The sequence below is a fragment of the Scardinius erythrophthalmus genome (genome assembly GCF_964197995.2).
Source record: "Scardinius erythrophthalmus genome assembly, chromosome: 10".
Lineage (NCBI taxonomy): Eukaryota > Metazoa > Chordata > Actinopteri > Cypriniformes > Leuciscidae > Scardinius > Scardinius erythrophthalmus.
In genome coordinates, this window is record NC_138230.1 from 17,460,272 (window position 1) to 17,604,450 (window position 144,179).

General features: G+C 37.9%; 8 protein-coding genes across 12 annotated transcripts in view; 1 reads left to right on the top strand and 7 right to left on the bottom strand.

Annotated features, from left to right (window-relative positions):
* Window positions 1-27,921: 27,921 nt before the first annotated feature.
* cndp2 (carnosine dipeptidase 2) lies at window positions 27,922-36,740 on the bottom strand. 2 transcript variants are annotated; one of them, XM_081375669.1, is made up of 12 exons: window positions 36,623-36,740; window positions 36,152-36,253; window positions 35,772-35,915; window positions 34,552-34,714; window positions 33,545-33,633; window positions 32,620-32,820; window positions 32,114-32,198; window positions 31,679-31,839; window positions 30,975-31,139; window positions 30,718-30,859; window positions 29,101-29,248; window positions 27,922-28,732 (listed from the first exon to the last, which is right to left on the bottom strand). In XM_081375669.1, exons 2-12 carry the CDS (start codon window positions 36,209-36,211, stop codon window positions 28,666-28,668), a joined length of 1,425 nt encoding a protein of 474 aa, XP_081231795.1. In that variant the 5' UTR covers window positions 36,212-36,253; window positions 36,623-36,740; the 3' UTR covers window positions 27,922-28,665. The 2 variants fall into 2 exon arrangements, with proteins under 2 accessions (XP_081231795.1, XP_081231796.1); XM_081375670.1 differs by having other exon boundaries at window positions 28,043-28,732; window positions 36,567-36,701.
* A 3,395-nt stretch (window positions 36,741-40,135) lies between these two features.
* txnl4a (thioredoxin-like 4A) lies at window positions 40,136-45,162 on the bottom strand. The gene is made up of 4 exons (XM_081375672.1): window positions 44,965-45,162; window positions 44,555-44,730; window positions 44,325-44,428; window positions 40,136-40,530 (listed from the first exon to the last, which is right to left on the bottom strand). Exons 2-4 carry the CDS (start codon window positions 44,705-44,707, stop codon window positions 40,359-40,361), a joined length of 429 nt encoding a protein of 142 aa, XP_081231798.1. The 5' UTR covers window positions 44,708-44,730; window positions 44,965-45,162; the 3' UTR covers window positions 40,136-40,358.
* A 253-nt stretch (window positions 45,163-45,415) lies between these two features.
* On the bottom strand, window positions 45,416-53,273 carry adnp2b (ADNP homeobox 2b). Its single transcript, XM_081375673.1, has 4 exons — window positions 53,040-53,273; window positions 50,915-51,032; window positions 50,673-50,765; window positions 45,416-49,492 (listed from the first exon to the last, which is right to left on the bottom strand). The coding sequence occupies exons 2-4, from the start codon at window positions 51,020-51,022 to the stop codon at window positions 46,841-46,843; spliced, it is 2,853 nt and encodes a 950-aa protein (XP_081231799.1). The 5' UTR covers window positions 51,023-51,032; window positions 53,040-53,273; the 3' UTR covers window positions 45,416-46,840.
* A 1,637-nt stretch (window positions 53,274-54,910) lies between these two features.
* nutf2l (nuclear transport factor 2, like) lies at window positions 54,911-60,028 on the bottom strand. 4 transcript variants are annotated; one of them, XM_081377328.1, is made up of 6 exons: window positions 59,749-60,028; window positions 57,853-57,956; window positions 57,549-57,710; window positions 57,316-57,387; window positions 57,143-57,241; window positions 54,911-55,262 (listed from the first exon to the last, which is right to left on the bottom strand). In XM_081377328.1, the coding sequence occupies exons 3-6, from the start codon at window positions 57,645-57,647 to the stop codon at window positions 55,146-55,148; spliced, it is 387 nt and encodes a 128-aa protein (XP_081233454.1). In that variant the 5' UTR covers window positions 57,648-57,710; window positions 57,853-57,956; window positions 59,749-60,028; the 3' UTR covers window positions 54,911-55,145. The 4 variants fall into 4 exon arrangements, with proteins under 4 accessions (XP_081233454.1, XP_081233452.1, XP_081233455.1 ...); XM_081377326.1 differs by having other exon boundaries at window positions 57,845-57,956; window positions 59,749-60,027; XM_081377329.1 differs by lacking the exon at window positions 59,749-60,028 and having other exon boundaries at window positions 57,857-57,933.
* On the top strand, window positions 58,964-68,022 carry ngly1 (N-glycanase 1). The gene is made up of 11 exons (XM_081377300.1): window positions 58,964-59,351; window positions 59,605-59,719; window positions 59,807-60,058; window positions 60,965-61,127; window positions 61,539-61,758; window positions 64,284-64,405; window positions 65,038-65,294; window positions 65,397-65,573; window positions 66,014-66,202; window positions 67,032-67,209; window positions 67,348-68,022. The coding sequence occupies exons 1-11, from the start codon at window positions 59,251-59,253 to the stop codon at window positions 67,521-67,523; spliced, it is 1,950 nt and encodes a 649-aa protein (XP_081233426.1). The 5' UTR covers window positions 58,964-59,250; the 3' UTR covers window positions 67,524-68,022.
* A 597-nt stretch (window positions 68,023-68,619) lies between these two features.
* Window positions 68,620-85,332, bottom strand: kat2b (K(lysine) acetyltransferase 2B). Its single transcript, XM_081377292.1, has 18 exons — window positions 85,005-85,332; window positions 80,884-81,022; window positions 80,493-80,638; window positions 79,941-80,027; window positions 78,846-79,027; window positions 77,989-78,180; window positions 77,300-77,397; window positions 77,086-77,211; window positions 75,895-76,034; window positions 75,592-75,800; window positions 73,851-73,977; window positions 73,635-73,745; window positions 72,303-72,446; window positions 72,060-72,174; window positions 71,565-71,595; window positions 71,397-71,460; window positions 71,221-71,305; window positions 68,620-70,269 (listed from the first exon to the last, which is right to left on the bottom strand). The coding sequence occupies exons 1-18, from the start codon at window positions 85,203-85,205 to the stop codon at window positions 70,067-70,069; spliced, it is 2,400 nt and encodes a 799-aa protein (XP_081233418.1). The 5' UTR covers window positions 85,206-85,332; the 3' UTR covers window positions 68,620-70,066.
* Window positions 85,333-86,105: 773 nt separating this feature from the next.
* On the bottom strand, window positions 86,106-93,217 carry rab5aa (RAB5A, member RAS oncogene family, a). Its single transcript, XM_081377321.1, has 6 exons — window positions 92,417-93,217; window positions 89,599-89,831; window positions 89,371-89,522; window positions 89,145-89,267; window positions 88,962-89,055; window positions 86,106-87,973 (listed from the first exon to the last, which is right to left on the bottom strand). The coding sequence occupies exons 2-6, from the start codon at window positions 89,762-89,764 to the stop codon at window positions 87,858-87,860; spliced, it is 651 nt and encodes a 216-aa protein (XP_081233447.1). The 5' UTR covers window positions 89,765-89,831; window positions 92,417-93,217; the 3' UTR covers window positions 86,106-87,857.
* A 41,048-nt stretch (window positions 93,218-134,265) lies between these two features.
* kcnh8 (potassium voltage-gated channel, subfamily H (eag-related), member 8) overlaps window positions 134,266-144,179 on the bottom strand; it is a gene marked incomplete at both ends in the record, with an annotated part of 80,597 nt that continues 70,683 nt past the window's right edge. Inside the window, one exon of the mRNA XM_081376529.1 lies at window positions 134,266-134,772. Within this exon, the coding sequence (XP_081232655.1) occupies window positions 134,266-134,772 (507 nt within the window). The remainder of the gene's footprint in view (window positions 134,773-144,179) is intronic.

Below are 144,179 nucleotides of genomic sequence, written 5' to 3' on the forward strand. Positions count from 1 at the left end.
GTAAAATTCGTCAAGCAATAGCCATTATAGGATTACGGCTATTTTGTCGGGAGTTCTTCATGTCAATAGGAGCTTTCGTACTAGAGGAACCTTTTCATAGTTCCTATAACTATTGCCGAAAGTACCCGGATGTCGGCGTGTTCACACCGCAGGACCTAGGAACGATTTCAGTTCTAGGAACTCTTTTGGAGGAACTAATTTAGCTCCTACTTCAGAGTAGGGTCTAAACCAGCAATATAGGAACTATCCGTGACGTTAGTGTACGTGAATTGGCCGAACGCACGCAAAACACCAGCATCCGCCACTTTTAAAAAAGCTATGTAAACACACAGATTATTAAAAGTCACAACAACAAGCGCGGCTTACGTCACTTCAGAGTTCCTACTGGCGGTGCGAATGCAACAGGAAAACGTTCCTATGGGAACCATTAGTTCTCAGGGAACCACCCTGGTGGTTAGTTCCTAGAAGTATCCGGTGCGAAAGCCCCTAATGCAGTTTGTTTGGTCATAAAACAGTCAGTCATAAAGACATTCTTAAAGGTGCAGTGCATCATTTTTCAATTGTAAAACAAACAATGAGTAAGTGTATTCCCAATAAAAGTGCACCAACTGACATAATATTGATTTATCCAATGGACCCTTTTCACATTTCCAAGGTTCTCAGAAGCGGAAGTTGTCATAGTTGGGTAAACTTCTATAGTGGTAAATGGAAACTAGCACAAATATAATTTTTTCATTCCAATTTGATCCAATATCAAAAGATTAAGTCTAAACAGTGTTTCTAAGGAGGATAAAAATACTGATAGCTTTATTACAGTAGCCAGAACAGAAAAAAGATTTCACATCAATCTCCAAAATCTAGATCAAATCTAAATAAAAAGTCTAGACTTGACTTATGATGTTAATAACTGTGGAAACGAGTCATTACAGTCTGTGAATTAGTGTGAGTTGGGGGTGGGGTTATCTGGCTTTCTGACCAATAGCAGACAGGGAAACTTGTTTATAAACAATCATTCATTTTGAAAACTCGTTTGATGCCACTAGTGGCATAAAATAACATATTTTACTTTTAAATATCTAAATATGTCTACAATTTTTGTATCCTTCTCTTAAGCCCCTTATATTTCCACTCAACTTAATCCCCGAAGAAGAAGTACACAGAGCGGGAAAAGGGGTAGTTTGGCTTACAGAGCGGAAATGGTTGAACAGAGAAGAGGGGTAGACGAAGAAAATAAGGATCAGAGGAAGGGGTAAAAGAGAATAGAGGGAGGGGTATTGCGGTACAGGAGCGGTGTGACGGTAGTGACACTCTGCAAATCGTGTTAGACAGGGCAGGGCTCGGCTGAGCTGCAGCAGTGTGACGTGGGCTGATGCACCATGCCTGCCTGCGTTACTCTCGCCAGTGTGCCTGCATCTGTGCACTCTTTACCACAATGCATCCAGCAGCCAATCACTTCTTCCACTCTAATTAACAGCCATGTAAATCCACACCCCGGCCGTCCGAGTGCACACCGACAGCCCGCGCAGGAGGGGTGCGGGAGAGGTCGAGGCATGGGGGCAGGGTGCCGTCCCAACCAAAACGCCATCTAATCCGAACCTGTGTTTGTATCGGGGCGAGACCTCGACCCTACGGCCCCCCGCCTCTTCCTGTTCTCCTCCCTCCAAAGAGTCTCTCACATTCAGTGTGCCACCAGCTCCAGCCTTCAGCTCCCATCATGCTCATTGCTCCGGAGAAGGTCAGTGGGGTGGCGTCTGATTGGCCGAGATTCAGATATCCATGGCATATGGGAAGCGTGACACACCTGAAGTGACAGGGCACGTCCTCTCGGCAGACACTGGGGCAGGAGGGATAAACAGATGAATGCATAAAAAGAGAGAAGAACAGAACACACCCATCAGCCCGATTGCACGTCAACCACTGTTGGGCGGAAACACAGCTGGCCAAGTCATGGTAAGTTGAAGAAACGTTGTCTCAACGCATCTTACCACACCTTCACTCCTCACACAGAACTTATGTGCCACATGTCAACTCTCTGGAGGCTTAAGCCCCTCTGAATGCTTCGGTGTGTGTGTGTGTGTGTGTGCGCGCACCAGAGGAGGGGTAAAGGAGAAGAGCGGAAAACACTTCTGAACAGATGCTTGAGATTTGTTTTTATATTTTAAGTAATGTTAGTACCTTTCAAAAGTTTAGGGTCAGTAAAATTTTTATAATAATAATAAAAAAAAAGAGATTCATATTTTATTCAGCAAGAACACAAACTAAATAAAAGCAACTTTTTAAATTGTTAAATTTATTTTAAATAAATTCTGTTCTTTTGAAACTTTCTATTCATCAAAGAATCCTGAAAAAAAGTATCAAATTTCCCACAAAAATGTTTAGCTCTAATTTAAACCCTTTTCAACATTGATCATAACAAAAAATGATTCTTGAGCACCAAATCATCATGTGACACTGAAGACTAGCTAAGTAATAGCTGCTGAAAAATCAGCTTTGCCACAGGAAAATCACAGGGGGGGAAATACATTTTAAAATATATGTTAAAAAATTACTTTTAATCAAATAAATGCAGTCTTGGAGACCATATGAAACTTCTTTCAAAACATTTTTTTTAATAACTCCGAACTTATAATGGTAGTGTATAGGGGTGTAACGATACCCTCATGTCACGATTCGATATATATCAAATATTGGACTCACAATACGATATTATTGCGATACTTCAAGACATATGGTAAAAGGTTAACATAAAATGTACTGTTGATTAAAATGCTAAATTTGGTATTGCATTGAAGAGGCTTGGACTTGGTGCAGGTAACCCAATGCACAGGACAATAGTGACACCAGAATAAAAACATTCATGATTCTGAAGCTGAAAATACTAAATTATTTAAGACAAATATGCTTGCACTCTGTCACTGACTAGATATATTTAAAATAATGCCACTTATTACTGGTAACATAATATATTTGGCATTATCAGGACCCACAAATATTCCCCCATTGTATTATTCTACATTAAACTACTACATATAATGTTGAATATAATGTAATGTAGTACTGACACTACAATCCACAATACAGATCGTCACTATCCAGAATACATATTGTTGCATTTTGTATTGCGATATAGTGTGACATTATATATTGTTACACCCCTATTAGTATATTTAAAGGGATGTCCCCTACTATGATTTGTGAATCAGAATACACTACCATTCAAATGTTTGGACACAACTGACTGAATTTATGCTTATCTTCAAAATCAGGCTTATGCAAAAAAGTCTCATTTAATAATTTTTCATAACAAATTATATTATCAGCACAATAATTAGAATGAAATTTTGAACGGAATGAATTTCCAAAAATCTTAGTATATTGTTTTACAGCAAAACTCAAATGCTCAGTATGACAAATGTGCTTACATTTAATTAGTATACAACAAATGTTTTATCATTTAAATAATTTGTCATTTGAAATATTTGTTAAATATATATATAAAAAAAATTAATATTTTATCTTAATATTACATATATTTTGTTTAAAATGTTTAAAAATCCTAAAACTTTTTCAAAGTTTATTTCCAGATTTAAGCAGAATTTTAAAAAGAAAAAGGACAAAAAAGTAAATTAATTGCATTTGCTAAATGACTAAATGTAAATTATTTGGCTGTTGTTTTTTTCATTAACAGCTCCAAACAATGCTAATTACTGGTAGCATACAAACTCTGTAGCGAATGTGAAATTTATTGTGAGACTTCTGGGATACAGCACATAGCATAAACAGTGTTTTCAAAAACCATAAACAATGTAACAAATGCCCCAAATGTGCCGAATTGCTTTGACACGTTCAGTCTTTGGTCATTCAGTCCATGAAGCTGATGTCTTGTTTGTTGTGATGAGGTCTTAAATCGCATGGCAACTAATTTGTACACACTGTTGTTATTTCGGTAATAATGAATCAGAACTTGCACTTGTACAGATCCCTGTGCTACAAACCATGAACTGCTTTCTTTCATTCCCTCTCATGGACAGATTCAAAACTAAGGGATAGTATTACTAATAAAATCAGTTATTTTAGACCTCTTCCTGGTTTATGGGCTAATCATTGTGCCAGAATTAACAACAGTTTTTGAATGTGTGCTAAAATCAACCTCAAGCATATTACAAGTCTGACATGCCAATCCTTCAAACCAACTGCATATCAATCTAAACTTATACGAGAGTGGGGTAAGTTGGGTCAATTCATATATTCTAAATATTAAACTAATTCATGAAAATGCAAGTAATGTGGATCAAAATAAGACTTTAGAAAGGAACTGTGCAGGAATAAATTGTTTTTTATTTACAATGTAAATTGTTCACATAGTGACCCAATTTACCCTCTTGACATGACACAGCTTACCCTTCAAGTGGGGATCTTTTGATCACATTTCCACACCCCCTTGTTTCAGACTCTTTTTTTTTATAATTTCCAGACAACTTCAGCGAAAGAGGCATAGTATACGAACAAAAAAAGGACAGCATCCAGGCAGCAAGTGTGAAGTTAAATGCGAAGAGGAAGCCACAGTCACACAGAATGACAGCACCAGCCCTTGAGTTGGAAAACCTGTTCCTGCGCTTTAGATCAAACCAAATCCATCATTTTTCCACGAGAGGAGCGCACAGCATCCGCTCACCCCCCTGCTATGACACACCAGCCACCAGGCAGCTCTATCAGTCCCTGATGTGGACAGACAGCCACAGAAAAAGGCCCTGAAAACACCCCTAGCACACTGTCACTTCTCCCAGCCTCATGTGTTCAACTAGAGCGATATGACGCCTTCTGTCCCTCTGTCTGCTCTTCTTCTCTACTCGTTGTTTTCTCTTTTTCCTTTTCCCTTCACTCAGGCTTCTGGGGTCAACTAGTTCTGCTTTTGCTTCAGGTTTTATTGTATTGATCGAGCCACCAGTGAACAATGACTGAAGTAAGAGGAGTGTAACTATGTTGGTCTAAAAGATGTTGCTTTAATGTTTAAAGTGTTGTCATTCAAAGACATTTGGGTCATCCTACAAAACGGATGCCATTTGAGACCCTCATTTGCATATGCAAATTGAACAAAGAATAGATTGTGTCAGCTACTACTGTGTGTGAATATAGACATTTAAAAAACCCACATAAAAAAAATCTATATTTTATTGTTTTTGTATTCTAGCTATATTAACAAATGTGCCACATTTTCATAAATAAAACACTGAAAACATATACAGTATGTATAACTAATTATTTAAGTGATTTTATATATATAATGCTAAATTGCAACAATTATTACAAAATTAATTAAAACAGTAATTTATCAAATATTATATAAATATTAATTTATTCAATCATTCATTAAATAGGCTATTTAGCTTAATAATGTTGACCTCATTGCAATGGTTTAAACTAGCTGGCGTGATTATTATGTAATATTTAAATATTAAAACCTTGTTAGGCTTATTATCTAAAAAAATAAACTAGCTTGCAATGTCAAATTAAATTGTAAAACTGTCAACTCTGTTACTTTTCTAAAGCCCTAATTATATCCAAAACATTTTCAAATGAATTAATTTAGCCTTATGTGGCACAATGAATTTATTAACACTTTAGCAAAATCAGTCTGAAATAATACACAGAAATGTACTTTACAAACAATTTATCAATCGAGACAAGGCAGCAGTTTCCCATAACGCACCATTTGTGAGTGTGCTTTTGTGTTGTTATTTCATTTATTCTTTGACACAAGGGTTCAAGCACCAAATCATGTAAAACAACACAAAACAAAACATTAGGTTTCAACACATTGATGCTAGTTTTAAAACCCCACAGAGCAAAGAACAGGTGAATGCAGGAAAAAAATAAGCAAATTGTCACATTATTTTAAGTGAGTGTAAAAATGTTGTGCAGCCTGCAACCAATACAGATTCATCACTGACGGCGTGAAAAAATACTCTCTTCAGCACATTTTAGGGCACGTGGCATAAAGTGTGTTAAAACAGAAAACTACGCTTGGAAATGCTTGAAAGCGTATTGGATCACTGGCTTCCATTATTACCGTGACTTGCAGAAGTGGCACAAGCAGCTGAAATAAGCTACTTCAATTCTTTCACAAACTCTCTCTCTCTTTCTTTAGCTTCAGAGATAATAACATTGTTGGAGACAGAAGGAGAAAACTAGGCTACAAAACTCTAAACGAAAGTGTAACAGCATTATCAAAGCACAATCCCACAAAAAAAATCTAAGCGAAAGGAGAGAAAAAAAACTGTCACGCGTCACGTGTAATCATTTTCAAACAGAACACAAAATTGTTCTCATCTTTTTCCCGAAGCACTGAATAAACGTCACCTAAAACGCAGCAGAAATCACGAAGTGCAAAATATAAAGACCAATTATGAATAATTACGTCTTTTCATTTCCAGAGTGATGAAATAAGTTGATTGCTTTTCAGACAGGTCTGGTCTAGCTCAAAAGAGACAGCACGTCTGCGGCCAGTTAGCATGGCGTACGACAGCGCCGGATCCATCGCAGTGACGGAATCGGAGCTGTTGGCCATAAATCACGTTACCGTCATATTGGGAGGAAATGACAATATGGCGGAGAAAACAACCATTCGGTGTGACCCACATTAGAGAGATAAAATAAAATCATGACTACCACTCTCAGCACAAGCATGTTACATACTGTCTGGCGTACGACTGATTAAAATGGATAGAGTGGCCAGTCACGCGAAAAACTTTGCAAAAAATATGTTGCAATTGCAATACAAAGGTATAATATGATAAATTCAACCAACATGGACTGTTTTCTGGAGAAACATAGGACCCTGACAATCAAAACTGACTCTACAGTTTGACATTCGCTACATTCTCATCCACCTGACAAAAGAAACCACAGTTTTTTTCTGCTGTCAGGTCAGCCATTATAGGGTATGACAAGGGCAACTGGTCCAGATTGGGCCGATTGGACCTCTGAGAATGTGTGTGGGTGTCTGGTTAAAGTCACAGCCATCTGGGAATAATCTCAGGTATGTGACACACTATGTTTGTGACACACAGTGAACCATTTTAATCACATGATAATGATAATGGATTTGATTAACAGAAGCCATTAGAAAATGTATAACATGTTAATTTATTTGCATAATCTGGTTATTATCCTGCATATTATGTTATTAAATATGGGAATGTATTTCATAATAATGGCAGCAACAGGGACATAAAAATTCAAAAAAGTACATTTGCATTTAAGTGCAATTGCGTTTCATTGAGGTATTAGTCTCACGCAGTCAGATTTTAGACTACGCAAAAAGCCTGATATATTTTTGACCAACAATTCCTCATTTAGACAGAAAAACAAAGTGCTCATTATGTCTAATCAGTACCTTGTAAACACATTTATTTCCAGAACTGATTATAAAAAAAATTTCACCTGTTTGCAATATCAAGGGTTGGGGTCAGTAAGAGGGTGCCAGAGGGAAAAAAAAAATTATATATATATATATAAAGTAATAATAAATCACATGTCACATGATCTTCAGAAATCCCTCTAATGTGTTGATTTGGTGCTCAAGAAACATGTCTTCTTATTATCAATGTTGAAAACAGTTGTGCTGCCTAATTTTATAGAAACCATGATATATATATATTATGATCCTTTGATGAATAGAAAGTTTAAACATAACAGTTATAAAATAATTAGCAAAACACTGTTTCAAACAGTTCGGTGTGAAGAAAAAATCATGAATATTCATTAGCTAAAGTAACATTTGCTCATTCGGTTAGATGAAAAGCAGCTAAACGGGGGCTAACCACATTAGGATTAACGAACAATATTCTTTACAGCATTTATTAATCTAGGTTAATTTATAAATATGATATTGTTTATTGTTATTATTAATTCATGTTAATAATATATATATATATATATATCTTACTGACCTCAAACTTCATAAACAACATGCCTTCATAATATCACACTTACTATTTGTAAATCAGCATTTAAAAAGTCTTAAAATATATGCTGACTTTATAATTCAAGAAGAGAAGGCCATCGTCATATTTGGGGGACATACAGTAGGTATCAAAAAGCTTGAAAAGCCCTGTCAAAAAGTCAGTGGACTGTGAGCAGCTATCCAGGTATAAATGTAGTGTGTAATATTTTTAATGTTCCGAATTCAATGACTATGACTTTACTATAGAGGCACTACAGCTCTTGAATATGGCCATACTACTGCTGTTATAAAGTAAACACAACAGACAAACCAGATTTGGATCTGTGAGTTGAGATCATCCCTACAATTAATCAGCAGCACCGCAGCGTCGCTCAGTTCTCTGTGTTCTGTCTGTAAACACACTCACTTACGTTCTCACTTGAGGCATGTAGTGTGATGACATAAACACACACGGTAGTCGGCCCGCACCATCAAACAGCGGGGGAAAGAGCCACAGGACGCAGAGCAAAAAAAAACAGAAAAACAGGTCAGGCACCCCTCTCACACTGGCAATCATAACAAGAGGCCCTCCACGGTCTCTCAGCATCTGTCTGTCTCCGGCCGCCTCCCCGCAAATGTAGACGTTACAACTAAACTACAGTTCCAATTCACCTGCCTGTTTGATGCTCCGCTCTCACACATGACAACACATTGATTTTACTTCTGCCGCCGCGCCGACGTCCGCCTGAAGAAATCCATTAGGCCGACACTTCTCGTTTCCCGTGACTGACAGGGTGACAGGCCAATGCTTTCCACCCATGTACATTTGACGGACAGCTCGACACTTAAACAAGCCCTCAAGTTGCTATAATAGTTTAAAACACTTTCAATTACCTGAGTCAAACAAATTCAGCCGGCCATGCGCTTGGCTGCATCTCTGCAGGCTCACCGGTCCCGGAGCCATTCAGAACCTGAGTGAAGAGATATAAAGGGTTGAGCGGGGCCGTACCCACCGGCAGCAGCTATATTTACCGCATGAAAATACATATCATATACTGGGAAATGTTGTTTTACATTTTTATAAACTTTACAGTGCCGCACATTCGTCCTGCACTGGTTATTGTGGGGAGTTGATTGATTTAGGATTGTTGTTGTAACTGTATTATACTTTAAAACAATCAAACCATCATACTTTAATGCAAAAGAGGCTGCTTTTGCAGTCTAGGCCGGAGCGAGAGAGAGAGAGAATTGCTTACATTACACCAAAGCAGTGCGAAAATTAAGGTCAGAGACATAAACAGCTCATAATAGTAATGCCACCAAATAATGATGTGCTGCATAATTTAGCCAACAACAAACGATTCCTCTCAAGGAGGCACTTCATATTTTTCTGTTTTCTGTCATTTCATTTCTAAACAAAACTGTGAATGTCCTTAATGACCAAGGTCATCTCCCTGTAGGAATACCGGAGACAGGTTTTTAAGCTGGGTTGCTGGGCTTTCCTGTGTATTTTTATCCTGGCAGAAACTGGTGAAAACGCAGCCTTGTCATAATCATTTAGCCAACAGCTAGCATACTAATAAAACCCTGCGAGGAAATGAATTAAAATAAGTACTTGATTAAGGGGACGTGCGTAGCTGAGGGTTTTTATATTTGGATGCGCAAATATTCATGGTTGTGATGGCCGTCCTCTATTTCTTTGACAAAAAGGGTCACCGTCGACTGTCTTGAAGTTGCGTATTTGTACTTTTTTAGACATACTCTCAGAAAAAGATTTAAATAGAAAAAAAAAAAGGTAAAGGAAACCAACTAGCGACGTAATGGAATGTGAATCATTTTTTCAAAAACTTTTTGAGGAACTGCACTCGCAGTCTAATACAAAACAAAACAAAACAAACCCAGTTTTTCTTGAACAAAACCATTAGTTCATGCCGTCTACACAATTATACCGGAAATATATTTGCGCTGGACGTAAACAAACTGAATTACGTATTTTCCAAAAAAGATCAAACTAAACTGAAAATGTTCCCTGTGCGACTTGCAGACTCTCTCTCGCTCTCTCTGAACATCTACATCCCTTCATTTAAAAAAAAAAAAAAAAAAAAAAGAGCGATAGCTTGAGGGAAATGAAGCAGTGAATGTTATAGTGTGCTATGGGCCCTGATGGCCTCAGTAAATGACATGGGCTGCTCAGTGGTGTGTGTTCTCCTCTCCCATCCCTGATGTAATGACCCGTCCACACTAATGCCTCCACAGGGCACTATGAGTACCTCCATCCCCCACCTGCACCTCTATAACTACCCCCCACCTACTGTGTGCAGGAGCGGCTCCCACCGTCTCTACCGCTGGATGATTTCATTATGACCAACTTTGAAATTCAGTGCTGAGTGTTTCTCCATAAATTCAAATTATCCCCATTGAAATTATTTGGGGAAAGTTACACTTCTGAATGCAAATATTCCATTTTATGTTCTCCTTGTCCTCAGGTAAGTGGCATACTGATTTATATACTGTTTCCCGAGAAAAAAAAAAAACACAAGTAGCAAGAATGTACAAGTTAGATTGGTGACAAAAAGTGTACTGCTGCTGTATTTGATTTCATTTTGGTCTGTTAATGTAATATATGCGAATGTTGATGTACGATAAGAACAACATGAACTTTTAAAAACGCAGCCGTCTTGTTTTTCTGGCCTCTTATTAATATTCATTAACTTTTATTTATACTTTGTAGCCTAACTGTTTACAACCTAAGCACGCAAAATAGGTATGGGGATCAAAAACCAAATCAGAATCAGATGCCAGTGTAACATTGGCACATATTTTACCTCACTTTTAAGAGGTCGTCCACCAATAGCTGTCAGCCTGTTCGCCCAGAAATATTAGACGCCAATTATCAAAACAGTGATGTCACACTCTCTTTCATCCTTGACGTTTTCAAGCCGAGGAAAAAGGAATATATGAGTGCAGGGGATGTGAAAGAGGGCCAAGGGCTGTAAAAACCAGGGGAAAACATCTTCCAGAGTCCATGTTTCTCACACTCTTTCCCTTCAACTTGCGTGGTACCGTGGCGTAACACTGCACAGATATACAATTATCATTACATTTCATTATATCATTGTGAACATTTTGAAATTTGAGGAGGAAGAGCAATGACAGGTATAGAGAAATATACCAGATCCACTTTCACACATAAGCTGCTTCTTCACTCGTACACACAAACACACACTTTGGCTAAAAGACAACCAATAAGATATGTTATAAAATTACAATTAACACCCCTTCTCTTTTACTATATATGTGCCTATATATATAATATCACTGAAAAAAAAATATTCCTGCTTAGTGAGTCAGTCTATAACTGTGTGGTGGACTCAGATAAGTATTCTTAAGACTGATTCAAACCATTAACTTGTCTTTTTGAACGATTTGTTAAAAGAACCGGCTCATACAAGTCATTTGTTAGGGAATCAGACCTCAGTGGTTGTGCTGTATGTTTTTCATTTGCTGAAAAGAACCAGCTCATAAAAAAAGTAATTTGTTCATGAGTTGGACTAGAATGGACAGGTTAAATAGTATGTTGTTTATGCATACAGTACAGCCCATGAAGACAATTCAGTAGAAAGACGTTTCTTGCTAACATGATTTAGGTGAGAGAAACAGTGCTATAAACATGAACCCCATTCCTAGAACAAAACTTTTTTTAAATGAAATAATAATAACAAGTGTCCTCTATTTAAATATTTCACAATATTATTGTTTTTACTGTATCTTCAATCGAATAAATGCATTCAAATCAAATACATGCAAATAAACGCAAAAAAGCATTTTTAAAAATCTTACCAACCCCAAACTTTTGAATGTTAATATAAATATAGAATATTTTTGTGTAATATATATATATGTAGGCTATATACACACTCACAAACACACACAACAAGGGATCTGAAGTTGGTGATATTTATTGTGCCGGACGGACTTAATTTGTTTTATTAATTCTGAATTAATAAGGTTTGCTTGTAATATTGTCTGGGAAAAAATAGTCAAAATGAGACTAATGCACAAAGCACTTTTAATAATTACAACTCCAGTGATAAACAGAGAAGTACTTTAACAAGATTCATTGGTCTCTCTGTGAAACACCAATTGTGATCAGTATGCACAGTGATAGTGTCATTCTCTTCTCGGCTTGGTCAATATTGCGGGCGCCACACACACACACACACTCGGAGCAAGGTAGAGTAATGTGACTCGCTCACTCCAGGACCGTGTGGGTCACATCCTACAACAACATTGATTTTCCTGATGAGGATCTCGTCTCTGTTTAACCCGACCATGTCAACTTGCCCCTGAACATATCCACACCACCGCTGCCATTGATTCCTGCTCTCTGGCTCCTCAGCATTTAGGAGTTACATTTTGTTTGGGTGGGCCTTTTACATTTGGACGTCTCTCGTGTGCTGGCTTCAAGCGCGTCACCGCTGGCCAAATCACTCGTCTGGGACTGTCGGATGAATTTCCAAATTCATCTGTCGAGAGATTTTAATACATTTCCCTGCTTGTTAAATCACACATATTATTTATGCTTTGAGCCTAGTGTGTGTTTGGAAAATGAAAATCAAATTAACTAATGTAAATTCTCATATCACACATCAATCAATGAGCATTTGCTCTTGAGAGGATTTATTATTCGACAAAATTAAATACGTTTTATGTGGTGTGATGACATGGAAAAATGTAAAATGTACAAAACTGAAAGATTGCATTAAGAAAACTCTCCCTGCAGAATCACAGCCGGCCGTCCCCTCGAGTCCAGATTTGTGACAGAATCCAGATAAAAACTGCACCCTCTGCTGTTGTGTATATTGCAACTTCACTCTATTCTCCAACAATAAATATGAAGATTAAAGATGTAATAACAGACACGGTTTTAGATCATCTCTATATCACAGGTTGTTTTTTATTAGTATTGTTATTAATATATATTTTTTTTCTTCTGCCAATAATGGATTGTTTTATGAAACATTGTAAGGTCGGTCGTGTGGTTCAATGTGACCTTGCTTTATTCTACCGTGACAACACAGGACACCAGATGAAAAATAAAAGGAACAATTATAAATTCCTTCCCCTAAATCTGTCTCTGGATTAAGAGACGAATGAGGAGGAATAATTATGCTTTAATTATTCACATTTCTCCAAGGCATTTTTCAGCCATCCTAAAGCACAAGCTCTTCCATACAAAAGCATATCGATGCTGATAACATTCTTCTTAGAATCTTAAAAATCGCATCAGGCTGACCAAGTTTGATTTAAAAAATAAATAAATAAATAAATAAATAAATAGTGTCCGCACAATCCTTCTCCCTTTCCCTCTCTTCGGTTCTCGTTCACTATACCTCGACCATTTCTTACAGCCCCAGACATTCCCCTTAAATACTACCATATGCAAATCGTGCGCATGCAATTTGCATATTTAAGTATTTAACTCCGCATATTTATTGGATTTGGAAGCCTGGCTGATCATTGATTTATCCGCCGCTGGCAATCATATTTCCATATTTGTACGATTTTAATGACGGTGATAATTCAAGGATGCACAGAGTATATGTTTTGAACGATATGTTTAATTATGTCCTCAAAGCATCATCACTTTGGCTGGCTGATGACGGAGAAGGGAGAACTGAAGCAAAGAGGGAGAAGTTATCAGAAATATGAATCCCGTCGCCCGCCTCAACTCCATCCAGAGGAAAGACAGCAGATAGAAAAGGCGAGATGGCTGTAATTGCTCTGCGGCCACAAGCTCCTAATCACGAAAAATTAAGGTCAAAAACGGAAATAATTTATGGCAATAAAGCTTTGAGATGAAAGAACGTAGGGAGAGATGGAGAGAGAAGCGGAGATAGAAAGCCTGCTAACCTTTGTACATAAGCATGTGATTAAGTGTGACACTCCTTCACGACAAATTCAATCACGCTTTGAGAGAGAGGCAGAACCTGGCCCTCTCCTCTCCAACGGGGAAACTTTCTCTGCCACATCCCTTTATACAAGGTGTCACTATTTATAGGTTCCCCAACGGGAGGAGACGTTCGAAAACACACGGACACGTACACACGCACACACACCCACAATGACATTGACTAGCATTCGGCCAGTTGGCTGCATCAAGCGACGGAGAAATGTGCCATATTGAATAGACTCTCTGAAGAGATCACCGTGTCATTTTGTCATTAACCATACAAGAAGCTAATTCATCTGATTATTTTATCACGCACAAATTTTGTTACAGCTACAGAACAAAAGAATAAATCATGCGATATTTACTCTTCTTCATCAAAGTTTTCAATCACTTTGTCAAAATGTGTTTCACATTTCGCAATTCCCTGGTTGTAATATTAAACAATATTTGGCAATTTAATGTATCTGATACATGTAATAAAATGCAATTAGATGTATGCTAATTTCAGAAACGTATGCATAATTAATGTTATCTACACAAAATGTCATTCATTGGCTAGGTGTTCGCTCATTACACTAATTCATTTTAATAGATCCGCACAGTGGGTGGGGCAAGAATCAGTCATAGTCCTTATAATGTCACTGTGGCCAATTCACACCACAGATTTTACATTTCATTAAAACTCACACCCCAATCAAAACAGAATATTTTTGAATATTTTGTCTAATAAAAGGGAATAATCAGACTGAACAAAACTGACAAGAATATTAACAAATAATGATGTATTCCTTAAAAACATAGCATTAATATACTAGTGCTAATAGAGACTATTAATAAAGTCTATATTATAAAATGTAAAAACACTTTAAAAAAACAAAGATTTTTTTTAAACTAATTTGACAACAATAGTGCCAGAATTTTTTTTCTCTCATTTTTAAAAATAATCCAATTTTAAGTATGTTTTCCAGCGCAGTTTATTCGCTGCCCCTGCCATCTGTAGAGTTATCAGACCTGATGTTTACTTGCTTCTATTCTTCCCCAATACATAATGATTTGAATAGGCCCTTGTGTGTTTCTTATCAGATCTGTCTATGTCTATGTATGTCTGTGTGTGTGTGTGTGTGTGTGTGTGTGTGTGTGTGTGTGTGTGTGTGTGTGTGTGTGTGTGTGTGTGTGTGTGTGTGTGTGTGTGTGTGTGTGTGTGTGTGTGTGTGTGTGTGTGTGTGTGTTGTGGGATGCTATCAAATGCCTCCTCGGGGTAAAATAATAGCAGATCTTTGGTAATGAAAAACAGATATGGTATATGGTATAAAAAAAACTAGAAATTGAGATCGATCAAAATTAATTTTCACAATTATTTAACAAGCTCAAAAAAGAACATTTTAATTACGAAGTATGGAAATGTAAAAAAATAAGTGATATGATTTTCGAGATTAAAACGTATTTAAAGCTATTTTAACTCTTTCGTTCCTTTTTATAATACACAAAAATCACTGTTTCAATATAAATCAGTTAATTTGACTATTTATTTATATTTTAACTATTTTAGAATCTGTAATAAACAACAGCTTGTGTCTCCATTCTTTGACCTGTTTCCACACCCTTTCACAGTGCTTTCCACAACAAACACACAAATATGAACACAAGTGCACTGCAGAAAAACAGATGTTACAATGCCAGATAGCGACCAAATGTCAGTCTATTCCAAGATAACCTGAACAGTATTTACGAAAGAAAAAGAACACCTGGCAAAAAGTGGCCAAGATTCAAACTTCACACATCACACACAGACACACCTCACAGATCTTACACCCTCATTATCATCAGTGCTTGTTAATTGCAGCGGTGCTGCTCTCGCAGTGTAAGTCTTCTTTTAATTAAGGTGCTCTATAAGGGGAGTTCCTATTACATGTGCTTTGTCCTTGCCGTAATTGCCCTCCCGACACCCCATTCTCCACTGCCTTTCTTTCTTTTTTTTTTCTTTCTCTCTCACTTTAACGTACAAGCTCCCTGGACATAGTGCCACGGGCCCCCCCCCAGGGACCTCACCATCGTCTAGCCTCCGTGTGGCCCAAAGGATCCAACGCGAAAACACCCCTGTGTGACTCTATAGTGTGTGTAAATGATTTCTCTCGAGCTCTGCACCATAAACACTTCAATTAATATGCTCAATGAGGAAAAAAAATAAATGAAATTGGTCAAACATCCTTTTTTAATTTTTTCTGAACCGTCCAGGAGAAATTCTTGCTCTGACATTCAAATCAAATTAGTGTACTTTGACGATGACGCCATACACTGTTAAATCCATTCAAAGATCCAGCTCTTCCTTTTGCATGGAAAAGAAAGCTAACGCCATCTACTGCCCAAAAGCATCCAAACAACCCCACAGCAGCAACATCTCTATCCAAGCCGGCCTTAATTGGGAAATAATTGCAAATTTTAAAGGGGACAATTTCATCTCCTTGCCTTATCATTTATTTCAGTTTCTTGTTCTGCCCTGACACACAGAAAGAAAGGGGGAAAACTTCAATTAGCTGCATTCTTGAAAGATGTTCTTCGCCTTAATGTTTCGAGCAAAGAACTTAAATTCATGTAAATAACGAGTCTCAATTAAAAAAAGGGAAGACAAGCCTTGGCCAATTATCCCGGCCCGCGGAGTCTCTTGGGTTGAGAGAGCAGTGGAACTCTACTGGCTGAGTGCTACACATTAGCTCATTGGCTTTTGAACACACAATAAGCAGAAAGCCCTCAAGTCATTAGTAGGGAGCTCTCCATTTCCCTCTAAAGCCTTCTTCGCTGTTGCTCTAAATGTGGCGGGCAGCATTTGAAACCGAACACACAGAGGATTGTGGCAATTAAATGTTTCTTTAAAAAAAAAAGATGAATAAAAGACTTTAGAATTTCTTTTCAGTACTGGGTGGCCTAATGAGGAATAGAAAATATGTAGTATAGTTAAATCAGTCATTGTATTAACAAGTTGATTGATAATTGAAAATATAGGCTACATAAAAATAAATGTAAACACATTATTAAATGCATTATTATTAGTAGTAGTAATAATAATAATAATGTATTTAATCATTTAAAAATTGTATTGTTCAGTGGTGTTCTATATAGAAGGTTCTTTACGCCTTGCATAAATGTCTGCACAAATGCACAATACTCTCATGTTTAACAGGTTATTTTAAAAAAAAATGTATTGATAAAGTATGTTTATGAGCCGTTAAATTCACAAAATTTAATACAAATTGAAATAAAAAAATAAAAAGAAATAATGAATTAAAACTAAATCCATAAAATGATCGCATGATATGAAAACCTAAAAATATGAAGCACATGACAGAACCCTTTAAGGTTCTAAATAGAACTTTTCCTTCTAAGACTATACGTGGAATATGTCCTGGAACAAAAACAACACACAAAAGAGGCAGAATTTCTGGCTACATATTCGATGTGTGTGTTTAACAAAAGTCCATAGAAATAAATGCATAAAGCTGAAAGTATATGTATATTTATAAATGCAGTCTATTTATTTCATTGTGGTGGTGCGCCTGCTACTTTTGTAAATGCAATGAGAGATATCGTCATGTATTAGAAGTCAAGTATGTGTATAAATGGTTAAAATAACGGGGATATGTCAGCTTCAGCTGCTAACATGCCATGTTCTTATTGCTTGTAATCAAATCAAAGTCTTGCACGGTTACCAGAAGAAGAGCAGAGTTAACGTTGTGGCAGTGTTATAAAATCTGCATGTTTCTGAGTTCATATTCACAGCGATACCCACTCTTTCCATTTTTCTTTTTCCATTCTCCTCTGCCATACCCATTTCTTCTGCGTTTTATCTTTTACACTGTTTATCTTGTGAAATCCCTCACATATTTCCTCCTCACCTCCTTGCATCTTTCTATCTCTATTCCCCGGTAGCCTCTGAAGTGAATGCACAAATTACATCCCTCTACCTTTTTACTCTGCACTAAATCTTTCCTTTTTTCCACTTTGCTGAGCTTGAATATTTCATTCCCCCCATCAAATATGCATCCCATTAATTAAGTGAAATTACTCCCGACTGCCAAATATTCGCTGCCGATGACTGTCAACACAAGATGCACGGCTTTGAACTTCTAATGACACGGCCTCACTTTCAGCTGAGTTACAGCCTTCAGAAAAGCGTCTGCGGGCACGCGATCAACGCCCTTCCTTGATGCCAAAGCCTGGAATTAAGTGCCGGTTTCTTTTTCCTCCGGCTTTTCAACAAGCCTCACAATGGATGACACGCGTGCACTTGACAAGCAAGAACTTCCATTTTAATTATATACCTTTTCCTCATCTTTTAATTGCTGTTGTTAATCAGTCATTAACTTCTCCCGCCCCCCTCCCGAGCCTGAATCCTAAATCTCCCGCGCAACATCTCAATAAATTCCCGCGCGCCCCTCCCCGCGCCGGCTCTAACGTGTAATTTCATTTATTTTTAAAACTGTCATTTTTCCAAACAGAGGTATTTGTTATTTGTTCCAAAGGGCTTGACAGTCAGGGGATTTTAATCATAACTTGCATTAAATTATCAGTCTCCGGATCTGTCAAGAGGATAAATTCAAGACGACGTTAAAGACGCCGCTATTGAGTAATTGTGTTCTGGGCAACACTAATATTACCACTGACTGATCCCAAACAATGGTGATTGAGCTATAGGGCTATTTGCCTTTCACCCTCCCTCGATAATTCCAACCTGTCCGAAAAGCCAAAGGACTCGATATGAGTACAGATACAGTGGTGACAATGGGCCTATTTGTCTCTCCTCCCTCTGAAAAGAAACAGATGTTTCTGGAGGAACTGACTTCTGGATTAACATGAGCCAAAGCGGTACTTTAAATGGGGTGGGAGTGGCGCGCTGATATGATATGACAGACAGGGCCGAGATGGCTTGACAACAGCAGGAAGGGCTCCGAAAAAGATCTCAGTACGCCACGCTGGGGCGACTGAAGACCTCTGCGACAAAGCAACAAATGAACTTTTAATGACTGTGGCAACTTGAAAAATCATAATAGAAACATATCAGAAACCCTGTGGCATATTTACACAGACACCGACCTCTAAAATTGATATATTTTACAAAATCACGGCGCTTCTTAATATTGTTATTCAACCCATACGCATCACAGAATAGTGCTAACCAATAATTACAATCTATGAGCTGGCGGCATGGCCATGACAACAGTATTTAAGTCTTGTTAATATAGGGTGTCTGTTCTGGCCCTTGTGGCAGATTGTGTGAAGTAACTTCCTCCTATGTTGTGAAAGAATATGAATAATGAGCTACTAACAATTAGCGTCGTCAGGAAACCTAAACTAAAACTGATTATTAGTTTAGGCATCATATATGGATTATCTGTGCTCAGGTTGCGAATGATCAAGTGTTTCCTTTTTAAAAGTCATCGCAAACTTCGGTGTAATTTAAATCATTTAAGTTACGCAATTTTTGACGTTTTGTCACCGGCTGCTTCCCAACTAAAGAATCGATTTGTCGGGTCCAGGGTGTGAGCGGGGAGGGCTGAGAAAGCCCTGAGAAACAGATACGTGGCGTCTAGACAAATTATAACCTCATCTGTTTTGCCTAATGAATTATGCAAAAAGGGGACCTGGCTTGGGCTTGGCTAAAAGTAAATATTTAATATTCATCCTCGCAGTCTGAAATTACAAAACACTTTGCATGGCTAAATGTTTCTCCACCCCGGCGAAATTGCCCATTTTGGCCAATTTAGTTCATGCGTCTAAAGACGTTGATTTGAATATATCGAGCTTTTAAAGCCGACCCGCTTTGGTGAGACTCTTTTTGTTGTACAGTAACCACAAATAAATGGCTTTCACAATTAGAGGTTTAAATAATGCAATGGCTCATGTTCAGTCCTAAGCAGGATTCCAATGAGCTTTCTAATGCATGTAATGATTAAGTGTAATTCAAATACCAACTGTGTTGTTCAAAATCTGACAGGCAATAATTTGCTCTATTATATTGTGCCATTTAATTGCCTGCTACCGACAACCTCTGACGTGCCATGAAGCAATGATTTACAATTACTCCAGCAGTAAAGATCAGGGGATGACAATATAATCATCTACACAGAGATCCCTTCTCATCTGCCACAACTAGTGAGGCAAGTAAAAATAGTTTGAAGCTTGTAGTTTTAACTCCACTCTATTTGAGGATTAGAAGATATTACAGCTGCGGAGGACGTTTAACAATAGCAGTTGTGTTAAGAGCTGGCTGCGGCGGGATGAGGCGAGTCAAGATGTCGGTTTGCTGTCAGGGACAGGCCTCAGACGCTAACGGAAGGACATTATTGTTGGGGGGAAAGCGTTACTGATGTCGGAGTTTAATCTAAATGAGGAAACGCCAAGTGGAAGATCAAGCAACAGACTCTGTTTCCCCATCCATCCTCTTATGAACTCCGTAAGACTTTATTACCATATAAATGATAAAGGATAACGTACGAAAAAAAGTATGCAATAATTGCGCTTCCCTACGTTGCAGTATGATGTAAATGTTTCTAAAAGACAAAAATAAGCAAATCGACGGCCTCCAACAAAGTTAAGTATCCTGCCCTAATTTGAGTGTGGAATTATGGAAAACAAGTTTACTCCATATTAAACCAATGTTTCACAGCATTTAAGGAGCTGATACATAATTTAACGCTTACAAAAACGAGCACAGCATGTTTGGTTGGGGGGGGGGGGGTCCTTAGAGGGAAGGCAAGGCTGCTGAGTGCACTGCCTGTTTAAAAATGATGGAGGAGAACAGGGGATTCTCATTAAGTGGCTTCACTCCACCCCGAGCAGCAGACACTAGAGAGAATGCAGACAAAATCACAGGCTCGTGTTTCCCCATTAAATATGAAGGATTGTGCAATATGTGCAGGCAGGCAGTTTGCCGGGGTCAGCCGTCGCACTCTTTCTGCTGTTTCTGCAGGTCATGTCATGATGACCGACTTTACCCCGTGTTCAATCAGTTCCTTGTGTTTTAGAAGATGGGGCAGGAAAATAATAACACGAGGCAGGGGGACTTTTAATGAGGACAAATTAGACTTGGGCAGCAAAGAGCTGCGAGGGACGAGAAGTTTCATTACATGACCTACATGGAGAGAACGTTTTTCAAACTCATTGACAGGAAGATCGGCCTTGATTTCAACTTCACTTCCTGTCGAAACTGAGAGAAAGTACTAATGAAAAGTGTTTCAGCCACTTGACGATGTCATTCAGTGGGCACAAAACTTTTGGACACTTAAAATGTGTTCATTTCATTCCATCTAGTACATCACTTTTACACATTTACTTCTCAACAAGTGTCCATCACATTTACCATGGACATGTTCCACAAAAACAACCAGAAAAATGATTAAATGTTTTGTTTGGAAAGCGTTTTTGTGTTATCTTTCACTGAAATAAATACCTCTTGGTTTTATACCTTCTTATATAATGCCAAGACAAGTATACGTTTTTAAATGGTAACTTTGTCTTTAACTTTTGTTTTTTCAGCACAACATAAAAAAAATATTTTGAAAACTATCTTTATGTCCATTCAATAAAAGTCAATGGGGTCCAAAACAACACTGGACCCTCATTGTGTGGACACTGAGACATTTTTCAAATATAATCTTTTTGTGTTTTACAGAAGAAAGTAAGTCATGCTTCTGGTCAAAGCTAAGGCTAAACATACACATACAACATCATCCGTGCTTTGACAAATCACAGATCCGAAATCAGTCGCCCGCCTCATAACCGCAGTGAACCGAAAGCTGAAACCGATCCCAAAGCGGGTCGTCGAAGTGCAGCTCCGCGATCGCTCACCGGCACTACTTGACATGGCTTTTACTTTGATCTCCCCTGTCTCCGATTCATTGGCTGCCGACTTCACTGACTCCAATCTGACCCAGATAAAGACTCTGACCTTTCCGACCAACTCCATTACATGCAGCTGTACTGGGTACAAGCTCTTAAACGACTGCGGTTTAAATGTGGCCATTACTGGAGCCGGTGTCTGCAAAGATTTCATTGTCACAGCCCGGCAAAGGAAAGATGGCCACACAAAATGACTCTTGACCTTCATTTACATTCGTTAATCAAATGTCACACAGAGTCTGCGTTTTATCAGCGAGTCCGTGTCTATCTCCAGAGATGATTTGTGTTTTCAAACAGGTAAATAGAAGGGTCTGCTACCACGACGTGTGCGAGGAAATGGCTAAAGGATAATAGTGGAGAATATTCAGCGGCGTTTGCTGCTTTGGGCTGATTCTGAGAACAAGATGCAGGTGAGATGAGATTTATACAGATCATTAAGAGAAAAGGAAGATTGAATCTAATTATAGTCCACACAGCTGAAATGAGAATCTGCAAAACAAGTCTCGGATAAAGTGACCAGTGCCATTTTGTCATATATAAATAACACAGAAGCTCACCAACGGATTCGTTCCAATAGAATAAGCATGTCGTGAACAGCACAGCTAATGACCTGAGTGGTACATTTTGCATTCTAATTCATTCAGCACCTAATTGTGAGTGGACACCACAGATAGCCGCCCTCTCTCTCCTCATCTCTCCCCAGACTGCAGAGAAGCCCTGCTCAGAAAGGTCAAAATGGCCGACATTAATCAGATCGCCATATCCACAACCCCTCCCCGCCATCGTTACTGTGCTAATCACTCTGGGTTTGGTTGCAGAGAGGTTTACTCCTAATTATTGTCATTAATAAATCAGACGAGTCAGGCTGTCGGGATGAAAGAGAGGCCGTCCCTGCTTGCCATCCATCAGAGAGGCAGAGTGCAGGAGAGTCCAGTCATTAAGAAGCCTTTGAGACACACGGCCGCATTGGGGACTCGGCAGCTCAGACAATAATACGCCTAACTTTTTCATCAACCTGTGGCTTCCGAAACCAACCAGGAGACGAGGATCCCGGAAAATCATCAGTCACGTACAAAGGAGCGAGTTAAAAAATAAAACAAATGAATGTTGCAGAAAGCAGGGAGGGCGCTGTGGGATTTTGCAAAAGCAACTGTCTATGTACATTACATAGAGACATCCAAAAGTCTGAGAACACATTGGGGGAAAAATTCTTAGGACTGGAAGTAAAGTTCCAGTATTTTGAAACTGTTTAAACACACAATAAGTAAAAGGAATCATAAATAAATAAAAAATCAATTTCAATTCAACAAAAAATCATGCTGGATAGCATGGGAAATTTCAAATCAAAATGGAATATATATATATATATATTTTTGTATTTAAAAAAGAATGCACAATAAAAGCTCATTGAACTGATACCAAATTTGTGATCTATTTACGTTTTAATAATTTTATCAATGTCGAGAATGTCAAAATGTATTATAAAATGTTCAAACAATGTTATTTACTCTATATATCATTTGCAAACTTCACAATGGATACCAATTAATTAAAACAATTTTTTTTTACCAAACACACATTACCATGCAAAAGTAAGCAGGTTTTTAAAGAAATACTTTTATTCAGCAAGAACGCATCAAATTAATCGGTAAATTGATTGGCAGTAAATACATTTATTTATATTGTGACAAAACATATATTTCAAATAAAAAAAATTTGTTTGTTTGTTTGTTTGTTTTTTCAGAGAATCCTGAAAAATGTACCGGCTTCCACAAAATAGTCAAATCAGCATATTAGAATGATTTCTGAAGGATCATGTGACTGAAGAAGACTGGAGTAACTGGTTTGTTGTTTTTTTAAATTAGGATCAGGATGATCATTGCAAATTATGATGATGTAGATGTACATTTTATTCACAGATGCCATCTAAATTCATCACATTCTAGTGCCTTAACCTCTGAACAGAAATATTCACTCAACAACCAGCAACCATCAGACTGCTTGTTTCCAAAACACATGCAGACACACACGCTCACTCGGTTACCATGCGTGTTGAGGACAGCAGCTAAAAAGTGCCGTATATCTGTGTATGTGTGTGTGTGTGCTTCCCATGCCGCAGGGAGAGAGAGATGGAGAGAGACGTGGCATCGCGCTGCCATCACATCTCATCAAATTAAGGAAGTCCATTCCACTTAAACGAGTTCTGTGAATCTAAAATCGACCATTAATGCAGTGTCATGTTAAATTAATACTGTCATCTAAATTACTGGTATGAATCTTTCACATTTGAAATGAGACCAAGAATGACTTATTCATTCTCTGCTATCTCCTCTGATGTCATCCCCATTAAACATAACCAGGCGAGCTGTCTTGGCCTAATTGTATTAGAGTGTTAAGGGAGTGTTAGGCTGTTCAGAAATCATCATTTAGTATGCTGATCAACGGCTTTAGAGAACTGAATAATATCTGAAATGAGTCGCGCAACGAGGCACGCTGCAACTGACAACGCATGAGAGAGAGACATCAAGGAGATGTGAATGCCGGACAGTTATGTCCACAAACATTTTATACAGTGAAAAGAAGTGGCTCAAGAGTGAGGTGATTGACTTAAGTGCCTACCATGTGTTGTGCCAATCTGACATCAACATGAAAGGAGGTGCGACCCAGACACATGCCCTGGCATCTCTCCAGCAGCAAGACAAGTCCTTATAAGCTGGAAATGTTTGACTTCCCTGAAAGGAAAAGGGCAAACACTGCTGAAAACTTTTAAAAATTCTGATTTTTTTAAATTAATGTGTAAGAGAGACAAGCTAATGTAATCTGGTAATGAGCCAGACCTCATAAAACTAGTGGAGCTCAACTTCCTCCTTCAGTTTTATGGAGGCTGGCTGCAGGTGAGACTGGTCCTGATTTACTGTCTATTCTGTACAGCACATCTCATGTTAGACGGACAAAAACACGGTGAAGCGTGTGTCTATACGTTTGAGGTTTGAAATGAGCAATGTAATCATAATGACCAACATGAACAATAATGTAATACATAAACATGTGCATAGATTGTGCAAAATTCACAATTAAGGAACTGGCTCCCTTTCAACTCGTAACAGGAAGTTAAAATCTGATCTAGAATATCAGGAAGAGGACATTTACTGAATTGCATTTTAAAGAAATTTGAGATAGTAAAGCATTCTGGGAAATGAAGTGTTTATAGCCACCCTGGTCCAAAAAGCTTAATTTATTAGGTAACACTTTATTTTAAGGTGATCTAGTACTAACTCAAATAAGTACTGAGTAACATGAATTAACTAACGTTAACGTTACATATAAGTTACTTACTATAGAGTTCCGGTTAGGGTTTGGTTTAGGGTTACTAGTTAGGCTACTTGTAATCATGCATAAGATAATGTACTGTTAAGTGCATGTAGTAATGTGTAACCATTTATTATATTTAACAGAATTATCATCATTTCTATAGGTGGCATTTCAAACATATCTAACGTTATCTATCTATCGTCTCAAAACCTTAAGGTTTATCTAAACTTTTTTGCAAGCCTAAATTCAGTATTTGTCTTGGCAATAAATAAATATATAAATACAGTTATATGTAATTCTTTGATTTTCACTTCATTTTAATTCGACTTCCGTAACTTACAGTCAGAGTCAAATTCGAACTGTTTCTGCATCCTTTTTTGTTTTGTTTTTACCTCAATTCAAATTTAAGAATTGAATTGTAATTTAAAAGGCATTCACAGATCAATTCTGAATAGACTACAATTAAATTCATAGAATATTTGTCATGTTTAAATGTCATATCGTGAAAGCAATATGTCTTCTTACCTGCTTCTTACCTCAAATGTGTTCTAGCGTAACGTTAGGCTAACGTACCTAACGGCTCTGACCTGGAGCAGTTACCGTGACGTCAGCAGAAATCATCGTTCAAAAGTTTGGAACAACCTCAAAGCCAAAGATTTTCCCTGTTAACCATACTTTAATCCATAATACTAGTCCCTACAGTTATTGAAAAAAAGCTATTATAAACGGTTACAGTCCTACTAAAATGCAAGTGTGATATCTTGATATTCACCACAACTGTCATAAACAAAAGATTTTAAAAATGACCTGGAAAAGTTTCTTGCCTGCTTTGATATAATTTCGATATTCATTCATTGCAGTTTTGCAGTATTAAAAAAACGTGTTATTTTGGAAGAATATGTTACCATACCATTTCATTTAAAAAAAGAATATGGTTAAAGAAGTGCTTAAAAAATTAAATGGACCGAAATCACGTGTCCTGGTTGCAATCTGACAATAAAAAGCATTTGTCGCCATCTAGTGGCAAAAATGAGAAAAGGCTACTCCTCGCATAAAGTAAATGTGTGTTGTAGCCTAACAACCCCCCAAATAATCTTAGTGCTGCTTTAAGGCCTTCTAAAAAAATTTTCCATTGTACCGACCCCTTAGACTAGAAGGATCCATAGGGACCTCCACATAGCCTACCCAATGGGCCCAGGGGAGTGAATTTAAACAATGACCACGTTACAACTGTTAACTTTTCTCTGCTGAAACGTGGCAAAAAAGATTGTATTTGCTGATACAGAAGTAAAGTAGTTCTACAGGTAAACAAAAAGGCTCAAATATTGCATTGATACAAGCTTGCAATGACTGTTGCTCAACAAACCATTCCAACCTTTTTTCTTATCACGTGAAACCAGCAACTCCATTTCATGGCCAATTTTAAATAACAGACAGGACAACCTGTGTTTGCTGTGAGGTCTGACATTCTTGAACTAGTCAGACCTGATGAAATGTGACTCTGCTCCTTACAGCAAGGCCTGGTAAACAGTTTTGTATTCAAATTATTCTGCTTTGTAACTCTTCCTACTGACAGCCATTGCCACAGGCCAAGATATCTCACAAAGCCAATGTGCATTTCAACATGGTTTGTTCAAAAAAAAATGTCAGATGGACTGAAACTGTTCTGAACACTAGCAAAAGAGGGAGAGTTGAAAAAAAAAAAAAATTCTTAAGGGCAGAGATAGGCTGTCTGGTCACATTTAGAGACTGGGTGTCATGGGAAAATAGCGCCACCAGACAAGTTTGTCCATTTGGATTCATCTACCTCGCCTGGCTGTGGTTGCACCGTTCCTGGGGCTATAAAGAAGGAGGTACAGGATAGATGTGACCTACAGCTCATAGAGGGCAGAACTACCAGTGTGCTGTCAGTCCACCTGTAAGCATGAGACATCAGAATGCACATAAACAAGCAGGTTCACTGCATCAAACCCTATGCATGCTAATTTAAATGCACCATTGTGAAAAAGATGCCAACTTTAAAAAAGTGTGTAGATATGTTTACTTTAATGTGTATGAGGTTATTTATATACTCAGACTCAAGTGAGGTGATGTTTTCCATATATATATTCAATAATTAAATTATATATCAGTGCTGCTTGAAAGTTTGTGAACCCCTTGCAGAATCTGTGAAAATGTTTATAATTTTAACAAAATAAGAGGTATCATACATAATGTCATTTTTATTTAGTACTGTCCTGAATAAGATATTTAATTTAAAAGATGTTTACATGTAGTCCACTCCACCAGACAACAAAACGTTCAAAAGTGTATACCCTTGATTCTTAATATGTACAGTGTCGTTATGATCCACGGCTGTTTTTTTTTTTTGGTTTTTCTTGTGATGGTTCATGAGTCCCTTGTTTGTCACGAGGAGTTAAACAGCATCTTTTGTATATTTGAACCCTTTCCAGCAGTGACTGTATGATTTTGAGATTCATCTTTTCACACTATGGACAATTGAGGGAAACAAACACAACTATTAAAAAAAGGTTCAAACATTTACTGATGCTTGAGAAGGAAACACAATACTATAAGAGCCGGGGGGGGGGGGGTGTCCAAATTTTTCTTATTTTGCTTAAATATAAAAAATTCATTTAGTACTGCCCTTCGGAAGCAACAGAAGATACTTACATGTATCCCGGAAGACAAATTTAGTACAATTTACCTTGATCTTCAAATTCAAAAAGTATAAATAATAGTATGTATAAATAAAATAAATAAATAAATATGTGTATATGTGTGTATATATAGATAATAGATAATACATTAAAAATGTAAGAGAGCTACACATGGCAGTTTATCTGTTCAATAAATGACCTTGCTCGCCTGTTGAGTAATAAAAAAGCCATCTCCGCATCGCTTTTACAACATTTCAAATCCCTCAGTAATCGCCATCTCCGAAAAGCCAAGCCAGTGTTTATTTTAGTTTTATTACGAGCTCTGGCGCGGTAATCAGGGTAAGACAAAAACACATTCTGGAAGAAGGATTGACGATGTTTTAAGTTTTGTTAATTTGGAACAAAAAAAAAAGTTACACAGTGTACCTTTAAGGATGAACTATTAACACCTGAGCACTTGGAATACTTAAAATCTTCTCAAAATAGTCCACATTCAGTGAGTGACAGTAAAAAAAATGTTTAAAAAATAATTAAAATTGTATCAATTTTAATTTGCATGTTATTCAGTAGGTGTGCATATGCCATATGTCATATGTAAACAGATTACACCAAATAATAAATTGTCATATATACCAAATTAAAGGATATACCCAATATACCCAAAAATGAAAAATCTGTTATTACAAGGGTGAATAATTTCAGGCAGACACCCAAATATTGCAGCTACTAGGGATATACGAGACTGAAACAACAATGTATACTGATTTGATCTCACCAGTTTTTTTCAAAACACTTGCTTGATGGTTTATTTTAGAGAGAACTGGACTAAAGAAAGAGCTGGTTGGAAATACATCTGATGTTCTGAATGACTACATACTGATAAATTGAATTAGAAGTTTCAGTTAGCTAAGCTGAGATACTTCATAGAAGTAAGCTCCCAACATCTTGGTGCCCTGAATATAGTTGGATCTGCAAAGAAAAAAAGGAAAATTAGAAGGGGATATTTGGGGATATTTAATTTAATTAATCAATCAACGATACTATTGATCAGCATTACCAAACGTAGACGTTCCACTAGAAACAAACATTGATGTATTGTTCTAATTTATTACTGTGAAGCTGCTTTGATACAACCTGTGTTGTGAAAAGCGCTATATAAATAAACTTGAAAATTATTGGAAAAAAAAACATTTTCAAGCATCCCAAGATCAGATAAGTTTTGCATAAATAAAGCTGGCCTATGAGAGCAATCAGATGATTACAGAGGTGACAGTTGCTATCATACACAGACAGATCTCGATAACATGATGTTTGCCATAGCTATGCGCAAACCTCACCTGTTGAGTTTCTCGTTCTGTGAGTGAGCTCCATCGTCAGAGGAACCGACAGGCAGCAGCATGACATTCTGACCGGTTGCTTCTTGGAAGGTTAGAGTCACCGGGATACTTCCGCCCTCACGGGTCAGGTCAGGCTCCACGCCAAACACTAACAGCAGCGAAAGATACAGAATTACGTTAGACCACAAATAAATTGTGTTTGGAGAAAAAAAAAAGCTACACTTTTGGTTTGACATAACAGAATCAAGGCAAAAATCAACCAACATTTTGTAAATATCACACATGGGTTGACGATGCATGTAAATATCATCTTTATAAGTCAATATAAAAATGAGTTTAAAATGTATATGTACAGTATATATGAGATTAAGTGTGTTTAGGCCTGTCACGATAACAAATTTTGCTGGACGATAAATTGTCCAAGAAATTATCGCGATAAACGATAATATTGTCGTTCTGAGACCATTTTCATTTCATATAATTATAATGGCATAATAATGCAGGTACACCTTTTCAACGATCTATAAACTTTTATTTCTAAAGAATATTAAACATTGAAAACGGAAAACATTTTAAATATCCCAAAAAATGAACAAAACAACCAAAAACAATGAAAGCAATGGACTCTTAGTGTCTGTTAACAAAATAAATGTCTGTTAATAAATAAAATGAAACAAAATTGCACTTCAAAAAATATTAAACATTAGGCTTTAGACATTATTAAATAGTGATACATTCCATAACAGGCAAAACTGACAGTTAGGACCTTTGTAAACAAATAAAAAAAAGCCTCAACAAGCCATATCGCACAATTTTGCACTGTTACTCCTGTTACTTTGTCCTCCTGTTACTTTGTCAAGTGATTGTGTACTGTCGGGAAGGCATGCTACGCACTGAAAATACTTGGTTAGGATTAGGGGTGAGGAGTGCGTGCGTATTACACGCCATAAAGAGCGTATCATATGCACGCAAAAACTATTTTTGGCGTATAAATGGCACGAGAAATAACATTCGTGGTATAGATACGCATTTTCATGTGATCGGGCTCGCTGTCGCAACTCACAACTAGCGTCTTCTCTCTCTCCCGGCAGTAGCCGCAAACACTCCCGCCGGCGCTTTCCCATACAAAGACCATGTGACTGAGCGCCGCGGCGCCGCCTTCTCACACAAAGACCATGCAACTGACAACAAGAGGGTTCACTCCTCCTATACGCTAAAGAACCGAGCGAGAGTGGTCATCCAGTCTCTTTGGTAGAGAGAGAGAGACGAGGAAAACAAACAAGCATGCAAATGGAATTATCGCGGCCGGAAAAATTATCGAGCTCGTTTTTTTTTATCGTGCGATTAATCGACTTATCGACTATCGCGACAGGCCTAAGTGTGTTTTAGGTGCTGCAATTGTACGTCATTGTCTTTTTTCAAGTTTTCAAAAATTACATTAGTATATCAATTAATAGGGGCTAATTAAAGCAACATACATAAATATGAAATATGAAATTAAAATAAAATAATTAAAATAGATAAATAGATATATAACTTAAGATATTTTATGAAAACGTAGACTGGAATAAGATCAGCAACCTTGTATCTACAGTTATACCATATATTGTGTCTTACCAGTCTTCATGGCCTTTCTGCCAGCCATGTAGTGAGGGTGGTTAAAGTCAGACACCCAGGCTTTGGCTCCATGTCCCATGTACACTTTCAGTTTGTTGGGACTTTTCATTTCCGCAAACTTGCTTTCCAGATGAGTAATTACCTGTAAGAAAAGAAGCAGAACATTTTAGCACAAGCACAAGCATGTCTGTAAATTATGCAGATGACTCTACGTTAGTGGTAGAGCATTAAACAAGATTAAAAAAAAAACTTCAAACCTGTTTCTCCACTACTTTGGGATCCATGTCAGGGACAAGGCGGATGGAGAACTTGCCAATGACCTTGCGGGGAATGACAGTTTTGGCACCTGCCTCGGAGAACGCTCCCTCTATCCCGTGCAGAGACAGGGACGGGTATCTCCAACGATGCATCAGAATTTGCTCCTGTACAGACAAACCAATATATCATTCGGTTTATTATACACGTCACTGAACATAAAACATGAATTTACAGAGAGGTCAGGCAGCCTGATTAAATGAGGCAATTTTTTAAACATGCTATCATATCATATTCAAAATATATTCCAATAAATAAAATAAAATTTGAATCAGTGTTATTTTAGCATCATTGATATTAAAGTTTTTGGTAATAATTTGAATTCGATTTTATTTTTATATTTTCTGTTTTCTTTTTAGCACAAGTTTTAGTAATTTTGTTGTGTTTTTAAATGTCTATACAGTTTTAGTTTTAGTTATTTTAGTACTTCAATTTAAAAGAAACAAAGAAAATGAGAAATGCTGCCTTGGCAACTAGCTCAAATAAAATAAGCTTACTTTTTTCAGTTAATGTTCTTTTTTTTTCAAGTAAGACCATATTTAAAGGTTTTAGTTTTAGTGAATGATGATAACCCTGATTTAAATGAACAAAAACATAAATATTACATCATCAGATACTGAAATGTGGAAAGAGAGGGGTGATTTACTTTGGTGTCATGCAGGAGTTTGTCTGTTCCAACATCTTTGGCGTATTCTTCCATGTCAAACTCAATCTTTTCATAGAGCTTCTTCTCCTCATCAGTCAATTTAGCCACATGGTTGTATATCCCTGGTACTATAATTTTCCCCTTGTTATCCACCAAAGTGCCTAAAAATATAACATACTTTTTTAGCATTGCAAAAACAATACATTAACAAACAACAATAAAAAATGTTAAGGTTCCTTAAATTGTGAGGTGAGCTGATTAAGAGGAAATCATTGCCAACTGCTCTAAGCTGACAGGTAACACTAGCAAGTCAACAAGAAATATATCTCGGTGTAATCAAAATGCAATCTAGGAAATCCCTGTCATCCTAAATAGTTTTACGACCAACCTACTGATCCTATTTCCACCAAAGGAATATGTAGGTATCAGTCTCACCCATCAGAGCAATGAGGTCAGTCATGGCCTCATGGACGGATCCTCCAAACACACCAGAGTGAAGATCTTTATCACAGCATTCCATCTGAAAATGTAAAAGATGTTTCTCAGCCATGAGAAAACTCAAATCTATACCTTTGCGCTTTTCTCGAAGTACAATTATGAAAAGTGATAAATTGGAATGTCAGACAAGTAAAAAGGCAGTAATCTGCAATTTTGTGATTATCGACATTAACTGTACCAACCAAAAACTGTAATATAGTACATATTTTCATACACACACACACATATATATATATACATATATACATATACATACATATATATATATATATATATATATATATATATATATATATATATAGGATTATTTTATCTTTTTTATAATTAATTTATGAATAATTGTATTATATATACACACATGACATCAGTTATTGACATCAGAACTTTAACTAAGCACCACTGCTTGGAATCTTTTGATGTTAAAGTAACCCATTAACTCCTACCTCAATATAGAAGTAGCAGATTCCTCTCAGGCCGTAGGTAATGCAGGGCTTGGTCTTTCCCAGCCAGTAGTTATCAGAAATGCAGACATAGTCCACATCCTTAAAAAAAGTATCTTTGCGAGAAAAAACCAGCTCGTCTAATCCCTCTGATCCAGACTCCTCCATTCCCTCAAAGCAGAACTTTATATTGATGGGCAGTTCCTGTGATAAAGTAAATGTAGGTTTTAGTGCAAAAATCCATTAATGTGAGGTTTCAAATATTTTACATGGTGCTTTCTGCAGTCTATATAAATCTATAGATATAAAGTGTGAAAAAAATTCTTCACAAAACCAAACATTTTATTATATTAAAACGTGAACAATAGGAACAAAAAGGATACATTTTACTCTTAGTCTATCACATATAATAGAAACAGTGTTATGACATTACAAGTTCCCTTACAGTTAATTAAATTAGATCTAATTAAATTAGCTTGACACAATACTTTCAAATGATCAAAGATCACAAAACAACCTTTAAACTGTTCTGCTCTTAATTTGCGTGTGTAAATGAGGAACTTTAAAAGCAGTGACAGTTCCCTCAGGTGATAATGATTGGGAAACTGAGGTAATCTATGGATAAGCAAAAGACTGTATGCAATGTGATTTTTAACACAATGATATGCAGTGTTCATCACAGTTTCAGTCAAACTAGGTGCACATGCAACTGCAATTTAATTTACATTCTGTCTTGTTGGGAAAAAAAAAGATATATTAACAAGATTAAGTAATGCAGGCAACGCTAAACTTCTAGCAACTGACACCTTTATCCACTGATACTGTCATATGATACTGCTTGCAATACATGAGGACTTTGCACAGCTGTTACAGGCTTAATAAGTAAGCAGACAGTATCATTTGGAAAAAAAAAAGACAGTGTAAGCACCTGTCCAATCTTCTGATACGCCTCAATGATGTTGAACCAGGCCAGCACAGGGCCCTTATCATCGGTAGATCCACGTCCGTACATTTTACCTGCAAAACAATTAAATGAAGCATGAGCCACAGTCAAATAAAATGTCGTAAAGTGTAATGATTACAATGCATTTCAATCTATAATCTCAATTCAGCAAGTCTTTTACAATATATATCAAAGTGCATTTAAAGACCTCACAGATGAATGGTCTTGTTATTAATTTACAAACACTATAACTTTATGCTAATTGTAAAAGCATGATGTTTTGGCTGATCCTGTATGAGATACTCTTCTTTTAGAGCATCTTAAAATAAGAACCTAGTTGTGAAATTTCAGAATTGGTGAAACTTTGTCAGAAAAAAATATATAGATTAAGGAGCTAAATTTTAAAAACAGAAAATATTTGATTGCAGTGCACTATATAAAACAACCAACTAATTAACTTTTTTTAATGATATGCAAAAAATATATATTTATTTTTGTTTAAGATTAATATTAATTAGTCCCAGTTTGGAAAACAAAATCTACAGGAATCAGCTGACAAGTCACAAGGCTAAGCTCAAGCGTCAGATCTATCTCAGCGAAAAGAGACAATAGGATTTGTCTTGAAATCTCTTTGGGCTGGAGGGACACAAATGTAACATGCTGAGTCAGTGAGATTTCTTCCTTTTTTGTGTCAACAGCCACATGCAAGCAGAACTTTTTTTCTTTTTCTTTTTTTTTTAAATGCTAGTGGTGACTAATTTTAGCCCAATTGAATGTGAAATATTACCTGGAGGGAGAACTGCTTGCAGAGTATTGCACAAAAAGCAAATCAATTGAAGAACCTCATTTGGTCTAAACAGGTTTCTTCAATACACTCAAAGGCTTCATTAATAAATTATGTTAGCATCTGGATCCTCAACACCAAGAGACTGCTACTGTACACTTGAAAAATAAAAAGACTTAAAGAGCCACTTGTGCAAGCATACTCATACCATCTCTCTCCACCAAAGTGAAGGGCGGTGAGTCCCAGCCATCCTCAATGTTGGCTGGCTGCACATCCAAGTGTCCGTAAATACACACAGTCTTCTTGCCTGGGTCTGAGCCGAGTCTGCCCAGAACTATTGGAGGAAGAGGGATCTGCTCACCACTTGGCAACTAAATTAAAACCAGAAAAAAGCAATTCATGAGGAGTTTAAAATCATTTAAGAGTGTCGCCTTAGTATTTTTAGTGTTAACTTTCTTATTTATTTTCAAAATATTTATTAGATGTATTTTATATACAGTAGGGAATTGGTTTGGAGATCAAGTTTGATTAAAGGATTAGTTGACTTCAAAATGAAAATTCTGTCATCATTTACTCACCCTCAATTGTTTCAAACCTGTATGAATATCTTTCTTCTGCTGAACATGAAGGAAGATATTTTGAAGAATGTCATTAACCAAACAGTTGATGGACCCCACTGACTTCCATAGTTTTTTTTTTTTTTCTTACTATGGAAGCCACTGGGGTCCATCAACTGTCTGGTTACTGATATTCTTCAAAATATCTTCTTTTGTGTTCAGCAGAAGAAAGATATTCAAACAGGTTTGAAACAACTTGAGGGTGAGTAAATGATAACAGAATTTTCATTTTGAAGTGAACTATTCCTTTAAACATAAAAATATGGAAAATATTTTATATTTTTAAATATTTTAAATACGAGGGAAGAACAAAACACTCAGCTCGGTTAAGGTATTTAACTGACAAATTTTTTTGGCAAAAAAAAGGTAAACTACAGCTACAGGATTTATTTTTCTATGCAAACTGTTGTTTATTTTCCTATGCATATATATATGCATGTATAATTTATTTATTTATTTAAATACCTTTAAGATAAATATATACAACTTTTATTGTGCTTTTAATGGCCTTCTTCGAAATGAATTTTGTTTTGGAACATGACAGTGAATAAATACGACCAAATAAACCACTCATTTACAAAAAAAATTCACTTTCAATTGAACCATGTGATCCGAGTTTAGGACAAATATCAAAACATAACTACACTGCAATCTTGTGATACATGATGTGACATGCAGTCAGATGGTCGACCACAAAAATGTAAAAACAGGAAGCAGCTTGTAATGTTTAAGCTAAAGGCTAAAATCATTAAAATAAAAACTCCAAAGCCGACTAGAGATTTAAAGTAACTGTGAACTTTAGAAAACACACCTTCTGCATGCCGACGTCAGCCATCTCCACTGTTCCCCCAAGTCTCTCGATGTCTTTGGCTGCAATCTCCATCATCTTCTTGATTTCTCCTCGTTTCTCTGGCCAGGCCGACACACTCTGTACAGCAACCCATTCTGCCAGGCGCTTAAAAAAAAAAAAATAACACACACACACAAAAGTGTTTACATTTCCATTAGAAAATGTACATCATACCTTGCTCCATGTCTAAAGAGTACAGTCATCAAAAAAACTATAATAAATACATAATTGTAATTATTAAATAATAAATAAATAAAAATTTAAACTATTTTAGCTTAAAGTAGACACATTTTCCAATTTTGGATATATAATAATATACAATATAATATACCTCTCAATACCTCAACATATTGGTCCTGGTGCTCATCGACGTATTTGAAGAGAGTTGGAAGGTAAGACATTGCTGCACAGTGATCCAATCTTTCAGTGACAGAAGAACTGACCTAAAGGAAAGGAAGATAGACGTGTAATATAGATTTTTTGTCATCCAGAGAGGAAAAAAAAACTCCTCCCAACTCTGTAACAGCTGACAAAATCATTCCCACTATCAGTGCAGAGACGCTGCGCTACAACTATAAAACAGGACAAAAAAATGATTAAAAAATATGTCGAACAAAAACGTATTTTTGATATCAATATCAAATAGGCTTACGCAATAGGCTTTAACTTAAATAATAATGATAATAAGAATAATTTCGCTTAAAACTAGTTCCAGTGGTAACTAATAAGTCGTTCTCCGAAATTCATAAAATATACCTTGCAATGACTATATTTATAAATATATGGGGGGAGGAAAGAAACTGTATATTTACTGGATAAAACACGTCAAAGTCTTGAAGTTAACTGAAAGTAAGCTGCAGTCCACCCCAGGTCTTTTTTCATCAGTGGAGTGAAGAACGCCACGAGAAGCAACATGGAGTTTCCGACAAGAAAGATCAATGGCTTTCAAAATAAAGGTCTGAGAGATGCGGAGGCTTTCACGCAGGGTACAGTTGCCTCAACAAATTACACTTTGTGAATGAATGTCATTACATTAGATAATAAAATATGAATTCAATTGGCATTCATCACTTTCAATAAAACATTTCACTAAAGTTTGTTATATTTTAAATTAGCCTATAAAATATATTAAGATACAAAAATGTATGCTGTTGTCGATGTTTAAATCATTTCAACTTAAATTTCATTAAACTTGTAATTTGTTAAACTTGAATCTTGTAGAACTTATTAAAAGTTTAAAATTGCTTAACTTATTTTGATGAGTTAAATCAATGTAAAAACACATGTTGTCATAACTTATTGAACACAGAATGTTTTACAGTGAACAAAACCCCAATATTTTTCTATTGCGATCTTGGACACTTTAGAGGGAGGGAGGGAGATTGGAGGGAGTTTGTTATTATAATTATATATATATATATATATATATATATATATATATATATATATATATATATATATATATATATATATATATATATATATATATATATATATTAATTATTATATCTGGCCAATCTGAATGAGTTAACTTGTAGAGCCCCTTCTGTACTATCAGCACAAGGAAGGGGTATCAGAAGGGGGTACACATAATGTGGCTCACCCTTCTTTCCACTGTGGAACTCATTAGCATAATCTAAAGCACACAGGTAGAGCAGTTAGAGCAGTGTTTAAAGTTTTACCAATGCATTTATCACTTTCCTAACCACCACCAGAATAATGTGCTGAACACATAGTCCAAACAAGATGGAAAAAGACTGAACTGTCGTGACAGTGGTTCTCAACTCAGGTCCTGGACTATCCTCAATACACATTTTGGATGTTGTCCTTATCTGGCACCGATTTCCGGTCTTGCAGTCCCTCTACTAACAAGCTGGTAAGTTGAATAATGATTTGAGAGACCAAATCCATGGGGCTACTACAGAACCAGGTTGTTTGGGAAACATTGGGGTACAGTTAATAACTTATTTCTCAGCTGTCTTCCCTCATTTTAATATGGTACGTTTTAATTTCAATAGAGTCTTGACTTGTCTGATGACAAAAATTGAATGGCAAAAGAATGCAAGAAGCCTTTTCGGCCATGCCGAGGAGTTCCTGAGACGTACAACACCTCAACAATCTGCAGTGCGAGGTCTTGGTCCTCTTGGACCCTATTTTTTTGTAATGGTGAGTTTAATGATGTTCAGTAAAGGGAAGGGCTGTCTTATTTTGGAAAATTGTTTTTGGCTGTCTAAGTGCATGAAATTAGGTCCACTAATGCGTGGTATAATTGAAAACTATTTAGTATTTTCTGTAAACTTGTCTTTCAAAGATGATCATGGAGAAATTGCCTTTAAAACCCTTCCTGCTGTCCTGCTATCATCACCATACCTCACAAATGGAAAAATGGTGAGTCCAACATATGCTGAAATGAAGCGCAGCTTAAATGACATTCATCCTGTAAGTAAAAGCAACACTATCAAATTATTTTTGATAAATTAAACTGCTTTGTGGCTCATATGGATTCATTTCGTCTTTCCATCAGTGATTCTGCTTATAAATGGGTTATTTTTTGTTCTCACAAAAATTTTAATTATTGTTAATGGGTCATTTTTAGTTCACCCAAAAAAATTAAATTCTGTCATTAATTACTCACCCTTGTGTCAAGTTCAAGTTCAAAATTTATTTAGCCATTTCAACATTACAGTTGATAGGAATTTGTCTTGGTATGCTCACATATACAACTTAATTAACAACAATACACTGACACAACAACACATTCCACACATATACCTTACAATAACATAAAATGCACAGACAATGCACAGTTCATGCCCAACTTTTAAGGTTGGAACTTTGCATTACCTGAACAGTGAGACAAGCCAGGATCCACGTGACTTGATGCATGGGGACAAAGAGAACTTGCAAGTTTTTATCATATTCAGTGTGGAGGCAAACTTTAATATATCCGGAGGAGTTCCTTCAACACATTGCTGCCTCATTAAGAACTTTGATCATCATCATTAGGTCCAGTAGTCAACATATGTATTCATATAACAAGTTATATATATCATAAGTTTTTATAACTTAAGGTATGTTTACACATACAGTGTAGAGTGAAGACTTTTTAATAGTTATGTTAATTTCTTGAAGGATTTAATGTTATGAATTGATGTATTCTGTCCAAATTTGTATAGCTTTTGAATTTAATATAATGTATATTTTAAATTTAGCGTTCATTTGGAATTGTTGTATGTATACATTTTATGTATTTGTACTCTTGTGTACATTTTTGTGTAGGTTTTAAATATAGGCTTTGAATGTGTACTGTTTGTACACATTTGCATAGATTTTGAATTTTTAATGTGTTGAATGTACACTAGTGTTTTTTGAATTTGTGTACACAATTATGTGCTATGACTCCTTAAATGCTATGAACATATGTATTGTTTTATGCAAATAAACAATCCATGTTTAAAATAGTCATAAATAAAAATAAATATTTAACTAAACTGCTGAGTTATTTTAACCCAACTGGCATTTAACCCAATGCATTATATATTTTAATTAACCCACAGTTGGGAAGGTGCTATACCACCTCATAGTTAGGTTATTCATTGGGTTATTTTTAACCCAACATTTTTAAGTGAGTATTCAGCATCCAAACTCTGAAAATAGTCTTCATAGCCTGGTTCGGGAAGCAGACACACTCTTGTTAGTTTAAATCTAGACTAAAAACACATCTCTTTAACCTGGCATACACAAAACACATTATTAATTTCTATTATTCAAATCAGTTATATGATTGTTATGCAACATGATTGTGAAGTCACAGCAGATCACGCTTACATTGGAGTTATTTTGCATAATATGTGTAGCTACTTTAGGCTGACAAATCTTTTTTTACACAGATATAGTTTTTAGGGGGGGGTGGGGGGGGGCGGCAACGGAGCAACGGGCCCTGTAAGAGTCAGTGAAAGAATCTTTCTGGTGATCAGACTAAAGATTCACTGGGATAGATAAAATCCTAATGACTACAAAACAGCTATGATTGTACTGTAAAATATGAAAAAGCAATTCAAACAGCCCTGATCTACTTAATCTAAACGTTAGCATTAAAAAATATTTACAATTACCACTTTAAATAGGCTAAGTAGTGTGAATATATATAAACATTGTCTTACCTACATGTCTTCAAAGCTTACATGTACCTGGTTTGGGGTATCCCTGAGCTTAATTAAGGTAGTTCATGTTGTTTCAGCTATACATATTTAAGTCTGACATGGTTTTATGACTAAACCTAATAATTAGCACTGCGATGATAAATAAGAGCTTCGATACAAAGATCAGAAACACACCATTCAATATTTATTCAATACACAGTGAAATTTTCAGATGGACAAAATTATAAAAAACTGGTGACCGTAACAGCAACAGAGAAACACATTTAAATATGAAGTTGAAAATCCTAAACAAGGCCATTAAACAGTCCAAATGACCAAACTGCTGAATGCTCAGATCTTGTCCAATGTTGATGAAAAACAAAAATTGCATAAAAGTGCACAGACATCAGTATCTGTATTTGGTTGAGTAGTCTTTTGGGGAAACCACAAGACCCCGTCCTTTCCTTGCCCCCCTGTAGACAGTCTCAACAATGTCTATCATCTCCTGCTTATCTTCCATGGTCCAGTTTATCTTGTTGTTATTACCAGTGCCAAGATCAATCATGATGTGCTTGTTCCTGAAATAGACGAGCAAATATACATTAGGATAAATATGCACTGTAAAACTATTATTGGGTAGATACTGTATATAAATATTGCATATAACTTTGATAAGGTCAGAAAGTAATTCTATTGTGACAACAGTTAAAGTGCCCCTATTATGCTTTATGTAGTGTGGTATAGCTGTTAATGAATGTGTCAGCATAGTTTTAGAGATCTTCTAGAGAGAGTTTTTAGTCTAAATAAAGGGCTAGTTGGAGTCGATGTAATTAGTCGTTTTATTTAATTATTTGTAAATTAATTAAATGATCAATACAAGTCACCAACGGCGCATCAGAATGTGTAACTCCTGTTGAGGACGCACTCAATATTACAAATTGTATATGCACAAAATGACGCGAATGCACAAGTGACCTTGAGCTAAGTTACGTGCTGGTCAGAATGTCTAATGGATGTGCTCTTCCTGAAGCACCGTGCTGAAACATGGCAACTAAACCCAGAGAATTAACAACATTTTATTACAATATTGTTCTCTTTATAATGTTATGTAAAATGACAGTCCCAATCATAGCTATTAGTCATGATACAGCCGATAAAGGCTTAAAATGTAAACATCGACCAGATATGAAAAGTTATGCAGATATGCCTTATATAATAAGACATGTTGATCATGCACCTGCAGTAACTCTCATAAATATTTTGCCCGAATGGTGATTAGATGAAATCACGAATCTGATTTATAGGTCAGAAGCTATAGTTTTTACATGATGAATAAAAACAAACATAACATTTGTCAATTAAATTATTTTATACATAGTTTTATTCATTAATGTGTAATATATTTTTTCAAACGGATTATGAGAATTTTGATTTAGAATTTGTACAGCTCTTTTGCTGTTGAACATCCACATATAAAATGTTAAGGTTACAACTTCATCTGTCTAAAAAAAAACAGCAGTGATTGATTTTAATTGTGAGTTTAAAAGCTTTCAATTTACTCTCATTATAAAAAGAACTTTAATAATGTTTTAGTTTTTGCTCAAAAGTAACTGAAATTAAAAATACTTTGCTTATAATCCTTGCAGAGGACAGACTTGGTGTTGTTTCCAATCATAAGGAAAATATATCGGTAATAGGCCAAAATATCTGCATATCTGATATCGGCAAATATCGCTCATCCCTAGTTTTCACTATGTCATTCATTGCATTTGACCATTTGCAAAGACCCGCCCCCCTTAGTTACTGTCGCTATGTCCGACAAGCTACGCCGTTTTCACACCACACCAATGTTCTCAACGCAGTAAAAATACATTGTGGACCAGAGAGGAGACTGACAACACGCTGACAGACAGGACAGACCAGGTTACTTTTCGGTTACGTTTGATATTAAACATATTAAACAAAGTCTGACCTTTCAAATTTGGTCATTTTTTAAAAGAAATTTAAAAAATAAATACCGTTTTGTGGCTCTTTAATGTGTCGTGACAGATCGCTGTAGAGCATCAGTTAAAGCTGCTCGTGAACCGATCATCTCTTCCTTCCATTAATTTATAGCCTCAAATAAACATGAACAAACATAAGAAGGAATGTTGTTTTAACAACGGAAAGGCGTCAGTACACTCCGTTTTTCAAGTTCAAATCCTCCCATGTTAATCTACTAATGCTGCCTTCACGTGCTATGGAAAAGATGATATTTTCCACTTGTAAACTGGTATTTACCAGTGTGTTGTGTTCAAGTGCTTTTGTTGTCGTAATGTAGTACCCGCAAGGTCTGTGTCAGTAGTGTATCTTTTTTATCTTTATCAAAAAAAAAAATGTAAATGTGGTGCTTTCTGATGATTAAAACATAATTAATAATTTAAAAAATAAAACGACATAAAATGATTAAATATGAACCAAGGAAATTGCGGCGAAGTTGAAAATTGAGTGTTAACGCATTATATTACAATCGTTAATGGCACAACATCGTATAGGCTACAAAAACTATCCGCTAACAGTATTCACGACTCTTGCGTTGCTCTCCGCCATTTTGAAAAGGTCAAAGGTTATCTCATCTCGGCAACTCGTGCATCAAAATATTCTACGAGCTGCCCAGTGGAAAATACCACATGAGGGGGTGTTCATGTGCATTTTCCATGTCGGCTTTTGGTATTTACCATAATTACCATAGCACGTGAAGGCACCATAACTCTCCTGACTGCTTTGTCGGACAAAATGGCGGATGGCGAAGTATGATTGGTCAGATCACCTGTCAATCAAGCTCCCTGCGAAGGGTCAAATTCCAATCCCGCATTGGTAAGTCCCGCCCCTTCCGTTAACCCCACTGGACCGCTAGGTTGAAAAATCGTCAATGCAAGTGAATGGGAGAAAATAATTATTTTCTGGTCCCATTTGAATTGTGCCATGAATGTGAACATATGTTGTCTGTGAATTTTTTATATAACTTTTCGTGTAAAGAATGCTACAATTTAGCGGGTAGAAGTTTGATACGGTTAGACTTTGTGTGAGAGCACTTTGTGGACTACAACTCTTCGCTGCTTTCGACGAGTTTGAAACGTCACCACCACTCGCACACGGACACTAGCTCACGGATCCCGCTAAACATGGCTGTGTCTTTGGTGCACTTCACCGCCTTCTTTCAGGGAGAGGACGAAATCGTTGAGGTTGGCGAAAACCACGGGTAAGTCAACTTTATGGGGTGACGTCACATAGGCGACATGTAGTCTTTCTCGTTATGTCTTTTCCACAACTGCTAGCCGAAGAATCATACGATATACTGTCAAACTCGTAACATGAAAAATTATATAAAAAAATTCACAGACAACATATGTTCACATTCATGGCACAATTCAAACGGGACCAGAAAATAATTATTTTCTCCCATTCACTTGCATTGACGATTTTTCAACCTAGAGGTCCACTTGGGGTTTTACGGATGGGCGGGACTTACCAGCTCTATAAGTCGATGTCCCTTCCGAAACTTTGCAGCATGTTGCAGTTGGTCCTCTAAGAAGCATGAAAAACCATTTTTATTCAATTACTGAATAGATTATATATAGCAAAGAAAGGGGGAAATAGAGTTATAGTAGTTTATCTGAGTGGCCAGATATATATGTGAATACTTTTAAGTAGAATACTTTATTTTCATTGAATATTTTAAAATGTATATAATACAAGTTATATAAGGGCAAGTTTTACAAGCTCTATTGACTCAATGTCCGATTCTACAAAAAATGATTTTGACTCAAAGATATAGGTAAGGCACTTACAAAAAGAGAGTTCACAGGGCAACAATAAAAACCACACACAATTTCAGAACTGTTGTCACAAGGCTAATGTGATAGAATCATTACCAACCTTGTCTGTGCAAAGTTATATGCAATATTTAAACGTCTATCCACTTATGACACATCATTAGAACGCAAGGCCAATAAACCCTGTAAAATTTGCATTACAGGAGTGAAGACACAAGACAAGGACATTCCTTCACATTTGTTTTAAACCCAAATTCATTGTAATTTAAGTCCTTCTATGTTTTTTAAAGGAAGAGCCAAATATATTTTCTATGGTAAATATGCTATCAATTAAGCATAATCTAACTAGAACCAGACACATTTAAAGAAAAATAAATAAACAACTAAAGCTTAAATGCTTAGTAGACTCCCATATAGTTAAAGGGATACGCCACCCAAAAATAAAAATTCTCACGTTTTATTTTTCCAAAAATAAAAACATTTTTAATTTTTGGCTGGAGTATCCCTTTAAATTGCTGTCTGACTATCTGTAGTCCTTATACAATCTGAAGACTTACCTGAAAAAGAACATGACTGTGCAAGGATCATATAACTCGTACATCTTGTTAAAATCTGGCACTTCTGTGATGTCCACAAGGTAAATTACTGCAAAATTCTTCACCTGAGGAAACACTTGATATTAGAAACACTGATAGAATAATGGACCTTAAATAATTATTCCCAAAGACATTATCAACAAGTCCTACACATACAGCAAATACTCTCGGTTCTAATTAGGAAACTGTACCTTCTCAGCGATGCTGTACAACACTTCGTCCATTTTCATACACGTCGGGTCCCAGTCGTGGCCAAATCGTATAACAATCACACGGTCCTCCTCGGATAAAATAGCCTGGTCCACTTGCCAGCCATTGTGAAGATGAGGGAGCATGTACGACATTTTGATGGAAATTCAACACACTTCTAAAAAGGCACATGAGGTTGTTGTCATATGTGCTTACAAACCACACCAGGTCAATAAACCGTTCAATCGTAACAAAATAAAACGCAAAACCGATTTGTTTACATTCCACACGTTGATTTCTCGTTAGCAATTAGCTCTGAAGATTCTAGAAAGATTACATTTAGATTTATTCAGTTAAATATTAGAGCTATTAAACAGAAGAAAAAAACTTTAAAGGGAAATGCAATCCTTACCTTACAGTTTAAATAACCTTGTTGTGTAGATTAAGTGAGTGTTCCGAGTTTATTAAATGTATAACACGGCTAACTACGGGTTCTAGCACTGCAACGACGACGGTGGCTGCCGCGGCCAGTGACAATGCTAATGAACAGATATCAGTATCACCCTCTACTGGATTGGAGAAAGCTTCTGGAGTGTATAACAAGAAATCTTACAATCAAGATAGTCCGGGTATTATAAATATTAAAAAGTAGTGTTTAAATTATTAAAATGTATTCAAATGGTCATTCAGGAATCAGACTGAAGATTAATATATGTTATTATTGTTATTATTATTATTTGGCCTTAAACATGAACAAATATGCACAGTAATCGATTCTGTTGTCTTTAGACAAAATACCTTTTGCATGTGTGTTAAATGTCCTGAATAATACAATACAATATGGCAGCATGGATAATGTGTAGGCAAGAAAAAAAAGTAAGATATTTATTCCTTGAATCAATTATTCAGAAAAGATACAGCATTAAAGTGAAATGTTTATTTCCCCCCATTTTTGTACTGTAAATAATGTTAGTTAAATAATGGTATAGTTAAATAATGGTAGTTAACATGGAATACTTTTGGAAAGTATGTCCTGCAGACAAAACTATCCTGAATAGTACTTTGCAATTTCATAATTATGCATTCAGCCTTTGCGAATTTATTTTAATTGAGAGTATGAATAGAGGATGAGAGTGGAATATTAATACTTAAAAATAAATAATGTGTCACACCAATGGACCATTTAACTCAACCTGGGAAAGAAACCTTTATAGAGGGATTCTGTAAGTAATTTATCTTATGACAGAATACTTCAGAATACTATCCCACAACTGGCAGCATGAACAATGCGTTAGCAAGCAAATATGTATATTGATAACATTTTAGATCTTCAAAACCCAATTTGTGTTCTGTAAAAAAATACTAGTTTAAATAATGGTTAACTAATAAATGTTGTTCTCCGATAATGACAAATACGTTATAGTTTTTAACAATGCCCATTACTACACATGAACGTACAACTGAAAAAAGTGAACTTGTATGTATATTTATATGCTCTAATTTATTTACAGTTTTCATATTGTAAGCTTAGATGTTGTCATTTACTTACTGCACAGGGGAAATAAAATGGGAAACCAAGAGTCTACAAAATATCCTGATGTTTACAATCATTATACAAGTGAAATGAACTGCAATCAAATTTCTCTGCAAAGCTCCACACTTTAGTTGTGAGGATGTCACTTAGGTAAGCAGCATTAATTAATAAGAGAAAAGTTTTTTGGCAAAAAATCTAATCAAAACAATAATTTGAATACCATATTTATAAAAGTATAAGGCAAGAAAAATAGAAATGAAATTTAACAATAAATGGAATTGATTAATAGAAATATACATGGTCTAAAAGAAAAGGGAAATGTAACCATAAGCATTCCAACAAATATATAAAGAAAATGTCACAAAAATAGTTTATGAGGTTTGGAAAATATAAAAAGTATAATCACACATGTTGTTTTGTTTTCAACCCTAAAACTATAAATGGGCTACAAACATCTATTTTTACATGAACTTTGCTTGAAGTGATGTCTCAGTGAAAAGTAATGGATGTATACTTTAAAATGATTAATATGAAACAAAACATAAGCATTCACATACATTATTTAACAATAGACAAAATCAAACACATTGTCGCTTGTTTCAACCTCTCAAGTTCTACTTGGTTAACAGTTTAACACTAGTTTTGGTGAGAATGGATCATATTTTGCATTGTCTCAAGGAACAGGTAACAGTTTACGCTCGAAGTAAAATTTGCATTGCAAGTCCTCCTTGTCTTTATTACTATTGTCTCCAAGCTACTCGTTAAGGACCTCCATCTCTGTGTCTGTCACGGTGATCAGCTTCTCGGGCTCAATCTCTGGGATGAAGAGATTATGCTTCAGCTTCATCAACTCAGCCATATTGAAGCCTAAAAGTACCACAGCCTTGGTTTTCTGAATGTTCTTCAGACATCTGGTACGCTTCGTGCCAATCTGGCAAGCAACGTCAGTTTTGTTAAGCAGTAAACGGTTACTCAGGGCAACGATCTCCTTCTTGAGTGGGTAAGGCTGTGTATTAAAGTACTTATTGACAAACTCACGTCGTTCTTCAAAGGGGCGCAACTCCATTCCAGTAGGATCCAATGCTAATTGTACGGAAGGATCGATTACTACTTCAGGTGAGGGGAGCGTCAGACCAGCCAACCTATCTCGCTCGAGTTTTCTCTTCCTTGCCAACCGTTCCTCCCGCTCTCTTCTATTGGCCTCCATAGCTTCTCTGAAGGCTACTTCCAGGCGCAACTTGCTCTGCATCTCCGCTTCGGTTTCCAGTGGCTTTGTGGCCGGAACAGAGGCTTGAACAGAGGTCGGGGTTGGACCAGTGATCTGTTTTGGATGAGCAGGGTATGACACAAGTGCTCGGTTTGCTCTGGGAGTAATAGCTAATCCTGAAGTCAGTTTATCACTATCCTTGAGACTCTTCGGTGCACTGCGGCATTTAGACAAGTGGACAATGATGGCCTTGGTAGTGGTCTTCCCAGTGTACACACCACCACAGTAGAGGCATCTGTACGATGGCGTTTTGAGTATAGCATGCAGAGTGGGCACGATGAAATGCTTCTCTTTGAGGTGCATTTGATAGCATTCCTTGTTCAGAAGTTTCTCCGAGCAGAAGGGGCACTCTGTGCTGTTAGGATTGGGTGTGGGCATCTTGCAGGGTGCGGACAGCTTTCCAACACCCTGAGGATTGTTGGGCAACATCTTCACAAAGATCAGATCGAGGGAGCTTGTGACCAATGCAAGATTGAGCTCTTTTTCACCCATTATTAGTTTAGGAGCCGTGGTTCGGATGTCGAAGTAAGGGAAAAGCAGATTCCCTGAATCATCAGTATACAGTCTGTATTCACGCCTCATGAAGTCACAGTTGCTCTTTCGGTTCACATTATGCTCCACCTGGATATGGTCGACAAGCTCCTTGATGGAGTAGAAGAGCCCAGAACAAAATAAGCAGTTCATGCCATGAAGCAGGTGTTCAAAAACTCCCTTTTCCGAAATCAAGATCTTGCATGTCAGGCATTTCACCGTCTTATCCGGCATCTTTCTCAAAAATGGAGCACGAGCAGCTAGACCAATCTTGGGCAATTTAGCTACCTCTTTGTGAACCTCTGGATGGGACTCGTAGATATCAGACGGGAAGAGTTCATTACAAATAGGACATGTGATCCACTTCTTGGTTTGTTTGGGGGGCGGCAAAGAGCTGTTTTGTTTGTTTTGCTGAGCAGGAGGGTTGTTCTGGGATGCAGGCAGCGGTGGTTTGTTGACTCCTTGGGAGTTATTTCCCTGGACCGATAGGACCTGCAAAGGTGCAAGAGTGTAGGTAGGCAAACCATCAACTTTGTTGCCAGTGGGTATCAAATGACTCAGAAGGGATTGAGAGGTTAGCATGGTGCCTCCAGATGTGGGTTGATTTAAGGGCAATCTTGGATTAGCTACGAGGGACTGAGGTGGCGGTGGCCTAACAGCGGGTACATTAAGACGTACACCTGGAGGTAGGACAATTTGGCGGGAAACGGGTTGCAGTTGTGCCTGACCCGGTAGGCCTACTCTGACGGACATCTGGTTTTGAGAAATGCCGCTAGGAGCAGGAGGCAGAGCAGGTCTGGTGATTTGGGTGTTCTGAAAAGCCATTGGGACTCCAGGCCTCAGTAAACCCTTCGCCTCAGCGCTTGCAAGCTGAACCAGAGCAGAAGCTTGAGTTGGGAGAAACACCTGGCTTGTTCCTGGAGCAGCAATGACTGCAGATCCACCACTTTCTGTCCCTTTAATTACACCAGTAGCCATTGTAGCGGTCACCGCTGGCGGCTCTTTCATCATCAAGACAGCAGGAGGGCCTTGTGTTTTCGGTGCTAAAGCAAGGTACTGTTTCTTACTGTCTGTTTCAAAAATTAGAGCTCTGATATGCACATCTAGCTCCTTGTGCTTTTCTGAGGTTAGAAGATGATACAGCAAGTGTTCGGATGTCTCAGCTGATACGTAACACTTTTTGCAGTAGAATTTCTGAGACCTGTCTCCTAGAGTCAGAAGTTCCCGCTCTGATCTCTGCCCGGCATATTTATTCAACGTGGAAGTGTAGTGATAAAGAAGAACATGCTTTTTCACACTGTACAAAAGAGTATCTTGAATATGGCATCTTCGGCACTGAAATGTGGTGCCGTTTACAGCCCTTGGAGGCAGCTGCGGGACAGCAGGGACAGCAGGGATTTCTAACTTTGCGTCCTCAACGTGGAACAATTTGAGGTGCCTGGAGACCAATCTTGGGTGAGCTATAAACGGGCAGGAAGTACAGGCAGAAAGCTTGCACAGACGCTCTTCTTCATCATGGTAGCGCTGAACATGGGTTTTGTAGGCATGCCAGGATCTTGTAGAGAACTCGCACAAGGTGCAGCACAAACCTTGTGTACGATATTCCCACTGAGAATGGAGAACAGTTGGTAAGAATTTCAGCCAGTTGTCACACAATATTCAGAAATGCTCAGTATTTAAATAGTTTTTGCTCAAGAAAAGCTAAGCACTAGGACCGTCACTAATGATTATTTTGGTAATTGAGTAATCGGTCGATTGTTTTGACGATTAATCTGCTGTTTATTTGTGGTAATAAAAATAGACCTAAGCAAAGACCTAAGCCTTTAAAATGACTAAATGGTTTAGTTCACCCAAAATGTAATTTCTTTCATTAATTACTCACACAAATTAAGATATTTCTGATGAAATCCGAGAGGTTTCTGAACCAGCCATAGGCAGCAACGTCATTGCAAACTTCAAGGCCCAGAAAGGTAGTAATGGCATTGTTAAAATAGTCTATGTGACTACAGTGGTTCAATCTTAATGTTATGAAGTGACGAGAACACTTTTTGTGCGCAATAAACAAACAGAAATAACAACTTTATTCAACAATTTCTTCTCTTCTGAGTCAGTCTCCTACTCTGATCACGTTGTAAACACAATGCAGCGATTCTGGGTTCTACGTCAGAACGGCGTCTCATTATTGGCCAGCTCCTGTGTCAGCATCACACGCATGCGTTATGGTAATCAGGTGAACATCGTCGGCCAATACTGAGTCGCCATTCTGATGTATAAGCGCTTCACTGTGTTTACTACGTGATCAGCGTAGGAGACTGACACGGAAGAGAAGAAATTGTTGAATAAAGTCGTTATTTCTGTTTGTTTTTTTGCGCACAAAAAATATTCTCGTCGTCTCGTAACAGTTCATGTGGTGCAGCATTTACTGTGAACGGTGCTGCTCTGAGACGCATGTGACATACACGCATGGGTTAGTAATGGGTACAGTAATGTAAATAAAGCGCATATACATATTAAACCCACAGGGCTTTTTTTTTTTTTGAAGCCTTTGAAAATTCACAATAGCACTATGCTATAGTATAGTTTTTAAATGTTTTTTTTTTATATATACATTGTGCATCCTTAGAAAATGGTCTAATAATGCGGTTCACGGATTCTCGTCTGTGGAATGCACCACTTTCAGTATTTTACCGGTTATTCATAAAGTGCAATCGAGGATTTTTTTTAAATCGAATACTCAAATTTATTCGAGGAATCGTGACAGCCCCACATTTATTAAAGCGACATTCACCTTCTTTCTCCACCGGCCGTCATAGCCATCAGATAAACTGCACCAGTCTGTGGCATCAAAAACATTGTCTCCTGGGTAAAATTCCTGGAGTTCCTGATCAACAAAAAGGAGAGATAACATTTCAAATGTAAATAAATGTTTTAAAATAAAAGGTTATTTTGATACACATGGACATGAGATTTCAGTTATCGTGTTTCATTTTTATTGAAATGTAGCCTATGTGGATTACACAATAAACATACCTGGCCCAAATTCATACATTCTTCGAGTCCAAATTCTCCAAGAATGTTTTTCACTTTCCGTCTTGTTCTGCGGATCTTCTCCAACCCTCTGACTGGAAACTGGTACATGGTCTTACACCTGAAAGAGAATCACTTTGGTTTCCATTCGAATGATGTCATTATTTTGTGATTTTATTTTGATTTCTTGACCAGTCTTGAAAACCTATAGCCTAATTATGCAAGACTACAATAAATGCTCAGCGACAGATTTAGGGGTATTTCACGAAACACTTCTTAACCAATCACTTTTTCCCCAGACAGGCAGAAAAAAAGTGTTTGCATCGCTGACTCACATCACTTTAGTTTTCAGTCACACAGACACACACTCCAATTTTTACACCACCACAAAATCATTTTTTGAAAAACATCTCAACCTGGACTCTGTCTATAACAAAAAGACACAGAAAGACAATTATATATACCTATGTTTTAATTGTTTGATCAAAATTGGTCAGTAGTCGCTGGATGTTGGTAGGGACATGTCCCTAGCTCGCCTTCCTTCTAAATTCTAAGCCCTTGTAGCTTGTTACTCTCAGCTGTTTTAGAAACTCTTCGGGCACCATGCGGACACCTACATCATAACTATGGAAATCGACATAGATATACCACATAATGACTACAGTGTCCGAGCAATGGATTCAAATTCATCCCTTGCATAATAACAGTATGGACATTCAGTTCAGATTTGAGTACACAAATCAAAAGCCTAAAATACTTTGCTGTTAAACCCTTAATAACCCTAAATAAAAATAACAGTGACTCAAAATGATTAAATACTTGCATAATACTTTCGAAAGTATTCCAAAATATGAAATCCCACTTTAAGTATAACTTAACTAGTAGTGGCAACATGAAAACAGCATATAGAGTTCATATACTTCAAATTATACCATAGATGTAACATTGGTGATAAATACTTCCACTTGCATAATTCAGAAGCAATTTAATAAAAATTAGAATTTCACGACAACATGTCATATTTCAGCCCCCAAAAGAACATTATAATTTATAGTGAGTTTTTTCCCCATGACAATTACACATAGGCCTAGTCTCCCTCCCATTCTCATTACTGTGATGCCAATGTGGATTTACTTTTGAAGGTTTCTTCTATAATTGCCGATATTCTCCCAATTTATTTACAAAATGTGATTTTATATATTTCCCACCTGGAACTGTATTTCAGGCATTTTAACTTAATTATTGAATTAGTCAGTCTGAACAAATATGTGTTTTGCCTGTGCAAATTTGAAGTATCTAAGGTTAACATTCCAGAAATGAATCCATTATATAATATCATCATCATCATCATTACTCACTTAAGAATTTGGGGGAGAATCGTGCTTAATTGTAATGAAAAGAAGTGCATTGACTCTCCTTCATTTTCTTTGGGTGAAAAAAAAAAAGATTTATTTTGTGGTCAAAAGTCGTATGTATAATGTTCTTAATAGGTCATAAAGTGCTTCACATCTCAGCCTGTTGAACATGCAGTGATAACACAATCTGATGATTTCAGTTCCACAGCCCATTATACAACACCTCTATATCTCAAACTTCGTATTCAAGAATGTTAGAAATCAACACGCTATTACCCAACTATATTTAGTGCTATGGCAGATATTGTGGACGAATGCAAGACAAAATATCACATCTCAGCCATGTATCACTCAAATGCCACAATTTATGACAGCATTGTCATAGCCTAAGTGCCAAAGCGAATATCAAATTCAAGCTGTGATTATTTATTTATTGTAAGCATCAACTACGACCGGTGACCAAACATATCCGCGCCCGCCAAAGCACACTAAATCTTGGAAACAATAGAGTCAAATGTAACTCTAAACTAGCCAAATGTAATTTACCACGCGCCCCGCATCAATAAGAATTCGACAGGAATGATTCCACATCGCAGAACAACTGATTCCCTTCTAGAACGCGCGATTCTAAATAACGCAGTGATGTCATAAAGTAACCTCTTCACAGCTCTCGGCTAATGGGCTTCGTCGTTCTACTTCCTGATCATACCGAACCGCAACAACTAAAGGCAAAAGCTAATGTTCCCGCTGCTATCTAATTGTGAGGACATTACCTTTTTTCACCGCCACACAGACGCAGGGAGGGGATTTAGCTAGTTTCACCAATCCGCGTGCTTGCCAAAACCGATGATAGAAGATGTGGAAGCGGTGTAGGATGTTGAAATAATAATTCTGCGCTCTCAACTATGGAAACCAGCAATGAAGAGAATTTATTATTTTTTTTGCAAGTAGGACTCAATTTATTGTGCTTGCCGTTTAGAGTCGAGAAAATGGCGCATTGAACAACTGGGAAGTGACGTCAGGGCATAATTATCATACTGTGTGCCTGGCCAATCGAATTTTAGGATGCTTCAAATGGAAAAACTTTCTTATATATCACTCCTGCTGGTTTTCATGGGTAATCACTTGGAGAAGTATATACAACTTTTAAGTTGGGACCTAGTCTGGTTGGGGTTATTTTCAGTCTTTCAAATATTCATCATGATAAGGCACTTACTTAGAAGTGGTCTGGTCATGAGGGGGCGCACTTACTTGTAATTCACAGGCTTAGCCACTAGATGGCACCTTGAACAGACAGCTCGTTGCTAAGCAACAGCACAAGATGGGAGGGGTTTTGTTGCTGAAGTCATATCACACCACTAGTCTTCATCCAATGGGTAATAAGTAACAGATACTAGCAAAGACATAAAAAAACGGCTTATAGCTACTTGCAATGACGGGGCATGAATTTTTTAACAGTTCACATCTGTTTTTTATTTCATGATAAAAAGTTACTTTAGACAACTCATGAGCAGCCATTTTTGAAAGATTTCAAGATTTCTTGATTATACATTCCGTTCGCATTTTTTAAAATTTAAAATTAAGTTCCGATCAAATGTAAAAAAAATACAAATAATGCGTGTTTGCAAATTTCAGAAATCCTGTTTTTTTTTATTCAATGACCTGATAACATTTCAAACAATGGTTACAATGCGTCGCACATTAGTTAAAATTGTTTTTTATATCGCCGATCAAAATTTCTTTAAAAGATCTTCTAAAATCAGTGCTAATTTTGGAAATTTCTGCAATTCTATGTTGTATGTGAAATAAATTTCATTTTTTACTGTTTTAGAAAATTATTTCATGTTGAATAAAAAAAATTATTTTAAGCTAATTCAAGTGTCACCATTTCACTACAAAAACATAAATAAAATAAAACAGCATAGTCACACTAGGCTTGTGCTTCATTCTCTTCTTTTAATTTGTATGAGAGCAGGAATGCGAGCGTGCGAAGAAGTTGCGTAATTTGCTGTGGACCAAAGCAGTTTGGCAAACCCCATCTTGCTAATTCACATTGAAAAACATTTGACCAACAATATAACTGCATGTCACTAACTGACCTCTTAACACAATATAATATGCAATATACAGTGCAAAAGATATAAATGGCCTTTATGGGTGCTGCGCAGCAGCTACTTTGCTGTGTATTTGTCTTGTTTCTATTTGTATCTAGTTTTTTTTATTGCCTGTGTATTCTGGTCACATATGGAAATGTTAGCCTTGTTATGACTAACATTCATTCCTTGTATTTTGTTACTTCCTCTGACAGAAATGACAATAAACCACTTCACTTGACTATACAGTATTGACCAAGCAATCAGCATCCAGTATCAGAACTATTTGTTTTACATGCAGTCTTTGATTAAAACTGGTAGTTATGCATTGGTGGATAGACAATCTTTAAATCTTCAGACAAAAACGTTCTTGTTTTTTTTTCTGTAATGGCAGAAATGATTTCTTATGAACTTACAAGCCAATGTTTTTCTACTAGTTTTAATACTTTTGTCATGGCTTTGATTGTTTGATGTAAAATGTGTCATTTAGATGATCATAAATCAAGATCCAAGATGTCTTACCAAAATATAGAAGCATACGTACTCAAAGATGGATTGTATGAATGGGAAATTTATTATCAAATTGAAGTTAATTTCACACAGTGCATTCCACAACATACAAATTACGATTATTATAATCAGTTGTTTTTAACATGTCTTTTTCTTATCTGGAGATGATCATGGACCTTCAAGATCTTTGGCAAAGTAAGATGAAACCAGTTCAGAATGTGAAATGTGTAACCATTCTCCGGATACAAAAGTTGCATGGACTGTAAATACTAAATACTATGCTCCAAAGTTATGAAGAGCTAATCGGAACATGTCGTTGGTGCAGACCCATTTGCTATCTACATTCTTCAGCAAGAAGACCTGCTGAAAGCCCATAACTTGGTCCTGATCAGCCTGTAAAAATACACAAAAACAATATAAATGTTCATGATCAGCCTACACTGTAAGACATTACTGTGTACAATAATAATAATAAATAACTATTTATAATTATGGTAGCTTGTTTCTGCCACTGAAAAAAAGTAGTTGAAACTTCTCATAATTCTGGACTTTTATTATGTAATGTTGAAGAGCTGATCGCGTTCACTTAACAAAACATTAACATTTTGTTAACATTTAACAAAACTGAGGCACCTACAAAGTGATGTCGCCACATTAAAGAGCATCAAAACGTCATTTATTTTTTTTTAATTTCGTGATAAAATTGACAATTTGAAAAATGACAGTTTCTTATAGAAAGTTAAAAAATGCGGAGCTTCCTGCGATTATTGGTGGTCAAGCTACAGCGCTGATTTCTTGTACACAAGAGACACAAACAATTTGCGGGACGAACACATGTACCATTACACTAGTACTATTTAATCAAATGTTAAGGAAGAAAAATTAATTTTGTGAGGTCAACCTCAACAATGGGCCAGGGCTGGGCTTGGCGGGGCAGCAGGGGGCGGGAATATATATAATATATATTTATAGACAACACACACACACACACATCTAAAATTGCATACATATATAAAATTGCTAGATTTTCTCACAATTTTGACTTAATTTGGAGTTTATAATGCACAATTCTGACTTTTTAAGATATTTTCAGAATTGAGATATAAACTCACAATTGCGAGTTATAAAGTCTATATTGTGAGAAATAAACACTTGCTAGGAAAAAAAGTCAGAACTTTGAGATAAATAGTCAGCAATAACGGTTTTTATTTTTTTATTAAAATCCCCGCAAACCGGAAGTTTACCGACTTCACTTCAGTGTTGTGACGTATTTCCAAGTGAAAGAGAAGCGTCTCGCTGCAGCCTGCGGTGGACATCCAACCCGGCCCACATCCAAGTGTGATGTCAGAAGCCACGCCCAAGTCCAAATACGGAACATTCTCATTGGCCTGATTTTTCCCAAATCAGTTCACCGGGAACTCCGCCCTGCAGCCGATTCTTAAGATTTTATTGGTCATGTCAATCACAGTACTGATTGCCTACACCAAACACTGATCCCTAAACCTACCCGTCACTGTAACCTTACGCCTAAAAAAACACTTTAATCTAGAAACTACATTCTGAAACTCCTAAAACCTACCCTGCCTATAGACCTTATGTAGCCCCTCCCCTTTTCAGCGCTGCGCTCGTTGTCTTTTGACTTCCGGTCTGTATTTTCACAGCAATTTTGCGTATTTATGAATGAACAGCTCGTTTTAAAATCTTCCCGGTCGACTGACATTTGTTAAGTCATCTGCTTTAAACATTAAAGTCCTCATGATAACTTTCGTTAACTTTACAATAAGTAAATCCACTTCAAAAGCTAATTACTCCTGGACAGCAATGCCATAGAAATATACAGAGCGACAGCAAAAACTGAAGTTAAAAGACAATATTCTAAAGATGGCGGCGCCCTCGTTTCTCTGGCACATAAGGTCTATTGGACATGGGTGAGGCTTCTGATATCACACTTGGATGTGGGTGGGGTTGGATGTCCAATGCAGGATGCAGTGAGCCCTACTTGGAGAGAAACAAATACTGAATGGAGGGTGGGGTTTTACTTTAGCGCACCTCCTCTCCATCCTTCACTCATTGCAGACTAACACACTTTTTGGATTTTATGACGACTGTAAACAAGCTCCCATATATAATATCCCTGATTTTGAAAGGTATTAAAATGTGCCATTTTCTTTGAACAAAAACACATACATCTTCCAATTAATCAATTTTGACAAACAAACAGTTGCCTGATGAAACATGTGTTTTAATAAATGCAATCTCTGATCACATCTTACTTTGAGCTGGCCCATGACCATACTCATGACACAGCTGTCTGGAGTCGGGTGATGGTCCTGAGCTGTGATGCTGTGCTGAATGCTCTGAAAGGGAAGGCTCTGCAGATAGACACATTCTGTTAAACTTAGAAAGACAACTGTGCATAACACTGGAGTAAAATAATGTAACTTACAGTTAGTTTGGTCATGATTGCGGCCTTCCCTTGAAATCCCTCCCCCTCCCATGTCAAACAGGAAGCATCAGTCTAAAGGAGAAAAAAAAGTATACCATAATCAGGCATACAAGCACAGAATGGCGTATTAATAAGAGCTAAATTGGATTAAAACAAAATACTTATGGTTTACGAAACTTACACTCATCGCGCGAGATAATGAAGTTCAATGACAGTCATTTACTTGCACTTACATACAGGTCGGCGAGCTTCACGCGGTCTGAATCAAACTGCTGATAATAGTGTTGCACGAATCCGCTGCCGATTTGCTCCCACATCGGTTTCTCTGCCATTGTTTTTAACCGTATAAAGGCTCCCGCCTAAGTTTGAACAGAATATTCCACGTGTAGCTGAAGCTGCAAACAAAACCACTGAAGATTAGCTGTTTGGTAAAGTTAAACGAACGTATATTAATTCGTGATTTTAAATAACATCGTGAGGTAAACATTATTGCAGTAGATATTATTTTTAAACTTACAGACTTACTTACTTACTTACTCACTCAGTGTGATGGCACGCTACCTGGGCTGAAAAGCTTCGCGCGCCTTATTGGCCGGAACAAGAAGTTACCGGCAGATCTGAGATCAGCTTTTAGCCATAGACTATAAAAAAAAAAAATAGAGAGAGAGAGGGGGAGAAGCTTTTAGCAGAGTACACGAATCAAAGAAATTCAGAAGTTGGGAAATTGGATTATTTTTTCAGTCTTATAAAATAAATGTAGAACTGATACTTGCTGAGAATTTTAATTACGATTATATACAAATAAACATAAAAAATAGACATTCACAATTAAAAGTGAACTAGGAATTATGTGAATTATGGTTAACAAAAGTACAGTAAGAATTAAAAACAGGGAAAATACTTCACTTATCTATCAATATTAATAAGTAAATTAATAATATTATGACATAAAGCAAAAAAAAAATAGGAAACAAATACATTAAATATGTAGACAGAAAATATATAAATAGAGAAATAATATATTCAGCTGTGCAGCATGAAAAAGTGATTGCTCAAAAATAATTGAACAGGTATAATATAATAATTAAACAGGTATCTTGTACATGAGCCAAAAATGAATGGATTGGATAGACTATAAATAAAAAGATATGTATATTCGTGAACTACTGAATAGACATGAATGTTTCTTTATTTTCCTCGAATGGAAATTTGTTGCGGACTACATGTTGCTGCATAGACATATAATAGACAGATAGACAAATACTAATAACAATTGTTTAAAAATAATATATATTATCAAGATAAACGCTTATTCAACATTCGCACAGATACATGGATATGTACAAGAATGAATAGAACAAGAAAATGGTAGGAGCCTGACCATTACATTCTATGTGTAAAGAGCTCCCCAAATAATATTAGCTATATCAATATATATTTTTTAACATTTGTTTATTTTTATTGTAATATATTATCCAATTATTATAATAATTATATAATATATTATATTTAAATCCTGTGAAATGTGCTTATCGTGTGTTTTGGTGTAAAATTATCATTTCAAGCACAATTTACAAAGAGGAAATTATCATTATAATAAAAATAGCTGACAGGACTTTTAAAAGACTTTTATCATGCCATAATTTCTGAAGTCGTTCTGAGATCTCCTGCCCATCGATGCTTGCATACAGATGATTCAGTTGTGCCAAAAGTGCACTTAAAAATATATGTAAAGACATTTTTGTTTATTTTATAGTTATATCAAAAATTAAACCACAAGTCAATATATCAGACAATTTCTTTCTCGAGAATATCTACCAGGCGCATAAAGGACAGCTATAAATTCGCAACTGAGTTGAACGCGGTTACGTGTTATCTCACGGATGTACATGTCATGTACTACTTACTGTAATTGTAGAAGTTAAATGTATAACCATGTCTGGGTCTCAAGGAGTCACTGCTTTGTGCGAAAATCCTAACGAGTTGTTTTTGGATGTTTCTAAATTGCTTATTACATACGCGGACAACATTCTTAGGTAAGTGAAGTGTTCCGGAGACATTTCAGAGAGAGTCCCGGGTGGAATGTTGTTATGCCTGATTACTGGAAATGACAGTCTCTTCTTTATGTATGTTGTCCATAGGACAGTCTGTCCAACTATCTAGTTTTTTAATTCCCTATCCTACATTAATCATATTGTATGTGACCTTTAAACTGCATATTATTTCTGTCGCTGGATTTCTTTTTTCTTCTTTCAGTTTTTAGTTTGATCTTGTGCATGTGCTTTGTAGGAACCCAAATGAGGATAAATACAGATCAATCCGCATTGGAAACCCAACATTCTCCACCAAGCTTCTGCCTGTCAAAGGAGCAGTTGAATGTCTCTTTGAGATGGGATTTGAGGAGGTTAGTGATGTATAAGCACATATAGTTACCTTTATGGTTTCAAAGCATCATCACATGTTTTATGTGCTATTTGTATGTCGTCGTTAGGCTGAAACCCACTTGGTGTTTCCGAAGTCAGCATCTGTGGAGAGGCTGAGGCAGGTGCGGGAGACTATTGCCGCTGAAAGAGACCAGAGGCTTGGTACGAGCAAAGCGGCATCCAACCCACAAAATGCCAGAATTCCTCCAAATCCGGCCCCACCACCACCACCACCAGTACCCGTACCCTCCTCTCCTTCTGCAGGCCCTGCGTCTGCCACTGCAGTCCCTACGCCTGCACCAGCTGCTTTACCTTTCACTGTGAGTTTCTTTTTTCTTCCTACTTCTTATTTTTCATTGTATAGGGTTAGCTATTTGTTTTATTTTAAAGAGATAGCTCACCCAAAAAATAAAATTCTGCCATTAATTACTCGCCCTCATGTCGTTGCAAACCTGTAAGACTTTCGTTCATCTTTGGAACACAAATGAAGATCTTTTTGATGAAATATGAGAGCTTTCTGTCCCTCAACACAACTGGCGCTTCAAAAAGTTCATAAAGAGATTGTAAAACTTATTCATGTGAATTGAGCGGTTTAGTCCAAATTTTCTGAAGAGACAAGATAGGCTTTTATTCACATATAAACATTGATCAGCGAACATTAACAGAAGTTCAACTGAACCTGCTTGATGCGTGAGAACTAACCTTATTGGTTCTTGCGGAAGCTCAAACGTGCTGCGTAACACAAGAATGAACCTCATTGGTTCTTGTACATCAAGCAAACATGCTTGAGCTTCCGTTTACCACAGCTGATGTGTGAGTTGATGAATGCTGTGTGAATAAAAGCCTAAATTCAATCTGTTCATCATATAAAGCAGTCGTGTCTCTTCAGAAAACCACTCAATTCAAATGGATTAGTTTTACAATCTCTTTATGAAGCGTCAAAGTGGTAGTTGCGTAGCTGCCCAATGGAGGGACAGAAATCTCTCAGATTTCATAAAAAAAGATCTTCATTTGTGTTCCGAAGATGAATGAAAGTCTTTCGGGTTTGGAACGACATGAGGGTGAGTAATTCATTTATTTTTGGGTGAACTATTCCTTCAAGGATGATATCATAAACTTTCTGCACCACCAAATAAAACAGCGAAATGAATAATGGTGAGAACCATATAGAAAATAAATGGTTGGAAGACTGGCCTTGTTTCTCTTTTTGTTTTCTGATGTATTAGTCGAGCAGCGTGACATTCTTAAAGACTGTACAGTCAAACTTCCAACATGTGATGATATACGAGAGCCCTGAACTGCAGCGGAAGGCACTGAACTGCATACCTCATGAAGAGCTCAGGTCCAGGGCTAAAGAACGCCTGAAACAAGCCGAGGATGCAGATCCAGGTTAGCAAGACATGATATCACAACTCCGAATTAACACGTATACTTGTAAACGAAATCGGATTTATTTACATTTAATTCACTTTTCATGATGTTGGATCAACTTTCCTTTTTAAACCGGAAGCACAAAATGGTTCCAAAAAAATAAAATAATAATAATAATAATAATAATAATAAACATGAGTGCTATTGTTGTTTTCATTGATGTGCAACCTGTCTGTTAACATCTCAAAAAAAAAATTGGGTTTCATGACCCTTTAAACCGTATTAATATATTTTCCCCATTTAAAAGTTTAATGCAAAGAAGACATTTTGAACAATAAGTTTAAACTGATTTATATTTGCATGAAATAAAGACTCCAGTCCAGATTATCAGAAGCTGACTCATGTTTATGTGTTGTGTTCCACTTACAGCGTGCGGTTTAGGTGAGGAGGACATGCTTGTTCTGGACCTGTTGCAATGGTTCAAAAGTGACTTCTTTTCCTGGGTGGACAGTCTGCCATGTAGCCGGTGTGGAGGTCAAACCCAGCCTTCTGGATCCCTCCCTCCCTCAAGTGATGACCAACGCTGGGATGCAGGCCGTGTAGAGAACCACTTCTGTCACACCTGCCAACTCCCCAATAGATTCCCAAGGTACATCTGCTTTTTCATTCTCATCAAGAAGTTGCACTGTTAATGATGTTGAATATCTTGTTATTGCAAACCTGTATTACTTTCTTTGCTCTGAGGTACACAAAATCATATTTTTTTATATACATGTTTATGCTGTAGACATACAGTGAGGAAAATAAGTATTTGAACACCCTGCTATTTTGCAAGTTCTCCCACTTAGAAATCATGGAGGGGTCTGAAATTGTTATTGTAGGTGCATGTCCACTGTGAGAGACATAATCTAAAAAAAAAAATCCAGAAATCACAATGTATGATTTTTTTTAACTATTTATTTTTATGATACAGCTGCAAATAAGTATTTGAACACCTGAGAAAATCAATGTTAATATTTGGTACAGTAGCCTTTGTTTGCAATTACAGAGGTCAAATGTTTCCTGTAGTTTTTCACCAGGTTTGCACACACTGCAGGAGGGATTTTGGCCCACTCCTCCACACAGATCTTCTCTAGATCAGTCAGGTTTCTGGGCTGTCGCTGAGAAACACGGAGTTTGAGCTCCCTCCAAAGATTCTCTATTGGGTTTAGGTCTGGAGACTGGCTAGGCCACGCCAGAACCTTGATATGCTTCTTACAGAGCCACTCCTTGGTTATCCTGGCTGTGTGCTTCGGGTCATTGTCATGTTGGAAGACCCAGCCTCGACCCATATTCAATGCTCTAACTGAGGGAAGGAGGTTGTTCCCCAAAATCTCGCAATACATGGCCCCGGTCATCCTCTCCTTAATACAGTGCAGTCGCCCTGTCCCATGTGCAGAAAAACACCCCCAAAGCATGATGCTACCACCCCCATGCTTCACAGTAGGGATGGTGTTCTTGGGATGGTACTCATCATTCTTCTTCCTCCAAACACGTTTAGTGGACTTATGACCAAAAAGTTCTATTTTGGTCTCATCTGACCACATGTCTTTCTCCCATGACTCCTCTGGATCATCCAAATGGTCATTGGCAAACTTAAGACGGGCCTTGACATGTGCTGGTTTAAGCAGGGGAACCTTCCGTGCCATGCATGATTTCAAACCATGACGTCTTAGTGTATTACCAACAGTAACCTTGGAAACGGTGGTCCCAGCTCTTTTCAGGTCATTGACCAGCTCCTCCCGTGTAGTTCTTGGCTGATTTCTCACCTTTCTTAGGATCATTGAGACCCCACGAGGTGAGATCTTGCATGGAGCCCCAGTCTGAGGGAGATTGACAGTCATGTTTAGCTTCTTCCATTTTCTAATGATTGCTCCAACAGTGGACCTTTTTTCACCAAGCTGCTTGGCAATTTCCCCGTAGCCCTTTCCAGCCTTGTGGAGGTGTACAATTTTGTCTCTAGTGTCTTTGGACAGCTCTTTGGTCTTGGCCATGTTAGTACTTGGATTCTTACTGATTGTATGGGGTGGACAGGTGTCTTTATGCAGCTAACGACCTCAAACACGTGCATCTAATTTAGGATAAAAAATGGAGTGGAGGTGGACATTTTAAAGGCAGACTTTAAAGGGTCTTTGAGGGTCAGAATTCTAGCTGATAGACAGGTGTTCAAATACTTATTTGCAGCTGTATCATACAAATAAATATTTAAAAAATCATATATTGTGATTTCTGGATTTTTTTTTTTTTTAGATTATGTCTCTCACAGTGGACATGCACCTACGATGACAATTTCAGACCCCTCCATGATTTCCAAGTGGGAGAACTTGCAAAATAGCAGGGTGTTCAAATACTTATTTTCCTCACTGTAATTATATAGTGACAGAAATCAAAAATCTGTCATTAATTACTCACCCTCATGTCATTCCAAAACCGCAAGACTTTCGTTCACCCTCGGAACACAAATGAAGATCTTTTTGATGAAATCTGAGAGATTTTTGTCCCTCCATAGACAGCTACGCTCAAAATACAAAACTTAATCTCCAACACACATTCACAAGAGCGCCACGACGCATGCATGTTGTGTTGGCTCAAGAGCAGACGCTGTTGCCTGAACACATGTTGCAGATTAATATTTTGTAAATAAAGTGGTAAATTCAGTTTTTTTGCGCAAACAAAGCAATTCGCGTCACTTCATACTGTATAATTGAGGATAAGCCACTGGAGTCTCATGGATTACTTTAAAGATGTTTTACTACCTTTCTGGGGCTTCAAAGTGGTAGTTGTGTAGGCTGTCGATGGAGGGACAGAAAGCTCTCAGATTTCATTAAAAAGATCTTAATTTGTGTTCCGAAGATGAACGAAAGACTTGCGGGTTTGGATTGACATGAGGGCGAGTAATTAATGAAAGAATTTAAATTTTTTGCCAAACTAATCCTTTAAGCTCCAAAAAAACACTATAAAACTACCACAAAACTAGTCTATGAATCTGTATGTTGTGTTATAAAATCATAAAATAGGTTTGTGTGAGGAATAGATCAGAATTCTCTAAAACAACTTTTATGGTGCTTTGGTATGTAAAAGAGCAATGTTATTCATGTCATTACTGCAAATTCACATTACTTTTCCTTTCTGCAGGTACAATAACCCAGAGAAGCTTCTAGAGACCAGGAGAGGGCGCTGTGGGGAATGGGCCAATTGTTTCACGCTGTTCTGCCGAGCCTTAGGCCTTGAGGCCAGATATATCTGGGACAGCACAGGTAGAAATCTTACAGCTTTAACGCCCCAAAATACTCCAAGCAAAGTTCTTTTTTTGTTTGTTTTTCTCTTATGGGTAAAAAGAAGTAGCATCCTGTGCTGGGAGCCTCATTTATATAAATGTGTAAATATATGCTGCACGCTTTCCCCTCAATAACAAAATAAACGCATAAGAAAAAGTGACAGTGACAAAACAGAAAACAGCAGTTAAAAAAGCATCTGATCACCAACTCTGCAGTTCACGTTTATTTGAATAGTACTTTATACAAAAGCTTTAAAGGAAACCGCTTACAGTATTAAATATGAAAAAACAATGTCAGTGTCGCTTTCAATTAGAATGACAACAGTTTGTACCTACCTATTACATAATCGCCATGGATAAATGGTAGTTCAAAGGGACAGACTTTACCAGACAGACTAGGAAAAGACAGACTTTTCCAGGAAGTTTGCTTTGGCAAGCTATCGAAATCCCGAAACAAACTCCAAATGAACTTTGTTTTGACCGGATTAGTTTGAAATGACGTCACATCAGTTAATTCTTCGATTTTGCTTGGAGTACTGACTATCTGGGCCTTTACTGTACCACAATGATATCATTTGGGAATAGAAACACAAAGTTTTGTCCTGCTTTCAGATCACGTGTGGACGGAGGTGTATTCTCAGTCACAGCATCGCTGGCTACACTGTGACCCTTGTGAGAACGCATGTGATAAACCCCTCCTGTATGAAGTCGGCTGGGGGAAGAAACTCTCCTACGTCCTGGGCTTCTCTAAGGACCAGGTTGTGGATGTGACGTGGAGGTACTCCTGTAAACACCCAGAGGTCCTTTCCAGACGCACACAGGTTCAGGAGACATGGCTGCTTCATACGATTAACAAGCTCAACTCTACGGTCAGTTTCTCATTTTCATGCCCTCATCTAAATACGGCTCCTTTCATCATTGCCTTGAAAAAATGTATCTGATGGTCACTGTGTACAACTCCATACGTGTAGAGGCAGCAGTCTCTAGGAGAAGAGAGGAAGAAGCAGTTGTTGCAAAGACTGTTGGTGGAGCTGGTAGAGTTTATTTCTCCCAAGACCTCTACATCTGGAGAGCTGGGCGGTCGGGTCTCAGGATCTCAAGCTTGGAGAGCAGCTCGAGGGGAGACTGGTACAAGTGACTCTAAAGGGGTGAGATGCTCAACTGGAACACAATGTTTCATTACTGGTTATGCCATTGGAGTGATTTCAATAAATGGATAGAGACACACACACACACACATTCTTGTACATCTATCTTTATGAGGACATTCATTGACACAATGCAATCTCTAGCCGCTAACCCTAACCTTACCCATCACAACTAAGTGCCTAGCCCGACCCCTTACCCTAAACCTACCCTTAACCTAATTATAACCTTATCCCTAAAACCAAGTCTTGACCCTCAAACAGGCCTTTAAAGGGGTCTCAGAAAGTGAGGCCCGGCCAAAATGTCCTCACTTTACTCTCTTTGTCGTCACTCCAATGGTCTAAAACTCAAACTGGTCCTCACAAAGATAATTGTACAAAGTATACACACACACACGCATAGTAAATTAACTTACCTTAGTTTTATGTATGTTTCCTCCCAGAATGCACAAGAATGTGTCTTCATTCCTTCCGAATCTGAGAAGCAAAACAAGTTTTTTCACATTTGCTACAACATGACCAAAAACTGTTACTTCAGACTGAGCAATGACCAAGAGACTATCCCAGGATGGCAGAAAGGTGCTTGGAGGACAGAAAATATTTTCCGGAAAGAGGAGCATGACTGGCAGATGGTTTGTTTCTTTCATTTATTTTTTTTGAAGATGAAGGCAAATTCCTTTCTTTATTTAACCAATATTAGTGATATATCTATTTTCAATCTAATTTTACTGATTTTAATGATATCAATTAATGTTACATTTTATTACTTCATTGTATATCATGTTTTTTTTAAATATTGTTTAATATTAACCTGGTAGTATCATTTGTATACTCTTATTTTCTTTAAATTTCTAAATTCTAACAAAATTTGGCAAAGTATTATAGATTTATTATACAGTGCCATTCAAAAGTTAGATTTTTGTAATGTTTTTGACATAAGTCTCTTAAGCTTGCTCACCAAGACTGCATTTATCTTATCAAAAATATAGTAAAACTGTAATATTGTGAAATATTATTACCATTTAAAAGATCTGTTTGGTGCTCAACTAATATTTCTTATTTTTATTATTGCAGTAGAAAATGGTTTTGCTGCTTAATATTTTTATAGGTACCATGATACATTTTCAGGGTTCTTTGATGAATAGAAAGTTAAAAACGTAGAAATCTTTTGTAACAATATATATGTCTTTACTGTCACTTTTGATCAATTTAATACCATCTTTGCTTAATAAAAGTAGTAATTTCTTAAAAAAAAAAAAAAAAAAAAGGCCTGACCCCGTTTTGAACGGTAGTGTATAGGCCACAACATAAAAAAAAATGCTCGACTAATCACACTGACCAGAATTACAGTTTTTTTGCATTCTTACTTGTAGGCCTTTCTGTCATATTAGCCATTGTCCTAAAGAACACATTTACTTGGGTTTAAATGCAGTACTTACTGTGCTGACTCTGTGATTATAGGTGTATTTGGCACGAACAGAGGGCTCTCCCTTTGGAAGGATAAGCTGGAAATTTAACTGCGCTCCAGTAGGGATGAAGATCAAGTCCACTTCAGTCCGAGCCTTAAGCCAGACCTTCCAGTCAGGCAGCGTGCGTTGGACTTTACGTTCCGCCGAGACTACCATAGAGTTCCCTGGAGGTATCAGTCTCACTGCTTGACGTGTATTAGGTTAAATCAAGGCTCTCTTCTTCAAGAGCTGAAACGTTTTTTAAATGTAACATGATTGCCACCAATTAAGCTTGATTATAATATTAGTAATGGGTTTTATTTTCACAGATGGTGAACTGCACTCCTCTTCAAGACTGTCTGGAGGCGAAGAGCTGATTGTGGAGGCGGAGCTCACAGGAGGAGAGGGTGAAGTGTCATGGCAACACACTCAGCTCTTCAGACAGAGTTTAAAAGACACAGAGAAAGTTTTATTTGAAATTGTGGTTGAAATGGAAGAGCCTTGATGAGAGATAAGCATGCACATATCTCTTGCAAGTACGCGTTTGAAGTAAGAAAAGTTGTTAGGTTTCATTTAAACGCAACCTACTAATCAAGGCAATAACGTGTTTTCTTTTAACGCCCTGAAATAAGTCTTATCTGCATATCTTCTTACTGCGCACCATGGATGTTTTCTTTTTATTTGTCGTCTACTTGCCAGATTCAATATATCTGGCTAGTAGATAACTAAAGATAACCCTGGCTAGCTGGTCGGTTCTGCAAATTGAACTACTATGTCCAATAAATGTGATTGTAGATGTGACCAGATTTGGAAATGTATAATTCGGCATTGTTCTTGAACTATAATTTATTTTTGACATTCAGGCGTTGTTGTTGTACATTTTTAAAACAGACTGTACATCATCCTTTCCTGTTCATAAGTGTAATGATATGAGCATTAAATTATTTCATTCTTCAGTTGTATGTAAACCCTTTACAACATTATAATTAGACTGCTTAATAGTAGACGTTGCTTTTGTGTTTTTTCTTCTCAATCTCTAGTTAAAAAAAAAAAAAGGATTTTTTTAAATATTTTTTTTTTATTCATTTTTATTAAAATTCAGTTTGAATTGGAAATCTAGTAGCTCAGTGTGTGACATTCAGTAAATCCACTATAATATTATTAAAATCTAGTTTGGCAAACAATTATAAATAATGCAATAATAATAATATAGTTCCCCAAAACAGTTCAGCGGAAACTCCGCCCCGCAGACGATTCTAAAGATTTCATTGGTCAAGTCAATCACAAGTCTCGCCCAACTCATTGCGGAATTATTCCTTTACATTTACAGTCTCCGGTGTTTCTGGTCAAATTAATGTATTTTTCCGAGCTGATAATGTAATGTTAAACCTATGGAAATGGTTTAAAAAACACATGGCTCCATAGTAAACTTTTGTCGTTTTGTCTTTTCAATCTTTGGCATAAAATGCAAGGCAAATGGTGCCGTACACGGACATTCTTTGCCTGTGCTCAAATAACATACTTTCCAGAAACTTCTTCAGTTTATTGCTGTTGTTGGCTGCCACAACAAATTCAGGCTAATTTTTTGTCATTTTCAAAAAGTTTCTGTTTAATTCATTTAGTCATTCTTTTTACCCAGAGTCCATCATGGCGGCGCTCATCGTTTGATAACGTATGGTGGATGACGTACAGGCAGCCGGTCATTAGTGCAAAATAAACTAATGATAAATAAATAAATAAATAAATGCTGGCATTACTGATTTGAAATTATTTTATTATTTATTGTCTTGTAGAGATCGTGGAGAGACAAAACACAAGCACGGCTATGTAGGAAACAGGTTTCCAGGATGAGTAATAAACTTCCTATGCTTGCTTGGCATTATAGTATTGGAAACACTGTAAAGCTACATGGTGATATGCTTGACTAGACCAGCAAATTCTGCACAAATCAAGAAACTCCAGTCTGTTGACTCATTTTCAATAAAAATATATACAGACAAATGCATTTTCTGCTTAATAACATAGCTAAATTGGTCAGCCAACAAAAAATGTCACCCGATTACTAATAAAATTTATCATTAACAGGTGTAATAACACAAGTAGATGATTGTGTATTTTCTTTTCTTTGAATTAACAATTTCTATGTAAAAAAAAAAAAAAAAGTGCAAGAACAAAACAAAAAAGATGTGCAGTTTGTGCAACATTACTCTCTACTGAAACAGTCCAACACAAAAGTTGACATTTCTTTCACATTAGTTGCTCTAAAAATGTAATCATTCTATAAAATATGCTTTAAAAGCAAAAAAAGTATTTTAAAGACATAAAAAATATGTCTTTCAAAGCAAAGGTACAAAGACCTTAAAATAGCTTTATCCTCCCATTCCCCCAAACGTAGTACAAAGCCCATCTCTTCTTAAGTATTTAAAAGTACAAATATTTTAGAAAACAACAATAGTATGAGTCATTGCACGTGTCATCTTTACATACAGATGCTGTACGTTCTCATTAGCATATTAAGACTGTATTTGTCACTGCACAGGGAATGCTGCTCCTCTTACGCCAATCACGTACACGCTCTGGTAAAGACCGCAAATGTGCGGGTTTCTGATTAGGAATACTAGTATTTATCACCATTTCTTTAAGTTTAATAATAAATAAGTGCTGTTTGAAGGTACAACATTAGGTAATTAGAGTAATTTTTCTTGGTTGGTACTATATAAAATATACAGTTTTTCATAAAATCGATCTATATAAACAGATGTTCACTATTATATACACACACACTGGCATGACCACATGCACACCAAATGCATACAGCCGTACATACCGTAAAATTGTTCCTCAATTTTGGCAGAAGGAATTTTTAAGACAAGAAAGAGACTTTTTCCACACATGGTGGTCATGTGGATATTCACACGCATCAAACGCCTGCATTTCAGACAACCCTCCTTTTGATGCAAACCAATGAGGGAGTTATATATGATAAATGTTGAGAAAAAGAGGTAGAGAAAAGGGAGGGGCAAGAGGGAAACAGACTACTTGCGCCCCCTAGCTGGATGGCTTTTCGATGAGGCCCGTCTCTTTGATCTTGGTGTAAAAGAATTTCTCTAGTAGGTTGGCACATTTGTAGTATTCGCTTTCGGGAGGGTTGTACTCTCGACAGTTAGTGAAGATCCTCTGCATGTCGGCCATGAACAGCTTCCGAGTGGTATAATAACGACTCTTCAGGCGCTCACTCATCGTCTTCAAGTCTACAATGCACAATAACATTGATTCATTTAGGGGTGGGCGATACGTATCCCGATATGAGTATTTTTAATTCACGATGACAATATATAGTTCTTTTTGCTTTAAATAAGGTTTTTATGATATTAGCATACCATTTTATGCTAATTTGGTATGCTAATTTGGTATGATTTTAATACCATTTGATATTCGTGGAATTTCATAAATCTCATCACCAATATCGCAAAAAACTAATACTAGCCTAACTAGCAAGCTTACTGCAGACAAGTAAACAGTGATAAAATATGGACAAAGAAAGTAATTACAAGCAATAGGACAAAAACTACAATAAAACCAGAGACACAAATAAAATAGACCTACCTGAAAAACTACATACTGTATAAAGTAATCAAATGTATGATGTAATAATATGTACACATATACATTTATTTTTATTTAAAGTTACAAAAGTGATTCAGTCAAGATCGAATGTTTGATTATCATTAATGACAGACGGCAGCAGGTAAATTAGGCTGCTGTCACTTTAAGACCCCATGCACTGATCTAATAAACTGTTACACATGCAGTTTCTTTCTTAAATGTTTGCTTTCTTTTAAGACATAAACGACTGTGTTTACGAGGATACTTGCAAAGACTTTCAGGTGTGTGCGACTCTGTGTCTCTCAGACAGCCCATGCATGTACCGAAATGAGTTTCTTTTGCTGCCTATTGCACTTGAATGGTTTAAAATCACTTGTTTTTAAACCACAAAGATTAAAAACGCATTCAAATGATACGCTTTCGTGACGGCTCAGCACGGCAACGTCATGTGAGCTCGTAACCGCCACAGAGACGATAATCCAAAATTTCTGCTGGTTTATCGTGTCAGCCGGTATACCGCCCACCCCTACTCTCATTCATTATATACGCTCAAAAGTAAGAGTAAGGACCAGTGTGTATAAGAGATATTTGCGTACCCATAGGGAAGCGGATGACTTGGTAATAACCAGGTGCCTCGTTCTTCTTTACAGGCTCCATGAAGGGCCATGCATTCTGGTGTGACTGAGGGGTACAATACATATTCCTCCTTAGCCATTTATGTTCTTTCATAATTATTGTGTTTGAAACGTAAAGCCAAGCAGATATACATTACCTTGACCTGCTGTAAGATGTTCTTTATGGTGGTGTACAACTGGTCAGGGTCCTTCAGCTCTTTGCTGTGAAAAATGACACAAAAAAGAAACATACTTTCAAAACTTCAACAAACTACAACCTAGTTACATAAGATTTGTTTAGATGTGACTTATAGATACACACTCACCTCTTCACTAAAGGCTTCCACCCTGTCTCACCTGTCCAAAGATAGAAGTAAATTAAAGTTTAAATAAAATTTTATATATGTTCTTTTGAACTTTCTATCCAAAGAATCTTGAAAAAAATATATCACTGTTTCCACACAAATGTTAAGCAGCACAACTGTTTTCGACATTGATAATCAGCAAATTAGAATGATTTCAGAAGGATCATGTGACACTGAAGACTTTGCATCACAGGGAATGCATTACATTTTAAAATATATTCAAATAAAAAACATTACAAATTTTAAATTGTAATAATACAGTATTTCTGATCAAATAAGCAGCCTTGGTAAGCATAAGAAAACATAACAAAAATACGTATATATTGTTAAAATAATAAAATATTTTTAGAATGCAATGAATAACATTTGTATAATAAACAAAATATTGTATTATCATAATAAATTTATTTATTATTTAAAAAAAAATAAAAAAATATGTATCAAAGTGAGACATACGGATTCCTGGAATGCTCTCAATTGCAATCTGGCGAACTCCCTCCTTAAAACAGGACAGGCCAGGGTAGACTTTACGAATCTGCGCCTGCTTGCGCTCTATAAGCTTCTTAATGATCTGAGAGAGAGGGTGAGAAAGAAATAGAAAAGCCTTTAAGCGATAACAGAATCATGAATTTTACCATACTGAGTAACTTCTTTGACACACATCAGATCTAATCCTCACACACACACACACACACACACCTCTTTCTGTTTCTTGATGATGACGGAGAACTCAGTGTAAGGAATGCAGGGGTTCAGTTCACAGCCCATGAGCGTGGCCCCCTCGTAGTCCTTAATGTAGCCCACATACTTAGACTTCGGCACTTTAATATCCTTAGAGAATCCCTGACATGAAACAAGATTAACAAAATAAGGATATAGACATACTTAAAGCGACAGTACCCAAAAAAAAATTGTTGTTCCAACCCATCATTGTTTTCCTGTTATTATTGTAATAATAAAAATATAATAAAACACAAAAGGGCCCCATTTACACTGCTTGGTTCAAGTGACCCAATTCCGATTTTTTCCTCTCATGTGGCACAGATCGGATATGACCGGTGAACGTGTAAGCAGGAAAAAAACGCATGGATTCCGATTTTTCTCAGATCGTATTCAGGCCTCATTCATATGTGGTAATAAATCGGATATGAATCGGATACGTGCATTTGCGCGTGCCATGTAAGCAGACAAATCGGATATTCCCCAGTAAATGCGAGTAAGTATCCGTACCCGATGGTCAAATTATGTATTCGTACATGTGTTGTTACGCGTGAGCATAAATGGATGATCATCACCTTCAACAGCGGATTCGGCGATGGTTGATGCGCGCATCTCTAATGGTAACATAATACACTGATGAATGAGCGCTGCTTTTAAATGAACATTTCTTTAAAACGAAATTTATTTGACAGAATTTCATTTTCTTAATGGCATAAACAGGCTTTACTCCCTTGAAACTTAAACTGGAATGGAACATACTCATATTTTAGAGAATGTAGTTAATATTTTCGTTAATAATGATTTATCATATCCACCCGCGACCCACCCGAAATTAATCAGAATGTTATTTTTTATAGCCTACTTGACCCGCCCGATCCGCGGAGCAGCCGCGGATATTACCGCGATCCGCGCATCACTAATTTTGTCTGCTTCTGCATCCATTGCATATTGAGCTGTTTTACTTCATTTTCCGGGTCAGAATGTCTACATTTGGTTGTTTTGGCAGTGTATAGTGTAAATGCAAATATCGGATACGGGTCACTTTTAAAAGATGATCTAAGCGGGTCGCCAAAAAAATCGGATATAGTCAGCAAATCGGAATTGGGCATCAAGTCCTGCAGAGTAAATGCAGCCAAGGAGATGTTAGGCAGAACCTCCCCATTTCTTTTTTGAGCTTGTTAGTATAATTCACTATCCACTATAGTTGCAATTTGTGCCATGGAAGGAAAAAAAATACCACTGTACTTTTTGTATGGACAAACTTTGATCAACAATTGACCAGCGCTCTAAAACAACTAATAGAGCACTAACCTGCTTCTTGAAGTAGCCAATGGCATATTCATCAGCGTAGGTGAGAAAGTTGAGAATTTCATGCTTGATGTGATACTCTTTCAGATGGTTCATGAGGTGAGTCCCATAACCCTTAAAAAGCAATTAAATGAATACAGATCAAGATAGGAATGAGTGAAGAAAGAGGAATGACAAATAATAATGGAAAAGCGTCACCGTAATTATAAGACAACACACCTTGACTTGTTCATTGGAGGTGACGGCACAGAACACAATCTCAGTGAAGCCCTGAGTTGGAAACATCCGGAAGCAGATTCCCCCAATAACACGGCCATCTTTAATTAGAGAAAGAGTCTTGTGCTTCCTGTTTAAAGAGGAAATAGATTGACTCATAACAATGTTATGCCATCCATTCACAGGAAGCAATAGGTTAACATTAAACCAATGCAATTTAACCCTAAACCAAAACAAAATCACCAGTTTAAAGGTACCCCTAATAATGTAGTGTCGTATAGCTGTTTGTGAATGTAAAAGGTCTGCAAAGTTCTCTCTAAGTGCATGATAAATGTAGTTATTGTCTCCCAAAGAAAAAAAAAAACTATTTTGAACTGCCTCAAACAGTCAGTATTCCAGTATTCCAATCCCAGTCCTTACTTCCTGAACAAACCTATGTTGGTTTGTAACAGATTTGCAAAATGGCAGCCTATGTTCTTCATTGGCTGCCGACGAACAACATTACTTTGACCCGCCCTCAAACACTGTAGTTGTAGCTGAGGCCTGGAAGAGTTTGGTTTGTGTTGTCGACATGTCAAGAAGACACTGTATTCTGCACTGCAAAAGCAAATCCACTTTGCATGCACATCCAAAGGATGAGGATGAGGACTCATTGAGCCCCATCATACATCCGGCGCAATGCAGCACCAGGTGCGACGCAAGTGTTTTTTGCTAGTTTCAGCCCAACGGTCTGAAAATGAGGTGTGTTCGGCTCATTGTTGGCGCGTTGCTATTTTGAGGCAACTGAAATAGACTGCGCCATTGACCAACAAAATCCTGGTCTAAAGTCAATGGTGCAGTATTTTTTTGTTATTTAAAGGGCGCATTAGTAATGTGCGCCTATAGGCGGGTGCACAACTCGCATACACTCTGCTTATTACACACACATGGACGTGCAGCAGCACACAAACTTGCCAAATATTAAAAATAAAAGGATTACAATGTAAAAAATTAATATTGTGTAAAATAAGATATGGTGGAATCCAGCTTGTCCCATAGATGGTCTGCTTGCGCGCTTTAACCTCACGCACGAGCAGATCCATTTCCTCTCAGTGTCCAGTCTTTTTCCACTTGCAAATTCCGCCATGGGCGCAACTGGCTTTTAAAGGGAATGGAAGAGGAGACTCTGATTGGTTTATTCACGTTACACCCAAAACACACCCATTACTCATTAAGAGAATACGGACAACCCTTCTAGACACCAAGCCTTTTTTCTGTTGTTAAACTAGCAAAAGTGGATTCGGACAAGCCCTAAGTGCACTTGCGCCACGCGCTTTAGACCATGCGCTTAGCTCATTAAAATAGGGCCCATTGAATTGATACAGTAAAACCGACGTCATATTACTGTTCGTATCGTATCACTGTGTATCAAGTGCTGAAGAAGCCTCTGGATCTGAAATTCAGATGTTGTATTGCGTGTTTAGTTTCTGGCACGTGCTGCAAGTGGTAGACCAATCACAACAGACTGGGACATCTGACCAATCAGAGCAAAGTAAGCTTTCAGAAAGCAGACCAATTCGTTTATCAAACTGTTTTTAGAAACTAAGCAAAGAGGTGATGCTGCAGTGTATATTATGAGAAAATTAAAGTGTTTTTGACCTTGTAAACCTATTGTAGAAGACCTACAAAACTAAAATACTTAAATACTTCAAAACAGACAAAGGTCTTTAGTATATTAAAACAGGGATAATGGTAACCAACATACGGGTCAAATACGAGGCGTGTGATGTATTCTTTAGGCATGCGGGGCAGCTGATGTGAGAAGACGTTCTGCAGGCCAACAAGCCACATGAGGATCTTCTTATTGGGCTTTTGGTTGAGGGAGTTTCCGATGACATGGAACTCAATGACGCCGCGCCTCTCCTCTAATCGAGCAGCTTCATCACGCGCAGAATGAGCTGAGAGAAGACTCGTCTGAGAGAAAGAAAGAGATACAGTTAAACACTTTGAGAATGAGCACTGCCATATGTCAGATAGAAAATGCATCAGACACACTCTCTGTGTTTACCTCTGGTCCCAGCATGGCAGTAGGGTCCGTAATGGTGGACATGACTTCGTTAATTAATTCCACAGAAATGTCACCAACCACACGAGGTCGTTTGCAGTCCTCATGAGATAACGGCTCAGAAGGCTTTCGCTTTTCTCCACCTACATATGTGCATAAAGTCAAATCTAATAAGATATTAAGATCAGTGGTCATTGTGATGGCCAAGAAACACTCTTCACAGACCCTCTAATCTGATTCAAGAGGATTTACTGTAGCAACTTTATTAAATCAAATATCTGCAGTACATATATATTTGGAACATGATGAAGTATAATATATGATATTCTATATTATCATATGAAATATGATTAATGATATTTAAATTAATGGATTAAATAGGTAAAAACAAATCATGAAGTACAATCATACAAAGTGTCATTATTATAAATTATAACTATATTTTTACAAGAAAGTGCCACACTCTTTCAAGATCCTATTAACTTGAGGAATGGCAAGGGGGCTGTGAGTTGATGAACAGCTTATATTTATTGAAAGCATCAAACAATTTATAGATAATTTTAAGTAATTATTTAAAACATTTAAAAAGATGTAATATTTTATTTGTTTCCCTGCATGTCACCATCATCAGAGAACCATGAACATGCAAATGAGTTGTTAAATTATTGTAATATTAACTTAAAATCTCAGGAGGTACTTTAAGTTAAAAAAACAACAACAGTAAAAACTGTAATATTGGGAACAAGAATTACAATTTAAAATAATATATAATACATATTTTTTTAAAGTAAGTTATTCCCAAAGCTGAATTTTCAGCAGTCTTTAGTGTCACGTGATCCTTCAGAAAACATTCTAATATGCTGATTTGGTGCTCAAGAAACATTTCTTATGATCATCAACGTTGAAAACAGTTGTGCTACTTAATATCTTTCAGAAAACCGTGATACGTTTTTCTGGATTCTTTGATGAATTAAAGGCTCAAAAGAAAAGCATTTATTTTAAATAGAAATCTTTTGTAAGTCTTTACTGTCACTTGACCAATTTGATGCATCCTTGCTAAATAAAAGTATACTTTTATTAAGCAAACTTTTGAACAGTAGTGTAGATTTATCATCAAGACTACATAAATGGCAAAGTGATTCTCTATCATTTATAATCAGACACTGAATAAAATACTATGAAATAAGGTGATACCTGGATTGGGCTCCAGAACGGATGCTACTTTCCGGGCTGGGCTTAAGCTGCCTCCTCCAGCCAGCTCCACTGGGGCAGGACTACTGCTATAGTACAGGGGCCGGGTCACGGGTGGAGCACTGATCACTGTACCAATCAGAGAAGAGAAACGTTTGTTTACATAACCATGCCAAATATAGAACTGAATAAAGTTAACTCTAACATTGCTAATCACCTGTGGGAATCTGTCCACCTGATAAACCAACCATGAAGTTTTCACTCCAAATGGGCGAATTATGACTATAAACCTCCTCCTCCAGCATGGACAAAAACCTAGGCACAACACACACACACACACACAAGTTCTGAAGTTCTGTGAACAAATGGCATGTTGGGGAGGTGAAATGACCATCTGGCAAGACATTGGAAGTTGGAACCTAGGACTCAGTTGGTAACTTTGTTCCTAAACTGGGATTTGACTAACGTCCTGATAATCAATGGAGAAATTCTTCTGGTGAACAGCCCATATGTGGAATTTTTTTAAGTTTATCTGTGCTTTAACCAATCAGAATATTTTAACCTGACAAGATGACATATTTTAGTTACTTGTGTAAGAGTATAATAGCTGCTGTAATGAGTGTGTACGCAGAGCGGCCTACGAACGCATTGCTGAGTGTTGAAGCTGACTTCTGCTGATGAAACTGCAAACTATTCTTCAGTGAAATTTTCTTCAATTGATTGCATCTCTGACTCCTGGTCTTCATTCATCCTATCTGGTCCTTGGGTCTTAACTGTAAATTGCCCTACAAAAGTGAGTGCGTACTATTCTGGTGACGAAATTTGCTTTAAGCGCACTGTGCGTGAACCCTCGCGTACGAGTAAAAACCAAAGGCTTTATTTCTGTCAGTGTTGTTGTGTGCTTACTTGGGGAAATGTGTGAGAATGAGTGTGCGTTTCTCAGGCGGTAGTTTGTCTTTCTCCTGTCGGGCCTGTTCCAGCAGCTGTTTCCTCATTACAGTGAACACAGAGCGCAGAAAAGTGCGTCCGAAAATCTGTGTGGCCTCATACCGAGGAAGACTGTCACAGAACTGTGGCACATTGCAATAACACAGCCACCTGCAACACAAACACACAAGAAGACCGGAAATGTGAATTAAAGTCACCATAAAATCAAAATTGACAAATCTTTTTTTTTTATGGACTATTACAGTATTAATTGTAAATTAATTATCCGTGCACATCTTAGTGGGTGGGCAACCTGTCACTCACATGAGATCACAGCAATAGTGAATTACAACCATCCAACGATCCAATCAATTCCAGACAGACAAAATCAAGTCCCTACATTTTTTCTAGTTTGGAAAGCCGTTTCACTCGGATATACGTCACAATAGGGGAAAAAAGACTATCGCAACTTCTGTTTCATGCTGACTTTAAGAAATAGGGCCAATTGTTATTTCATGTTATCCTTAAATGACAATAAGGTGTAAAACAGAAGAGAAAAATGACATTTTCTTTTCCCCTATGGAAAATTAGACCCTCCTCTCTGTGGTTCGGTGAGCCAGGGGTGTCAAACTCAGTTCCTGGAGGGCCACTGTCCTGCAGAGTTTAGCTCCAACCAGCTCCAAAAACACCTGCCTGGAAGTTTCTAGTAATCCTGAAGACCTTGATTAGCTGGATCAGGTGTGTTTAATTAGGGTTGGAGCTAAACTCTGCAGGGTTGTGGCCCTCCAGGAACTGAGTTTGACACCACTGGCCTAAACTAAAAAGCTATCAGTCACCTGGTGTAATTGACTTTGTAACCAGCTACGTCATCATCGGGTGCTCTTTGCCGTCTTTGTGAGGGCGTCTCTAGCTGCCAGTAGTTGATCTGGTTGAGGAACATCTTTGCGAGCTCCACAATAGTTTGCCTCTCCTTACAGGGTAGGTGGCTAAACTTGTACTGCACAAAGTTGTTCACACCCTGCAACAATAACAACATGAAAAAACATCTGTGTGACACCAACAGCAAGGATGTCAGGAATGTGTCTAGGGTTGATTGGTATCTCACTGACTCGTGCATCACATGCAAAGTACACTGCCTGCAAATTAACCAAGAAAACAGAGCTGTGAATGTAGTTAAAGGGGACCTATTATGCCCTTTTTCAAAATCTTGATCTTGTTTTTTGTGTCTACAAGAATAGGTTTTTGTGCTTGATTTTTTTCAAATAACCAAAGAAATTTCATTTCTCTTTCCAGTCTGTCAGTAACACTGTTCAGTTCCTGTCTCTATGAAGCCCCTCTTTCCAAAAAGTTCAATGTGTTCTGATAGTTTGGCTGGAACAGTGTGTTGTGACTGGCCAACTGCTTCGGGTGTATTTCGGAAAAATTACGCCCTCTTACCGCAACTCAACTCAACTAGGCCTCACCCCTTTTTTTGCATATGCCTTGGGCGGGAATTATTTAAATGAGGAATACTTTCATGTGTTCGTTCCCGGAAGAAAACCAAAGACTACAATCGAGGCGTTTCAGGGAGTTCAGGAACGTTGTTTACTTATATAGAGAATCTATACTCCATTTAGCGTACTTGTTCATGCTCAAACAGCAACATACACACAAAAGAAAGTTGAAAATGTAAAAAAGTTGAAAACTGTCAGATGTTTCCCAAAATACCCTGTTTTTATCATTGTCTGTTTCAGAAGAAAGATACTGTTGAGCTCATAGGCGGTTTATCTATTTCTGCACCTTCACACTTCTAACTTTCTCACGCTGATATTGTTTTTGATGTTTGTTTGCATGTTTGAATGGTGAAAAAAAAGTTATTACTGTTAAGTGCTATTTAGCAAAGATGTCACCAAATATTTAATACTAGATATTCAATGCTGTTCAAAACATACCTGTTCAATGCTTGGTTTTTCAAAAGGTGGGCTTTCCAGAGCTTCCACCACTGGCCTTCCCATCTGCAGGATGCATTTCCGTAGCAACTAAGACATTTTCCCAAAAAAAAAAAGGTAGATAAGATGGATTAATAGTAGCAAAGAAGAATGGAAATTTATATTAATATTCACTAGCATTCACAAGTTTAGGGTCAGTAAGTTGTTGTTTTTTTTGTTGTTTTTATAAAATAATTTTTATTCAGCAACTAAAAAAGGCATTAAATTGAAAGACATTTTTAATGTGACACAAATGGCATTTTAAAACATCTTAAAATAGAAAACACTTATTTAAAATTGTAATAATATTTCACAATATTAATGTTTTTTTGCTGGATTTTTTGAACAAATAAATGCAGCCTTAGTGAGCATAAGAGGCTTCTTTTAACTTGTGTTAATTATATTCATTGTGATACATAAACAGATAAGTGTCACCGTTTCATTCAGTGATCTCCAAAACAGGGAATCATTCATGGTTGCACCACTGCACAACATGCAACAACCCAGAAGACTCACTTTGAAGAGAGAGAAGTAAACTTGTTTAGTGTCAGGATCCTCCTCTTTATGGACACATGTGTACAAGTACTCTACATCCAGTACGATTCCAAGCAATCTGTTCACCTCCTCCTCCGACACATTCTCCAGGTGTGTCACATGGTCACCTGGCCAGAAACACAAATGAATGAAGGAAGCCTTACAGAATGATGTAGCTGAATCATAAAACTGTTAACTATAAGTAATTACCTTTAAATATAACCACTGAAAAATATTCAAATACGCAGTTTGTGTAAGTTGTAAGCAGTGTAAAAACATACTATCACTTAACACTAAAAAATCTATTTCTCTATGGATGACAGAAAAGGGATTTTATCTTCCTGAACTCTATTATTAGTCAAGCAGTGGTTACCGAGGGCATGGCTGCAGCTTCTGCACGGCTCCATTAAGTTAACAGCGATTGGCTGCTCAGCCCTGGGCGGGGTTGGAGGGGGAGGAGTTGGTGGGGGATTTTGACTCTTCCAGCCATTACATTTACAAGCTCCTTCAGCCTGTTGGAGGACAAAACAGATCAGTCAAAATATAAGACACTAAAATGACTACATCAGGAATAAGTTCACACTAATAAACCGTAAAGCTACAACAACATGTATTGAAAAACTGCACTGAAACCAATAGAATCTAGTATACCTTATTTAAAGAAAATTAATTCAAACTTGATTTGATTATTTTATGCACTAATCCAAAAATCTTGGGATAGTTCAATTCTGTCATCATTTATTCAACCTCAAGTTGTTCCAAAGCTGTAAAAATGTCTTTGTTCTGCTGAACACAAAGGAAGATATTTTGAAGAATGTTTGTAACCAAAAATTTGTGGGGCACCGTCGACTTCCATAGTATTATTATTTTTTTCATACTATGGAAGTCAATGGTATGGAAGCTTGTTTCCGCCACAGAATAAAAAATACTAATTGTGACTTTTTATCTCACAATTCTTACTTGTTTTCTTGCAATTGCGAGTTTACATCTTGCATTCTTTTTTTCTCAGAATTGCGTGATATAAACTCACAATTGCGAGAAAAAAGTCAGAATTGCGTGAGTCAGTTATAAAGTCAGAATTGCATGATATAAAGTCGCAATTGTGCGTAATAAAGTCAGAATAAAAAATTCAGTCTTTCTTAGAATTGCAAGTTTATATTTGCAATTCTAACTTTATGACACAACATAACACTCACTTTATTCTGACTTCTTTTCTCAGTATTGTGAGTTTATATCTTGCAATTCTGACTATAACTCGGAATTGTAAGTTTATATCTCGCAATTCTGAGAAAAAAAGTCAGGATTGCAAGATGTAAACACGCAAGGGTGAGATAAAAAAGCCGCAATTATCTTTTAAAATGCTTTGGAAACAAGCTTCCATTCAATGGTGCCCCGCAACTGATTGGTTACAAACATTCTTCAAAATATCTTCCTTTGTGTTTAGAAGAACAAGGTTTGAAACAACCTGAGGGTAAACTATCCCTTTAAAGCCAATCCTTAAATGCTGGCATCTTTAAAGTCCATAGAGAATTCCGGATTTACAGGTTTTAGGATTAGGATAGTAATTTATGTTTTTAATGCTGATGGGCTTGTTTCTGTGGAGGGTGTAATTAATCAAAATTAAATCATCACATAAATGTTGAAACACGCCTAAAAGGTGATGCCCACTATTGTTGAGTGACATACTGACAACCGTAACCCTGCGTACGGAAATGAAAGGACACATGCTGCTCGTGCTTAAAGTCGCACGAAATAAAAGTTGTGAATTTGCGATAGTCTTTTCTTCCATATTATGACGTATATCCGAGTGAAACGGCTTTTCGAACAAGAAAAAAATGTGGGGCAGGACTTGAATTTGTCCATCAGAAATTGATTGGATCTCTAGAGTGGTGCAGGTATGACATCACTTTGTAGGCCAGAAGCGAATTAGCATTTTAGCACATCCGGTTCCAACATCCCGAAGTCAATGGGTTTTTTGAATGGGGTTTTGGTTAAATGGCTGAAACAAGGTCTGGGATGAACACAAGCTCAAGACACTTTCATGGTTTATTCTATGACATAACATACATCAATATTTCCCCACTCGTGATTTTTTTAAGCTGTTACGTGTCTTGTAAAAGGTGGTTGCTAACAAGTGGCTAAATGGGACTACAGAGACTGTCTGGGACATTAAACATTATCACGCTGAACAGATAAACTCAGTTCGCTTTTACAGCATCGTTATGCTTATAATTGTGCTCTTAAAAACTATTCTAACTCAAACTTTATGGGAAAAAGTTTTTTTTAGATAAAAACTGAAAGAGTTGTCAGAGGCTTAGTGATGGTAATGTTGAATTTGTGGGACCGTGGTGTAGTTCGTTTATAGCCTACCTTTAGCTGTTTACTTCTGGCGACTGCATTTAGGCTTCAAAATTCATAAAAGTTTTGTTCATCTGTGATAATTATCTTGATGGACAAAACGTGTAAGTATCATTAACTTTTGTTGATCACAGACCTTGTTTTTAGCGATAATCCAAAAGCCTATGGGAAAATCCTCTTGGGTTTTTCTCGATGGAACCAGTGTGATGCTAACTGCCATAGAGGTCACTACAGTGGACAGCGATTACAAATCTATTTTCTTGTGTATGCCTGGGTTTTGATGGGATAGTTGCACATCAACCACTACATTGGACACTAGTGTATTATCCTATACACTGCCACCAAGTGGCAAGCCTTTGTATGTGGAATTTCTTTTCTCCAAACCAAGATGGCCGATGGCCAGTAAGAAATGCCAAGTTGCTCTTGAATATCCATCCATTCCTTTTATCCTATGAGACTCTTGCAGGTTTAAAAATGTTGTAACATCGAGTAACATCTAAGGAGTCATATCATTGTTACATTTTCCAAGTACTGATTTTAGATTCATTGGGAGGAAATTCTGATTAATCATCTGTCCACCAATTTGGACATCATGCATCATTGCAGCTACAATTACTGAGACTGTTGTTCTTAAAAAAAAGTTTAAAAAGTAATCTGATTACATAATGCATTTACTTGTAATGCATTACTTTACTTGTTACATCAAAAAAGTAATCTGATCATGTAATGCACATTATATGTAATGCTTTACCCCAACATTGTTCATTTCAGATGAGGTTTTCTCAGAGAGAAGAGCTGAATTTGTCCATTTTGAACATAATCAGAATTATCAGCTAATAAGGATTTGTCTGGGCAAATCAGGGGTGAGATTGGGGATGTCTCTGTGTTTGCTGGCGGTGGTGGGGTGGCTGCCAGACTTAGAGAGTGGTGTGTATCTATAATATCTGGAATAATTGGCTTTAACTCCTAAAATGCCCAGATATTGTACTTATTGTTGTCATCACTGTTATTGTCGTTATTATTATTATTATTACTACTACTACTATCTAAAAAAAATTGAGATCTATTTATCACTTAGTGCTTTTATATCCAATTTTTCTCTTTCCATAACATTACCCGAAAAAAATTACCAGAAAAACATAACATTAATTACAATTACATTACATTAATCTATTGCATCACTGTATCACTGTACATAAGCACATTACTGTATGTATCTATACATTTTGTCATGCCCTCCTTTTTTTTTCCCTATCCTTTTTGTTTTATGTGTCATGGATTCTCTCCTTTATATTCATTACCATGAATATAAAGTTGTTATATTGTTTTGTGCCAAAAAAACAAAACCACTAATGTGGACATCTGAACATTTCTTTGTAAAATAGCCTGTGTAAAAAAAAAAAAAAAAAAAAAAAAGTTCAAATCTTGTTTTTCATGCCCTACAATAAAAAAAAAAAAATCCTGACTGTGGTTATCATAATACATGCATGAAAGGGTTAATGATTTATTTAAATATTTAAAAATTTGAGTAACTTGGCTCTCCATGTGTTTACTGTGCATGATCTGACAACAATGAACAGACAACGCCCCCCAGCAACAAACCCCGCCCCTGGCAACAGACCACGCCCCTCCAGCAGCTGTCATCCTGTCAAAACAAAGACGCCGCTCTCGCCTCTTGAGTAATCAACTTCAGTTGGTGTCTCCTATTCTAGCAAAACTCTCGCACCAAAGCGCCATGAGACTTCAGTTTGACTTGACAAAATACAATAAAAAACGACATTCACTGTTAAAACAAAAAAACAAAACAAATTGACAGTCCGCCAAGAGCACCCAATGTTCACGTCATCTTGCTCACTATGGGCAAAGACAGCGGTATTATCTCTGCAGATCACGGAAATGATGAGTTCATTGATATATTTGTGTTGTGCATAAATGTAAGTGGCCAGCGCACGAAAGCATACATTCGCAATTTAAAAGAATGGAGGACAAAGAGATGGCTTTTTGTGCTGTGCTTGCAAATTCAAGAGTGGGTAAAGTAAGGTAACAGCTAGTTTCACCTATCAGATAAACATATTCAAGCGAGTCTTTTACTTTGCGCTGTAGACGTAAACAATGTCTTTTCCCGCTCTAACGTACCTTGCACGAGGAATAAACGCCGAGTTTCTCCAGTTTCTTCGGACGTGGGGAGGAGCGGAGCTGCGCCTTCTTAACAGCAATACGTGCAGAACCGACCGCAGCGCCCGAACACTCGGTTCCACCGACTCCTGGAGCAGCCGGAGCCGAGCCCGCCGCGCCCACCGCCGGGGAGCCTTGAGGAATCCCGCTGCTTTCCGACATCGAGTCTGGTTCCGCGCTCAGACTCGAATCCTCGAAGTCCGCCCGCTGTATTCGCTCTCTCTACCCCTCAACAGCGGGATCAGACATGGCGTTCATCCCTGCTTTTTTATTTGACATTGTAAATCCGTCTTGTCTCCGCTAGGGGAGGCACAAAATGAATCCCGTTATGATTCGGACTCGGAGAAGGATACAAATATGTCATGATTCTGAGCGAACTGTTCAAGGTCAAATACATTGAAAGGGTAAGACATGTTTTTAAAAGAACCTGCTCGAAACTTACTTTTAATCAATCCTTAGTTCTAAAAAAAAAATCTTTAAAAAATCTAGTCTCCTCTCCTGAAAGTCACCAAAAACATAGAAAACTAGTAAAAAATATATTTTTTGGTTATGTAAATAAAGCTGTTAAATGCCAGCTATTTGACATATAAATATAAATAAATACATACATAATATATATATATTATATAATTGTATAATTTTATATAGATTTATAATTTTTATACAAATTTATAGATAGAACTTCGTAAAATTATATATCTATACATCTATATTTCTATGATGAAAAACTTAATTTAGAACAAACAAAAATTTGACATTTTGCTTTATAGCAACTAACAGTAAGTAAGTTTAAATACTAAAACTGAAATAAAAACGTAAAAGCTGTATAGAATTTTTTTTAAAAGACAAAGCACATAAAATTACTGAAACAAAATTAAAATTAAGACAAAAAATAAATAATTTTTGTCAGCAAAAATGAACGAAAACAGGTGATCATAAAACACAGGTTTCACTATATGAAATTGGAAAATAAACACTTTGTAAAATGAAGCTTATCTGCAATCAATCATAGAATAAAATCAGCAATCAGTCCTTTATGAGCAAACAAATAAGTGTTGTGACTCAAGGTATACAATTTACTTATTATGTGTCATTATCACAAACAAATGCTATTACAGAAGAATCTGCACTGGGATGGGAATTCCACTCAGTGAGAAGACAAGAAGTTAATTTGGCCCTCTGAACACACAATATTATCAATACCATCTATAAGAAATTTATTTGATACATTAACAGTAATATGTAAGTAACTGCATTTTTAGTCTCAAAGGGGAAATGCTTAAAAAAAAAAAAAAAAAGACAAAAATTTAATGTAGCAGCGAATTTATGTGGTACCAGTATCCTGAAGGATAGATATTGAGATCATGTTAAAAGTGGATGTTGTCTGATACTGGGAAGAAAAGCAGAGGAAGAACCATCATAATCTGTTCATTTGGACACTGTTAGTGACAAAACGTTGTGAACGTCTTTGCTTTCTCATGAAAATTACAAAACAGACCACTAAAGAAAAGCTTTTTTTTTTTTTTGTTAATAACACTACATACATTTTTTATAAGACCACCATTGATTATAATTTAACCATTTTGTGAAAAAGAAACATAATTCCAACCCCCTATCAAAGCAATTCCTGGTTACTGTACAATTGTTTTTTTGTTTTGTTTTTTAATGATTATCTAACTCCCTATCAAGCATTAGTCCTGCAACAGTAAATGGAAAAGACGAATACATTGCAACACCCTATTTACAGTAAATTATTTATATATATTTATATCACTCTGGCTGTTCTTGCAAGAGATAATATCAAGACCAAAAATTAGTGCAAGGCATGGAGTAAGAAACACCTGGGTGAGTTAGAACCAGAAGAGTGCGAGTGTGTGTGAGTGGTGCATGTTTGTGAAGGGGAATTCACTTATCTTGTATGTAGAAAGGTTTTTTATTTTTACTAAATGAATATCACATCCTTGTGTAAGCCTTTCATGCTGAGTGAAAGCGCAGCCAGATATTCACTCAGTTATAGGACGGTGCCAATAATGCCGGAAAAAAAAAGTGAAGGCTTGCTAACTGGTGAGAGAATAACAGGGATCTTGGCTGTGTGTGTGTGTGTGTGTGTGTGTGTGTGTGGTTAAGAAGGAGGTGGGCTTGGCGGCCCAGCCTCAGGAAGTGGGCAGTCTGCCACTGAACAGAGCCGCTGGGACATCCAGAATCAGAGCGAGAGGGAAAGAGCAGGGAAACGAGACGGGGTGGGGCAAAGGGGCCGGGTCATTTGTCACGTCCTCTCTCACCATGTGTGCCGTTGGATAAGGTTAAAACTTTGATTTACCTTTTTCAGGCTTTGTAGTGATACATGCATCCATTTTTCTGAAAGGTACATTTTTATAAAACAAAATAATAAAAAAAGGATGAAAACAGATTTGAGAAACAGAAACGACGAAGAAGACTGTAGAGTTCTGAATTATGACAGAGCAGGTGAACCCTTGCAGAGGCCCCACCCCTTTTTTGTCCAGGTCAGGCAAATGGCATTTTTTCTTTCTTTCTGATGAATATTTGTGACTGCATATTTTACAGTTTGGAGACAAGGCATGACCTTAAGCATGAATACAGTAAGAAGCCTGGGTCTTTACAGAAAAACAACAAAACAAAACACCGCGGATACATGGGCGGGGCAGAGCTTTTGTTACAGCGTAAGAGAGTTGTGGAAATGGGGAAAGCGGAGGCATTTCATTAGTTAGTCAAAACCAAGTTGGAGGGCGGGACCTTGCGTTAGTTGTTGCGGTAACAGAGTTTTGTGTTGGGTTTTTTTTTTTTTTTTTTGCGTTAGTTGCTGCAGCAGGGGGCCTTGGTGGGTTGGGCTGTCTCTGTGAGGTCCACGCCCCTACTCCGCCCACTGTTGGCTCCGGCAGCTTGGGGCTCGCTCTTAGGCAACTTTTTTGCTGAAGAGAGACAAAACAAGAAATGAACACTAAAATACAACAATATAATATAATCAATCATCAAATATGTAGTGTTTATTTAAAGAAAAAGAAGAACCAATAGAATTCACAATTTAGCATGGCTTTGAGAGCCTTATTAATATTAATTATACATAATAATAATGATAATAACAGTAATAGAAGAATAATAACTTACATTGTACTTATTTGATCAAAAATAGTCTCACATGATCACAGAAACGATTCTAATATGCTGATTTGGTATTCATGAGACATTTATTAATATTAATGTTGAAAACAGATATGCTGCTTAATATTTTTGTGGAAAACTGTGATGCATTTTATTTGGACTCTTGATGAATAGAAAGTTCAAAAGAACATTTATTTGAAACTTACATTTATGTTATAAATGTAATGTCATTTTTTATCAATTTAATGACACCTTATTAATTAATTAATAAAATATGTATTCAATATTAAAAGTTCTTGGCACCAAAGCATCAAAAAGAATACTGTGTTGCATTTACAAGATCTTATAAATACTCCAAATCATCACTAATTTTCAATCAGTCTGAATGGATTCAATCAGATTCTGAAACTTCTGTTTATATGAACCCTAAACTTTGCAATCAGAATATTTTTAAATGTCATGTGCTGAAGTTCTGTTTGTAATGCAACATAAGAAATCTTATTATAAAATGGATGTGGTAAACATATGTCAAAACATTTTTGAATCTGGTTGAGAAGATAGTCATATTCATTCAAGCGTTTAGATGCTAAGTTTTATAGTATTGATTGGATCGTTTCAGGTCTACACCAACCCTTTCAATTTGATCAAAATTTAATTTGGATTGAGCTTGGCGGATCTATTGAGGTGTTTACAGAAAGCCTTTTCAATTCGACTGAGCCATCAATCTGATTACTAACAAATTATTTGAGTGCATGTAAATTTAGCAACTGTTAGTTTTACTATGAGGTAAAACCTTACCGATGGCCATGAAGATCTCATTCACATTCATGGAAGTCTTTGCTGATGTCTCCATGAACAGCAAACTGTTGTCATCTGCGTAAGTTTGAGCATCCTAGAGAAATAAAACAGCTTGGGTGAGGGAGACAGCTTTGGTCAGATATAAAAACTCTCTGGTTGGTCTCATTGTGAAGCCCTGTATACCTGGAAATCCACAGCTCTCTTGTTGGCAAGGTCAGCTTTGTTCCCAGACAGTGCAATGACAATGTTTGGGCTGGCCTGCCTCTGAAGCTCCTTAACCCAGTTCTTTGCTCTTGCAAACGACTCCTTCATTGGCGCAAAAACAGAAACACAGAGGAGACCAAGAAATATGACAAAGTTGGTCATAAAACAACTATTCATTCATGAAGAGAACAACAAATCGACTCACCTCATTGGTGATGTCATAAACTACAATGGCAGCTTGGGCACCTCTGTAGTACATGGGGGCCAAACTGTGGTAGCGCTCTTGTCCGGCTGTGTCCCAAATCTCAAACTTTACCGTTGTGTCATCCAAGCACACCGTCTGCGTAAGGAAGGCCGCTGGAAGCAAAAGTCAAAAGTTGGTGAGAACATGTGCAAGCAGGTACAAGCAAATTTAGACACAAAAATCCCCTACCTCCTATTGTGCTTTCCTGAAACTCGTGAAACTGCCCCTTGACGAAGCGCAGTACGAGGCTGGACTTTCCCACAGCTGACTCCCCTAGCAAGACCAGTTTAAACTGGCAGATCTTATTGCCCGCGTTGGACCCGTTGGGGCGTGTTGCTCCTCCCCTATTGGCCATGACAGTCGTCAATCACCCAGTCTCCTTTAGGCGGTCACACACACACCGAGAGTTGTCCCAGTACTGGCTGCACAGTGTAACATGTAACCAAAAAAAAAGAGAAATGAAAAAGAGCACTTTCATGTTGACTGCAGACAAAGATCTTTTCTTTCTTCTCTTTTTTTCTCTATTCAGATCTCTCTAACGAGGAATCGCTTATCTTGGCTTTAGAGATGGTGACTTGTAACTCAAATGCTATTTTTGGTTTTGAGCATTTTTAAGTCTAAAAAACACATCCATTTCATTTTCTACCTTACAGCTGAATATATGACACTGTGACAACTAATTACAATGATTTCAAACCAATTTATGGAGTGACTAAAGATGCTATATGATACAATTAATAATATAGCATTGCATACATACATACACACACACACACACACACACACATATGAAGACTTCAGATGCAAAAGCCAAAAGTGCCATCTGAAATTTTCTTCAAAAATGAGCATTTTTATCAAGCTCGTATATTTAGGTTCAGTAATTTCACTTTAATGACAATTAATAGGTAATTTTCATTGCCATTAAAGTGAAATAACTGAACATAAACATAGAAGCTTGATAAAAATGCTCATTTTTGAAGAAAATTTCAGATGGCACTTAGAGGCTTTTGCATCTGAAGTCTTCATATATATATATTCACTAAAATATTCAGGGGTTCCCACACTTCTTGATCAATTTCTTTGACTTTGTCATTACTGGGTAAGTTTTGAAACAGTTTGTGAAACAAACAAAAAACTAAATTATTCACACAAACTGAACATCACAATGCCAACAAAAAAAATATTTTAAAGCATTTATTTTTGTATATCTATATGACACAATATATTAAGCTGCACAACTGTTTTCAACATTGATAATAATAAGAAATGTTTCTTGAGCATTAAATCAGCATATCAGAATGATTCTGAAGGATCATGTGACACTGAAGACTGGAGTAGCCTAATGATGCTGAAAATTCAGCTTTACCATCACGGGAATCAATTTCGTTTAAAAAAAATATTTTGATCAAATTCAGGCAGCCTGGGTGAGCACAAGAGACTTCTTTCCAACTCCAAACACACACACACACACACACACACACACACACACACACACACATATATATATATATATATATACACACACAACAAATATTTTCATGACTTTTAAAATTCAATATTTCCATGACTGAGGGAAATCCAAATATTGCTACAGATTGTAATCATGCATTAAAAACACAGAAAACAATTGTTTTATTGACCATAATTTAACATTGCTGAAATACTTGCAGAAATAAATGTCTGTAGCCATGGTAACCCATTCTAGCACAGAATGTCCTGAGTAAGCAGTCAAAACAAGCATTCCCATTTAGCCCGAAAAAACAGCCTGAAGCAACAATTCAACAGCAATTCAAACATGTCACTTCCCAATGAAGTATCTCAGCCTTCAGAGCATACCTGGGATAGATACAATACCATACAGACAGCCACCGACTCAAATGACAGTAATAAAACTCAAGGAATAGCATAGACATTTACTGTGTCAGTGACCTCAAGGCAAGGAAAACACTTTTCCTGTCAAAATTGCACCGTTACTGCTGTTAAGAAATAGGAGAACATAAAAACAGACCCCTGATGCTCCTGTGGCTGCTGTGACATTGCATCATTGTAAGCTGATCTTTCTATAAGAGAAACCCAGATCTTCTTTGAGCACACATCAAGTCAACAACAGGAACTCTATCTGCATAACAGGATATAATTCAACTCCTTGAGAAGAAAGCCTGGTGGTATGTCAAACCATGCCAAAACTGGTGTATTCATCCATTTGGTTTGCGTAACAGCTGATATAAGAACAAAATTGATCTATTTACACTTTCCTAGAGTGCAATGGCACGGCTTATATACAATATTCAAAAGCGAAACAAAAAAGCACAGCTTATGAAACAAGTCATGACATTGCAAAAGTCAGATCACCTGTGAGAGGTTTTAGTCAAGTGTTGCTGGTCAGATTGTGGTCCGTTTTAATGACAGGCCTAACAAAAACAAGCCTGTGATTTCTGTGTTGAAAGTTGACACACAGTCATCCTGTACATGATTCATCTACCCAAAATAAAGCTGTATTTTCAACGTCACACTACTTCAATATACCCAACCTAAACAATTCCCCTATTTTACAACACACCCCTGCGCCTCAAGCCAAGGAACAAGCTGTCTTGTTACTCGCAAAGACAGCCCACATCAGGTCAGATGCCAAGTCTAATAAACCACAGTGATCGGCCATATACCTATGGGAATAAGATAATAACAACATTATGATAAGCAGCTTCACTTTCACTCCAGCATTCCCACCCTGTGTTGCACTCAAACTGCATTCCGACATAAGACTCAGCTAAACATACCACGACAGGATGGATATATATTCACGCTTTTAAAAAACAAGATCATGAATAATGTACATATGAGGCTAAAGAGATCAGATTTGATGACTTGTGTAGGCAGAATTAGGGTAAGGGGCCTGTAACATTTTTGACGATATCTAACGTTAGCAAGCTAAAGAGGCTAACTAGCTTGAGGGATACGCCAAACCAGAAAACGGTACATTCAACGGAGGTATTCGGTGTCTTTTTACCTGAAAGTCAGCCGACAGGTTGCTTGAACTGATTTCCGACGACGGGGTGCTAAAATTTTTGAGAGGTTTTCCTTATTATTGGGGTCGGTTAGTGGGAATTTTACCAACCCCGATCAAGTCTCCTCCTTTCTTTTCTCTCGCAACTTCCCCTTTAGAACCAAAACACAAACAAGCGTTTCCGCCCCTCATGCCACGTCAGATGATACTTCCGCCCTGCAATGATACTGTCGGTACACGATCCGTTCAACCTGCACGATCCGTTTCACGCATGCGCATAATTACTTACGTTAAATAACAAACGGGTTCTTATGGACGTATTTTGTTATTCTGTGCCGTGATGAAGACAGAAATATTATGCCGGTGCCTGTAACAGTTTTATACACTGCTGTCACGTTATTTGAGCTGTTTCTGGATGAAGGCAGACTTATGGACGTATTTTGACAGTGAGTCGTGTTGACACGAGTTCAGGGAAAACTTCCTAATGTCAAGTTTAAAATGAATATGCGCTTAAGGTGCGTGACAAAAACACACGCGCACTTCAGTTAGTGCGATTAAAGTGTTTACATGGCCGCATGCTGCGATTTAAAACAGCGTACGCCGCCCGTTTTAATACGATTATAGTTTATGCAATTATGAGCTTAATCACATTATTAAGTATTGTGTTTACATGAGGTAAACTGGTAAAGTATATTCGCAATATTGCTAAAATCCCATTATACGCATGCGTAGAACGGATCGTGCAGGTGGAACGGATCGTGTACCGACAGATGTACTTCCACCGTATAAAACGTCCTCGGCAGTGTTGCCAGATTGGGCGGGTTTTGAATTTGATTGTGCGGGTAAAAAAGGTTGGGTGGACAAAATTTGGCCTGTTTTGGGGTCAGTTCGGCGGTTTTCAAACATCTACATTTTAAAGTCTAATTGGTTAAAAAAATAAACTGAAGTGTGCATGAAGTCCATAAAATAAGTCATCATGACATACTGTACACACACGCCCATGCAGAGTCAGCTGGCGTTGGTGTTGACATCACAGACGAGAACGCACTTTTAGCCAATCAGCAATCCGCAGACAGATACGATTGCGCATGATAAGTTGTAGCTGTATATTCAAGTGATCGCTAATGCCAAAGTGATATAGCCTACCAGGCCCGGAGTGGGTAATCGGGAGAATCGGGAGTATTCCCGGTGGGCCGCTTCACTTTTGGGCCGGTCGAGGAATTTTTTTTTATTTATTTTTTTACATTTCAATGTCACATTAGTTACATTAGGATACACACGTTCCGCATTCTGCCACCACAGCGCGCAACTCAGCATGGGTTGTACCATGTGAGGGAGTTCTCCCCTCCCCTCCTATAGAAATGGTTGGGTCCATAGCCCGTCTTTTCAAAACGTTTTCTCAGGGAGGCTACCGCGGCTCCGCCGGCGCCTACTGATAGCTGGGCCGGCCGTAACGGTACGCGTCAGGGAGGATGGATGGGAGGAAGAGGCCAGGAGGTAAGCTATGGAAGCTTTGTTTCCGCCACAGAATAAAACATTTTAAAAGATAATTGCGACTTTTTATCTCGAGTTTACATCTCGCAATTCTGACTTTTTTTCTCAGAATTGCGAGATATAAAGTCAGAATTGCCTGAAATAAAGTCGCAATTGCGTGTTAAAAAGTCAGAATTGTGAGATATTAAGTCAGAATTGCCTGAAATAAAGTTGCAATTGCGTGTTATAAAGAATTCTGAGATATAGAGTCAGAATTGCGTGATATAAAGTCGCAATTGCTTCTTATAAAGTCAGAATTGCAAGATATAAAATCAGAACTGCCTGAAATAAAGTCGCAATTGCTTATAAAGTCAGAACTGCAAGATATAGAGTCAGAATTGAGTGATATAAAGTCATAAAACGTGTTATAAAGTCACAATTGCGAAATATAAAGTCAGAATTGTGTGATATAAAGTCGCAATTGCTTATAAAGTCAGAACTGCCAGATATAGAGTCAGAATTGTGTGATATAAAATCATAAAACGTGTTATAAAGTCAGAATTGCAAATTATAAAGTCAGAATTGTGTGAAATAAAGTCGCAATTGCTTATAAAGTCAGAACTGCAAGATATAAAGTCAGAATTGTGTGATATAAAGTAGCAATTGCGTGTTATAAAGTCAGAATTGCGAAATATAAAGTCAGAATTGTGTGATATAAAGTAGCAATTGCGTGTTTTAAAGTCAGAATTGCGAAATATAAAGTCAGAATTGCGAAATATAACGTCAGAATTGTGTGAAAAAGTTGCAATTGCTTCTTATGCTTCTTATAAAGTCTAAGTGAATTATTATTTAACCTTTACATTATTTGTTAACCCATGGTATTAATACTAACTACACAATAGTACGAGCTGAACTGTTGCTTCATTTATCCAATTTTAAAAAAGTGCTAATTTGGAATTCCACCATGGAAAAAGTGGGCCGGTCTTGGGCCTGAAACTCCCGGGCTGAAAAGTGGCCCCACTCCGGCCCTGTAGCCTACTATACAGTAAGTTGATCTACAGTAAAGAGTGAGATAAACTTACACGTGGTGGGAGATATCGACGGTAACTATAACTCTGAGAGGAGTGCACAGTTGAATGATTTGAACTGAAATCAAATATGGGACGACTCCTGTCCATGGTCATGTGCACACTAGCCTAACCAGACATCTGCAACTTTTACACCATCCAGACTGCACTCTACTCGTGTCTGAGTGTCAATGTGTAGGCTACTTCCAACTCCGGTCAATGTGTAGGCTACTTCCAAGGGTTAAAGTCATCGGTTCATTTCGTGATTGCCGTTTTGACAGTGTCCACCTGGACATTTTAGTCATATTGGCAAATTCTCCTTAATTATTGCCCTGTTTGGATCTGTTTTCCTGGAAAATTTATTTTTTATTTTATTTTATCTTCATTATTTTGTTTTAAGTAGATACAAATTGTGCTTATCAACCTTGAATTACATGGTAATGAAATTATATCACATTATTTTGGCAGTAAAATTTTGGGCGTTTTTTTCTTGTAGTGGGCGGGTTTTGGTGAGCTTTTGGGCTCGAAATCACCGTCCCAATCTGGCAACACTCGGTCAAATTGCATCTGGCTGCAGACTTGTACTTGCACTAACTCTCATGCCCTGTCCAAAACCCACACTTGCGGTCTTTCGTTCGGTGGTTTATTTAAAGATTTATGAAAATTTTATCCAATTGTGAGATCCAGCGATGACCGGGCGCTCAGCGTTCATGTACCCCGCCTGGAACAGCCTTTCCTCGGCTAGTCGTTCTGACGTTTGCCGCTGACTCTGGCGTCTCTGTAGTGGTTAAATATGAGATATAATTCGTCTTGTGTGTTTCTAACGGGCGATTTTTGGTCTCGTGAATCTATAATTTCTTTCCTGGCCAATCGTTTTGGCTGAGGGGAAGTTTCATAACTTTATAAGCTATTTAACTTTACCGTGGTTAGACTAGAGCGCTGACTTTGTATGTTTGACTGAATTGTTTGCTTTATTTGTATAGCTTCTTGTACCTTTTACTTATACTTTTATAATAGCTAATATTGATAAAACTGGAATTTAACAAAAAGAGACTGGGTTGAGTTTTGTCATTTTAAATTTTAATACAACGAAAATGATCTGTAATGTTGTTTACTGCAACATCTGTTGTTTAGTACAAATGCACATATTGCCTGGACCATATTAAAATGTTTAATATTTTTATATTATATTTAAAACGAAAAGAGGCAGGTTTGTATTTTATATTTTGTTTTTATTTTTATAAATAGGCTAAATAAATATTTTATAATTTTTTTTTATAAAATTGCTTCTAATTATGTTGTACATTGTACATCTTTGCACCAACAAAATGTTCAACACTGTATGTTTTACTACTAAATTATATGTAATATCTAATTAATTTAATGGGTTAGTTCACCCAAAAATGAAACTGCTGTCTGTAATTACTCACTCTCATGTTGTTCCAACCCCATAAGACTTTCGTTCATCTTCGGAACACAAATTAAGATATTTTTGATGAAATTTGATGATCAGCTGGCTCACTCCTTCATAGGCTGCAAGGTAATTTCATTGACAGCCCAGAAAAGTTTGTAAAACATCGTTAAAATAGTCCAAGTGACTACAGTGTCTCAACCTTAAGTTTATCAAGCGACTATAATACTTTTTGTGTGCAAAAAACAGATACCATAGTCATCTTTACATCAATACAATTTGCAACACTTTATGTTTTACTACCAAATTATATGTATCTAATTAATTTAAATTACAGTTTTAATTCAACAACAGCACAAACGTTTACCTCAAAACGTCGGTGTATGAATGAGTGAGTGAATGGGTGAATGTGAGGCAATATTGTAAAGCGCTTTGGTGGCCATTGGGTCTGTGAAAGCGCTATATAAATGCAGTCCATTTACCATTTACAGTGGAATGTTTTCCTCGACATCTCGCAATTTCAGGGCACATGAGTTCCCAAATATAATGCATGATGGGATACGCTTAGCCTCGAATACCGCTCCTAAGCGGTCCGTGAGACCGTAGGGTGTCCCATTTGTCATTTTAGGCCTCAGAAGGGTGCTCGCGAGCGCCCCCTATGCAGTCGATATGCGCCCTCGATGCACACTTTTGCCGAGCCCGCACTGATGCGGACTCCGCAGCAGACTTCCTTTCAACAGTCAAAGCGGCATTACGTCACGAAAGTGCAGACTCGTAGGAAGACCACGAGTGCTTAGGTGCCATTTGGGACAGGGCCAGTCTGTCCTTATAAACTTCCCTCGTCCACTTCACGAAGTGGAACACACTTCAAAATGTCTACTTCATATGTACACTTCAGGCAGCTCCATACACCACAATGCAACACGATTGTGATGTCAACGCATATTGCGTGGCCACCACAATTATAATAATTTCTTTTTTTTTTTATGTAAACAACTCAAACACACCTATATACATATACAATGCTGTTTTAAAAAAATACGTAAGGGAAAAAAAATAAATAATAAATCAACCCCATAGTGGATTCTAAGTGATCAAGGGCACGTTCCAATTCAGCCTATTGCAAAAGCTCCGCCAGTAGTGAGCACTCATTAAAACGTAAGCAATGACGTACATCCAAGTGGACGAGATGGAGGGAAGTTATAGCGAGTGAAGGGCATGACAATTTGGGACTGGAACTGGCACACTTCATGTGGACTCTAGGTCTCGTGGCCTTAAATAAATTGCGCGTGCTCGCCAAGTGCACGAGTAGGGTGTCCCATTCTGCATTTCAGCACTCAGAAGTGTGCTTGCGAGCGCCGCCCTTGTGCCCTCGATGCGGACTTCGGGGAAATCCGCACTTTCGCACCCTCCACACTTGTTACCTACCCAGGAATCATTGCGAAGTTGCGAACGCCCAATCAGATACATGAGGGGAGGAGTTTTGTGGCTGTTTGATTAGGCTTGTTTGAGATTAGCAAAATCTGCGCAGAACCGATCACCGGTGATCAGCGCGAGATGCATGTCTGTTAGAAATGTGTCCGAGGGCGTGCAAGGCGGACGTGTCAGATTCTGCAATCGCGCACAGTTGCTCTCCACCGACTGCGCTGATGTATTGTTCTCTTTTAAAATGTTTGATTTTAAAACTCTGATATCATGTTTTATGTGTATACTTTACTATGTGAATATTCCCAAACTCGCTGACAGTCTGATCTCTATGGGTTATGCAATGCAATTTTTATAAAAAAAAAAAAACACATATATTTGTATTATAGAAAAAATTATTAATACCACGTATTTGGAATGGAATTAAATAACAAGTACTTTAGGTATCTTGTTCATTATATTTATTTTCATTTAAAAGCAACAGAACTTAAATTGGGCTTTATCCAGTTTATTAGCAACACTGTGCACGAGCGTGAATCCCGCGATATCCATCTTTGATCTCACAGATGTCAGATCCACTGCGAGAAGAGAGAACTGTCCAGCTTGCCCCCTTAGACTGCAGCCTCCTACTCTCGCATACATTTCAGGCCAGGCAAAGTGAATCTAAAACAAGCCTACTTTCGGTGGCATGATGTCATCAAACCTGTCCCAAAATACACTCTCACGTGCCCTCGTGGACTCGAGGCCAGCGCCCCATAGGTCTGCACTTCCTGACGTCACCAAGTGTGAACTCGAAGGAGGTCCACAAGGCCGGAGTGTGCCATTTAGGATCCAGACAAATAAATAATTAAATAATTAAATAATTGCACCAATAAAATGTGGAACACTTTTGTTTTACTACTAAATTCTATGTAATATCTAATTAATTGAACGTGCAGTGGTATGTTTTCCTCGACATCTCACGATTTCAGGGTACGCGAGTTGCCTAACATAATGGATGGTGTTACGCTGATTTAGTGTGCATTAGAGCACTTTTGCACCTGATCCACTGTCAAAGTGTAATTATATATTTTGTTGCCATGTTTTTTGTACATGACATATTGTAAAAATTATAATAAAAAGAAACTGATTAACGTAAAAAAAAAAAAAGGTTTAGTGTGCATTAGGGCACAGCAGTTTGCCATCTTGCACACTTCCTTCCTGTCGCATGCATGCGCTCTTAAGTGGCCAAGACCGCAGTGTGGGTATTTGGACAGGGCATCAGAATGCACACTCAGTCACTTGCGCTTCCTCTGCAGGGATTCATTCATAGAACATGTGCTTATGAAAATTGCAGACAATTTGATCAAAGAATTATGAAACAGTTGGATTAAAGGAGAACTCCGGTCAATTTTAACATTGAGCTCATTTTTTTGTAAATTTGGAGTGCTGTCAATACAGAGAACAACGACAAAAATCGGTGTTGCCTGTTGCCCTCGAGTTCACGCGCATAGGTTATCACGCGCGTGAACTGGACAATCGACTACTGTGGACTTCGACCGAAAACAGGATGTAAATACAGGTATGAGCGCTGGCTGAATTAACATAATTTTTATTCATATCTTTCACATTTACTGCAGTCAGATTCACCGTGTTCACTCTGAAGGAATCACTCACATTGTCTGTGCACTTGAAATGACACATCAAGGATGTTAAGAGGCTAAAAGCAGGTTTAAACATTGCCCCATTTAAGTCAACAGGGTGCACATTTAAAAAGAGGATAACACGGTGTAGGCAACACTGATTTTTGTCGTTGTTCTCTGTATTGACAGCACTCCAAATTTACAAAAAAATGAGCTCAATGTTAAAATTGACCGGAGTTCTCCTTTAATAGGGACAGGTATGAAGCATATACTGGAAAGTAGGTGTGAATGATGAAAAAGGCAGAAGATTGCATTTTTTTTGGAATCCCTTAAAAGGACATGTCTGGTGAGAAGAATATAAATAGAATGGACATTACAGGAAAATAAACCCTGAAGATGGAAGTAGTGCAACGCCTCTGGATTCAAGCTGCCGTTAAACCCCAAAGGAGAAGTATGATTTCTCATACACCAATAGTCAGCTTGTATTGCACTATTTGCCTTTGTAGAGCTATTATAATATTGTATTTATGGTAACTTTACAACTTTACTGTCTTTACTACTAGGCTATCTGACTTTGAGGGGGTTTGTGTTTATTTACTTATAATTTAGGCCTATAAGGTAGCTTGCCGCAGCACTTTCCTAAACATCCACTTTTCAAGATGCACGTGGAAATTTGGCTGATCCTTGACGCGATCGCAGTGCAAAGTTGATTCTGTGCTAATATGATCTAATATTTGATGTTTTTTTTTTAATTGTTGTAGATTTAAGTTTTGTTCAAAGTAATTAAAGCAACAGTTTTTCAATAACGGAAGAATATGTAAAAGTATGTTTACGTCGAGTTCTGACGTCAACCCGACTTTCATTTCCAACCAATATGCAACCCTTGCAACCAAAACCATCCCCTTTTTGACGTTACTTTCTACTCAAGGACCTTGACAGAAATGTTGAGGAGTAAAAAGTACGATTTGTCTTTCAAATGTAGTGAAGTAAAAAGTTTCCATAAAAAATAATACTCAAGTAAAGTACAGATACTCAAAAGGTGTACAAAAGTACAGTACTCAAGTAAATGTACTTTGTCACTGTCCACCTCTGCTCGAGTTTAATAAAACCTCATTTGTTTTGTAATTGTTCAATAAAACCACTTTTTATGGATTTTTATGGACTTGGAGTCATTTTTACACAAAACTAATGGCTGGGATAGATTCAGCACCCCTTAAAACCCCTAGTTAGACATCTCAAAAGGTAATATTGGTAAAAAAAAAAAAAAATTTAAAATGCATTTTTATCCAGGCCGTCTGGGCACCCCAACTTTGATCGCCTCTCCAGGCGTTTCCCCGAGGATTTGGCCGTGGATAAATTGGGAGGTGTTACTAGACACCTATAGGAACACATGGTAAAAAAAGCTATTGGTAAGAATTTTTTTTGCAGATTAGCAAAAAAAAATGCCTAACTTTCAACTTTCAAAATAGTACAAACATTGTATTTATTAAAACCATATTATTTTAGCTCAAGTATAGTAAATCTATCTATCTATCTATCTATCTATCTATCTATCTATCTATCTATCTATCTATCTATCTATCTATCTATCTATCTATCTATCTATCTATCTATCTATCTATCTATCTATCTATCTATCTATCTGTTTATTTTGACATGCAGTTGTAATGCCTATCAACAGATGGCGCAAGGATGCTGTGTAAGAAGTGTATTAGATTCTGCTTTGCAGTTTTTCTCAATCGGGTTGGCTCACTCCTCAAATTACTTTTTTTCTCAAAACAATAAGTTCAGATCACTGAACAATTAGTTTCTTGTTCATAACAGAGTTTAATTTTTATTGATTTAAGCAAGTTGCATGTGTTTTGGCACATGTGTGCAAAAGACTACAATTTGCACAATGACTATTTAGTCTATTTAGACTATTTAGCACATGGCTTGTTTATCAAAACGAATAAGTTGATTCTCAGTGAAATTTTGAAACTCTTCACAACTTCTAAACATTTGATCACGTGAGCCATCACATGCAAAATTATCCATTCAGTGAACAAAATCTGTCAGACATGTTATATTCCATTAATATTTATGGCATGGAATGTTTGTAATGTTTGCTAAATTGGCCAATGGCCTGCCGTTGTAATGAAATAGGAATCGCAATCTTATCAATCAACCAATCAAGTTTGGAAATATATGGAGTTTGCTGACAGCACCATAGATATCATGGACAGCACAATCACCACCATTTTTGAACATGGAGGAACATCACAACTGAACAGCAGCAGCTACATCAATACTGTATAAATATAATATAAAAAAATTATATTTGTATTTTTACAGTACATTTATTTTTGTAGAAATGTGTTACATGTAAACTTAAAATGCTTGTCATGGAAGAGCAATAGGAAGATGTGTAAGAAGATATGTATGTGTTAGAGAAAGATGTGTAAAAATGAACAAGCAACTAGTAATTTTCAGTTTACATGTAACACATTTCTGCAAAAATAAATATACTGTATAAACACATTTTCTTTTTGTGTACTACAGTCTTGACTTTGCAGTCAATTTTTACCTGTCTGGCAAGACAAATGTGCCAAAGCGATTGATAAAAACTGTAAAAGTGCCTCTGTCTGAAGAAGAACAGTTAGATTTTAACAATCAGGCGTTTTTTAGATGTTTTGACAAAAGACTTTGTTCATCGACATGATAAACCCCTATATGCTTACCTCTAAAATGTGATTTATTTCATGTTCTTCTAAAAAAAAAAAATCTGTACACGCAGTTAAATAACAAACAGCCATTTTCGATGTCATGCAAAGCCTATAAAAGTGATATATAAAGATCTCTCTAGCTAATTCAAGCTAAATTATAGTTTTGAGCAGAGGCATAACCTAAATAAAAAAGCCTATCAGGTATGTCTAAAGATCACTGATATGGTGCTCTAATTACTGGAGGGAATGTTTAGGTGGAGACAGACAGTTAGTGTTCATTAAAGCAGTCAGGAAATGGCTCAACTTTAATTGCCCTTTAAAATGAGATAATACACACAGACACGACCCCCTGACATAGTACTGTATGTACCATAAATAATAGTCTGGTATAGTTTGGGACAAAAATGAAGATGAATCAGACGACAATTAAATTGGTTCCATGTGTCAAGCAGGGGACGGTTCCCAATGGATCACGGCCTGAAGTGTCATATAATGTAGGTGTTGAATGATCTAAAGGGTCCCGTCGCCGCAATTGAGGCGATTCATCAGATGATTAATTAATGAGCACTAAAAATGCTGGATTTGCTGTTTTCATTCTAGGATTTCATGTAACAGCTCAACTCTTCTGATTTAGACCTTGCTTCTTGTTGATTACATATTTTGTTGTTGTTGTTTATGTGTTTAGTGATACCTGATAATGAAACATTGTATTTTGTTGTAGCATTTGTAATATTCTGGTTATATTATTGTTGTTGTTTTATCGAATGTGTGCATGATGATTGTGCAAATCGCTTGTCAAGTGGCACCTACAGTGCATAAATGGTTATGCTGATTTTGCAATAGTTTGTCAAACACTAGCATTTTTTTTTTCTGTTACGTTTCCTGGAAGAAAAAGGTCAATGTTCAGATCTCATCAGTTGCCTTTTGTGACCCTCTGTGTCACAATTACAAGAGTCCTTTATTGTAATTGCGGACCCTGTGTGACCCAAAGTAAGCTGAAATAATTGGTCTCAAAAGAATAGACATTATTTGAATATAATGCAATTCTATATTAAATGTGAGCTTACAGCAATGCCTGGGTGAAGTCCATCAACAAAGACTGAAAAAAATCATATATTTTTTCAAAATCTTTTAAATATGGATCAAACTGTTCAGTTATAATAAAAATACATTATAGGTTTGATGGGTAATTGAATTATAAAAATGTTGTTTTACATTTAATCAATATAAAAGTTATTGCACAAGGTTTTTGCTCATCAGGTTTCGGTGTAACAAACAAACAGTCTTTATTAATCAAAGGCACTCAGAAAGAACATGTAGATCAAATGGGAGAATAACGCAAACTATAGCTGACAAAGAACAACTGAAACACAAGGTTATGAATACAAGGTTAAAACAAAGGAAACCAAACTAGACACATGTGAACAAAGGAAACCAAACTAGACACATGTGAAACTAAGACGTAACTATAAAAACAAACAAGGACATAGTAACCAAGGAAGCAGAAACTAAACAGAGCAAGGAAACAGGAACTAATGTCAAAGAATGTCAAAATAGCTGTTCTAAATTTTAAGTACGCAAAGAACGGACTTGCGTTCTCATGGAGACCTGTCTTGCCAGGCTACATTGAAAGAACGAACTCAGAAGGATGCGAGGACACAGAAAGCATCCTTGTGAGAATTGAGATGTGCTGCGATTTTGTTAGTTGTGATATAAGTATGGCGGCCAATGCACACTAAATACAACATATCACAAACAAATGTCATAATCTATTGAAACATTTCTTTCATATTATTATAGGCCAGTGGTTGAAATAATGAAAAATGGATATTAAACTGTTACTGTGTATTCAGTTCTTAAGCTCGCATTGGCTGTGTTAAGAATAAACCACCAATTTATCTACTTTTTTGCTGCATACAGTTACTGTAGGTTACAACAGCTTTAAACATTGATAAATGGTTATCAGCAGGGTCGCTGAAAATGACAAATGCAGATGATCTACAAGTAAAGACAAAACCTAGTGCTAGTCTACACATGTGTGGGAGCGGAGAACAAGCAGCTACCACTCTGTGTTCCTGAAATGAAGCTTTACATTATTTAGCTTATTTTAGCACCGTCCCGTATACGGGACGCCTAACTTTACTTCCCTATATTACTATTTAATCCTAATCTAATTATGACAAACTATATATCGTTGGAAAGTTCTAAGACTCCTAAATAGATATTTAGGACTGTTTTTTTGTTATAAATTATGTAGGAACAGAAATAGATGAAATTATGACATGAGTGTACCTCAAAAAATCTACGTAATAACAGGAGTTCTGACCTTCGTCACAAAAAGTTGATGCACACACTTTTAATAATTGATATGTTGGTTTTTATGCTAAAATTTCATTAGAAAATATATAATCTAGTATTTGTCAATAAAAAAATATAAAATAATATTATCTTCTAAAAAGTATAATATATATATTATCCTCTAAAATATTGTATTATATTTTTTTATCACTTTTTTTATTATATTACATATTTTATTAGTTATCATAAATTAGGTATCATTTGAAAGCTTATGATCTCAGAATTCATCCTGTGAAACTGTTTTGAAATTGGACATTGTGTTACCATAGAAACGGTACTCTAAATTATTTTATCAGGCTCCTCCCCTTTTGGGCATCCTTATGTTTCATAATTTATGATCAAAATATTTTCTAATCTTGACAAAACACATATTGTCAGAAAGGTCTGAGTCTCAAGGTTCCATATTTTGTGACAGAAGTGATATTTGGACAGAAATTTATTAATTTGTTATGGTAGAATGCATACAGTAAAATTCAATGGAATTCAATGACACCCGGTGGCTATTTTTGGTAATACGCCTAAACAAAATCTCATGGGAACTTCATTTTTTGTGATATCAACTTCAAATTTGGAACACAACTTGGTTAGATATTTGGCTTTGATTTTATAGTAATTTTTTTGTAAAACATATTTTGTAAAATATATATTTTACATAAAATAAAAATATTAAATAAATTATATTTGATTTAATGTAAATTTAAACTTCCATAACTTTTTCATACTTTAATTTTTTGAAGTGCTTTCACTTCAGCAATAATCTGCTATTTTTTACCTTTAAAACAAGACCAAACTTAGGTCTATACTCCAAAGCATTCTTGAATTACAACCATTTAAGCTTGAATAGTGCATTTTAATGTCCATTCTCAAAAAGGGGGGTGACAGTTAAGGGGTTAAATGCTAAACAACACCAACCTTTGCATTACATGAGTCACAAAGATTTTAGTTTATAAGGTCTAATTGTCTAATTGTTATATGCCAGAGTCTCCTTAGGCCCGGTTCCATGGGGGTGCTAGAGGGCTAAAGCTGTAATAATAGGATATTCATTGGCGAAACAGATTTGGCAAACGTATTTGTGTTTGCACTCTGGAGAGCATCAAATGTTTCTATTTACAACATGCTTTTACAGTGTTGAGCAGATTAGCCACCCAAAACTTTTGCTTCTAACAGCCGTCCAAACACAGTCTAGGCTAAAACAAGGCTAAATTTGGGCTGTCAGTGAAAATATAATAGACGTCTAACCTAGGGATGTCAATTTTCACAAATTCCCATGATCGATCGTCGTTTAAATTAACGATCAATTAATCGATTAATCGTTAGCCTTAATACTGCGATATGCATCAACTGCAGTGGCATGTGGCCAACAGCATGACAGGGTCTGCAAATGCTAATGTTCCTCACCAAATCAATTAGAATGGTTTTAAATATAAATAAAGGGCTAGGATTGTAAAATGTTTCGATGTGATTGATAATTAAATTAATTATTTAATAATCAAATATAACTACTAATACAACGCGTCACCAACGCCGCCTCATATGCGCTAGAATGTGTGACTGTTGTGGACGCGCTCTTCCTGGAACAACTGCACGCGCTGAATGAATCTGCTACCGTTAAACTGGAGCACTTTGCTAGCACGTTATTTATCTAAAAGAAACGCATCCTATATGAGATTAATCAGATATATTTAAAATAAACATAATATTACAAATTATATCTGCACAAAATGACGCAAATTCATGCACAAGTGAACTTGAACTAAGTTAACGTTACGTGCCATTCATTCAGAACTACTCATGTTGTGGACGCGCTCTTCCTGGAGCAACGCGACACGGCAACTAAACCCAAATAATTCACAATGTTTTATTACAGTATTGTTCTCTTTATAATGTTATGTAATATTACAGTCCCAATAGTCATTATTAGTCGTGCACTGCCGTTTGAGCTGCGCACGCTGAAGCTGACGCTTTACTACAGTGTTCTTAACCAAATGCATCCAATATGAGATAAATCAGATATAGATAGGCATACACAAAATAAACAGTATTACAACTTACATTTGAACAAAACAAAAGGCTGCGAATGCACACGCAAACTTACATGATGATGAAGGTTTAAAATGGTCCCAAACATAAATCCGGCGCGCTCGCTTTACATGTTTCGCGGTTGAGCAGCACGCACGCGCATAAAAACCTGCTTAATCGATGATCGATAAGTTCTATCGATTAAATGTATTATCGACAATTAATCGATCGTCGATTAATCGTTGACATCCCTAGTCTAACCATATCACAAGAATAGATGAGTCATCTAAAATATCAACACGTCAAAGAAATTAAACCAAACACCTTGTAATCACTGTTGACATTGCTTACATGATGGAATATCATACACCTTGCAAGTTATTTTGACAAAAGCTAGAAGTGGACTACATTGGGTTGTGGCATCGTGAGAGGTAGGGTATCACCAAAGTGTGGGTTGCTTCACAAATCGAGTCCAGGCAGAGATCAAGTCACTGGTTTCTTTTTAATAATCGACTCAAAACTCCCAAACTTTTTCACAAAAAAACACTCTTCCAGCTTCTCTTTATGCTCTCTTACAAAAAATAGCCAGTCTCTCTGTTCTCAGCTCATTAACAGCTTTTCACCTTCACTAGCAACAGCTGTGTACCCACCACTGAGGAACCTGGTAACTGTAGTCCGTGACCAGGTAGCCATCTTGGTTTGTAGTCCCCATTGCTGCAACCACCTAGATGGCACATACCTTGCCTCTATGACATACAATCTCATGATGCCACACACCCCTCTTCTCTGCTCTGTGGCACGTGGTTGTGGGGAGAAGGTGTAGAGGGCATCTCGTCATGAGAGGGCATCAGCATTGCCATGGCAAGGTCCGGGTCTGTGAACGACAGAGAAATGAAATGCTTGAAAGCTCAGGAACCATCGAGTTACCCTCCTATTGGTCTCTTTATTCCTTGCCATCCACTGTAACGGGGCATGGTCTGTTACCAGGGCAAACTTCCGCCCTAGAAGGTAGTACCAAAGGGTCTCCAATGCCCATTTGACTCCTAAACATTCTTTTTCCAATATGGAGTAATTTTTCTCATGCTTTGCTAACTTCCTGCTTATATACAAAACTGGATTTTCCTCTCCCTCTTGCGTTTGGGATAATACTGCCCCAAGACCCACCTCTGAGGCATCCGTGTGTACTACAAAAGATTTCTTAAAATCAGGTGCCATCATGAGACGTCAGGGCTCTCTTTAGTTGTGCAAACAATTCCTCTGCCTTTTCGGACCATTTCACCATCCTGGAGTGTCGTTTCGTGGTAATTTCTGTAAGGGGAGCAACCAGACTAGCAAAGTTAGGGACAAACCTTCTGTAGTAATTGGCCAGGCCCAGGAAGGACTTAACTTGGGTCTTTGTGGATGGCCTAGGCCAGTCTTGTATGGCATTGATTTGGGGCTCTTGGGGTTTAGCTAGGCGTCGTCCTATGGTGTATCCCAGGTAGTTTGTTTCACAGAAGGCTAGTTTGCACTTTTTAGGGTTAGCAGTGAGGCCCGCCTCTCTTACTGAATCCAACACTTTCTGTACTTGCAGTGGGTTTCCCAATCCCGGCTAGACACCACCATGTCATCTAAATACGCTGCAGCATACCTTTGATTAGGTCGGAGGACACGGTCCATCAGCCTGTTGCCCCATGCAGGCCGAAAGGTAGATGAACATAATATAGCCCCTCTAGGGTAACGAAGGCTGTCTTTTCTTGGGATGCTGGAGAAAGAGGAACCTGTTGGACTAGTCAGTTCCGATTAGATAATAAAATAAGTGTGAAATGAGGAGGTCATCCTTGAGGATTTGTAGAGATGATGTTTTTCATCATGCTTCATGGTGTAATATATTCATGTATTCCTCTGACAGGTAGCCCATAAAGCCTGTAAGTGTGGCACTGTGTGAAACATGAAGTACATTATCCTATTAAAATTCAGCAAGAAGGAATTACATGCTCAAGACCACCGAACAAATGAGACACAGGTCATTTCATTCTCTCTCTTCCACTTTTTTCACTTTCATTCACACATAAAGCGATTCAGATTCAGACCTTGGCTGAAGAGCATTTTTTTTTCTGTTCCTCTGCGAGGTACAGTAAGTCACGGCTCAAACAAAAAGCTCTGCCAACTTGAAAACATTTTAAATTAGTCACATAACAGTTTTGAAAGTGACTTAATAAATAAATCAAATTGAAGCCACTGTGACTATGTTTTCAGCCAGCCCAGAATAATGGTCAGGACACCTTAGCTAGTTTCTTTTCATTTCTCTCTTCCTCATCAGAAGCATCACATCAGTGTACTGCTCTCTAAACAGCTCTGATGGCTGCACCAGAAAGCTCCTGTTGATTCTTTACTGCTGGTTTTTTATTATGTGTACATACATACATAATTCCAATAATCTGGATAAAATTCTGTTAAATATCTGAATGATAAAAAGAAAAATTCTGGGTCCAGCACACACTTAAAAATAAAGATCCCTAATTGGCATATATGAAACCAACATCAATGGGATTTTTCCATTTCACAAAAGGTTATTTTATAGATTTTAGAATTCTAGATTTTTTAAATGTTCTTCACACTAAGAAAAAAAAAATGGTTCTATTAAGAACTGTTCACTGAAAGGTTCTTCTTGCTGCAAAAAAACACTTTTTGGTACAAGTTAAGATCAATCGACAGAATATATGAGGATTTAAGCTGATTACCACTAAACATTTTTTCACTAATTGTTTTTTTTTTAAATTGTGCTTTAAAAATTCTGTATTATTTGACATTTAAATCTGCTTAAATAATCATTCAGGGTTCACATTTTATCAACAAAAACTGTTTTTTAATACCGCTATGAACTGCATTGCAAAGCAGTAAACAGACCTTTTGACCTGGGATTGGTTTGATGATTTAACCTTGAGGATATGAAAAATGAAAAGCGGCCAACAAACAGCTCTCCCTGAGGTCCATTAAGCTATTTGAGGCCAACGATCACACTAGTCACAAACAATTTTTCATACATCCAGAGTTCATGGAGTACTTGTAAATCTTCCGGCCTCAGCAACTTCAAGACGTAACCTATACAGGTGTTTTGTTGATGTGCTTGTTATGCAATACTTCTGTCTACTGACGCAGACCATTTTCTTCGTTTAACCTTTCTGTACACTTCCCAGAGACGTTTGTGATTCTCGATATCTCCCCCAACCAGGAGAGAACGCCTCTTTGTACACAACTTCCCCCATTTTAATGTGCTTTTAAAAGGCTTTTCATATCATTCACACAGCGAGTGGCTCCCTTCTGCCCCCAGGAACTTGAAAAGGAAAAGAATGACAGAAGACAGATTTGCTTTTCTGCACCACGAGCAAAAAAAAAAAAAAAATCTCACCCAAAAAAGCTCTTCAGTGAAGACGGCGACAGCGGCGGTGATGATGCTAGAGCCAATTTAGCTCTCCCTCTGAAGCCCTTGAGCCCAAAGGAGGGGTGCTGATGTGATTGACGACCTAAGCACAGAGCGCGGGCAGTTTTAACAATCGCACGAGACGCTCACGAAGCAATTTCTGCACTGCCAGAGTCCATTCGAGCTGAGTTTATCAAAACGTCTTGGAGTGATGTAGAAGGTCTGCATGGAGATGGAGACTGAGCATCACGACATGTTGACTATTATCAAAAGAAATAAGTTACTGTTCGCTTACCTACATGAGAGATTACCTTACAAATGCTATCAAAATAATACTTTTTAAAGCTTTTGAAATATTAATTCAAGAGTGCTATTATTGTTTAAAGTCACCATGAAATCCAAACTGACAAATATGATTTTTTATTGAACATTGCAGTGGTTATTATAAGTGATTTATCGTGCACAATTATTATTAATCTTTAACTAAGATTACAAAGTTTACCAATATTACATGCGACCACTCCGAGGACAAACGTGCGAACGTTCTGGAGATTATCATGTGAAACAAAACAATATCCAATCAGAAGGCGAGATGATGTAAGACACGGTCATTCTCACACACACACACTTGCAGGAAGCTGAGTGTTAAGGGTTCAGTGAGGTTCTATAGAGGGATTAAATAACTTTTTCTAAAGAGACAATAAATCCAATAAAGAATAAATAAAGACAATAAAGAATGAATATATTTCTGTATAAAAGGTTATATATAATATAATATATATATATATATATATATATATATATATACTTCCTGCATATCATCCGCCATGCTTATTCTGAAGTCTCACGAGATTTTACAAGATTTCCTGTGTTCACAGTCGAGACTCTGGTTGAAAATCTGTACGTGTGTGGTGTGCTGTCTTTGTCACATCATGGCACACCACACACTATAGGAGCAAAATGCTTAAATCTAGGATTTTTTGTCCTCATGTTTGTGGTCTATCACATTTTGAAAATCTTATAAGATGTAAAAAATCTTTTGGTGTGTACCCAGCATAAGGAAGCGGGGCAAGAGAGGCGGCGTCAGGCAGCGTGTCCGGAGAGCTTCCAAACTACCTCTGCCGCCAGTGTTACTCTGTAATCCTCGCTCCTTGTGGAACAAGTTGAATGAGCTGCGTACACAAGCTGGAGTCTGCCATGAGTATCGTGAGCCTGGACTGATGGTTTTTACAGAAACGTGGTTGTATAATGATGTACCAGATAGTTTAATACAAATTGCCGGGTTTTCCCATTTATGCTTGGACAGAGATGAGAACTCTGGAAAGAAAAGGGGAGGGGGGGAGGTGTTTGTATTTATATCAATGAAAGCTGGTGTCATAATTTTGCAATCAGAGAAAGCATTTGTAATCCTGATCTTGAACTACTGTGTATTACTTTGCGGCCGTATTATTTGCCAAGGGAATTAACCAATATATTTGTCTGTGCAGTGTATATCCCACCTAGTGGGAATGTTCATAGGGCAGCAAGTCAAATTGCAGATTGTGTTCATAAGCACTTACAAATTAAGCCTGATGCACCTTTATTGATTCTTGGTGATTTTAATCAGTGTGGACTGGAGAGATCCTTACCAGGGTTTTTTCAATATGTGAAGTGTGGAACGAGGAAAAATAATACCCTTGACAAGTGTTACGGCAATATTAAGGATGCTTATGTAGCTAAAGCCAGACCCCCCTCGGTAATTCTGACCATAATATTACTCATTTGCTCCCCACCAATAGTTCGGTGTTTAAGACAAGTAAACCAGTTACTAAGGTTGTTAAGGTATGGTCAAGTGATAGTATAGAGGAACTGAAAGGATGCTTCCTCTGCACGGACTGGGACATTTTTTATCAGGATGCAAACATAGATATGGTCACTGAAACAGTCACTGCATATATTTCCATTTAAAAAATGTATGCTCTAGTAAGACCAGGATGTCATGTTTTCTTTTAAAGACATTTGCTGAGGAGCTCACACCAGCCTGGCATCGCTTTTTCCAGCTCTCAGTTGATACATATACAGTACCAGAGCTTTGGAAAAAATCTATTATAGTTCCAATTCCAAAAAATTCATGCCCTCTGTACAATAAGGATTATAGGCCAGTGGCCTTAACATAGAATATTATGAAATCATCTGAGAAGATTATAATAGGAGAGCTGCGTAAGGAAGTGGAGCCATCCTTAGATCAGTATCAGTTTGCATATAAAAGTAATCGTGGTACTAACGATGCGGTTTCTACATTAATGCACCTTGTTTTAAAGCATCTGGAGAGTTCAGCTGCTTACACTAGGCTGCTTTGTATAGATGAATATCAGATGATGTCACCAACGTCTCCTCACTGACGTCACTCACTTCTAAACCTTGTCTGCCGCCATCTTGAGTACCTGATTCACGTCAGTCGCAAAGGAACTAGCTATCTATGCTTTCAATATGTTGTGCGGTGGGGTGCAACAACAAAAAAGGAGACCCCAAAATATCCTTTTACAGGCTACCTCAGAACTAAAAAAGACGCCATCAAGAGGACAGACTGGACACCAACTGCAAACACTCGTCTGTGCAGTGCTCATTTTGTCAGTGGTGAGTGGATGTAAATATATTGTTAACGAGTAACGCTAGCTGCTCGCTGTCGCTAATCGCCAACTTAAAGATAACATAGCCTACGAATCTTTCCAAACAGTATCAAGCAATCGGTGTGAATTGGTTCATATAGAGCTGGTAAGTCCCCCCCATCCGTAAAACCCCAAGTGGACCTCTAGGTTGAAAAATCGTCAATGCAAGTGAATGGGAGAAAATAATTATTTTGTGGTCCCGTTTGAATTGTGCCTTGAATGTGAACATACAGTATGTTGTCTGTGAATTTTTTATATAATTTTTCATGTTACGAGTTTGACAGTATATTGTATGATTCTTCGGCTAGCAGTTGTGGAAAAGGCATAACGAGAAAGACTACATGTCGCCTATGTGACGTCACCCCATAAAGTTGACTTATCTGTGGTTTTCGCCAACCTCAACGATTTTGTCCTCTCCCTGAAAGAAGGCAGTGGGACACAGCCATGTTTAGCGGGATCCGTGAGCTAGTGTCCGTGTGCTAGTGGTGTTGACGTTTCAAACACGTCGAAAGCAGCGAAGAATTGTAGTCCACAAAGTGCTCTCACACAAAGTCTAACCGTATCAAACTTCTACCCGCTAAATTGTAGCATTCTTTACACGAAAAATTATATTAAAAATTCACAGACAACATATGTTCACATTCATGGCACAATTCAAACGGGACCAGAAAATAATTATTTTCTCCCATTCACTTGCATTGACGATTTTTCAACCTAGAGGTCCAGTGGGGTTAGCGGAAGGGGCGGGACTTACCAGCTCTATACTGTCTAACAGCATGAGTTTATCGTCAAAGGGACGTTTATCGTTTAATCACCACATCCATAAGCGTAATTTGTGGCTGGGACATGTCCCCACCACTTTTGAAACATCTCGCGGGACAAATGTACCAATACAAATAAACAAAACATCTCCAGTTAACTAGCAGATCATTCATTTCGTCGTTTGTTAAATAAGAGGTGATCTAGCGCTGAAATGTGTTGTTTTTTAAATCAAGTGATCAAAGTGCTTGTTGCCGTTGCGATCAGTGGCGCGGATACTGTTTGTTTGTGGCTCGCGCACGACGCACAGTCTTCACTCGGACGCACGCTTCAATCCGTTGTGGAGAGACTCTATTCATTCCAGTGAAATTACAAAACAAAATGCACACAAACGTGTCCCTGCCTGATATACAACCACTGATAAACATAATCGGTTTTGATGAGAAAAAAAATAACTATATGAGTGCGGATTAGAACCCAGAACCTCTGACACGCTTGGCAAAAGTTCTGCCCCTGGACCAGCGGATAGAGGCTGGAAGTACGCATCAGGTATCGTGTAGGGATCACACCCAAAAGGCTCTTTAACACTAGATGCGTAACGAAAAAGCGAATAGTTCGAGTGCGAATAGTTCGCGTCAAAACCCATCACATGAGCCGCGTAAACACGGTCTCTATCTCTATCTTTGAAGATTAGCTTTCTATCCCAAATGTAGTTTAGCCTGCTAGCCTACACAGCACAGGACTATACAACAACTAAAACTATCACACAACATACTCACAGTCGTGATAACCGAGTTGGTTGGCAATGCAACGCCACACAATCATTGTCCTTGTAGTATATGATTGGCTGAAGTCTTTTCTGTCACCGCAAAAGAAAAAAAAAATTGACATCGAAACGAAAAAAAAAAAAACGTCGTTTTTTCGCCGCAGCACATTCGCGTTCGGTGTGAAAGCACTCATTACACAAACAGCTGATCAAAAAATAAAACCATCGCGTGAATTATTCGTGCGTAAAAATCGCGTCCAGTGTGAAAGGGCCTTAACGATGTTATTTTTTGAAAGTAGCGTTTCTTTTCATGGCAGTCGAAATGCGAAATGTTGTCTTTCATAGCCATTTACTGTGTCCGTACGAAGCTGTAAATCGTAGCAAGCTAGCTAGCTAATGCTTGTCAGTACCAAAGACAGTACTCAGTCGGTAGGTACTCAAGATGGCGGCAGTCAACTGGAAAAAGAGTGGATGACGTAAGAGGTCACGTGACTGATATTCATGTATTGATTTTAGTTCTGCAGTTAACTCCATTCAACCACACAAACTGTTGGAGAAATTAATTAATTTACGAGTTAATCCTTTTATAATTCATTGGTATTATTCCTTCTTAACAAATAGGACACAACAGGTGAAATTTAACTCAGTGTTGTCGGATGTTGCAGTAAATAGTATAGGGCCCCGCAAGGGTGTTTAAGTTCACCACTTCTGTTTACTTTGTACACAAAGACTGCATTAGCCAGCAGTCAAACCAATTTAATATGACATTTTCGGATGACACGGTATTATTGCACTTGTTGACAAGTGACTGCAGTATTGACGACTACAAAGCTGCTATAGAAGCGTTTGTGGGCTGGTGTGACTGAAGAGGTCATCATAGACCCCAGATCAGTGGGGGACAGGAGCTCTATTGTGGTTCATGATGAAGCTATTAAACAGGTTGCTTCTTATAAATATTTGGGGGTACACATTGATAGAGAGCTTAAATGGCACACACATGTGTCATGGGTGTACACAAGGGTACATCAGCGCTTACATTTTCTACGGAGATTCCGATTATTTGGAGTGAGCAGTAATATAATGTTAATTTTTTATAAAGCAACGATAGAGTCTGTTTTAAGATATGGAATTATTGTTTGGTTCGGAAGTTTAACAGTAAAACTGAGCTCAAATAAATAACTTGGTGAGAGTGGCAGGAAAAATCATAGGGACTCAGACAATGTCACATGCCTGTCCTGTCTTGTTATGCACATGGGTGTTTTGTTATTTTGGGCCATGTGCTCGTGTCTATTGTCTAGCCCTTCCCATCTTGTTATCTGATTATTGGTTAATTTGTCCCACCTGTGTATCTCGTTACCCTCCTTTGTTTGTTCCCCTATTTAGTCTCCTTGTGTTTGTAGTCTTGTGCTAGTTCGTTGTCCTTGTTGCGTGTTCCTGGAGCTCTGTGTTTTTTGAGTTTGTTACCCTGTCTGAATGTCATCAATAAATTCCTCTGCATTTGAATCCTCGTCTCATATTCATCCGTTACGTGACAGAACGAACCAGCCAAATATGTGGATTCAGCGGAGTGAAATTTTTTCTGGTGAGGATAAGGGATCTTCAGTTTCCTTGTTTGAATATTTCGCCAGATGCGCTCAAAGGACTATGGAGGAGGAGAGGACCATGGCAGATGATGGTCAGCAGAAAGGCAAGCCTTCACCGCTGGTCCCGAAACGGAGGAGAGGAAGGAAGAACTCCTCCGTGACTGTTCCGGTGATCCCGAGTCCGGTGGTCCCAGTTCCGGTGGTCCCGAGTCCGGTGGTCCCAGTTCCGGTGGTCCCGAAATGGAGGAGGAGAAGGAAAACTTCCTCCATGCCAGTTCCGGTGGTCCCGAGTCCGGTGGTCCCAGTTCCGGTGGTCCCAGTTCCGTAGGTCCCAGTTCCGGTGGTCCCAGTCTCGGAGGTTCATGTGCAGTCTGAGATAGACAGAGCAGCTGAGACTCTGTTGGATTACTTCGAAAAACTATACAGGATCCTAGAGTTTCCCAGAACTGTCCACGTCACATCTGCCGATCCAGAGACTGTCCACGTCACGTCTGCCCAGCCAGAGCCTGTTCAGGTCACGTCTGCCCAGCCAGAGACTGTTCACGTCATGCCTGCCGAGCCTGTGTCTTCAGACAAGATGGCCGCCACCGAGCCTGTTCACGTCACGCCTGCCGAGCCTGGGTCTTCGGACAAGATGGCCGCCGCCGAGAGTGTACACGTCACGTTTGCCGAGCCTGTGTCCCCTGACAAGATGGCCGCAGTCGAGCCTGGGTCTGTTCCTGAGCCTGAGCCGGTGGTGTCTGTTCCTGAGCCTGAGCTGGTGGTGTCTGTTCCTGAGCCTGAGCCGGTGGTGTCTGTTCCTGAGCCTGAGCCGGTGGTGTCTGTTCCTGAGCCTGAGCCGGTGGTGTCTGTTCCTGAGCCTGAGCCGGTGGTGTCTGTTCCTGAGCCTGAGCCGGTGGTGTCTGTTCCTGAGCCTGAGCCGGTGGTGTCTGTTCCTGAGCCTGAGCCGGTGGTGTCTGTTCCTGAGCCTGAGCCGGTGGTGTCTGTTCCCGAGCCGGTGGTGCCAGTTCCTGAGCCCGAGCCGGTGGTGCCAGTTCCTGAGCCCGAGCCGGTGGTGCCAGTTCCTGAGCCCGAGCCGGTGGTGTCTGTTCCTGAGCCCGAGCCGGTGGTGTCTGTTCCTGAGCCCGAGCCGGTGGTGTCTGTTCCTGAGCCCGAGCCGGTGGTGTCTGTTCCTGAGCCCGAGCCGGTGGTGCCAGTTCCTGAGCCCGAGCCGGTGGTGTCTGTTCCTGAGCCCGAGCCGGTGGTGTCTGTTCCTGAGCCCGAGCCGGTGGTGCCAGTTTCTGAGCCCGAGCCGGTGGTGTCTGTTCCTGAGCCGGTGGTGCCAGTTCCTGAGCCTGAGCCGGTGGTGTCTGTTCCTGAGCCTGAGCCGGTGGTGCCAGTTCCTGAGCCCGAGCCGGTGGTGCCTGTTCCTGAGCCGGTGGTGTCTGAGCCGGTGGTGTCTGTTCCTGGGCCGGTGGTATCTGTTCCTGAGTCGGTGGTGTCTATTCCTGAGTCTGAGCCGGTGGTGTCTGTTCCTGAGTCGGTGGTGTCTATTCCTGAGTCTGAGCCGGTGGTGCCTGTTCCCTGGCCGCCCGAGGGGTCGTCTCCGCCCTGGCCGCCCGAGGGGTCGTCTCCGCCCTGGCCGCCCGAGGGGTCGTCTCCGCCCTGGCCGCCCGAGGGAAAGTCTCCGCCCTGGCCGCCCGAGGGAAAGTCTCCGCCCTGGCCGCCCGAGGGAAAGTCTCCGCCCTGGCCGCCCGAGGGAAAGTCTCCGCCCTGGCCGCCCGAGGGAAAGTCTCCGCCCTGGCCGCCCGAGGGAAAGTCTCCGCCCTGGCCGCCCGAGGGAAAGTCTCCGCCCTGGCCGCCCGAGGGAAAGTCTCCGCCCTGGCCGCCCGAGGGAAAGTCTCCTTCCTGGCCCCCCGAGGGAAAGTCTCCTTCCTGGCCCCCCGAGGGAAAGTCTCCTTCCTGGCCGCCCGAGGGAGAGTCTCCGCCCTGGCCGCCCGAGGGAGAGTCTCCACCCTGGCCACCCGAGGGAGAGTCTCCGCCCTGGCCGGCCGATGGACTGTCTTCTCCACCCTGGCCGCCAGATGGACTGTCTGCTCTGCCCTGGTCTCCCGAACATTGTGCCTTCTGAACTGTCCATTCCCCTTGTTCCACCCTGGTCTGTCCCTCCCGTCCCGCCCTGGTCTGTCCCTCCCGTCCCGCCCTGTTCTGTCCCTCCCGTCCCGCCCTGTTCTGTCCCTCCCGTCCCGCCCTGGTCTTATGGAGCGTCTGGTAGCCGCTCCGTAGGGAGGGGGTAATGTCACATGCCTGTCCTGTCTTGTTATGCACATGGGTGTTTTGTTATTTTGGGCCATGTGCTCGTGTCTATTGTCTAGCCCTTCCCATCTTGTTATCTGATTATTGGTTAATTTGTCCCACCTGTGTATCTCGTTACCCTCCTTTGTTTGTTCCCCTATTTAGTCTCCTTGTGTTTGTAGTCTTGTGCTGGTTCGTTGTCCTTGTTGCGTGTTCCTGGAGCTCTGTGTTTTTTGAGTTTGTTACCCTGTCTGAATGTCATCAATAAATTCCTCTGCATTTGAATCCTCGTCTCATATTCATCCGTTACGTGACAGACAATTAGCTCTTTACAGGATATCTTTTAGCTTTGCACCATCCAGCAGGCCAGCAAGATTTTATTAGACTCTTCCCATGTGTTGTATCCTGAGTATGCTATGATGAACTCTGGTCGGAGATACAGGGTTTCATTATGCAAGTATAACCAATACAAATATTCATTTGAACCACTGTCTGTTAAATTAATTAATGAGCAACTGCAGCAGGAAGTTAAATAACTGCAATAGCTGGTATAACAGGCAGAAACTGCGGGTTGTGTTATGTTATGTACTGTTTTTATGATGCAGGATTTTAGGATTTGAAATGTTCATTAATGTTGTATGTTATATGTGTTATGTGTTGATGTTGCAGCAGTTTCCCTAATCTAAAACAAATTTCTCCTAAGGGAGACAATAAATGCTACCTTGACCTTGATCTAAAATTAAATCCTCTCCCACTTGCAATATTATTTCTTCTCTTCTCTGAATGACGTGTTTACTGCCATGAGGGCGGGACAACCTGTCACTCACATGAGATCACAGCAATAGCAAACCACAACCATCCAGTCATCCAATCAATTCCCTATGGACATAATCAAGTCCCGCCTAACATTTTGTACATATAAACATGTACACATTCTGTATGTGTGTGTAGTGTATAAAATAACAAATTGTTGTATTGTTATGTTAAGTATACTGCTGCAAATGTTTTAAAACCATTACTAGTTTTAAAACTGTTATACTGTTTATATTAAATAAAACAATATTTATAGCAGTGTTTAACCTTATTTATAGATTATTTAATTGTTTCATATAAGTAAATATGATCCTTCATTAAACATAAAAAAGCTAAAGAAAAAACAAGATTTTATGTAAAATTAGTTATATTTTATGTTTTTTATCTAGCACCCCAGCTGCCAGAAAATTACCGTTTTCTTTTACAGTGTAGGTATATTTATGCTAATGTAAATACATGAATAATATGCATGTGACTCTATTGGCTACGCCTATATGAACCATAGCAATTCATCTCTCCTTATAGGATTGGATCAGGTCGACCATCGATGGATTCACTCGGTGTCATCTCTGAACAATGAGACCTCGTGCTCCATCTGACAGCTCTGTGGAAACACGAGCGGTTTAAGCAGCCGGCAAGCCACGAGAGAATTACTTCAGCTGCTGAAGGCCATTGATCTTCTCCTGTTCCTGTCCCTCCTGACGAGAGCGTGAGGAGCTCTCTGGAGAAACTCATTTTCACAGTCATTCATCACCACCTGCAACGTTAATGCTACACGTGAACACGCACACGTGAAAGATTGTACATTTGCGCGCACATAAATGCAGTAATTTAAAAAAAATATGGGACAGCGCATATTTAAATCTCCGCAATTCCATGCATTAAATTGCCCTCCTACCTGAAGTGTCCTGAGAAAAATGAGAAATTGGTTCTGTGACAGCTGACTCAGTGCTATGTAATGATCTAAAACCAGATTGGAATATGTGTGAACAATATGTGTACCCGGGTTGTGGTGTTGCATGAGACTTTTATTATTCATGTACAGGAAGCACGCGGGTGTGTTGTGTGAGATTGGGGAAGGAATGAGCAAGTAAAGTTGAGAGTTCGGAATCACATGCAAGCCTGTTTCATTAATGAATATCACACACGGAATATTGAAACAACAGTCAGCCTCTATAACAGAAAAAAAGAACATGGAATTTGCATACTTCATACTATTCTATAAGTATTGTTCACACAAAAAAAAAATGCAGGTTTACACTCTAAAAAGTGCTGGGTTGTTTTTGGGTTGTTGTTGACCCAAACATGGTTTGAAACAAGCCAGCATTTTTGTGTGTAGTGCACTACAAGTACCCAATTGGACCCTTTAAAATCACATTGAAATAAAAATGGACAATTCTTATTTTTTATGTAATGATTTATCAGTGCACTCCATAAAAAATAAAAAAGTGCACTTGTAATCGACATCTCTTCTCTGATGATGTGTTGATTGGTGCGAGGGTGGGGCAACCTGTCACTCACATTAGATCATAGTAATGGCAAACCACAACGATCCAATCAATACGCCCTACATTTATTCTTGTTTGAGAAGCTGTTTCACTCAGATATGTCACAAGAGGGAAGAAAATACTATAGCAGCTTCCATTTCATGTCACCTTTAAAATCCACATAAAGTCAAAATTGACCCTATTTACTTAGTTAGCACACACTATTAGTCTTGTGGTGAACAATTAATTCAGTTTTGTCTTATGAATTTTTTTTTTCAAAAAATGTCCTCCCCTCTGGAATGCCGTTCTTTCCCTGAACATCTGTAAGCACTCCTTTCCAGCGGTCAGTCCGCTAGAGCTGGCAAAGAGGAGCCCTAAAATCAAGCCCAGCCCTCTAATCAGTATTCCGTCTCACTCAATGTCACAACAATACAGGTTTCGTCATTAGCAGTATGCACGCAGCCCTATTTTTATAACATACTATGTACATTCATGGGCATACTATGTATTGTACACTAATCTCACACATGCGCTGTAAGTAGCTAAACTAAACATTTCATATTTGAAAGCTGTTTTAGGATAGAAATGTTAGACGGCCGACAAAAATAAAGAAGCAAAATAATAAACTTTTTACATTTTTAATTGAAAATAGGCTTAAATAATTTACGTGATTCATGTAATTTAATAGTTAGTAACTGTTAATGTGAGGGGACAATAAACATTAACAAAGCTGTTTTCATATTATCCCTGTGTTCACATAACTGATCTCGAGAGTGTGCTAATATGAGCCAGTCGTCGAAATAGTTGAGGATGCCCACGCCCTGTTCTCTCATGGGAACAAGGGCCCCCTCCGTGACTTTCGTGAGGACACGGGGAGACAGGGACAGCCCGAAGGGCAGGACCTTGTACTGATATGCTCGACCCTCGAACACAAAGCGCAGAAATGGCCTGTGTCGAGGAAGAATCAAGACATGAAAGTACGCATGCTTCAGGTCGATCGTTGCAAACCAATCTTGGGGACGGATGCATTCGAAAATGCGTTTCTGCGTGAGCATTTTGCACCCACCACCTTTCTTGGGGACAATGAAGTAGGGACTGTAGTGCCCTGACCTCATATCGGCTGGAGGGACCGGCTCTATTGCGTCCTTCGCCAGTAGGACTGCGATCTCCGCTCACAAGACATGGGCATCGGCTGCTCTCACTGTAGTGGAGTGGATGGCCCGATCCATCTCGGGTCGCCCGTCCTAGGGCCGCTTGCTCTTGGCTTTACCGCCCTGCTTGGCCTGGACCAGAGCCATAGAGAGAAAGAGTTGCGACACTCTTTGATGTCGCCGCTATGGCTGTCACGTGGTTCATGTAAGCCCCAATAGTTCCAAAACATACGCTGGCTGTCATGCTCTTCTACAGACAGCAGCGATTGCATTATTGAACGGTAAATATAAAATAAAACACACACCCAAGAACTTTTTCAGCTGTTATTGCATTATTGCATTCTGTTAATGTCAGTTTTGCATTTGGAGATAAGTTTTAGGCTATATTTTTGGAGGGAAAAGCTTAGTGTTCATGTTCGCATGGGTAGTAGCACTGGCTTTAGCAGCTCTAACTTAACTTTTCCATATCATTCATCTGATGGACATCTCATGATATTTATTTTAGCACAACTGGGCTGTATTAGGCTATTGATTCCCGTGATTTTGCTTATAAATTTTGATTCAGCCATTAGCCTACCTTCGTGATCACGCAAAGAGGTCTGCCATGGCGGTCCGTTCAGAATTCGCTTAAATATTTTTTATTAAACAATGACAGACAACAAAATTGTGTGCTTGTGTGGGTGTGTGTGAACAAGAAAAACAAAAACCAGGGGCAGGTGATCCATGAAACAGACAGGACTGGTGATGCCATAACAATCCTAGAGGTCCAGCATTGTTCTCACAAGCCGCTTCACTCAAGACAATAAAACATAATGAAAAGTTAGTGTATCCCAAAAAATTAAATGAAATAAAAGTTGCTAGAAAAGGTAGTAGTGATTCATTACCGAACTCTTACTGTCACAGCTGACGAAGTCGCACTAGCTAGCAGGCAGTGCTTGAAAATTGGTTGAAACAACCAACATAAAATATAAATAATTACGCTGTGCATGTACAAATGAAGACCAGTATAAGCATCGCAAAGGGCCTCTGATACAATATAGACAGTTGACAAATCAAAAGAGGTCGATATTTCAGCAACTTAACTCTGGAACAACTCGACGCGCAGCAATGTAAGTGAATGGTGTCCAACGCCCAAATGACAATGTTTGGAACTATTCCGATCTTCAAATCCCGGAAGTAGGCGGTTAAAAGCGCCGCCATTTTTTACAACGGAGGTCTATGGGAGTGTCGCAACTCTTTCTCTCTATGGCTCTGGCCTGGACAGAAGGGGAGGCCTGCCTGCGACTGGCTCCTCGACGCCGCTTAGGTGGAGGCTGCTGCTGCTGCGGAGCGGGAGCAAGGGCAGACACAGAAGGCCGCCCCCGGTGATGAGCAGACAGAGTGGCCACGGGCAATGGGGTGGAGGCAGCAGCTGACCGCCATGGCAGGATGTGCTTGATGGCCTCACTCTGCTTTTCAGTCAGTTTCTGCTGGGCAAAGTTGTCGACTGCGTCGCCGAAGAGGCCAGTCTGGGACACGGGGGAGTTAAGGAACCTGAGCTTGTCAGTCTCCCTAATGTCGGCCAGACACAGCCAGAGATGGCGTTCCTGGACCACAAGTGTGGACATCACACAACCCACTGACCACGTGGTGACCTTCGTCGCACGAAGTTTCTGGAGAACTTGTGGGTCGTGACCACCCTTGGCCTGATGGACCTGCAGCAACGCCATGGCTCCACTGGCGGGATACGCGTGTATGCCTTAGCCGCCTTGCCATCAAGAGTGGTGAGGGAGGAGGAGCCACTGGAACGGTTTCTGGCAGTAAAAGGTGCCATCCCACGATCCCAGGTAACGACAGCATTCACAGAAACACACAGATAGAATGTCATCTTTATAAAGACGAGTTCTATCTGTGTAAGCTCTTTTGGGGACTGCTCTCGTTAGTGCTGAAACACGCAGGAGAGCGGTCACTGCGAACACAGATAGGAATGTGCAACTGTCTGTGCGCTCTCTCTCTCCTTGCTGGTCTTACCAGCCGTGAAAACGGCCTTTGAGTGCTCTCAAGCACACCTTACCAGCTGTGAGAACAGCTTTTGTTTGCTCAAGTCAAAACAAAAACCAAAAGAAAAGAGAGAGAAAAAAGACCGCTCGCACTGCTGTGCTGTGTCACCCGCACCAGTGTGGAGAGGTCCGAAGAAGAAGAAGCTCGCTCAGTTTCACAATCTCCTTGAAGATATGTAGAACACATAGAAGTGCTTGGCTCCGAAGCAAAAAACTGAAATGCAGTCGCACCTTCTGCTCATTATATACCCACCCTGCGGGGCTGAACAGCTAATGCAAATGATTGCATGCCAATGTGTATTGGCTCGTTTTAGTTTCACTTGAAGTAGATTGGCCTCTCTAGCGAGATTCCTATCAGTCGGTCACGACGTACGTAGAGAGTGACCGACCGATAAGGGAACTAAAATACAGCTCAAATGTAAAATAGAAAACATTTATTTGGTTCTTTGATGTTTTTGCTGCTTATCCATGCTGTACTTCAACGACTGGTCATGTTAGTGTATTGTATTAGAATATAAATATTACAATATTACTAACCAGACTGACTTTAATTTCTGTTACACGTCTACAGAAGTTTTTATTGAGAATTAACAGAGGTTCAGATGTTGATGTCTTATTGAAATTTTTTTCGTTTGAGGTCACCATCATGGAGAGCATGAAACAGATGAAGATGATTTGACTGATGAAATCCATACGAATATAGATGAAGATGAGGAAGAGGAGGAAAATGATGAGAGTTTATATTCTACACTAATAGAATACACTAACATGACCAGTAGTCGAAGTACAGCATGGATAAGCAGCAAAAAGATCTAAGAACCAAAGAAATGTTTTCTATTTTATGTTTGAGCTGTATTTTAGTTTCGCCATTTGGCTGTAAAGAATGTTTACCTGTACAGAAGGTTACTAACGTTTACTCTATTGAAGGTTGGCTTTTTGATAACAGACTGCACACTAGAGTCATCTTTATTCCTTGTGTTGCGAAAACCATATGGAAACCATATGGAATGGTAATGCTTGAAAGTTCTGTTTTCTCTGATTTGAGGTACAGTGGAGAACTTTGGTTATACCAGCTATAATCCTCTAGATAGAAAGGTCATCTTGGACTTAAATTGAAGCTTATAAACTTGGGAAGTTTTTCATGTACATTTGAGGCAGTGATATATGTAATAAAATGCTTGAAAATTATCACTTTTGATGACAATTTGTCAGGCGGACAGACTTTTTTTGTCTTTTGGGGTATGTTGATGGTGATATTTGACAGCAAAAAGGCAGCAATCCCCAAAATCTTTTTCTGCTAGTTTCCCCTATGTGCCAGGATACACCATGCACAATTTTAGGGTTATATGGCCATTTATGTAGCTGCAGTACCTTAATATTCACAATTACATCATTCCGCCAAAAGCTTTTCCCAAAAAGGGTGTTTTTTGGCCCCTGAGACCAAACGGGGCCGAGTTGGGGGTGGTCGTTATCAACTTGTGATTGCCCAAGGTATGAGATAATAGGAAATAATAGTGAAAAAATGGTCGCAAAAAACATCCTGAGGAGTGGACCTGGCTCCCGGCCTATAAGGGAATCTGTGGAGTAAAGGAATCTGACTCCGGCATCTAAGTCGGTTGAGCTTTGTTTTGTGCTTGTCACAGCCATTTAGGCAGTCATTCCTCTTGTTCCCCAAAGTGTCTTCTAGAGGACACAGAGCAAGTTCCCATTCGAAAGGGAATGTCTCAGGTTAACCATGTAGCCACGGTTCCCTGAGAAGGGAAAAGAGACACTGCGTCTCTCTGCCATGCATCGGGCCTGCCTGTCTACGTCTCCCCCAACAAAGAAGTTGACAATGTCTTATATAGGTGCCCTTATATACTCACGGTTGCACCAGTAATGACGTCAAGGACATTGTCATGTTTTTACACGTGCTTCAGACACCGGTCACGCTGAAGGCATTCCCCAATGTATCCACTAGAGTAGAGACCTGCACTACTGCGGGACCCAACGCAACAGAGTGCGGTGCGGGACTAGATTTGATGGCCGAGTGCCGGCGCGGGTGGTAAGGCATTCGTGTGTGTGTGGGTTGTGGGAGAATAAAACGATTTGCGGGACTCCCGCAAAGTAGAAATATCTAAAAAATAAAGCTTCTAAAAACAAATAAATTGTTATTCACCTGTTGCACAAAAGCAACAAGAACAACTAAAACAAAATAAAAAACGTTTTACAGGCAGAGTTTCTATTCATAACATGTTTTTGCAGCATTGTGCAATGTAGCCAATCACAGACATATTTGTTGATTTCTTGAATGCAAAGGCCAATCAGATGCATTTAAGGTCGAATCTACTCACCGCTCAAAACAGAGATTTTTTACATTTCTGAATTCTGCATGCTGACAAATCCTCTGCTTATAACAAAGTGCAGACATTATAAAAGATTCATTGTGCAGTCAGCTTTTTTGGAATTATTAAGGGAGCGCACTTTGCACGCTTTCTGTCATGCCAAACCATGCATGCAGTAGCCTGCTTGCTTTTTTGTTAAATTAACATTTGTGAATGTTGATGCTTTAATAACAGATAATCCGTCCCGCACAGGTCTCTACTCTAGAGGATGCAGTGTCTCGTTCCCCTTCACAGGGAACCATGGTTACATTTGTAACCTGAGACACTTTTGCATGCATTATATTTGACTGAGGCAGAATTATATGCAAGGGATAATGTAGAGCGAGGCGGTTGTTATAGCGAATACAACCCCGACAGGCTGATCGGGACCCCGACGCGAAGCGGAGCCTACCCACCACATAATGGCTACCCACCAAATAAATCAATAAATTGACACTAAATATTGATTTAAAAAGGAGTTTATTGATTTAAAAACGATTGTATTGCTTCCGCTAAAGAAAATAGTCCGTTCCGTCTCTACGGTTAGAATCCTGCGTCCATAGCAACGCTCTGTTTTTCATGGCAACGGTGTGTTATACTTCGCAGCGGTCTGTTATCAAGAAATAATTTCATTCTACATTGGAATTCAACCAAGCCATGTAATAATTCTTATTAAAAAATTTGCAAGTAGTGAAATTAGTTGCAGCATTTTGCAAAATATTGACATGACCCAGCTTTAACAGTTTTGTCATTGTAACTATCATGTTTCATGATATTAAGATTTTGACCTTGTTCCAAATGAATTAATGAACAAATTTCTAAATACACACTGAGACGGCTGTGTTTGAAAAACCCTGGTTCTTTTCTGTAAGAGCATGTACTCATTTGAATGGAAGAGCTGTATTGTACACATTAATGGATGGGCAAAGTGAAGAATAGCCACTGTATTTGGGTCAGGGCTATCAGAAAACAGTGTATAGCGTTATTGTTCATGTCAGAACACACACAAGCGCACACACACACGCACAGAGAGAGAGAGAGAAATCAGTTGCTTGCAGAGAAACACTATGAAGGTAATCAAAAGTTCCACAGACTCTCTCTGCATCAAGTACCTTGTTCTCTTATCAAACTATAAATATCTTTCTGGCTCAGCTTTTTTCGTTTATTTTTACTGCCTTCTCCATCCCTGCACTGTCACCCCTCCCCCCATCTCTAATACTCATCCTGTCCACTTTTTTTTGTCTGTGACTCAGGTACAGCCGGTGAGTAGGATAATGACTGCTCAATGTGTGAAGTGTCGTACCTGCAGGGAAAAACAGAAGCTGTGTTTTTACAGTGTAATTAAATATGGATGAAGTGCAGAAGTGTATGTTCCGATGCAGAGAACGAAACACCTCACATTCTCTTTCACATTCACCTCAGGACATTGTTAAGGTGAACATGAAACGCTGTTCACAACCCTTTTTACTTCAATAAATGATGTTTTTGAGAGAAATGAGAAACAATATAGGACAGGCCCTAATTTTACCTATCAAAAGTTGACTGGATAGTGAATAATGTTTTCTAAAAGTTTGCAAAAAAAGAAAAAGAAAAGAAAAAACAGTTGATGACCTGTGCACAATAAGACCAGAAGCATGAATTAATAAAGTAAATAGGTCATTTTGATTTCATGTTCATGTTCAAAAGTTTGGGGTCGATAAGATTTGCCATTTATTTGATGGAAAAATACAGTAAAAACAGTAATATTGTGAAATAATATTACAAGCTAAAATAATTGCTTTCTATTTTAATATATCATAAAATGTAATTTATTCCTGTGATGGTAAAGCTGAATTTTCAGCAGTCATTACTTCAGTGTTCAGTGTCACATGACCCTTCAGAAATAATTCTAGAATGCTGATTTGCTGCACAAGAAACATTTTATATTATTAGTACTGTTAATAACAGTTGCTTTAAAATAGAAATCTTTTGTAACATTATAAATGTCTTTACTGCCACTTTTGATTAATACAATGATTCCTTGCTAAAAGCAATAACATTTTTTTTAATTTGAACACTAATGTATGTTCAAAATTGCCAAAATACCTGCAACAATCACCTGTCTACAACAATCAGTATCCTCTTTCTTATCTCTTGCATCACCCAATTTCCTTTTCCCCGTTATTTTCTCACTCTCTATCCATCTCTTTCCATCTCTCTGACCTACCTTACCTCATCTCTTCTCCATTTGTTTCAGTTTACAGTTGTTCCAGTAACCATGGAGACCTGTCAACATGTGGTATTCTCCTCAGATGAACCGTGGCGGTGGCGACAGAAAGGCACACATTGGTGGCGTCTGGCATGCGTGCGAGTCTGCGTTCCCTGACGCTTGCATTCAAGACATCTGTCACACGTTGGCAGTCAGAAATCATGGCAAGTGCACACACGCAAACATTCAAACATACTCTAACCATAACAGTTCGATACTCATCAAAGCACATAAAGTATGGGAGACTGGAGAAATGTTCAGTAATAAACGTTTGATGTCTTTGAATATTTGATCTTTTTTTATCTCCTCCCATTGTTAAAGTTGAATTCAAAATGGGAATTTTGTGGCTTTTAATCCATATGTGTTAGTCTTAAGGACATTTAATGTTCTTTTATACATGATCATAATTTCATTATTTCTCTTCAGGGAAAGCGACCCAAAAATATTGATGACTCATCCTGCACTGCACAGATGTCTGTCCAATCAGATGCGCTTTATGAGAATGTCCCTTCCCTGCAATAGATCACGTTTACTGTTGTTTGGCGAATTTGACGTGGGCAAAATCCAGTCATTACATTTGCATGGGGTTCATATAGTCATGTGAATTCGCCATGATGACCAACAGACAGCTGCTTGGTTTGAAAGTGACTTCTGTGTGACCTGTGCTTCATTTATCACTACACTATTGGCAATAGGCAATGGACCTTTTCCCCACACAATTCTGTTAATGTTTACACTTTAACAAGTGGCAAATAATTATTTATGGCTTTGTAACTAAGGCTGATTGGCTATTTAAATAGAAATCTTTTTGATGGAAACTTCCCATTTCAATAGGAATTATATCAACAAAGGATAAAAAAACTGAACCCATTAAGCAATTTCAAATTAAAATATAGCTGCAAGCAGCAATTATCGGGGCCAAGCACAAAGAACATAAGTCATGCCAGCATGCCTGGAATTATCAGACCAACTGCAACAATGAGCGATTAAATATATTTTAAGATGATTTTAGGCAAAATGGCATGACTACATTCACTAGTAATTTAATTTAATGGTTGTTTGGCTGACTATGGCAAAATTGGTATCTATGTTCTCGGCATGACCCAATGAATTTAATAAGACCAGATATCATAGATCATTACAATAGACTAATTTAATCAAAAGCTATTAGCATTTTTGGAAATTTGATTATAACTTTTGACCACAAGGTGACACTGCCCCGAATTTTGCCGAAGACGCATACTGAGTTTCACAATGATACATCAACGCGTTCGTAAAATATAGCATTGTAAGAAAGAAAAAAAAATTAAAATGGCCGACGCCTAAAATCGCCAATATAGGAAAATTGGGTATCGTTCAACTTGGCATGCTGAACCGAATCTAACGACAGCATTTTTGTGGTTTTTGGCCAAGCCGTTTCATATCTCCTGACCAATAGGTGGCACTGCTCCGAAACTGTGCATGTGGCCTCAGGTCATGGTTGTTATAAAACACACCAAGTTTGGTCAGAATACGCTAAGGCGTTGTAGTGATATAGCCTCATGTTCATTTTGGCGGGCACTTTGTCGAATTCGTTCTCGTGTTATTCGAGAACAGTTTGACAAATCAACTTGAATTCCATACATTTTTGTTGGCATGGTCTAACACTGCTTATGATGACTGAATAGAAAAATAAAACTAAATGTATATGGATGGATCAGCTTATAAATATTTACATTTTATTAATATATTAGTGTTTATTATAATTTATAAGTATGACTTTTATTTAAACATTATTCCTGACTATTCAATATTATGTTTTATGTTAGCTTATTGGCAAATGTTCAACATTACCTTTGAAAAATGAGGCACTGATTTGAACTTTACGTCAGCCTCTCTGATGATATACATTTATGTCAGAACAAGAGTAGGAAACATGCACAATATATCTGCGTTAGTCCAATAGCTAGTCATTTATTTGCATTACAGGTTTTCTCTAATAATATCAAAAAAAGAATTTAAATAACGTGGTTACATTCCCAGTAGTATTGGAGAGAGGAGAGTTTCACAAAGCCATCGAGACAGTGAGAGAGCTGCATCGAGATTCATTGTTGCATTAGAATGTTTCCCACAATTCTTCCAATAGCCAAACATATCGCATCCATTCCCAGCAGTCTTTTCACGATTCCAGAAGCTTTCCTCTGTTTTTAGAGGTACAAAAATACACCTTTAATTGAGATACATTCATGGAAATATAAAAATCTAAACCCCCTTGCTCAAGCTTGGCATATCGCCTTCCTGTGACTGTCGGATGGATGGAGAGGAGGAGTTCTGTAAGAAGGGGCAAGAAGACACATTCTGTCTAGAATTGTGGGAGGAAATATCAAGCTGACTCAAGGCAGTGATGGGGGCCAGTTCAGATGATATATTATATAATAAACACTTTTAAAAAGGTTAAAAAATGTCATGATATTATACCTGAAACGTCAAGTAGAATAAATACAGTATTGGTTATATCAGTCACCCTTTAAAGTCTGACATGCAGTTTTCCAATAACAGAGTAAAAGAGACTGTATAAAACATCCAGAATGCATATAGAATGAGAGTCGAACAGTTAAGTGGACAGTTCACCACAAAATAGAAATTCTGATATCATCTATTCGCTCACATGTTCCAAATTATGTAGACTTCCTTTTTTACACAAACCGCATATTTTTGAAATGCTTCACTTTCTTCTTAAATTTAATTTGTTTGGTTAAGAGAAACTTAAGAAACAATACAATTTGGTGGCATTAACATCAAACCAATATCATAATTATTAACATAAAAAAAGAAGAAATTTGATCTAAAACAAATTTTCATGACTCCAAAGCTAACTAAAACAACAAATAAAACAAAAATGAGCTCAAATAAATAAATAAATAAACTGAAACGGATCCAAAATGCACAACGATAGAGTTAAAACTATTGAAAACTAAACTAAAATACATTTGTATTCACATTTACATTTTTATGATTTCAAAACTAAAATAACACAAAGTCCACAAATAATAAATATAAATAAATAAACAGAAACCAGGAAAAATAGATAGAAGACTAAACTAAACTAATGAAGACTAAACTAAATTGAAATTTGACTAATTAAAAATAACATTTTCATGTTAAGTGGAAAGGAAGGTTATTAGTTCATAACTTTAATTAGGATAATCTGGAAAGTTTTTTAAAGTTTGAGAGTATGTTTTCAATGTATGGAAAATAAAATCTTAAATATTATTAAAATTAAATAATTTGTATTGTTCCACCGAAGAAAGAAAGTCATGCAGGTTTAGAAGGACATGAGAGTGAGTAAATTATGAAAATATTCATATATTGGTGAACTATCCCTTTAAATGAATGACTACGTAAGGTCAATGGTGGAAACAGGAGTAAGAGGGTTGCAATATGTTCCCAGATTATGACTGTGAAATGGGAGAAAAGTGAGCAGAGAAAGAAAGAAAGAGAGACAGACAGGCAAAGCAGACAGACCACATCTGTGCCAGAGAGAGAGACGATTGACAGCAGGGGCCACTTTGCCACCGGCAACCAATCCCCCAAGACCAGTCCTAAAGAGCAAGCATACAGAAACCCCCCTTTCCCCATGTCAATTCAACTTCTACTAATAATAAACTCCACCGTTGGACCACCCCACCCCCATCCCTCATGCCCCAGATACCATTCCTTCAGAAACCTCTGTCATAAATACCCCTTTAGAACTTGGCTACAGTATTCTAACCCCGCTTCCCCCACAAATGCACTTGCACGCATAGTCAATAACATGCACTCGCATACAGTGTACGAACATCGTTTAAGACTCGTCCCTGCTGTTCCTCCATCCTGCCCTGAGGGCCAAGCAGAGGAGAAAAGAAACATTTCTCCTCTTCTATGGTGTCTACTATACAACCCTACATGGCATCTCTACAACCTACTGCAAGGGTATAATCTCCACCCTCTTCAGAAGTCATGCAGTTAAAAACAACAAATAAAAAGAAGCTAAAGGGATATCCCGGAAACCATCAGAATGATGCTTTAAAACCAGCTTGCGTGGTTCATATGAGTTTAAATGTAAAGCAAACAATCAATCGGTCTTGATGAAGTTGATAATGACACTGTTGGTGAAGGTTTAAGAGACGTTTTACACTGCAAGTGATCTGAAGCGACCTGAAGTCATTCGATTTTTGGTCACATGAGCAGCAAGAGCTCGGTTCTTTGCCTACTTCATGCAAACGAGCAACCAATGTGATGCAGTGACAACCAGTGTAAAACTAGTGTTCACACAGAACACGCTTTTCCATTCCAGTGCACTACTTTTCCATTGTTGTTCAATGGATGTGTTTGATCATTGCCCTCGCGTCTTGCATCTTCTCGCACACGCGCACCACATTTTTAGAAAAAAAAAAAAAAAAATGCATCTCAAAAGGTTGGATTTCTGCAACCTCTTGAGAGGTTCTGAGTGAATGACAGTGATCTGCCAGCCTCTGTTATTTTAGGTGATTAGTATTATATTATTTATTAATATTTTGAATTAGCTTTTATTTTTATATTTTCATTTAAGCTTAAGTTTTTTTATTTCATTTAGTTAAGGCAGCATTTCTAATTTTAAGTTTAATTTTTGCTTTTATAATGATCATTTTTCATTTATATCTAATATTTATTTGATTTCAGCTTAATTTCAATTGATGAAAACAATTTTACTAGTTTTAGTTAACATTGTTGCCGCCTATAATGTTTTTCAATATTATAAGTTGTAAAAATAAGTTAATGTATTATAAATTAACATTAACAAATACGTGCTGCTGATTAATATGCTGATTAATGCTGTAAAAATAGTTGTTCATTGTTAGTTCATAATATCACAAACCTTACCAAAGTTTTACCAGTTTCTGTCTTTAGCATTATAGCGGTGGCACTTGAAAGGGGAAGCGACTTCTCAGAGGCTTTTAGCATGCTGTCATTGTGCTGTGATTTAACATGCTAAATGTCTAACAGCCGGCACTTTAAAACCCCATCCAAGAAGTTTTGTCTCCAAATTCATTCCCTTTAAAGCCTCGTCGTTACAGCCATCAAAGCACCGCTTCTGTAACGAATTCCCCACCTTCCACTATAAATTCCAAAACAATTACTGTCAAACTTCTGATCGCCCACTGTGAGCAATGTTCCCTTTATAATGCGTAGTGCAAGGACTATGGTGGTTTTGTGCAATTAAATGTTAGTTATTTAGCTTATTTATTGAATATCTGTCATCTTATTGTTGACAGTTTCTTTAAGCATCTTATCATATATGCATGACTAGTCGGATTAGTCTCCAATAAACCAAACATGACAATTTTAAATTATGATTGTTTCCTTAAGACTGACTCATTGTTCAGACAACCCACAAACTAGTTAATTTGTTAAACATAGCATTTTGAAACAAGCAGATTCGTTCTATTTTTGCACCATACATGGCTAATCTGACTAAATGAGAGGATCATTTTGTCATGGATTTTATTTAGGTATCAATAGTTAGGATAAACTGAAAGTTTAGTAAAACTTTGAGGCTGTGGATGACAGTATTAACTGCTTAGACAAGTCTTAGAAGTTAGGTAGATACATCTAATTTGAATCTGAAAAGCAAGACTGATTACCCTGCTTACTACTGATGAACTGCAGGCTGGTCAGGCTAGTTCTTAAGACAGTGGCTGTGTTTATGGATCTGGCCCCTGAAGTTTGGCATAATATTAGCAGTATTTGGACATAATGAATGCAGTGAACATGAAATGTTGGTTGACTCTTAATCACAAACCGTTTGTTTTGGCAGGTTCTAGTAAACCGTCTGCTGTCGGAACTTCAAATTATTTTTGTAAAAAGTTGCAAATAAAACAAAGATTATTGAGTATGTTTTACAAGAATTTCTACTTCACATTTAATTAAATGTGTAAGCTGCAGCTTCTTTGTAATTAATTGCAAAATTTACTAGCAATTATAGATTGAAAATTGTTTCTACACCAAATTGTTTTAGTGTAGTTTTCCTGATTGGAGATATCCCTTTAGTTTCTAGTATTGAAAGACATGCCGTTAAAGAGATTATCTTAAAAACTGAAATGGTAAACACGTATATCTTTGAAGGAACCATTGCTCCATGGCTTTGGCAGTGCGTGTACCACTTATCTTATCAGTCCATTCCTGAGTCCAGGTCAACACGCAGATTCCAGTGGAACTTGTCCGTTTTAAAGGTTGATTGCTACAAACCCAGGGACCTGAGATCCTCCCGTTCTCCCAGCAATGGCTGTCCAGCTCTGGGTAAAGTTCCAGGGGCATGTGAGATGTGTTGATGATGTTGCAGAAGAGGCGTCTCCAGGCTCTTCGAGCGGGTCCGAGCGACTGCGCTGTGCGGAGACAGGGCCAATAAAGGCTCTTTGAATCTGTCCATATGGGAGGATGTGGAAAGAGTGATGGGAAAGGAACTGAGAGACGAGGTGGGGCAGACCAGCTGCAGTTCTTGTGGCCTGAGTGGAAGGGATACAAGTCCTCCCGGACGTATTCCAGGGTGCATCGGTGAAGGAAAAGGCGGGCTGGCCCAGGAAGAACCTTGGCCCTGGAAGGGGATAGGAGGAGAGGGATGTCCCGAGGTAAATGTGGATGTACAGACACCTGGTGTTTGAGGAGAGGCCATCATGGATTCGATGAGAAAGGCAAGACTCCGCATGACTCGTCCCAGCTCAGCCACCTCCCGCCCGAGAGAGCTCACCTGCAACACATATAAACAGGTGTCACATTTGATCTTTAGGCCCTGTTTACACCTGATAATAAGATGGTTTTGGTTGACCCATCACATGTAGACGAGGGAGACACATTCCCGTTTACACCTGGTGGTTTAATCTGTCTCTTTTGTCCAATTTAACTACTTCTGCCCTGATTTCTGTGAGGGGAGGGTCTACGGACGGGTAAATGTATGTTTTTTTTCAGCTCTTTCGATCTAATGGATGAAATAAGCTCACACAATTTACATATGAACGTGACCGGAGAGAATCAGCTTTCGTTTCTGATCTGATTGGCATTAGACCACACAGAAGGTGGTGTGTTGAAAATCAAGAATTGTGATATAACATTGTGCTTGGTACGTTTTTCGTCTTCAAAACCAAACTTGGGTCTTCAGCCGACAAAGTTTAAATGCCATCTAGCGCGCTTCCCATAATCAGCGATGTGATTGTGTGAGTGAGAAAAAGCAGGAAGACCCAGCGTGAAGCACTTTTTGCTTTTTAAACACCTGAATCAGCCATTTACAGCATTTTCTGATAATTTACCACTAAATTTAAATTTTACAACTAAATTTACTGCATTTACTTCAATTCACAACCAGGAACTGTGAAGAGTGACACATGGGAATATATTAAACAGCTATAATTTATTTCTAGTAATACAAAACAAGACATCTTAACATCTTTGGGGAAAATGTAAGGGCGATAAGTGCTATTCTGTAGTTCTGTAAATAAAACAACTGTGCTTCCAATACAGATCAATCTCATTCAGTAAATACAATTCCACTGAAACTTCTACAATAGGAATAGGCAACACAAAAATGTTTTTGTGTTTTGGGAAACTGCATATCATTCTGGCTAGATAGATAAAACAACCTAAGAACCATTTATGAATTATATTAATGCTTTTTACGCATTAGAAAATGAAGACTACACATAATCTTATCAGCATGACGAATAAATTATATGAACTGGAATAAACTCTATACAGAAAGGGAGCAGAGAATGTGACCGATCGAGCACAATCTTCACAAGGTCATGCTTGCGTGCTCTTTAGACACATAAATGATGTACGTAAAAGATTACTTTTGCATATAAAAAGCATGCCAAATAAAAGCAGTCGTGCTATAGATATGCAGTGCCAGGAGCGATCGTGAGGCAACTTGGGTGTAGCGCGAGTTTAAGCACTCGTAAAACTCCTGTTAAATCATGGAAACGGACTACACTGCGACATGAAACTCTTACATCGAATCTGTACTTTGTTGTTTATGATGGGAGAATTCACGAGTTTCAGTCAGAATTCAGTAAGAGAGAGTGCGCACTGAACAAAACTCTTCGTTTCAGCGATGACTAATCTGAATGCTTCTGATTGGCCATCACTCAAACTCAAAACTCAATGGAAACGTGTGCGATTGGTTACATTTTTGTCTTGTCTTGTGTTTTTTGTGAGCACATGGCTTTGGTCATGTTTGTTTGCTGTGAGCTTTTCTGTCTTGTCTTGTGTGTTTGTGTGAGCACATGGCTTTTGTTTGTTTCTGTGTGCCATATGCCCTTCTGTCAGTCTTTGGTTTTGACCCAGCGGCCCTGTCCTCTTGTTACCTGATTATTGGTTGTTTTGCCCCACCTGCTCTCCCTGGTTTCCGTTCTGATTTCCTTCCCTATTTATTCTCCCATATTTCTTTGGCCTGTGCTAGTTTGTTGTGGATTGTTCATTACACTTCTGTCAGCTTCTACAGGTCTGAATATTAAGTAAGGTTATGCTCCTTCTCATTACTTAAGTCTACGGTTGGAAATTGTTAGATGTGGGTCATGGACTCTGCTCTAAGAGATCTAGACTCTCCTGGAGCATAGCTCAGGCTAGTTTGAGATTCCAATTGAGCATAGAAGCTTTAGGGACTTTCTTAACATTTCTATATTAGAAGAGAAGGGAACGATGTGTTGCATCACGTTGCCATGCTTCGGGCATGTCTGCGCATCTTCCTTCAGACAATTCGAATCTGATGACGTGTTCTTAGGTGCCCTTCTTATACACTTGGGCACATCTTGTGATGTTCCCTTCACAGGGAATCGGAGTTACATATGTAACCTAGATGTTTTTGTTTGCTTTTTTTTAACTTAAATAAAAGCCCATCATTTCACACTCAGCTCTTTCTTCAACCTATTCTAACAGTACGACTCTTTCTTCACAATACTGAACACATACAGAGGTTGACAGAAGCTAGTGCTATTTTTAGTATTAATGTCATTAATTCAGAGGAATTAACATTTCTTGACAATTACAAAATATTTTTTCTTCTAAACTGTATTTTAGTGAAATACATATTTTAGTGAAAATATATTTTTCGAATTAATTAAACTAAATGTTTAATTGTCATTTTAATTTTTTAATTAAACTAGAAAGGGAAGTCACAAAAATCTAAAATTAAATTATTTTTAATAAAAATTATTAAAGAATATCCCAGTATTTATAATACTTGGAATGTACTGCAAACATTTATTTATTTAAAAGTTTGACCCATTTATAAAGTAAATATTATACAATGCAACCTTATGAAAAAGTATTTGATGCATTCACATGCATGGTGAAAATATTTATTTATTTGATTATTTATTTATATAAATTTAAAAATATTGGTTAGTCTGTTAACACAATAAATTAAGTATATAGGATTGACACAATGTACAAGCTGTTCACATAAAGCGTAATTGCTTATTAACACAGTTAGGGCCCTATCTTGCACCCAGCGCAATTGACTTTGTACACCAACGCATGTATCATTCATTTTGCACCCGCGCAAAGCGGACTTTTCCCTTCACAGAAGCACGTCGGTAAACTAGGAAATACACTTGCGCTCCCCAGGGCGGTTCAGCGCAAAGAGGAGGCGTGTTCTGGCGCAAACGTTCCTTCAAGCTATTTTGCAGGTTTAGAAAACAATTGCGCCACTAACCAAGAAAAAATAGTTTGAGAGTCAGTGGCGCGTTGCGCATGTTATTCATATGCTATTTTAAGGGCACATGCTTGGCCATAATCAATGTAGCGTGCACAACGTGCATACACTTTGATTCTCTCATCTACACAGAAGCAGCAGTTTTCATTTTTGCAAATCATACATTATTACGATAGATAGATAGATAGATAGATAGATAGATAGATAGATAGATAGATAGATAGATAGATAGATAGATAGATAGATAGATAGATAGATAGATAGATAGATAGATAGATAGATAGACAATTTTTTATAAAAGCATACATCTAGCTTACACATTTACCCAAATTATCATGTACGCCTGTTTAACCGAGGTTAATTTGGGTGGGTTTCTCCATTTCAATGTAACTTCTCTCTTTTACGGCCGTTACAAGAGCGTTGCTCTCCTCGGCTGTGAACCGCTCCTGGCGCGCGCCTGGCAAATCCGCCGTTGCAATAGCAATCCGCCATGGAAAAAGCGCGTCTGCTCTTAAAGGGAATGTGAGATGACGCTCTGATTGGTTTATTTCACGTTACGACCAAACCACACCTATGAATAATGAAGCTACTTCAGACCAACCCCTTTTAGATTTGCGCCAGGCGCAAGAGTCATTTATCCCGCCGGGAAAATACCAACAGCGCCCAAGACCCGTCCACAATGATACTTGCGCTTGACACTTGCGTTTCAGATCGTTAAAATAGGGCCCAGTTAGTGTGTCCTGCTTGGATAACAAAAATCTTTAATTCTAAACATTTGTAATCTATATTCCAGTTTTAAAAAATGAAAAGAGTTTCCCACAGCAACAGAACAGTATGATCTTATAAGGCCTTGGGTTGTCCCTCTGCATCCACCCATCATTGTCTGCTAGAGCCAGCAGCTTTCAGGTGAAACAGAGGTGTTATTTATTTAGGTCCTATGGGATATCATTGTTGATTGTTGATTTATTGATATTTAGTTATTTTAGGGTTTACTCTTAAGAAAGATCATTGCTTAAAGTCCCTGGTGAAGATCTGGGTGATCTGATCTGAATCTAGGTGAAAGTTTAAAACTTGAACATATACATTTACATGAACTACAACAATCAAACAAACTTTTTAAAATGGCTTTATGTACAACAATGCTCATATTATGCTAAAAAATATATTTTTTTCAGGCTAGTCCAATTAAAATACAATAAAATAGTTAGGTCTAATACCTGAAAAGCAGCATCTATTTATAAAGCAACCATACTGAGCATTATGTTTTCTCAAATTGATTTTTCTAGAAATGCACTTATGTAACACTAACACTTAGAGTTATCATGAGGTACCACAGGTCACTAAATTCAATTCAGATTCCCATAATTACTCTTTTTGTGTATCTTTTTGTGCTGTCTGTCCTCTGTACACATCCGCTGTCCTTATGGTTAGCTCAGAATAATAATATTAATGAACACAGCACAGATGATCCAGATTCAGAAGGACACCGATTTGGCAGCCACCCTCAGAATTGTGCCAGCAAGTGATAATACCCAATAATGAGGGTAATTGGGTAATGATCCATAAATGCCATCAGAGGCGGGGAGATACAAGACAACAGCTTCAAACAGGAAGGGACAACAGGAAGAGAGCCCTCATCCACTTGGCGGACCGAATCAAGCATGGATTACAACAAAATCCTGCTGAGGGGCCAGCTGTCAAAAATATACAGTGAGATACAAGAAACAAAGACAGGGAGAGGAAAAAATAAGGAAGAGTCACAGAAGTAGGGCGTTGCTCTCATGACATTACCTGTCAAAAGCCTCAAGTCAAAGCTGTGGGCTGACAATCAAGGCAGTAGGTTGTCACATGGATTTATAGCCATGCCAATACTCAGCAGAACTACAGTTCTCTGTCAGGGTCCGATCTGTACTTTTTATGCAGTAAGAACTGCAGTGTAAATAAATGATAAGGATTATGAGAATATATTTCACTGGGGGAAAATATAGACTAGAAAAACTGCTTCCTTCTGCCATGGATTAAAATCTCAAATTGAGTTTAACAGTTGAGCCCAAGCCTCTGTTATTAATTCTAGAACGTCACTTTAGAACTAGCAACGAAGGAACGTTGAGTTGATTCATTAATAAAAGCTTATTGTATTTTATATTATGGGGCAGTTGAATGCTTGAATCTGATTGGTTGACAAATAATTTTTATAGTGCGCAATTATTTTCATCCATAGCTCTCATTGACACATTTTTGAGCAACCCATGTTTGAGCTCTCTTTAGGACGGCTAGTGCTATTCACATAAGCAGATGACAGCTCTCTATCGAGACAGCAATAATCCTGACAGTGACACTGACCTAACCGTCATAATAATGTATCATTACTGCTTAGCTAAAAATGGAAAATTCAGCATTTAAAGCATGCCATAAGCAGAGCCGATCCTGACCTCCCTGGGGCCCTAAGCAAGGGGCCCTCCTACCTGAATGAATTGTGAATGAATAAAAGCTAAAATGGCTTGCCATAGCATGTCACTGTTTTAAATGATAAAAGCAATACTTGATGGTTATTATTTACTGAGGGATGTGCATCCATATTGACCAGTATATCCAGCCAATCAACTTTCTAAATGTAATATAGCCTATAAACCAATGGTCAATGTCAATACATTGCTTTCCATCTTGCTTTATTGCAGAGTTGTAACTAAACTGACCTGAAGGCTAGATAATCATTGTCTTGTTTTAAAAGTATGTGTGCCTATAATGAGGAGTGCCATCACGCCCATATTGTACTGGTCCCCAGAGATGTTTTGCTGGAAAGTGTGCGTTTCATTACGTGCATGCGCATATGAACGCATGTTAACGGGCAACGCGGTTATCTTTTCCGAGCTGCAGTTTATAAGCAAACACCGTTGCCCTTTGTCATTTATCAAACGTAATAGTTGTATTTCATTCTCACTTTTTTTTTGTCAGGCACAAAGTTAAGTTAAGTCAAGTCACATTTATTTATATAGCGCTTTTTATAATACAGATGTTTCAAAGCAGCTTTACAGAGATAACAGGAAAATAATGCAACAAAGTTTGTTTCCAGAAGAAAAAAGCGTCAAAGTCCAGCTTAAGTAAGTTCTGTGATGTTTAATTTTTGTTGTAAAAAGTTATTAATTCAGTTAATTTTTATATATAGCCGCCCTGGAGAGAACCGTGATGTCATCGTCCAGCTCAGTTCTGTTCTCATATAATGGTGTCAATGCAGGCAGATCAATAATATTATTGAATATTAAATTAAATGTTAAATTGAATGATTTTAAATTAAAGTCACAGAACACAGCCCTGGAAGTGGCCGGCATTAGCAAGACACAGAAAGACCAAAAGATGCACTACCCAGCTAGGTTAGACACACAGACAAGAGAGAGATGCACATCAACTTAATTTTACTGTTCTTTGCTGACATCAATCTTTTCATGACCAAAAGGATAGTTCCGCTTAATTTTCTCATCGATGTTGTAAACTTTGATTGACGCACTTTGACACGAGGGGGAGGCGGGGCCTTGAGTAATTTGCGGGGCCCTACACAACTTGCGTAGTGTGTGTATAGGGCTGATCGGCTGTGGCCATAAGGTAGAGTTGGGCAATAGCCTTATTGCCAAAAAAATCTGAATTTTTGGGCAAAATGGTGATGTATGGTATAATATCAGTGTTTAATTTTTTTTCTGTATGAATAAAAAAAAAATCTGTATTTCATTTTTTATTTTATATCCTAATCAATATTGTCCTAGGCTATGAAAACAAACATAGTGAAGACCTTGCAGTCTATCTACCTTGCTGTCTAATAGAGGTATATTTGTCTCCACCAATCGCTGCACAAGTTAAGGTTACGTATGATGACGAAAGCACGTTAGTGCGAGCCCTCCCGGAACCCATAGAGAATGCATTGTAGTGTCTGCAGTAAAAAAAAAAAAAATCTTTGTATGGAAATCTATGGGAACATCGCCCCAAAAAGAGGCGGTACTCCACAGAACGTGACTTGACACTGATTGGACTATATCCAGAGGCAGAACAACAGTGATGGCTATCATAACTCTGTGGTTGAATGCGAATGTGATTGAAAAAGTCGCTTTTGCACTTTGGTGGTGCATCGCCCAATCGCCCTAATGCAGGGAACTACACTGCGACCAAAATGGTCGCATATGCGACCTTTTGAAATGCCATTGCGACCAAAATTTTTAATGGGTCGCAAATGTATCACTGATTATTTTTGTACCTATGTTTTAGGCAATATGCTATGATTTACTATGAGCATTTATTAAAACAGAAATGTGTATTTTAAGAATACGTTTTATAACGTGCTCTGAGCATTCAACACATCAAGTTGGCTTCAGCCCCGCAACCGTTACTTAGATTAAAACGTACCATTGTATCTGCGCGACTCGCGAGCTCTCTCTCTCTCACAAATACGGACGCGCACGCGCACACAGAGAGAGAAGATAATTGTAAAATGAAAATTGACGGGCTATAGTTTAAATTTTGTTCTTGCTTGTTTTTTTTCTGTCAAAATGTCGGAAAGCATATTGTATTATCCATCCGTGTTTTTAAAATTCGTTAAATGACGGACGTTTTTCAACACAGCCCTCGTTATATGTCGGATTCGTCAAACTTTGCCTACTTGATATTATTTTTAGAATAAGTGATTCGTTATGCTATTATTGGACTCCTGTCTATTCATTGTCAACTGTTTTCTATAAATACGTTTGTATTGGCTAACATTTATGCAGCTAATGCCTACCCTGTTTAAAATGTCTAAAGTTCAAACGCAAAGACAGCACGTCACAAATAGAAGCTCTTTTCCCTGTGCTGTTTAGTATCATATTTGGTTATTGGAATAATAAATTAAGTAGCCTATCTTTATTGTACACCTGTTATTTTTTCTTGTTTTTTTTTACTGTTTTCTAGGGGTTTCTTAATTTTAGACAAGTTGACCAGCACACATTATATGCAATGCAATGCAATATAATGCATGTGTGTCCTATGTGTGACATATTTAAAAAAGTGTTTTGGAAAATATCTCTTTATTTGATTATCAGTAAATTTGTTTTCTATACAGAGATATCGATATCGGCCATAACAGCAATATTAATATCGGTTATTATCGGTATCGGCCACAATTTTCACATCGGTGCATCACTACTTAAGAGTTCAGGAGTCTGCCCATCTGTGCCAACCATAGCATGTTGAAATCCATTTTGCACTTTATTGTGTACTGTATTTTCTATTGCAGTAAATCTCTCCCAACCAATGTTAAAGAAAACAAAAAAAAGAAGGCATGTGGTTTAAAAGATGGCAAGTAAAATAAAAAGCACATCTGTATGCAATACAGTTTCATTATTGTTCATTATTATCCAGAGCGACTTACTATAAACAATTTGTGCGAATAAACCGCCCCTGCCATTGACATTACCTGAGCAGTTGAAGTAAAACCCCGCTTATTCAAGGGCACGCATTTAGTACATGGACAGAGCAAATACATAATGTAAGTGTCTAACATGCATTTAACGATAAATTAAATTTAACTTAATAAATTTAGTTAAATGTTGTTTAACTGAATGTACTGAATAAAATAACTACAACAACAACACTGAAATAAGAGCGCACGGTTTATCTATCAATCAGATATGTTTGTTACTATAGCAACAGTAGACACCCAACGCGTTTTCTTTCAGAATCAGAACAAAGAGGGCTTTTCTTACTATTCTGTGAAAAAAAGTTTAGAATTAGTTGGGAATTGGTTTGCATGATATTCTAAGGTAGTCTCTCCATTGAAGCACTGTATGTTTAATGTACCTGTAACTAACTAGGGCTGGGGGGAAAAATCGATTCTTAGATGAGGATGTGGGCGATTCTGATTTTCTAAATGTTTTTTTTTTTTTTCTCTAATAATGTAATATTGACGGAACGCAAAAGGCGCTGAAGCGCGTAAGTGCAGTGCCCGGCCAGTCTGTGGTGTGTGCATAACAGAGACGCATGATGGCTGAGCGCGAAATTCGAACGGCACCCTCTTCGTTAAAAGCTAACATATGGAAAATTGCCAATTTCATTGTGACCTATTTTGTATTTTTTTTTGTATGAGTGCTGCTTTCTGTATTGTTTAGTTTTCACATCAATATGCTGTAAACAGATCTGTTATCCGTACATTATACGTAAGTTTACTGTACTGCCCTCTACAGTCACAGTGCAATGCCAGTCACAAAAAGTTACATTTTGACTGTGCTCTCTGCAGATGTTCATTTATTTCTTTTGTATAAGCTGTTTTTGGTTGTTGTCTACAGCAACAATTTCAAGTCATAAATCTTAGACTCTTTATTATTTATTTATGTATAAGAGCAGCTTTGTATGTTACTAATTATTCAGAATATGCACAAGTCCACAAGCATTATTTTTGTATGAAAGCTGCTGGTACATAATTCTATATT

What these genes read in the sequence shown, in the direction of transcription:
- ngly1 (XM_081377300.1), top strand. Translation starts at nt 59,251, where the DNA reads ATGTCTGGGTCTCAAGGAGTCACTGCTTTGTGCGAAAATCCTAACGAG. An exon ending in CAGCTGCTTTACCTTTCACT is followed by an intron (nt 60,059 to 60,964) that starts GTGAGTTTCTTT and finishes CTGATGTATTAG; the next exon opens with TCGAGCAGCGTGACATTCTT. An exon ending in TTAACAAGCTCAACTCTACG is followed by an intron (nt 65,295 to 65,396) that starts GTCAGTTTCTCA and finishes CCATACGTGTAG; the next exon opens with AGGCAGCAGTCTCTAGGAGA.
- cndp2 (XM_081375669.1), bottom strand. Translation starts at nt 36,211, where the DNA reads ATGTCTTACCTTCCAACTCTCTTCAAATACGTCGATGAGCACCAGGAC. An exon ending in TCTGCTACTTCTATATTGAG is followed by an intron (nt 32,199 to 32,619) that starts GTAGGAGTTAAT and finishes TTACATTTTCAG; the next exon opens with ATGGAATGCTGTGATAAAGA. An exon ending in TGACCTCATTGCTCTGATGG is followed by an intron (nt 31,840 to 32,113) that starts GTGAGACTGATA and finishes TTATATTTTTAG; the next exon opens with GCACTTTGGTGGATAACAAG.
- kat2b (XM_081377292.1), bottom strand. Translation starts at nt 85,205, where the DNA reads ATGTCGGAAAGCAGCGGGATTCCTCAAGGCTCCCCGGCGGTGGGCGCG. An exon ending in TTTACTTCTCTCTCTTCAAA is followed by an intron (nt 80,028 to 80,492) that starts GTGAGTCTTCTG and finishes AAAATGTCTTAG; the next exon opens with TTGCTACGGAAATGCATCCT. An exon ending in TTGGCTACTTCAAGAAGCAG is followed by an intron (nt 72,447 to 73,634) that starts GTTAGTGCTCTA and finishes GTTTCATGTCAG; the next exon opens with GGATTCTCTAAGGATATTAA.
- txnl4a (XM_081375672.1), bottom strand. Translation starts at nt 44,707, where the DNA reads ATGTCGTACATGCTCCCTCATCTTCACAATGGCTGGCAAGTGGACCAG. An exon ending in TGTACAGCATCGCTGAGAAG is followed by an intron (nt 44,429 to 44,554) that starts GTACAGTTTCCT and finishes GTGTTTCCTCAG; the next exon opens with GTGAAGAATTTTGCAGTAAT. An exon ending in ACAGTCATGTTCTTTTTCAG is followed by an intron (nt 40,531 to 44,324) that starts GTAAGTCTTCAG and finishes CGTCTATTTCAG; the next exon opens with GAACAAGCACATCATGATTG.
- adnp2b (XM_081375673.1), bottom strand. Translation starts at nt 51,022, where the DNA reads ATGTACCAGTTTCCAGTCAGAGGGTTGGAGAAGATCCGCAGAACAAGA. An exon ending in AATGTATGAATTTGGGCCAG is followed by an intron (nt 50,766 to 50,914) that starts GTATGTTTATTG and finishes TTTGTTGATCAG; the next exon opens with GAACTCCAGGAATTTTACCC. An exon ending in ACGGCCGGTGGAGAAAGAAG is followed by an intron (nt 49,493 to 50,672) that starts GTGAATGTCGCT and finishes CTCCATTCTCAG; the next exon opens with TGGGAATATCGTACACAAGG.
- rab5aa (XM_081377321.1), bottom strand. Translation starts at nt 89,764, where the DNA reads ATGGCCAATAGGGGAGGAGCAACACGCCCCAACGGGTCCAACGCGGGC. An exon ending in TCAGGAAAGCACAATAGGAG is followed by an intron (nt 89,523 to 89,598) that starts GTAGGGGATTTT and finishes TTTTGCTTCCAG; the next exon opens with CGGCCTTCCTTACGCAGACG. An exon ending in TGAGATCTTCATGGCCATCG is followed by an intron (nt 87,974 to 88,961) that starts GTAAGGTTTTAC and finishes GTCTCTCTTCAG; the next exon opens with CAAAAAAGTTGCCTAAGAGC.
- nutf2l (XM_081377328.1), bottom strand. Translation starts at nt 57,647, where the DNA reads ATGGCAGAGAAACCGATGTGGGAGCAAATCGGCAGCGGATTCGTGCAA. An exon ending in CAATCATGACCAAACTAACT is followed by an intron (nt 57,242 to 57,315) that starts GTAAGTTACATT and finishes GTCTATCTGCAG; the next exon opens with AGCCTTCCCTTTCAGAGCAT. An exon ending in TGGTCATGGGCCAGCTCAAA is followed by an intron (nt 55,263 to 57,142) that starts GTAAGATGTGAT and finishes GTATTTTTACAG; the next exon opens with GCTGATCAGGACCAAGTTAT.